Source organism: Seriola aureovittata, chromosome 9, assembly GCF_021018895.1.
Source record: "Seriola aureovittata isolate HTS-2021-v1 ecotype China chromosome 9, ASM2101889v1, whole genome shotgun sequence".
Taxonomy (NCBI): domain Eukaryota; kingdom Metazoa; phylum Chordata; class Actinopteri; order Carangiformes; family Carangidae; genus Seriola; species Seriola aureovittata.
In genome coordinates, this window is record NC_079372.1 from 17424651 (window position 1) to 17568829 (window position 144179).

At 39.9% G+C, this 144179-nt stretch overlaps 2 protein-coding genes across 3 annotated transcripts; both read left to right on the forward strand.

Moving 5' to 3' along the window:
• Positions 1-12884: 12884 nt before the first annotated feature.
• LOC130175363 (copine-9-like) lies at positions 12885-105832 on the forward strand. 2 transcript variants are annotated; one of them, XM_056385809.1, is made up of 20 exons: positions 12885-13290; positions 15846-15886; positions 39092-39138; positions 43378-43481; positions 44756-44795; positions 46207-46286; positions 75583-75646; positions 77033-77136; positions 78378-78482; positions 82008-82049; positions 82340-82415; positions 83917-83970; positions 84221-84282; positions 84828-84874; positions 86768-86949; positions 88919-89046; positions 92385-92487; positions 93953-94010; positions 95601-95674; positions 102875-105832. In XM_056385809.1, the coding sequence occupies exons 1-20, from the start codon at positions 13211-13213 to the stop codon at positions 103055-103057; spliced, it is 1674 nt and encodes a 557-aa protein (XP_056241784.1). In that variant the 5' UTR covers positions 12885-13210; the 3' UTR covers positions 103058-105832. The 2 variants fall into 2 exon arrangements, with proteins under 2 accessions (XP_056241784.1, XP_056241785.1); XM_056385810.1 differs by lacking the exons at positions 12885-13290; positions 15846-15886 and adding an exon at positions 45175-45248 and having other exon boundaries at positions 39104-39138; positions 44756-44794; positions 46210-46286.
• Positions 105833-118510: 12678 nt separating this feature from the next.
• On the forward strand, positions 118511-132078 carry LOC130175029 (Krueppel-like factor 15). Its single transcript, XM_056385291.1, has 3 exons — positions 118511-118764; positions 120563-122185; positions 129014-132078. The coding sequence occupies exons 2-3, from the start codon at positions 120642-120644 to the stop codon at positions 129180-129182; spliced, it is 1713 nt and encodes a 570-aa protein (XP_056241266.1). The 5' UTR covers positions 118511-118764; positions 120563-120641; the 3' UTR covers positions 129183-132078.
• Positions 132079-144179: the final 12101 nt, after the last annotated feature.

A 144179-nucleotide genomic window follows, 5' to 3' on the forward strand; every position in this document is an offset into this window, starting at 1 on the left:
GTATGTTTTCATACAACTTCCTATTTAATAAATGGATCATACATTTTGTATGTTTTGCATCTAGTAGTCACACAGTAGGCTACCTGTCAGATAAATGTAGTGTAGCAAAAAGTAGGATTTCCCTCTGAAATGTAGTGGAGTAGAATTTGTGGAGTCAAATTTATCACATGTGCAAAAACAGGTGCATAGTTTGCACATCTGCGTACTAACCATAACCCTAACCCCAGTTGAGTGCAGATGCAGGCTAAAAAAAGACAGTGACAAAGGAAAAGGAGAGGCTGTTCTGCACGTTGAAATTTCTAAGCTCCTGAGAGACTGCACTAATAAAATCTCGGGAACCTGGATATTTCAGTTTGCGTACAGCCTCTCCTTTTCCGTTTTAATGTACCACATGTAAAATCTGAGAAAATCCAGCCACTTTATAGGCTGTGTAATTTTCTCACATATAAATGGTGTTCCACATGTGATAAACATATGAAATGTGTTTAAATCAGGCCAATGAAGTGAGGTTAAACAAGAGTAAGGGCCTACAGAGCCATGCTAGCATCAGCATGCTAACATGCTCATCATGAAAAGGCTTTCGTGCTGATGTTAAGCAGTTATATTGTTTACCACGTTTACCATCTCAGTTTAACGTTTTAGCATGCTAGCATTTGGTAATTAGCACTAAACACAAAGCACACCTGAGGCTGATGGGAATATTAGTTTTGTAGTTATATAGTCATCAATCACCACAGTGAGGGACAAATTGAAATTTGTATTTAAAAGCTGAATTGAAAGTTATTGGGATTCCTCCTGATGGGGACATAAACGTCTGCGCCAAAAGTCACTGCAATCCATCCAATAGCTGTTGAAAACCACAAATGTCACTCGTGTGGTGTAGCGGGAGGAAAAGTCAGGGAATTCATCAATCCTAATTCAAGTCATTAGGATTCATCCTCTGGGAAAAGTGAACGTCAAATGTTGTTGCCAAGCCTGCTGGCAGAAAAGTGAGGGAATCACCAAAGTCATTGGGATCTATCCTCTGGGGAACGTGACTGTTTGCACAAAATTTCATGGAAATGCATCCAACAGTTGTTGAGCTTTTTCCAGTCTGGACCAAAGTAATGGAATCTCTTTTCCTTTTCGCTTTGGTGATCTCATCATACAATAGGTCCTGGATGGACACAGGATGTAAGTACATGAAAAATGAAAAAGCATAAAATTAGTGCTCGAAAGCAGAGTACATCACAGTACTCACATCCTTTGTTCCCTATTCAAGAGGTCTGTTTTCTTCAGGGCCAGATGTTTCCTTAACTGTTGAAGCTTTCATTTTCTGTCCATTAAAAGCTCTGTTACTCACTCTGGGGAGAAACGCATCTGCCCTCAAGCTAGCATATTCATGGAAAACTAGGTCAAGACAGTGGTCTGTGAGTGAGTGTGTTTTAGAGACGGAACACACAAAGACTGTTGCACGTGATGATCACTATAGGACCCAAATTCTGTCTTCAAGCAGGTTATATTTGAGTTTGACAGAAACAAACGGGCAGCAGAGGTCTCAGAGGAGCAAAAAACACATTCCTTAATGTTCCCACATGCTTGACAATTCACATAGAAATCTGATTAATAATGCACTTAGTTCAGTCTTTCTGTCATATCTTCTGGCTGCAGTGTGCACTCAGAACACACTTAGCACATCTGGATGCTGTCTAAACAAACATGTATTTTTGCCCTCTGCTTCCACAGCACTCAGACTATCTTTCTTCATCCCGAGGCCTCCTGTCATCTGTTAGCAGCAGCAGGGGTGTTGACAAGCTGTGTATGTGTGTGCGCCCTACTGTCTACGTGTTTTTCATATGTGCACATGAGCGAGTGTGTGGGGATTTATGTGTGTGTCTGTGTGTGTGTGTGTGTGTGTGCGTGCTAAAATTGGCACAGTGAGAGCAGAAGGTGCAGTGTAGCTGCTGAAGTGAGGACATGTCAGTGGAAGAACATAGACTTGTACACAGCGAGGGTACGCCTCTTGAGGAATGGGAGGTGTTTTCAGAGGGAGAGGGAGGGAGAACAGAGGGTTCGTGAATTTTGTGAGTGAATGTCTGCATGACTGCATGCATGTGTGCATGTATTTTAAAATAGTCAGAGGCAGGCGGTGCTAACTGATTTGAGGACAACATGAAGTCAGTCTCATGCAGCTGTAAAGCACCTCAGGAGAGTTGGAGGTGTGTGTGTGTCTCTGTGCGTGTTCATGTGTGATATCTATTTGTATCCCTTTGTATCACTTATATCCCTTATTATCATATCATTTTAATTATACATTACACATTTTTAGATTTTGCAGCATGTGTGTTTAACACAGTATTTCCAGCCGTGTTTCCATCTCAGCACACAGTACTTCATGGTTCTTCACATGATCCTGTCTGAGGTTGCCATCTGTTGGAATAAGAGTGAACTGCAAGTGTGGAATGTAAAATTCTCTAGTAATTCTCCCAGTAATGTTTCATCTTAAAAATTAAGAGACCACAATAGGACAGCAGACTGTGCATACTGAGGCCTTTTTTTGTCAAAAAATCCATGAAAAGTCCAAAACCATCACTGTCTTAGTGCGTCTCTCAGTACTTTTTCGACTTCCATAACCCATCTAGGGGTCTTAACCCCAAGCCCAATCATTCCTAAAGAAGTCATAAAAATTTGATTCACAAATACATAGATTTATTTTTCAAAAGGCTGTCTAATTTCTTAAAACAGCTGACTTTACCAAACATTACTCAAACAGAAACAAATAATGTATTTGTTGGGAACTATTTTCAGCTGCGCATTAATACACATTTGTGAGCATTTACAGCACCAGAATGGTATATGTAGGACTTGCTCAGAATAAACCCATGTTCATTGTAATGTAGGAACATGTCACCTTCAGCAATGGAATGGCTCACTGATGTGTTTTTTATAGTTTGTGGACAACAACAGAGCTCTATGGCACAGAGGAATGTGATAGATCAGGCTTTGGCTAGACAATACTTGTTATTAGGGTCAGTTCATTGTTGGTTTTTTATCACTGAAAAGGATAATGAATACATTTCTAAGGAAGTGTTTTGTATTAAAATCCCTTAAAACAGCATTAACAGCTATTTACTCACCAGTCTTACTAAGAGCTTCAGCCAATGTTGCATTAACAAGACAAGACGTGATAATATGCCAAATGTATCTATCTTCAGGGCAGACTGGAGGCTACAGTGACTCGGTATCGGAAAGTGACAAGACAGACCAGGGCTAGCTGGTTAGCAAGCAAACTTCAGTATAAGAAAAGAAATAGAAGCACAACAAGAGGGTTGCTCTCCACTGCTGGAGACAGCTCTTGGCGAGTAAAGGAATGAAGTTTGATGCTGAAATCACATTTCTTCTAGAAAGGGTAAGTAAACATTTGTTAATGCTAATGTTAAAAAGCATAAATGAAACAAATAAATCAACAGAAACTATCCATTATGTTGTTTGTGTTTAAGAAAGTCAACTTGGTGTACTTTGATTTAGTTGCTAGTAAGTAAGATCATGAAGAAAATCTAAATCTGTAATCACATCTTTATGATTTTTATTTGCTTCCTGGGTGTGTGAATCATCAATGATTTCATGTGTTGCTATTCAGTCATTAAATAACTTTCTTTCAGTCATTTCTTAAGACATGAAACTCGTGTGATGTCTTTTAAACTTCATTTACATTATACTTTGATTTGATTGGATGTTTTATACTCGACTCATGTGAAGCACTAATTTTGTTAATTGTATTGAAAATAGATGCACATGAATATTTTAAATGCCACTATTTTTTTATTTTCTATAAGAAAAAAGCTGCAATGTTGTAGATTGAACACTAGAGGGGAGCATTTCATCAAACCTGGTACCATTACAGTACAGACTGCTCTACTTCAATGGACTTTTTTTTCGTTTATACAGGTACTACTACTTTGTTTAATTACATCACTGTCATTTTTTTACTGCTCAGCCTTTGGAAATGAAAAGTCAAATCTGACATTTTCCAAAAAGCATTAAATAACCGTGAGACACATTTGTTGTGTGGGTGTTTTGACTTCTTGTTTTCATTGAGGAACAGAAATACCCAGTAAGACAATCAGAATTCACGTCACTGTCTGACCCTCGACCCTGAAACAATAAGTGAGAATCTGCTGTGATTATATTACCTCTTTTGTGGCTGGACTGTCTCACATCTTCAATATTTCTCTCCTTCTGTGCTTCAGATGGTTTATTGAACGTCCATTGCGGTGCTCTGTTGTTCCAGTTGTCTCCTCTGCACAGTGCTGGTCCGGCTGATCACAGGCTGCACGTTGGCAGTGCCTGTGCTAAGTTTGGGGCGTTCGAACACCAGCCTCGCAAATCAAATATGCTGTCTCATCATCAAAGGCATTTCAAACTGTGATTTTGAGCTGGCGATTGGAGATGGTCATACTCTGCAGGCCTAGATACAAACAGAAACACACCAGAGAAGCAGAAGCCAGTTCATTCAACTACTCTTTCAGAAAAACTGTTTTGCAATAAGGAGCACTTCCTTGTTCATTTCTTTAATGATTCCGGATATGCACCTCATTTACTTTCATTGGTTTTCCCCATTTTACTGCTACCTGCATCACTTCTTCAGCTTTCTACACTCTGTAAAATCGTATGTGTTACTGCTTGCCTTGCTATAATCAGTTTGTGCTTGTGTGTATCTGTGGGTATTTATGTACTTTTGAACCAGGAAGCATCTCATTTAGCGCACGAAAGACTCTCATCATCACATCTTAATCAGAGAGAATTGTGAATGCAACAGAAATGAGAGAAGCTGTTGTTTACAGTAGTTCTATATCCAGGTCTGTACAGTCTGTGACAAAGTACTGAAATCAATCTGAATTTCAATATGTATTTAAATTGCTACAAGAAATAGAAATGCACTGCTGATATGAAGGCAAAGATCGCTTAAGTCAAGTTATTTTATTCTGTATGGCTCAGTTCTTGTTCCGTACACAACCTATACAAACGTATTTATTCTGCAAAAGAGTACTATAAGATTTATCACAACTTTGATCATAAAGAACCAATGAATACCTCATTTATGAAACCATAAAATTTAAAATGCAATTGTCTTCTGATCATATTATACTATAGCCAATCACTGTCAGACTTTAAAAGTGTTCTGTCCCTGCTGTCATTCAGCACAGTGAAGATTTTGTGACCCTCCCCCCCTTCTCTGTGGGAGAGACGCAAAATCTGTATCCTCCCCTTCACCACCTCAGCTGTGGATGCCTGACCGTCTCCAATCAAACCCTCCAATCACAAGTCTCCTACTTATGGAGATGTTCCCATCCTCTTCAACCACTACCAGTATCTCGGCTCCGGGGGAAGTTTCCTCTAATTGGAAGGACCTTAAACCTATGGACCGCTTCCCATGGTGAGCCACTTCCTGCTGGGGTGTAATCACCAAAGTCTGTTCACAATAAATTACTTCTATTTTCTCATACTCTTTTGTTCCTTTTATTAGTCTCTCCTGATTTAAATAAAGTTTATATACAAAATGCAAGAACAAAGGAAGCATTTTACGTTAATATAAAATGATTATGTATAATGTTGTATGTATAATGAGGATAATTGATTTACGTATTTGGTAAGTCCATTCTAGTCTCAGACTTTTGGACTCCACTGTATAAAATATCAATATTGACAGGCTTTGTCTTCAGTATAAACATACATGTTTGTATGGGCAAGACATATGTCAATATATGAAATTTTTCTAATTTCTAATAGGTTTCATATGTACGTATATTTCATAAATGGAAATACAATATAGTAGTATAGTATATACATATATTACATTTGCATATTGGAGAACACCATATGGTTGTTAAATGCGTCAAAGTTTTTTAAAATTTTTTTTTTTTTTTTTTGCTATATTTGGTCATAAATTGCCAATTTCTTGTATTGTAAGAAAGGTAGGTTCAATAAGTTCTGATTTAGACATTCATTTTTAATGTGTGTGGATGTGTAAGAACCTGGGAACGTCTCTGTTCTCAGGTTTGTTATAACCATTATCTTAACCAAAAGACTAGAATAAAGATACGGAGTCATTCAGTCTAATGAACACATTTAAAGCTCTTATAACCACATCATTTAGTCATAGATTAGGGAGGTTTTACTGTCATGAAATAAAAGTTAAAAGACTTAAAAAAGCCACTATCAGTAAAAGAATAAGTGTAATGCACCGTGCTCCAGCAGCAGTCTATCTTATCTATCTAACTGACCTGGGAAAAGGAAAACAAATATAAATATATATATATATATATATATATATAGATAGATAGATAGAGAGAGACAGAGAGAGAGAGATATAAATATCTCTCAGTTGTTGCTGTTTTTCTTGAAGACCAATATATGTTTCTTGTACTAGACCAACAAATAACACGAAACAATTTTTTATTACCTAGACTCCTTATTTATCATCACTTCTCATTTCTCTGTGAGGAGCACGGCGACTTCAGATGGGACGGACACTGTAATAAGGAGGAGGCATAAACCAGAGGAGAATCAACAAATGAGGAAAATCTCTCTTTTTTTTTTGCTGTTGACGTTAATGCTGGAGGCTTCAACTGTTTGTCCGATACCTGCTTTGCTCTGCAGTGAAATGGAAACCAAACAGGATTTCTCCTCTTTGGTTAATTAGCTGCCACTCCACACACCCACACACCCACACACCCACACACACACACACACAAACACACACACTACTAGCCTCCGTCCATTTTATCATGTGATCACACACATCCTCTGATAGATCATCCAGAGACAGGAGAGTGAAAATTGGGTAAATAACTAGACTTTCTCTTCTGTCTCTCACTTTTTTTTTCTGTTTCACATTTTCCTCCACTGTTTACTTTTCTCTCCATTTTATGCCTCACTCCCGATTTCTCTCGCCGGCCGTGAAAAATTTCAATTTCTGCCTGATCAGTTGCAAAAGTGAGTGGATCTACACACACACACACACAGACACACACACACACACACACACACACACACACACACACACACAGACACACACACACACACACACACATGCACACACACATGCACACACACGCACACACACACAGTGAGAAAGAGGAAAAGACATAGCTGGTAATAACATCTATTTGTCATTATTGGTGTGTGACAAGGCCAAAGGAGAACTGATACAGTCACGCTCACTGTCCATTACCCCTGAACCAACACACAGATGGGTCTATTTTGGACACGTAATGATTCAACCTGTGTGTTTTACAGGAGATCGAGCTGCCGCGGTCTCTTTGGTGTATTCCCCTCAAAGCCGTTTTTTGTCTTCCATCACCTTTTAATCTCTCACCAAACATTAACATGACCTTTGTTTTGTTGTTGTTGTTTTTTTTAACCACTTTTCCTCCTGTCCTTGCTACACGTTTACCCAGTCCTCTTTCCTTTTGTCTTCTCAGAGACCTTTGTAGATTCTTTTCCAAGAAAAAGCCAAAAAAACAAAACAACAAAAAAAAAACAAAAAAAACGCAGCACTTCAAAACACAGCTATTTCTCACAGACGCTCAGAGACGTGATTCGGGTGATGAGGTCTCAGTGGGAGGCTTTACAGAATATGTCATGATGCTCTCAGGAGAGCCGATTTTATAGAAAATTACTGAGTAGTCCTTCCAGATTTAGAAGAGCAGACGTCTCATTAGAAGATGACAGCTTGTTTCTTTTGTTGAGCTAATTGACCATGGGTGTGCCAGCCCTGACTGTTTGATTACCTGCTCCAGTGAATGTGTGCAGTATATGATGTAACCATCCCCTTTTGTTGTTCTAAGGTGAGCAGTAAGTAAGTTGCTGCTTGATTGTTAAGAGGGGAAGCATAAATTTTGGATGGGGTGTTTTCTGTTTTTCAGGGTTTCCACATGTGAATTAGTCTTTAACAAACTTGTAGTCCTTTTGATGCTACATATGCAGTAAGTCAGATTGTCCTGATCCTCCCACCACCACCACTACCTGACACTTTATTTATTCTCTATGTGCTCTGTCACTTCCAAAATCTGCGACCAGCAGACGTATCAGAACGGTTAGCATAGTTAGCATCTTTTATTTGCTTACGCTGTTTGTAAGCTTGCGACTGGCAGTGGCTAACACACTGTTAGTGGTTGTGCTAATTCAAACTCTTGCTCACTGTGACAAGATTTCTGGTATTATTGTAAATAAATTGTGGTTAAAGTATAGTTACAGTTGAGCGGCTAACATGCTTGGTTATGGTTACGGAAAGATCAAAGTTGTGGTTGACGTTTATTGCAGGTCTGTTGCGGGACACAAATTTCAGCCTCCTGCATGAAAGTCAGACGAGATACATGACCCTGAACGACCTTTACTTTAAGATACACGAAAAGCACTCTCCTTCCTGTTATGGCCCGGAACGTTGGAATTAGACTAGATTAGTAATTCATGGGGATACTGGACCGTGTTAAACATGACCACTGCCTTTTACGGCAAACCTCCACCCTGACCCCCTCCCCAAAAAGTGTCCTTTTCTACACACACATAACACAGATGTTTTATAATCATCCAACCAGAAACACTGATCAGACATGAAGGACATTTAAGTGTAGTACCGCCAGCTAATCAGTGTAGTGCATCATACATAATGCATCTTTCATGTGAATGAACCTCAAACATCCTGTTTGAGTAAAAGTTGGTGTGCAGCTCCAGAAACTAAATGACCTTTGTTGAAACTGAAACAAAATGTCACCAAAGTGCATGATGGACACAGAGTAGTCATACCAATTTGTCACAAAAATAGAAAAGTACAACCCATTTAGGGAAGTCTCCTGGGGGAATAAAAAAAAAGGTTTGTTAACTCATAGGTAGTGATTTCGTCTCTTTTACCTCCAGCTTTCTGATCAATCATCCATCATCTCTTACACAACTTTCTCAACTTTTCTACACTAACATGAGAAATATTTATGTTACCCATCAGTAATATGAATTATAACCCATTAGAAAAAAAAAGATTTCCTTGAGCATTCAAGATGGGTTTTGATGAGTTATATCAATGTCACTGCTGACGATTTTCATTTTTGGTGAAGACTGTGAACTTTCCCTGATCAGAACCAAGAGTTGTCAACGCCTTAACGTAACCTTAAGAAATGTTAATCATGCTTTAGTTCCTACAAGCAGATTTTGTAATTTCAGTGAACATTTTTTCAAAAACATTCTGTATGAACATTTTGTGACTTGGCACAAAATGTTCATCCGAGATGTTTCCTCATTATCTTTATGAATCAGGTGCTTCAGCTTTCACGTCAGCATCTGACAATGCCGTGGAAGCGGGTGTATGCTGGGCCAGAAGACATCAAGCCCAGGTTTCACTGTAAACAGAATCACTTCATTTAGTATTTATTTCTGCATTTCTTGAACTTGTATTTAATTAGCTTGATACCTTTGTTTAGCTTTTATGTCTTTATCTGGATTGTAACTATGTCTTTTGCACAGTGTGTATTTGTATTTCTTTAAGCATATTAAATTCCTTGTATGTGTCAGCAGACTTGGTCAATAAAGCTACGTGGGCTGGGTACCTGTATTTGCATGACTCAATGAATGAAATATAATGACTGCCTAGCTTGTTTTATAAATCTATTCCAAAATGAAAGGGAGTCCCTGCACTAAACAATGAAGACACCGCTTTATATGCAGACCTTTCTATTCCCAGTATCTCCCACGCGTCTTTTCATGTCTAATATCTTTTTTCAGTGTCTTACTGCAGCTATGCAATGAAAAAAAAATTAAATCCATATAATTGTTAGAATTCTATGTCATTCAAAAATGAGCATCATTCAAAGACTGGCCCACAATGCATTTGTGGTAACACTTAAAATGGACTGCACTAAAAGCCACACACACACACACACACACACACACACAAACACACACACACAGTCTCACACTGATGAGTGACCTGCTCCACCTCCTAAGTCAGAGCTGTCTGTTATAATGTTACAATAAGAGTGCAAATCATGTAGAAGTAATGTTCAAGTAACAGCTGAATCATTATGATTTATGTTGCTCACCATGAACAAATGATCAAAATAACCTGGTCCCATAGAAAATAAAGCCCGTTAGGCAACAACATGATGTTTGCATTTGACCACTAGTTTGATGAAAATGCAAAACAAAACAAAACCAATGTAAATACATCAATTAAAATAATTGTTTTAAAATGGTATAGCAATTATCAATTCATGTATGTACCTGTGAATTAACTATTATTAATTGATGATCCATTAATCACATAAAGTCACGGTGACTTGATCATTTGTTACTAGTAAATAAATGTAGGATCTACACATACTACATATATTCATGCATTACATCAGCATTGGTAGGCATTGCTTAAATATATGTTGTGTGCCCTTATTATCAAGTGTCACCACATCTGCTTTTCATTTCATTTTCAGTGAACTTTGGAGACACTGTACAATTAATTCAAACATTCAGTGACACGGTAACAAATAAACCAGCTTATTGTTGCACAGCATTTAAACACGGCCGGATTCACCCTGTAATGACCCCCTGGGCAGAAAATCTGTTGTTGGGTGCCTACTGACCCCAACTATATATGTCAGTTTCATAATTTCCCACAGGCAACGGAAACCAACCAATGCTGAAATGATCAACTGATTAAAAATTTGTTGCAAAAATGTCAAATATTCACTGGTACTAGGTTCTCAAATGTTAGAATCTGCTGGTTTGAGAGAGATGATACTTCAGTGACTAATCCCTATCTATCATGTGAGATCACCACTAATATCTATTCATTTACAAAGGGTTACACCAGAATATACCACATTATTCATCGTCACTCCTGTGCCCAAGTCATGGTCTCAGGACTGACTGACTTTTATATCCCCAGAACCCCAAGCAGTTTCCGGGCGTTTTACTCACTGTGGGCTAATTTTTCACGGCAATATAAAGTCCTGTACCTCAATGGAAACAGCACAGCCATGGCTAGAAGTAGAGAGAGTTCAAAATGTCTTTTGTGCAGCAAAGCACGTATATAGTGCCATAAATCACTTAGAATAAATACAACTAAATATGTTTTTCCCTGATGATTTATATGAAAAAAAATTAAAAAAATCTAGGTTATATATGCAGCATTTTGTACTCACGTGTTAGGAATGAAGGAAAAATAATTCTGGGAGCTCCACTTGCTACACAAACTGAACTATTGACATGTTTACGACTGTAAAAACCAGGCGCCTTCAACTATTTACATATTATTCAAAGCAACTATATACAACAGTACTACTACAGGCATGCAGAGGAACCGTGGTCATGCCAGTCCGCATCAGTTCCTGTCTAACTTCAGGCACGGTGCCACACCACACTTTCTGGACCTATTTCATACTTGCGATTGCGATTGAAAATCCTCTCTGACTCACCTGGAAATCTGTCAGAAGCTATCTTGATATTCATATATATAACCCATACACATATTATACAGATACATCATGCTGTGATGATGAAATTGGCGTGAAATAGGATGATATAGCCCAACTCACATGTCCTTTCATGATTAAAAATGGCTCGGAATCCTCGTCTGACTCGTTCGATATCCGGAGTTACGGTTTCCTTCAGTCGGTATCCTGTTTGTATCATGATAAATGTGTTTTACAATTCAAACTTTTTATGTTTTGTGTTTTGCCTCTTCTGGTCAGACTCGCTCTGTCAAACAAATCCTGGTAAGTTCCGTAAGTTAGTGTGACGTAGTGTCGGTCAGCTGATATTGACGTTATCATGGCTGCGCGAGAGGCGTAGTTTTAACTGTTTTTTAAATGATTTAGCAAGAGCTAAAAAAAAATGTTTATTTTGGGATTTTTTTATTATTTGTTTTTTAAATAAAGCGTGTAGACAGAAGCGATTTTAAGGAACGATTGTAATTTAAAGCTTAAATTCTATTACATTTTCTGACGGAAGCGTAAATCACACATGGTTAGTTCACGACCGTAGGAAAGTTGAAAATCCGACGATTCTTTCAGTCTTTCCAGCTTCTGTCTATGATAAATGATTTATTTTCGGTGATTCTCGAAAAAAAGGGGGTTTTTACATACCGTGCGCGGCCGTGCGATCCCGTGCACGGGACGTGGGGTACAGGGGGTACATATGTTCCTGCAGTAAATAGCCTGCCAGTCTTATAGGGCAGCCTTCATATATCACACCCCATTTGTCTGGAATCATTTACAGAGCAGACTGACACATGATACGCTGAAACTGATTGAAGTCTTACCGTCTGTGCGTGTAACTGTTTTACATTTTTTTGTAACTTTTTAAACTGTTTTAATATTTCATGCCTTACTATATTATGAGGCTTTTATCGTTTTGTATGCCTCATTATACTATGAAGTTTTTAATGACTGTTTTATGCCTCAGTATACCACAATCACATAATGCACTTATGGGCGTATCATTTATCATCTTACTGTCTACTTGGCTGTGTATCTGAATGCATATTTATCAGTTTTATTGAATATAAAACTTAAGCATTTTAATGGTGCCACAGAAACAGAGAATGTTCACAGTTAATCATCAGGCCAGACATTTGTCCTGAGGAGATGCAGATACAGGAGTAGGAGGGAGAAGGTATGAGGAGGTTCAGGTTATTCGTGAAATAAAAGCTTTATAATTTTTGCACGTTTAAGCCAAGAAAAAAAAAATCAGTGAACCATGTCGTTTTCAGCCTAGGTAACAGGTGACTACATGTAAATGAATAAATGACACACACAGAGGCAAGGGGAGAGGAAGCACCGTGCTGTTGCCGGTGCCTCCGGTTGGCTGCGCTCTCCTCCTCCTCCTCCTCCTCCTCCCCCTCCTCCTCCTCCTCGGCGCCGGACAGACAAGGGGAGCGCACCGTGAACGCATGAAGGATGGATGAACTTTAAATCTGCCTCACAACTTTCAACGCCTCTCTCTCTCTCTCTCTCTCTCTCTCTCTCTCTCTCTTTCTCTCTCCCCGTCCGTCAGTCTCTTTCCCCAGTCTCCTTTCCTCTCCTCCGCCGCTCTCTGCTCCAGAAGCGGAACAAACCAGGAGGGGGGAGAAGATCTCGACAATGGATTTACCGCGATCACGATCCCGCTGTGAATGATCAGACCTGTTTGTTTCTTCTTTCTTTTTTTTCTTCGCGGAGGCTCATCAGCGTCTTGAGTCGAGATGATGGCTTCAATAGGGGAATTCGACCCTCTCAACACCAGAGTCCCTGCAACTAAAATAGAAGTTACCGTGTCGTGCAGGTGAGGTGTAACTCTCATATATATATACATACATGTAGATATATGCCACTTTAAACCCAGATTAAAAGTCTGTTATTTCACCCGCGCCGCGTCAAATATCACCGATATGCTCCATCAAAGTCATTTCAATTAACTGTGTGTGTGGTGAATGTGCATATGTGAATATTGAGGTTTTTTTTTTATCTGATGTAACACCAATACCTGCTTGTATAAACCAAAAGAACATCTATCTATCTATCTATCTATCTATCTATCTATCTATCTATCTATCTATCTATCTATCTATCTATCTATCTATCTATCTATCAGGTGCTCTGGGTGCAGCAGACCTCTCAGTGTGTTTAAGTGCTTTCTCTCTCATGCGTAACCTTTTACTTTCAGATGCCCTCTGCTCTCAGGTAAATGGTTAATCCCATCACCAATATGCATGAAAGTGACTAGAAATCCTTCAGACTCTGGTGGTTTGTGTGCAGCCAGTGGCCCAGTGGACCACCACTGATAATCACAGGCACTCACAGGTGGAACTGTCGATGTTGATGTGAATTGTTACACAAAATGAAGCTAGAAATGCTGCCAGTGAAATGTACGTACATTATTAAAATCTGATTTTATAACCCTGAACCAGAACCAGTGCGTACATGTGGCTGAGACAGGCTGCCTTAGCTGAATGGTTGGCTGCTCTGCTCCCCATAAACACCCAGTCAGGGTATTTTTTTTGCAGACTGTCACTCTGCCTTCCTGCCTGCCTGCCTGCCTGGTGGTGCGCTGACTGTCTTTCTGATCCACTCCTGAATAATGAATGGCTGTTGGTCCTTTATGGTCCCTCCTGAGATCAGACAGGCTTGAAATGGCCAGACACCTGAGTTAGACAGCCCCCAAAAACCTGGGGGGGGGGGGGGGGGGGGGGGGGGGGTGAGCCCAGAAGAGGAGAGAGATGATCAAGTTGTTTGTGAAAATACATTTCAGACATCTTAAGTATTTATCAAGTTTACATCCTTTTTTTTTTTTGTCTTGAATTATTGGGTTTTTGGAAGATATTTGGTTGTATAATAACACATGCTGGTTACCTTGGGTTGATATAAAGACAGGAAGCAGAAGGAAGCAGTTATCCGGATTCTGTCAGCAGATAACAAAATCCACCTGCCAGCACCTTTACAGCTCACTGATTAACATGTTTTTACGTCCTTGGTTTAATCTGAACAAAAAACGAGAGGAACAAACAAAAAGCTGTGGTTTTACGGGGGAATTATATGTGGGACTAAATAGTCTAATAGTCGCATACATCACCCTCTGTAATGAGCTTTAGAGATGCTTGTAGGGAGATTATTATTAGATAGATTATTATCTAGCTGTTTCCCCCTGTTTCCAGTATTAATGCTGAGATAACTGGCAGCTGACTGTAGCTTTCCATGCATGATTGATCTTGACTTCTACTTCTTCTCAGTTTAAAGAATTTGTAAATTTCCCAAAATGTGGAACAATTTCTTAAACACTCCTGCATCTCAGGAACACCTGCAGCAGCCAAAGCTGATCAATCAAGTCTCTCTAACTGAAGTCCAACTCGACTGACCACATGGCGGAGCTACAGCAACCACTTTCACATTTTGGTCAATAACTTTGAACTGTGCACTACAGAAACCTTTTTCCCCCCTACAGCCCCATAGAAAATGAGCTTTTCTCTCAAGGCTCCACCCACTTCTAATTTTCTCAGTGTTTAAATTTGATTCAGTCTTTACCCAATTTAGTTCATGACATGGCTGAATTTTGAAAAAAATATATATCAGATGAAATTTTAATACAGGTAAAATGATAAAAAACCTGGGCTTCCAACACAGACATCATCATAATGTATCTTACAAATGAAGTCTGAGCTACAAATCTGGACACTTCTGCTTTAAAGGGATGTAAGTTTACGTCTATAGTTTTCACACAGACATGTTCAAACTCCACCACACCACCAGATTCCCTGGACGTGAGAGTTGTACAGAGCATGTACATTTTTGCTGAAACTTACACTTTTCATAATGAATTAATTACTAAGGCGCTGCATTAAAGTCCGTCCGTCTCAGTAACCTCCACTTAATGTTTGCAACAATGCTAAAATGTGAAGTGTGTTCACTCATATTGATAACAATCGGGACTTTTAGAGTTGTAAACACAGCATATGAAACAAAGCCACTTTGATAGTATGGCAGACATTAATTACAGTAAGTAGTTAATTCAGGAACATGAAGGCAAATGGCTTGTTTATTATTGCGTCCTTATCTTCTTCCTCCTGAAGGTCATCTTCATCAGCCTTTAATCAGTAACCTGGTGTAAATGCAGTCTGCATTTTGGGGCAGAGGTTGGCAGCACCATATTTTGAGATGGTTCCACGCAGTAATCTGGGGAGCAATTTAAATTTGCCCATTAACTACTTTTAGGGTTTAGCTGAGACTTTTAGAAACTGTCAGGAGAGCAAAGAACAAAAGATGAAAATGTTATTTAAGAAATAAAGTGAAAAAAAAAAAGCCTGAAAGAATCAATTTATTTCTGTTCTTTGTCTGTCTCCACAGGAATCTTCTGGATGTGGACACATTCTCCAAGTCAGATCCTGGTAAGTATGAACCCTTTACAGTCTCTGAGTAAGCACTGAAATGTTGGTAATAACAGAACATTGTTTGTTTTGTTGGTGAATATTGCTTTGGGGAATAAATAATTTAATAGTCAATTTTGATATTGAACTGTGGATCAACTCAATATTTATTTATTGAATTTATTTTTTAAATTGGAAGATGTTCGCTTTCTGTTGTATTTTTTTATTTATTAATACATTTTTTATTATTTATACACCAGCATTAATTGTGCTTCCTTACAGCAAGAATAGCAGTGAGACATAATGAATACTGGTAAAAAACAAAACAAAAAAAACCCAAAAAACTGAAGAAGGTCAGAGCTATCAGTGAGTGACGACACTGCTGATAAAATACAAGAGAGGGAAAGGACAATAAAGAACAAGGACAAGACTAAGGAGGGAGTGAAAAGTGAAGGTTGTACCCATTCTATCATCATCCTGTGACCTTTCACCCCTCGTATACATTCTCAGTGAAGACACAAGGGTGGTTCAACCTTTCTGGAAGGAATTAAATTTACATTCTTCAACCAAATAACAGTAAATAAATTAAGAGCAGAATTATGTCTCTATGGAAATTTAAAAAATGAATGATGCCAACAATTACAGGGAACCTGGAACGTACAATGTGGAGGGTATTATCCTGCTTCTACCACAGCTACTTGCAGCAAAATTACATAACGTAACATACATTAAATAACAAAGTTTAATCTAGATTTAAAGAGGATGAAATATATTTCCTGGGCATTATGATTCAAACAGGAAACAGGAAAGACGACGGTTCACAAGGCTTTTAAAAGAGTTTTAAAATCCTGACCAGATTTCTCTGATTTCTTTCATCCTTAATGGTCCCATATTTTACACCTCTCTCGTGTTTTATTTTAAGTGTTATCCATAAGAAGATATATTTGTGGTTTTAAGAATAAAAAACCATCTCAACATAGTTTTACATCTCTCTCTCAGGCTTCTCTCTGGAGCTCTAGCAACAATAGTTCGGTGTTGTTTGACTGTCTGTGGTCTGACTGACTGTTTTCTCAGTGATCGAATAAAAATATGGCAGATTCCAGGTTAACAATCAGAGAAACCAAATCCTGCAAGGTTGGATGGTGGGTCCAGGTGGGCGGGGCTTGGGGCATGACTGAGGGCGGTGACTGCTTTGTTGTGACATCACAAAGTTACAGAAGTCCTGACGGCTCATTTAAGGCTCTGTTTCTGAATACAGGCTGTGTGTGTTTCTCTGTGGACTGAGCGCTTTGATACTTTCACAGTATTAATATAGAACCTAGACCTGATTTATAATAAAAAAAAAAGACATAAAAATCTCAGTTTATCCAATATGGGACCTATAACATATTCAGCACAACGACAGACCCCCACTCCCCCTACATGATATTATTAAAACTGTCGGTTTCTCTTTCCCTCTCACTCTGTTATGTGACTTCTCCTCATCTCATTTTCCTCTCGTTTTTCCACTGTAGCTCTCCCTCAGACCCACAGGCCACAGCTTCACTGTGGCTAATGTAGCTAAATTTCAAAGTCTCGCTTTTTCCTCCACTGACCTTTAGTTGATATGAATTTTCAGTTTCATGCAAATATTAAACGCGTTTGAAGTTAAATATACTTGGTCTATACTAACAAGCTATTTCTTTTATTTTATTGGTTATTCACTGGTCTGGTCGCTAGATGTTAATTCAGCCAGACAATCACAGTCAAGGTGTAGACGGGTTTCCAGCGATGTCTTCAGTCCGATGTAGGTGCACATAAAAAAAATGACTGAGATCTTGGGTAGATGGGAAGATTAACATGAAACGTTGTTTTTGTGCCTTAAATTGCATAAATCACAGAAGTAATGGGTGGAAATGTTCACTATCTGAAGAAGGATACCTCCTGGTTAGCTGAGAGTGGAGAATTAGTTATTAGTTCCAGCGATTTTCTCAGAACCTGGATTTTATATGGTGCAATGTACTGAAGATGGATGTGTCTGCTCACAAGCTGGAGAGTTGTCAGACTGTTTTAATGTGACGCAGCTCACAATGTTATTCTGTTTATGACTGTTAACTGAATTGTGTCCGACCCCATAATCAATACTTTGCTGATCAGTTTAAGGTGTGTGTGTGGAGTTTGGTGTGTGTGAGACTCAGACTTATGGCTTTGGATGGAATAAGCATCACATTATTACAAAAATCAAACTGATGTGCTGCATCTTCTTTCATGATCCTGTGGATGATGATTCATATTTATTAGATCCTGTATTGACACAGTTTGTTATGAGTGAAGCGCTGCCTGTCTTCACTGAAGTCAACAAATATGCGTTTCGACTAATGTAACATCTGGCATGTAACGGAGACATTGGGCCTCATTCAACAATATCTTCTTAAGTATTCTCTTAAATTCTTTCTTAAATTGCTCTTAAGAAAATTCTTAAGAAAACTCTACGTCAAACGCAAAAGGAACTTTAATAGATCTGAAGTGGAGTTACTGCTGCAGGAAGTCAGCTGCAAACGAGCAGTTAAGTGTTAATGTAGTGGTCATTTATTTTACCATAATGCTTTGTAAAATAACAGAAGTTATTTAATTTTAGTAATTTAAATAATATAATATTATATAACTGTAGAACAGAAGAAAACGCAATAACCACTTATTTTGCTCAAACCCGTAAGTGGGTTTTAAGAAGAAATTTCCTCTTAAGAATGGTTGGTGAATGAGGCCCGTTATGTTTCTTTCAAACCTCAGTAATATCTTGAGACTATTTCTTCAAATTTGGCATAAATATCCACTTTGACTCAACTGATTAGATTTTGGTGGTCAAAGGTCAAAGGTCAAGGTCGCTGTGATTTCACAAAACACATTATTGGTCTCTTGATATGGGATGTGATATCTTAACACCACCTCAAGGGAATTTGTTTAAATGTTCAAACAGAGATGAACTGATTAGATTTTTGTGCGCAAAGATCAAAGTTCAAGGTCACAGTGACCTCACGTTCTTGTGAATGTGATAAATCAGGAACGCCCAGAGGGAATTTCAATCCTCTGGCACAAAGGTCAACTTCACTGTGACATCATGATGTTCGGCAAAAACACCTCTGGCCATTATTCAACGCTGTGACTCAGGAAGGCGAGATTGTGACCATGTTTCCTTACAATACAAGCGGGAGGTGGTAATTGTAGTTGATAAGTCATATAGAGCTACAGTAAGTGTGTGGTCTCAGTTAGTGTTTCTCTGTGGAACAAGCTAGGACTAAGACAGGCAACTGACAACACATGGACGAGTAAGCGACCATTACCACCACCACCACCAGCAGAGAAATCTTACATATAGCACGTTTAAGCTGTCATGACATTATGGTTACGGGTGTCCTATCGCCCTTCTGTGCACATCCCAAATGTCTGAACGGTGGTCTATAAATTTAGGTTATAACTGGAAAACCATGAGTTTATTTGTTTTTGAATGCTTTATTCTGTGTTGGGAATAGTCAGCTGATGTGGACGGCCAAACATCTCTACACTGGAAATAGCCTAGCTCTCTCTCTGTTAATTATGCACAAGAAACATCATGGTGGAGCTCTTACAGATTTCATTGCATTTTCAAAGCACTTGCTGAGTGAAGAAAATAAAATGAAGGCATTTAAAAGACATAAAGTGCTGCACAAGAGAGAAATGAATGATCTTTGGAGTGACAGGAATAGGAACAGGCTATTGTTAGTCAGAAAGTGAAGAAGGGACAGAAGATGTTAGCCTGTTGTTTCTTTCATTTCAACTGTAAAACATTATTAATCAAACCTAAGACTGACACATTTTTCTAACACTCTTATAAGGCTCCAGCTGCAGCTATGTTTAATCCAGAATAAACAATAAGCATTTTTAGCTGCACTGATGTTTTGGAAGCGCTGTCATTGAGCGCAGTCATCAGAGCAAAGAGTGTGGCAGATATAGACAAGCGCCAAGGAAATGTTTTAGTTGAGTGTGGGTTTGCCTACACAGAGAGCTGTGTAGCGCATCCTCTCTGCACCTGCTAATCCAAACTGCTCTGTCACACGTTTTAGTTGTGTAACCCCTTCGCCCTGATGACAGTAAAGCTTTTCTACCTTTTACCAGTAGCTTGTGAGATGAAAAGCAGTGTGGTACTTTTGAGAGCCCACAGGGTGCCGCTTTCTCAGACAGATGTTATAATTAATCAGCCAGATAGTTGTGCTTTAAACGAGTTACACAAGTCACAGCTGGAGAGCACAGCTGTCTAACTCCTCACCTAAGGCTGGTCTTGAGGTCCTGGTGATAATGTCTGTGGCTGGTTACAGATGTGACGGCGGCCCGAGGAGTCAGTGGTGCTCCAAGCAGTGGAGACAGGGAAAAAGTCAGTCTAACATAAACAGATGTGATGAACAGTAGCATGTGCTGCCTGTTGCTATGTGCACCGCAGCTGGAAGATGTAATTAAGAGAGACACTATTAACGATTGTAAATGAAAAAGCATAGCCAGCACAGGCAAAGAGGAAAGCTAGATTCAAGAGTTCAAGATTTCTTTTTTTTTCTTTTGGATCAATTCTCAACACTTGCGTTTTGCATGTGGACATATTGAAAGTGGTGGACAACTGCAAATGACCAAATTGAAGTCAAGAAGGGACACAGTAAATCGATAACTGTCATATTTTGTGGTGAACAAGCTTTTTGTTGTTGTTGTTGTTGTTGTTGTTGTAAGATGCAGCTATACTTAAACAAAAAGACAATAAGTTTAGTTTTAAAAAGTCAGAACAGTAGAATAGAAACAGAGGAAAGTAGGAAGTAGAATTGAATTCCTGAAAATTGCACAATAAGAGCTTGATGTTTAGTAATACCCCATACAGCAATGTAAATGTAAATGTCAAGAGTGATGTTGCCATATATGTCACTTATAAGGGACGTGTATATATATATATGTTTATTATATATATATATATATTATATATATATATATAATATATATATATATATATATATATATATATAATATATATATGTTTACAATATATAATAGGTTTTATATATTATTTTTACTTGTATGTTTTTATTTTTTTTATATGTGCATATATTACATATATGGACTCGCTCCCTTCAAAAGAAACGCCATATATATATATACAGTATATATGAAGAAAGAACATGAAATACCCAAAGTAAAATTTGTATATGTACATATAATAAAAAATAAATATAATAATAAAATAAAGTGGTTATGATGAATTTTATATGGTATATCATGTTGCGACCATATTTTTTAATGACAAGTTTATAAAACAACACAAAAATCCGTTATAAAAATGTTTATTACTGTTTTCTCTTCTTAATTTCTCACTTTAAACATGTCTATCTTTCCATTCTTGGAAATGGGTCTCAAACTTTTGGACCAACATATATTGACAGGCTTTGGGACGGATATGTTTACAGTATAAGCATACATAAATAAACATACATATTTGTATTGGCAAGACATATGAGATTTCTTCAATTTCTAATAGGTTTTATATATTATTTTTACTTGTGTGTTTTTATTTTATGTTAATTATGCAATCCAATATATGTGCATATATTACATTTGCATATGACAGAAATTTGCAAATTAGGTTGAGGTGAAACATTTGCATAAATCTGCATCTCAGGAGTGAAACAGGAGGACAGTATTCAAACAGTACATCTTGATATGCAGTAGATACCGTTGGTTGGAAATGTAATTTAAAAGTACGGCTGGAGCAATAAATTGGTGTGTGTCGTTTCCTATATTAAACTTTCTTGGGGTCCTGACAGTCCTCCTTTAAGCTTTGATCATTCTGAGCTTTCATGCACATATAATGATATAAAGTGGGTCATTTTACATCACCTTGTGAACCGCTGCCACCTGACCTGTTGGCTTTAATAAGTGCATAATGACTCAAACTGAGGTAGGTGGTGAAGTATATCACATCCATTAGCTACAAGACCTTTTAGATACGTTTGTAATAAAAGGTAAAGTTCCCCTTCGGCATCAAAGCATCCAGAACTGCTGCTGAGCACCGCGTCTCCAGAGGTAGGCTATATTTGTACTGTTTATGAGATTCTTTTTTCTGTCAAGTTACACCACATCTCTCCCAGTCGCTGTCACTCACAGCACCTTTGTATGCCTCCGTGCCGAAAGACAGAAAAACGGTGCAGCCAAAATGACCCGAAAATGTTTCATTTTAACGATGAGCTCATTATATAGTCCTCTAAATTGAGCTCCTTGGGTAGTGAATAGGGAGTAGTGAACGAGTGAGTGATTTCGGACACAACTTATGACTCAATGATGTACTGATTAGATTTTGATGGTCAAAGGTCAACGTCACTGTGACCTCACAAAACATGTTTTTGGCCATAACTGACAAATTGGTGTTCTAATTATGACACAATTAAACACAAATGTCTATACGGATAAAATCATGAAGTGATGACATTTTATAGCCAAATGGTCAAAGGTCAGCTTCACTGTGGCGTCATAATGTTCTGCACAAACATTATTCAATGCAGTTACTCAGGCGGGGGAGATTGTGACTGTAATGCCTGCAACTTGGCTGGTTGGCAGGGGGATACAACCGCAAGGCGCTTATTCTAGTTTAAAATGTAATTATTGCCAGTGCGAGCTTTGTCGGTGGTTTCTTATCATATTTTGTGTGGTATCACGGTGTGTTTGTCTGAGTGAGGCGGAAAGGTTTGGACAGGATTCAGATGGCCTCTCCAGCATGAACCAGTTTTCAGCTCTGTCAGGAACCCCTCCCCGGAAAACAATCATTTCAGGGGCTGTATCTGCTGACACATTGTGTTGGAGATTTACAAGAAAGTGAATATACCTAGTAGATGTATTTTTTTTTACAGTAGTGATTGTTTTTGTGACCGTCAACGGGGAGGATAAAATAATTGTCGCTTGATGAGTTACATGTTAAACTCCTTCCTCACAGTCTTAAAGCAGTGTGTCGGCATCTGATCAGCCTTCAATCTCATGGATGTGCAGTATCACTCAAACCAGTCTTCTCAAATAGTTGCAAACTGCCACTTATCTAACCATTTAGGGAAAAACCCACCAATCAACTCACCCCGGAATAAGTCACTGTCACAGGAAGCTGAAATGACTGACAGACTTAACAACCTCTCATCTGACAACACGTTCGCCGCTGTCCAGGAAATTACAGCGACTGAGCTGCAACAGCCCATTGATCCCTGACATCTAAAGTGACATCTCTGAACACAGCGATCATCGTAATGTAACTGTAACCGAAATGCATCACTTTCAGTTCATAAAAAAAATGTCGAGAGCTGTTGTTGTATCCACTTGTTATTGGTACAAGTATTGGAATACACTTGTCCACAGGTGTTTTCATAAGTTGGACTCCTGATATGTTTACTCTCACAGCTGCTCCCTGCTGCGTGCGTCCAGCCTTTACGAGTCTCAGCTGCTGTACATTCGATGGCAAATTTACATGGGACCGAAAGCCAAGGCAGTAATGTGACTGTGGTTTATGACTGGAAAGATGTATAGTAATGAACCGTGTGGGTGCCATACAGGAGAGAGGAGATTGACCCATTCAATTAGTCAGTCGTTCTTTTTCCCCTTCGCATGTAAATGATTTAATCAAATTATACAGGCTTAATCAGGGCTACACGTATGGCAGGACTGCGCATTGTGTACATACTAAATATAGTAGTAAATATAGTAATACAGAAAGCAGAAATACACAATATACAATCAGATCAAAAAGAGTTTGTTAGCTTCAGAGATGAAGGTGAGTTAATCACTCTAATATCATTCAGATTTAATAGGTAGCATTCAGTAAGTGGGCCAGCAGCATCACAGAGGCTCGAGAGGAAGCTGTGGTTTGGTTAATGAGGTGAAGAGAAAAGGGGAAGAGATGGAATTATGAAAGAAAAGACAAACTGAAAAAAGAATAGCAGGGCACACATTGACACACATCTGAGCCTGCTGTGTTCACCACAACCAAAGCAATAATGTGCCTCAACTGCTATTTGAATGAGTGTGGATAATAAATTTTCATTATTCGATCACTATCATTAGTCACTACTGCCTACTTATTATTCAGGGAATTAAAAAATAGATTATTACACTCACTGTGCATTTTATTAGGAACACCTGCATACCTGCCTATGCATGTAGAGTAAATGTTCACATCAAACATCAGAGACACAACAGTCTCTAGAATTTTTACTCAAAGTGGAGCCAAAAACTAAAGCATCCAGGGAGCAGAGGCTCTGTGGATGGAAACGCCCTTTGATGTGAGAGGTCAGAAGATGTTGTGGATTTAAAGTTTTAACTGGAGCCACAAACCACCGGGAAGCAAGGATTGCAATCAGTTGTTCAGTTTATGTGATGGGGATGGTGATATCTAGGAAAATACAAAATCTGGCCTTTATAGGTTCAGCAAAAAAGATTTTAACCGGCTCCATTAGTGAATTTAACAGCTGCGTCAGTGCCGTTCCTGCGCCTTAATCCCAGCGAATAAATCCCAGGGTAAATTTCTGTCCCAGTCCGACCATGAAGCCATGAATGGAACCATTGCTTGACTTGGAGTAGTATGGCTACGGCTTGACTCAATGTGTAAGTAACTTCATGGCTGCATAATGTTACATGTCTGTTTTAATTAGTGACCGGATATAGTAGACATGATAATTTAGCTAACCTGCTGTAAACCTATGCCCATATCACGGCAATGCTAGCGTGGGCTAATGGTTTTGGCTGTATTGTTTTTTTTGTTGACTTGTGTAGACAGGGTAACTTTATTCACTTGTGCTTCTTGTTGTCTGTTTAGTGTCCCATTTCACTGGGCTTAGTAACACCTTGCTGACTGAGAATGGAAGGGGATGGGAGGGGATGGGAGGGGAGGGGGTGGGGGGGTTGTGGCCGAACATAAACTCAATAATGTCAGAAAGCAAAAGTGGTTTCATGACAGTGAGTTCAGTGAACTTCAGTGGCCTCCCCAGGCACCAGTTGTGAGTCCAGTAGAACACCTTCGGGATGAAATGGAACAGGGGATTGGCAACATGAATGTGCAGCTGACAAATCTGAAGAAATTTGCAGAATCTCAGGGGAAAGTTTCCAACATCTTGTGGAATCAATGCCACAAAGAACTGAGACTGTTTTGAGAGCAAAGGGAAGCCCTAGAATCACAATCAGAATCACATACAGTTTTATTTGTCACTTCCATAATATACACTTGCATACATGGGAGCAAGATATCGTTCTCTTCCAGTCAGGGGGATATGACAGTGACATGTTAAAAACACAGAGACACATATTACAAACAAGACACATATTAAGAAGACTAAACACATATAATTTGACATGTTCGTACACTATCAAATATAGCAGATAGCATAAGCAGAAAAAATAATAGATTATATAATGTATATAATGCTAAATAAGTAGCACTGCTAATATGAAATGGATTTGAAAACCAGACAATTGCTCCATCAAAAAAAGCTGTATCTTTATAAAAACACCTCATAGAGCTCAGTGGAAATGCTGCTCATGTTTTTCTGTGTTCCTCCTCACCATCAAAAAGAAGTAGGGTAATTGCTAGACTGAGACTATTGAGACATGCTGCTTCTGCTGCGCTAGCTGCAATCATTTCAGAATTCCCAGATGTGAACCATTTCCTCATATATGATGTCAGATTACATCCTCTTCTGGGGATTGTATTGTCACATGCATCAGTTTTATTATCTTTATTTCCAAGATGAACACCCATCTCTGGACTTGTTGCCAGTCTATGACAGCGATGATATATAGAGTCAAACAACCATTCACACTCACATTCACACATACGGGCAATTTAGAGTCACCAATTAACCTAAACCTGTATGTCTTTGGATTGTGGGCGGAAGCCGGAGCACCCGGAGGAAACCCACGCAGGCACGGGGAGAACATGCAAACTCCACACACAAAGGCCTGTCAGGGCCGGCAGGTTGGAACACAGAACCTTCTTGACATGAGGCGACAGTGCTAACCACTGCCCCAGCATGCTGCCCTGACAGGAAATTGTTACACTCCATTGTGTGAATGCCATTGTCAGCTTGTGGACATCTTTGTTGGGTAACGTTAACACCATACAGGTTCCACAGGAAACACACAAAAGGTCTGTTATGTGGTGTGGTGGTTTTCCATATTTTTCAAGGCACTGCAGGTACACCCAGCTTTAGCAGTGAAGGTCATTGCTTGTTGTGCCATTTTGCACAACTTCTGCTTTAGAGATGGAGGTACACTTGAGCCTGTGGAAGAGCCACTTGGGCCAGATGATGGAGGTGGTGAGCATCAGCCAGACTTGCACTGTGGGGAGCAGGTGTGTGGGCGCATTGCTACGGCTCTTTCAGCACCGAACAACACTCCTCTTCATGACCATGACTATTACTAAAGAGACACGTTAAAGTCAAAACTCAACACAAGTTTTTTTTTTAAGTTTCATACATCAGTGGTTTATCATGAATGTAAATAACTTCAATTACCATTGCTATTGCAGTGTAATAGCACTGTAATAGCAACTAGTACAACAACAAGTAGTTAGTGTATCAACATGACAAATCTGACAAGTTAGTCAAATTAAACAATTCATTTACTTTTGCTATAAACACACATCATAATAAATCCAATCAGTGTCATTCACATGATTTAACTCTATTCACAATTTACATTTATTATTGAAAACTGATAGAACACTCTTTAATCCATATCATAAAATGTTGGAAAATTAATGTTGCGGTTTTCTTCTTGCTCTATGTCATCCTGTTATTTTGCCGATTGTGCGCAGAACAACGCAGGAGCAACAGCATGGCAGGAGAGGTGCTCCAGGGTGCGCTAGGATTTTATAACTCTGGGACCCACACTTTAACTTTTCTCTGACTCGGTGGAAAACTGATGTTTCCACATCACAGATGTTGAACAAAGCGTCTTATGATCTGTTAGTATTCAGTGCACTGTGGTGCACTTGACGTTTCCTTTCCTGTCGTTGGTCTCGCGGTGATCATGTAGATCATCTGCGTAATCAGTGAAAGTGAAGGCAGGTGTGTATCTAATCAGTTAATGAGTGGGCACTGTTAAGTTGTGGAAGGAAGATAAATCTGTTCTGTGGCGAGTAATATTCTGTTAAAGTTTGTGCACTCATGTACAGATAAAGAAATCCTTTGTCAGCTCTAACTTAGAAATCTTATCGATATCGATGCTTTGTGCATTTCTCTGTATTCGTTCTGTCCCTCCAAAGGTTAATTTTTACTCCTTTCATTCATATTCTTGACGCCCAACTCCGCGTCTTCAACACTCTCCATTTACAACTGCTGGCACAATAAAACCACCCATCTGAAAATGTCACCTTGAGTCTTGGGAAATGTTTTTGAACAAGTTATTTTTCAGGTTCATTGAGTAACAAATTTTTGTTAAAAAAGTGTCAGTTTGCACACAGATTCCAGTTTACAGATCTGCCTCTTCATCATCCATTTACTGCCCTTAAAGAAGTTTTGCTTTTGCTACATAACTAACATTAACATTAACAGCTATTTACATACTAGTCTAGAAGAAATGTTGCAAGTTTAGTATCAAACCTTTTCCTTTACTCACCAAGAGCTGTTTCCAGCTGTGGAAAGCAACACCAATGTTAACTCTTGCCTCTATCACTTCTTTTCTTCTACCTAAGTTAGCATGCTAACCAGCTAGCCCCGGCCTGTCTCATCACTTTCCAATAGCAACTCACTGTAGCCTCCAGTGTACTCTGAAGACCTATTGCTAATTAGAGGGCGTATTATAACCTCTTGTCTTGTAAACGCAATGATGGCCAAAGCTCTTGTCAAGTGTCAATTACCACCACCCGCTCCCGGTAAGAAACCACCAACTTACAAATAGCCCCTTTAATATAGCATGGCAGGACTATAGCTGCTTATCTCTGTTAGATATTAGAGTCAATTAAATAGTGCTCTATTTGACTGCTTGTAGTCTTGGAAATCTGATGGCTGTTTTTTGACCTTCAACTGTATCTTACGGTGTTAATCAGCGAGGTCTATTTCCAAAGTCAAGTCTGAAAACTTCATGCTTAAGAGCATATTTTACAACATATTGTATCTGCCTGTTGGATATGTGGAGGCAGAGGGGAAAAACAGAGCTGCTGAGAAGTAGAAGCACAAGTGAAAAAAGACCGAGTCAAAAAGCCTGCCAGAGACTTTGAGGCTGTGATGATGAGAGTGCATATTATTATGTGAGGTTTTTCAGGGATCAAAGCCAGTGATCAATGCCACATCTACAGTAGGCACAGGCGCCACAAGAGAGATAACAACGCAGCCACAGAGCGTGGCAGCACATGACTGCACATTTGGGATACATACAAAAATAGAAAGAAAGAACAAATTAGAGGCAGAACTCAGAAGCTTCGACTTTTCATCTCAGATGGTACTTTATGATACTTCAGATATCCAGTTAGTGATATTCACTCTCATTCCGATGCAGTATTGAATCACCGTTCTGTTTGTTATACCTGAGGTAGTCAGAGTCTCGGCCCTGATTCGATTTTCCTCAAGAATTTAATGAGGAAAAATTATGTAAATTAATTTTTTCCCCCCTTTTTAGAGTTATAGTCCTCAGCCTTTGCCAACAGTTTTGAGCCAAAAGTTTGTTTGCGCCATGTGTTTGTGTGTCTCAGCCTTTGTACAAGAATGTGCAAAAGATACCAAGGCAATTATCTGATGCTCTTCTCCTTATCTCATTTATTGATGACTCAGAGTTTGTCCTTGGGGATGTTGTATCATGTTGCCTGGTCGCCGGGTAAATTAAATTTGAGTTTTTCTTACTCCACCATCAAATTACCTGATGCCTCTCTGCATCTGCCCACACATGGAGGATGTATAACTTCGCAATCAATGTGTGTTTCTCTCTAAAGTGAGGAACCAGGATGCCAGGATTGCAAGTAGTGATTTTGTTATTGATGTTTCAGATGGACAAGAATAAATAGAAGCACTGAGGGCAGAAGACAAACATATGAGAGACAATATATTTCCAGTTCAGTGATCTTGCTCTTCACACGCAAGAAAGCTTCTCTTCCCTGTTTCTTATTCTTTCGACTTTTACTTTTATGCTAGGGTGTATTGCAGATCCTTTTTTTTTCTTACTGTTGACACCGAGAACTTTCTTTTTATTTTGAATTCACTGCGCTTTATGAAGATCATGCACTCCAGTCTTGCACTATTCAGGGTTATGGCCTCAAATCCATTCTTTGTCTCGTACTTGTCTCATTCTTGGCTACCAGTCTTGCCTGTTACAGAATGCAATGTTTGCTGAGTCGAGTTTTTCTTTTTTTTTTCTTTTTTGCCTTCCTCTCAAATGTTGTCAATTTAAATGTTTTCAAAGCTGCAAAAATCAAAGCTCAAATTACTAATGTGAAATATTGTGAAAGGAGTTTCTCACACCGACTCTGCAGCTCAGCTCTGTGGAGAGTTTTAGCATCTTTCACTTTATGGTGTTAAGGTTTACATCACGCAGCTTTAATGTTTTCGTTTACTGTTCTCATCAGCCTCATTTCCTGTCGCAGGATCCAGGGACGTCATTTCCACTGGGGATTGGGTGACACATTCCCTTCAGTTTTCAATGTACTTATTTAGATGCCAGGAATTCATATTTTCCGCACAGTGTCTTTAGCATGTACCAGCAGAGCATTTCAGTCAGGAGAGATTTAATTCTTTGTGAGCAAATACATTTTAATTGCCATTTGCAATAGATGTGAGTCTTCAGCAATTAGACCCCACCGTGATGTCATCAAGGGGGTGAGGCTGTGTGTTGTATAGGATGCACCCCAGTGGTCTAGATACTGGTGGTGGTGGTAGTGATGGGAAGAATGTGGGAGAAGGCTGAAGTCTCAGCAATAAGCACTGAAATGACAGCTGACAGCAGAAGAGAGGAAAACAGATTTTAAAGTTTGACAGCAAGAACATGATTGGCTGGTTGAGATTCTGGTGAAATCTGATCGGTTTGTCGAAAACACTCGCAGTCAGTTGATTACAAGAAGAAACTGTGAATAACACACCGGCTGAGTGGCGGCTGTGGAACGTCTTGGTTTTTAATTTCAGCATCCATGTTAATGGGTTGGAGCGGACACACCGACTCGTGGCTGTGTCATGTGATCTAGAGATTCAGCGCCCTTCTTATTTTTCAAACATGACGCGCATCAAGGACTCCCATCAGCAGCATATCAGCAATACTACATAAGATAGACCTTTATATGTCACAGGCATGAAAAAATATTTTTTAAGCATTTTAGCAGCTGCATGTGGAGACTGACACTGACACTTTCTGTCAAAAAACAATCAAAAATGAATTTATAATCAAAATTAATTCAACATTCAAGCAGCCTTCAAACTCCATGTAGAAAAAAGATCTGGCAGTAGCAGTGACACAGCAGACATGCACCTGCGAGCTGCTATGCACACACAACGCAGGCAGTGTGCTCCCTGCATTACTGACCTAAAGATAGTTCTCCTGATTGAAATTACACTGAGATTCATTTTCAGATGTGGCTTTATGCACAAATGTGTGGAAACATATCACTTTGTTCTATTTTACAATTGCAATCACAATTTTAGTAAATAACGCATTTTTCCTGTTTCCTGTTGATTGAAGTTATATCACAGTTGACTCTCTCTGTAAACAATTAAGGCCAATATTCACTGGACAATGTTCAGTCCCTCGACCTGGTCCAGAGCCTGTTTCTACTCAGTCTTGACTCGATCTTTAAACTGCTCGGACATGGACTAACAGCTGTGTCATCAACATGTAGCACAATAATCAAATAAATCAGCCAATCATAGTTGATTTTACACTGATATTTTTTTCCCCACAAGGACTGGAGTTATGTAAGCCCTTTATGGAAAGTATTCATGCATGCTGTGTACCAATTACTGCTGTCAGTCAATGTTTTGGAGGAGGTGTCACTTTTTTAAATGATGGATTTTTTTTATTATTATTTTGAAACAAAGATCCTGTCAAACATGATGCTCTGCATTGCCAACAGTCAGCTGGATACGTATTCTGACCCTTTGTACATTCTCCCACAGTCCAGCCCTGACTGGGTTTTAACATATTCCAGGCATGTGTGACCTCGACCACACTGACGTTGCCCTTGGAGAGATGCAAACGTTTCTCATGCATTTCCAGAGCGAGTAAAATTCTTCCCTATTTGAACTGCACGACCGTTTGAACTGAAGAGATTATGGGTCGGGAGCAAAAAAAAAAGTTCTGTCATTTGGTCAGAAAGACAAACGCATCTATATGATACATTCTTTTAGCTCGAGATAAAAATAATGGGATTCATGAGATATTTTCCCTCTCATTCCCAATAACCATGAGTGCACAGTTCTTTTCTGTCAGTGACCTTTTTGCACTTCGAAAAAGTATAATTTCCTGCTCCAAAAGCTTTTCAGATTTGCTGTTAATCTGATACGATTTTAGATCTGAAGTATGACGGAAATCACCGATGACATTAGATCATTAAAAGTTAGAAAGTTTAAGACTGTAAAAATTTTGAGGTAATCTTTTGGCAGCCTCATGTTCTCATTGTGCAGCTCCTGAAGCTACACACAAGATTTATCTGGCTCTTTTATTTCTATCCACCACCATCTAAAGCGCTATCAGGCTCCCATATGAAACATCCCACTTCTCTTATGTAACATCATTTGCCGGTGGAGTACTGACAGTTTTCATCCGCATGCACGGGTGTTTCACTCCATTAAAATGTGTTGGCGAGATGGCTTCCCCCACTCCCACCAGTCCAGGAGTATTGAAAAGTAAATAATATTATGTGTGTGTTCAATCAATTATAATTATTCTTTTCAGCCTATCGTTGCAAAATAAGTCACGTTTATTAAATTTCACACACTACAGTATGTGATACTTCCTGTACATTCATTTTGTTGTGTGTGCTTCAGGACTGTGACTCACCAGCAGGTAGGAGGTAATGTTTTGTTATGGCACAGCAGGTGTGGTTTTGAGAGTTTGTTCCTTGTCCTGTTTTCGTGTCTGCTGTGGTTTTAAAATGACTCATGTGGAAGATACAAACATGGTGTGATTAAGGTTGGTTTTTTTTTATGTAATTACAAATGAAAAAGTTATTTTTGGCTTTTTATTACTTTTTTTCTACAAATGTTGCTTGTAAGTATCTGAGTATAGATTCTGTGAAAAAAACAGTAGGAAGGTGTAAAGCATAATTCAGGCAGTTATAATTCAACATAGGTTCAGTTGCTGAGGTGAATAAAGGCAAGGCCTGAGTCATAGCATCTAAATAAAGGTCACTACTCTCTAATTACCCCCGAAGACTCCTAATGAGATCTGAGGTAAGAGTGAGCAGCTCCTCTTGATTCAGACGTTCCTTGTCGTCCATCACACACCCACTGCCTTTAATCAACTTTGAAAAATAGCAATGTTTCAAAAGGTATCCCTTTAAGGTCAGTGGATATCCACATGGCAATAACATGCTGCAGGTACGCTTGCATTTAGCTTAACCTTCCTTTATGAGCATGTGTATTTAGGTTTTAAAGTAAATGAATGAACTTGATGCATGATACAAAATTAGCTACTGTAGTGTGGTTAATCACAGAGCATCTACACCTCCGCCTGAAAGTGGTTAGCTTACCATCAGGGTTGGAAGCGAGGGAATCAGCTAGTTTGGCAATATGGACTCAAATTAGGGTCAATAAGGTCTAGAGCTTTTAAACTGATCACAAATAATTCCAAAATAATTCCAATTTCCATTCAAGTGAATGGAAAACTGGTCTCACAATTTAGGACCCCACTGCATAGCAATGGTGAGGTTAAAGTCACTTGCTCTGTCTCAATTTCATGCACTTCCATACTAACACTTGCAATTGTGACTGCGTTTAAGTGCGTGCACATTGACAAGTACGCTAACGTGCAGTACACTGTAAGTACCCAGATGATGTACTCAAAACAGTCAATAAATAGAGTGTGAAACGTCTGTCACTGCTTACCCTCAACGGTCGCCATCTTGGCTACATAGCAGATGGTGAGGGACCACCAACATATTTTCAAACTTGTGAAAACGGCAACCGAAGAAGGAGGACACATAGATGACAAATGGACAGATAGACAGATGGCGGCCTAATTTCCATGTTGCATGACACAAGGGTCACACAGAAATTTCCGGTGATTTGACAAGGGCAGTGTGTGATTTGAGACGACGCTACCCTGTCGACATTCACACACTACCCTGATGAAACTGAAAACTCGTTGGTCTAACAATAAAGTTCTTCTGTACACTGCAAGCGTCGCTGGATTTTTAACCTCTTTTTTAACTCAATACATACAGTGAGTTTAATGTGTCTATATGTGAGTGTACTGACTGATGTATCTGATATGAGACACAGCAACTGTGGAAAAAAAAGGTGACTGGAAATACAACATATGGCTCTCTTTGACGAGCCGGTGAACATAGGCCTGCATCTTGAAGCATTTAGCAGCTACAGAGAGGTATTCTTCTCAGGAATTGCTGAAGAGTTAAATAGGGCTATGGGGCGTGTCTATATTGGACTTCCATTCATCAGGTTGCCAGAGGCATGACTACAAATGAATGCTAATGTTCTTGTTCCGTCTGCTTGATGTGTAAATAAGCAACCACTTGCAAAGGCCAGATCGACTACATAAGGGGATAATATGTATGATTCTGTTTTATTCACAGCTTCTTGTGGCCAAAAATGCAATTTTTAGATTCTCGTGGGCAATAAAACTCCCAAGACCAGAACTTGATTTTGAGATGTGGCGCTCTTTGCTTTTGCTGTGTAACTCTAGTGAATTAGGCCCATAAGAGGCGGGAGTTCCACAGAGAAACCCCTGCCTGGTTCTGGGTATCTCCCTTCATTGGCTCCCAGCCGGGCAGCTTTGTCGTAGCTGCTCCACTGAGGTTCAAGAATTCTCTCCAAAGATTCTGGGCTCCCTTGCCTTTATCCCTCTCTTGGCAGCAGAACAACAGATTAGCAGGGATGTGGTCCACCCTGCCTTACCTAAATTGCCGTGTGAGAGGTGTATCTGTGAAGGATTGCTGACAGCAAAGCCCTTAAACCTGGCCCTTCTTCTCTAGCTGAAATATGCCTCTGCCTGACTGTGTTACCCAGACCCAGATTTCCACTCCACACCTATTTTCCAAACGGTCGTCTATGTGTCTCATCTCTTTCATCCCCTCCTCTTCTGTGCCCCCCTTTCTTCATCTATTTCCCTGTGCTCTCTATTAGTCTTCCCACACCTTCCCTCCCTGTCCTCCTTAATGTTTCGTCTTGTCCTTTCTGCATCCTGCCCCCCCCCCCCCCCCCACAGCCCACATTCCCGCCACCCATCTACCTCACCTCACAGCAGCAGCTTATGCCCTCAGCCTTTAAGTAAGCCTGTGGCATCCTGTCTATGTGTGCCCACTCTCTGATTATTTTCCTGCAGTGAATATCCAGGAGGGAGCAGCAAGAAATCCCCAGTCGGAAAAAAAACCTTTACACAGGTGACTGTTGCTGTCAGCTCACGTGGTGCGAGCCGGATGAGTCCAAAATTACACTCTGCCATTTTCAATTACGCTCCACTCTGATGGGACAGAAATTTGAATATTGAAGGGATTCGAATGTCATACATGTAGGAGATTGCATGTTCTTTGCATCCCATAGCAATCTGTTAGAAAGATAAATTAGAAGTGAAGTGAATATTTGCTGGCAGGCACACAATGATTTGAGCTGCTGCCCCTTTTATCCTCATTGGCTAAAGTGCCTCTCTGGACCAAATTCATAGATATATAATACATATTTTAACAATTATTAAGGATACAATAATTGTTGTTTCTGCTGCTGCCTGTATTCTCATGTTTATTACACCAAATCATCACTATTTCACCAAATGAAATGCCATGTTAAAGGTACCACACGTCTTTTTTGATTATAAAGCAGGTCTAGGTTCTATATTAATAGTGTAAAAGTATCAAAGCACTCAGTCCACAGAGAAATGCACACAGCCTGTATGCAGAAACTGAGACATAAAACAAGCTGTCAGGACTTCTGTTACTTTGTGATGTCGTAACGGAACAGTCACAACGCTCAACTAAGGACTCTTACTAGTCTTTTGTTCGGCCTCTCCAAATGTCTTTTCAGCTTTTACTCTTTTATATTGATTTATGAGTTACACTTGAACTGAAAAAAGCAGCTTTACAGCTCTGTCTCCATAGCTGCCTAGGCAAAGCATATTTCCTCCATAATGTCCTCATATACACTACCGTCACACCGCCGCAGGTAAACGTTCCTTCCATGAATTCACCTCAGCGGCACCATCAGTCTCTCATCTGTATCAATCCCATTCAAAACTTCACAAGGTTTGACTTCACCTTCTCTTTCTCCTGATAATCCACTCACCATTCGTGCTGTCCCGGCCGCCTGATCACCCACCTCCCTAATGTCCCCAATGGTCTTGGATACTGCAGCTATGCACACTCCCCTGGCTGGCCTCAACCCACACTGGCACAGTGCTGGTCTGCCTAGAGGGTCAAGCTGTGAAAAGATTTAGCCTGGGACAGGGGAAGCTTGTTCCACAACTACTGCACCTCGACGTTGCAACACTGAAGACGGTCACCCCAATGCCTCCAAATGATCCAGCGGTTTGCACCAGAACCAGGCTTATGGCTCTAGTGTTACAGACTTATAGCTCCACACAAAATCCAGCCAGAGCATTTTAGTCCCGGTCTGACCGTCTGCTCTACTCATTTCTAACCTCCTGACTAACCATTGCCATTATGGAGGAGTTTTACCAAGCTACAGTAGTAGACTACAATCTGTTACCTGTGGTTGGCCTGGCTGTGCATCACTTAGAAAACAGTCAGATGAGGCACTGAGCCTGTTTTCTGATTGGCTGACTGATTTGTTGTTGCTAGAGCTCAAGAGAGAAGCCTGAGAGAGGAGATGTGAAACTACATTTAGATGGTTTTTGTTACTTAAAACCAGAAATATATATTCTATATAAAATATGTGACCTTTTTCATCAAGTTGACATGTAGCTGATAAAATGCTATAAAGAAGCTTGTGATTATAATCGCCCATTTGTGCCTGTTCTTCAACATGTTCCTTTTTGTTGTGTTTCTGCCAGTAAACTCAAGCCAAAATAACACCTTGTGTGTCTGACAGGCAAAATAGATTCGTCCATCACACAATGTTTTCAATGTCCCTAGGCAACGAGAAAGTTGCTGGTGGCCATTTGCTCTAGTGGCCAAAGATGATTGAACAATTCTTCTCTATTGATGTTTTAGAGAGTTTGATTTCTACCAGGTCTGGTGCGTACTGCCTCCAGGAAATATATATATATATATATATATATATACTGTATATATTTGTGCCATATGCTGTGAAGGCCAGTAGCATTAAGTGTAGCATTAAGCAATGCAGGTGGTGACTGACTGAGTCATGATTTCTCCCCAGGGCTTACCTTACTTGACTCGACTTGACTTGGTCACTGCTAATACCCGCTCTCAAGTACTCGCCCTTGACTCTTTCTGTACATGCCGAACTGCAGCCTGTACACCCAAGAATACAGAAGACGCAGCCTGGGGGCTTCAGTTTAGACAGTAGACTCAGAGCTAGTTAGCCTGTTATCCTGTGGATATTATTCCTGCATCCTTTTTTGAGATTCACTGCTGCAGTTTGGTTCATAGTTAAGACTACTAAATGACCAGCTATATTAACACTATAGCTCAAAACATTCGGAGGATAATGACACATAAATGGCTTTACTTCAGTCTTACCCTAGTGGCCTGAAAAGTGTGGTGAACACAAGGTAAAAATCCTGCACACTGTGCATCATTTCATCATTAATGAAGTGAGTATGTGAGATTTTTTCTTTTGTTGAGTTTTTGATGTTATGCACCTGTCACTAAGACATTTAGGTGTGCAAGAACATTTTTCGAAATATGCTCTTAAAGGTTTGCAACACCCACTACTCAAAAAATTAAATACTTGACAGGTTTGATATATCTAGAGGTCCTGACCCAAGTATACAAAGGCAACACATAACTCCTGGCACCTTGTGGCATCGTTAGGAATTAAGACACCTCTGGCAATAAATGAGAAATAGGAATAGCATCAACATGCTTAAAGGTGCATTGCTGGCAGGTATCAGGTATGCATGATTGCCTTAAGAACATAACAATTAAACTGTCTGAAGATGTCTTTTCTCTGTGCCACTGCGGCACTGTCTTCACTGTACGCTGCTAAGATGTGGATCCATGTGAGAACTTATTGCGATTTGTGCTCAATTCCCTTTCATTCATGTTCAGAGTCACCTAGGTACCCGTCCTGCAGCCACAGGAGTTAGTAATCGGGACTCGGGTTTGGAGTGACAACGAATTTCCTTTTGGTTGCTCCATGGCTGACCAGATGGGCTCTTTCCTTTCTCAGTCACTTTCCATAAAGCAGGCAATCAGTCAGGTTCATCGGACATGGCCAACACTGGTGTAACCTCGACGCAGATTAGTTTTAGCCCACTGTTCAGGCTGCTGTGATGTTACTCTACAACCTTGGGGAAACAACAAGGTCTCATATACAAAGACATACTCTCTGTCTCTTGAACATCATTATTTCAGTTGTTGGGGCAGAGAGAGCACTGGTGTATGACTTTGATACAAACAGATTAAATCCCTGTTGCGCATTTGCCATGTGTTCTGTAATTTAATTGGAGGCTAACATGTTATTCACCAACTGATTAACTTGTAGTACTCAGACTTACAAAACCCTCTTAAGCAGCATTGTACACTTTCCATATGATTAACAGTCTGACAAAGGAAAGATTGTTTTCTTCTTAAGACGTAATGCCCAAAAGCCTCTCTCCTGCTGCCCTATCTCTGTTGTCTCCGCTCTGTTAATTGCTCATTAGGAGGGAAAATGTGGTTTTAATCGTCTGCCAGTCTGACAGTCTGAAGTTCATTAGAGCTAATGTCCAAACTTCACCGAGGCACAAGGGGCGGATGGTGCCCGTCTAGACATAAACAGCAAAAACTCGGTTAATTATTAATACCTCCCATAAGAGCTTTTAGTAAGTGTTGTTTGTTTGCTTATTCATGCACGTACGTGTGTTTGATCAGTAACATGACAACATGATAACTTTTTTGGGTTATAATTGGGCCGTCTTTGCTCCACTGCATATGTACGCAGTTGTTCTCAAAGAAAAATTTTGTCTCAGAAGACAAATGTAATGTTGGGTGAACAAACCACACTAAGACTTTATAAACAGAAAACCATGAATAATGACTAGTTAGGGGACCCATAGTGAAACTTAGGCTTACTCACTACTTTCAGATCACTGAGGCTATAGCTGAGCTAACAGCTTCGTAAAGGTCGTAATGCCCATTGTAAAGAAAACCAAACTGATACATAGATAAAAGTTCATCTTAAGCAGCCGTGGTAATGTAATTGTAGTAAGGACGGTGTCGGAATAATAAAAAAATGGTCAGACACTAATGCTGTGCAAACAAATTCAAAAGCTCTGTTGGCAATACTGACTGTTCAGGTCATGTGCTTTTCTTGAATAAGAAAGAAATATCCATTTTTAAACACAGTCCCTGGTTTATTAGTGTGTTTAAGATCACCAAAGTTATTAGGATTCATATTCTGGGGAACACAAATGTCCGTACAAAAAATGTATCCAGTCCATCTTGGAGAAGATGGCGCTAGATGGAAAGTCAGGGGCTCTCCCCCATGAATCTCTGAATCAAATTCCATGACAAATCATCCAAGAGGTGTAGAAAACACGTCGTGTTGGGGCATTTGGGGCAAATGACTGATTCTGTTGTTTTTCTTGGAGCCAGATGATATGTTTGATGTGGTCTGTATAACAATGCCATATATACACAGCAATTCTGCCTCTTCGTAATTATAGACATTGATAGGGGGGAGGGAAAGTTCCTCTGTGCTGTTGTAATGTTTAATATTAAGGAATTACTGACTTTGCTTCCAGCTACTCCAGATCTAATGAAAACAGAGTATTGATTCTTACCTGAGTCTTTTAATATCAGTCAGGTGCTGCAGGAGCTAACATGTAAAAACCAGCAGACTAATCACTAAAAATTTAATAGCTTTTTCTTCTTATTTTCTTCTATTCTTCACGCTTCCCCTTTGGCTTCTTCTCCATCTCCTTCCCTTCCAGTGGTCGTCCTGTATTTGCAGGCTGTGGGAACCAAAGAGTGGAGGGAGGTGAGTTAAGATATTTTTGGTCCTCCAATATCAACATCCAATGTTTCTGTCTACCTGTCAGTGTATAGCCTGCGTGTCTTTTCTTAAGAATGCTATATAACAAGTATTAACTTCAAGTTAAAGTCCAAGAGGCGAACTCACTGCAAACCCCTGAGAACACTGTTGTAGAAAAATTTAAAGTGTCAGCCTTTGCACTTGCCCACACAAGTGTAACTACTGTCTGAAACTGAATCAGGTAGGAGAAGAAATAAAACCATATAACTGACCCCATTAACAATAGAGGTTAAAGAATGAATAAATAAATAAAAAGGGAGTAATTATATCAGGCTTCAGAAGTTAGACAAAGGGAATTCACATCATGTCTCAGAGCTAAGAGAAAAGAAGGGTGATTCTTTTTCAGTTTCGTAATATGGACCATCTGCTCCACCTGACTTGCTGCTGTCTCACCCTCTGTCACTCCTTTTTAAGGCGGGGTCGTGTGTCCCTCCATTCATTACTGCATTTTTCAATTTCTTCCCCTTTTTTTTCTTTCAGTACATATTTCCAGCACAAAGACACATTTCCATGTCATCTCTTAGCTCTATATTTCCTTCATCTGCCTGTCTTCCTGTGGCGTCCTGTCTTCAGTTGATGCACTTCCTCATTTGCGAATTCAAAGTCAACACTGATGTGTCAGCGCGACTGCTGATCCCCTCACTTCAAGACGCCTCACACCTTTTTCATGCCATGTGATGGGACTTAATCAAAAACACGGCATGAATTGCGCCGCAATCAGCAGAGTAAACATCTCGCTGCCAGCCGCGCACATATTGACACCATGAGCAGATAATTGTGCTCCAATGGAAACCTTATAAATTCTTTGTTTGCTTTTGACAAGGTAGTTTTCATTATGACAATACTCGATTAGGGCTGTCACAATATCAGATTTTCACTTCATGATTATCGTGGATAAAAGAATTCATGGTAATGATATCTATAGAAAATTAAAAACATCAGTCGAATTCATCTCTAACTTTGTTTGTCTCTTATTTGCCAAATGAATTCTATTCAAATACTATCAAGGTTTGCCCTGACAGGAATATTTCTCTTTGGACTTTTGGTTGATTTCCTGATTTATTTTGAAATTACTTCCCTTGTGTGTCTTATTTTGCCCTGCCCTAATGTGTTTCACCTATGTTCAATTACCCTTGTCTCACTTGTGTGTATTTAGTCTTTGTGCTCCCTGTTGTCCTTGTCAGTTCGTCTGTTTGCTTCAGTTTGAATTTGTCAGTTCCCTGTGTCTCTTGCTCCAGTGTTCCCACTATTTTTGGAGTTTCTGTTTTGCTTCCGTTTTACCTGTGAAGTTTCCAAAGATCTTTTTTCATCAACCCCCTTTTCATTGTGTGAGATGTAGGCTAATACATTCCATATTTTATTGAGGGTCAAATAGCAATAATAGGTCAAATAGCAAAACTACACAACACACACAAATGTTTGAGCATTCAGAAACATCAGAAACAAAGCACGCCAGGATGCCAAGGGATCGAGTTAAAGTTACCCATCACAGCCGTAACACACATATGCATGAGCATTGCTACCAGCAAAACAAAGCCAGGCTGCCCTACAAGCTATCCAGTCCTCAACATCCATGCTACCAGTGAATAATACAGTTACTGTAATTGGGAATAGCAGCCCTTACATTAACACAGAAGCGACGGCAATTATAACATCATGTAGTTATCTTAATGAATGATATAGTAGTACAGCATAATTTTACACATGATCCATGTTGATGAAGATACAAAACAACTGGAAAATGCATGGCAAAATAACAGTGTTAATATTTTTAGAGACCCCAGAATTTTACAAATCAGGGGGGCCCATGTCTTGTTAAGGGGAGCCGAAATTCACACTTTGTTTGCTATATCATCACTCGTAATATCCCACTGAGAAATGATGGTTAAGAAGAGATCAGGTGCTGGTCTGTAAATCAGGGAGAATAATTTGTTTTGGTGGGTGGATTTGGATGACATCAGAGCCGATCTGGCATCACTAGAATGCAGGGAGGTGGAGAAAGAGTCTGTAACAATGACTGAACAATACGTACAAAAAAGAACAATTACAATATCAATATCAGTATATTGCAACACATATTCTGAAGCTCCAGTGTGTTGTCCCCCTGCTGGTCCATATTCTTTTTTTGTGGTTTGTGTAACATTATTGTAATTTTGTGCTTCTTTTCTGCCCATTTACTGCTGCAGTTGCATCAGGCTGTGCACCAAATTGTTCTTTGATCACAAGTGGTTCCATATTTTCCAGCCAATGGATATGATCCTCCACTTCCAGGCTCCCACAAATCATCTGTGGTGGCCAATGGAAGACTACAGATGGACCATTCTGTGTGTGTGGTCACAGGCACAGAAACCAGAATAAACAGCTGGTCGCACCAGCAATTAAAACTGTAAAGTTTTGTGGTGGAATCAGTGTATTTCAATGGAATTGGCCACAATAAATGCATTCACTGAAGGAAGTGAAGTGAATCTAAATGTTGAGCTTCATGTTGAAAAATGCCACTATAGGGGTACGCAGTGCGTTAGAAAAGTGACGCCAATGGGTCCTGACCGAGCGTCTAAATCTTATATAAGTTGGGGGAGAGAACAAGTTGATGAGTTCAACCTTAACACCCAATTTTCTGCCCAAGTTAGAACAGTTTTAGTTATTTCACAAGCGATTTCTGTATTTCAGTTTTTGGCTGAGCTTTTCTAACGTCTTTGAAGTAGATGGGGCTCAGCTGGAAAAAATATGCTCTCACAAACTTCCAGTGTGCCAATCAGAATTAGGCAATGTTTGAATTAAAAATGTGTTGGGTGCTTCTCTTATGTTGCCAGGCTGATGTCCATCAACTTCTACTGAATTAATCTGAATCAAAATGCTATCAAACTAATACTGCTATGACCATACACAGTGATGTTGTGGTAGGGCTCTACTGCTGTACTTTTACTGTAATACCCAAATGAATAAACCTAAGTAAGCTTTAATAACCAGTCGTCAGTTTGAGACCTGCAGATTTCCTAGACAACAAATCTCTTCAAAACCTCAACAATACATTCCTTCATGAAGACTTTTTACTAATAAAACTATAGTATGGTAATCTGTATGAGCCCCATTTCATTTTCCCAGACACAATGGATTGCAAACCTTGTACAAGTCAACACACAACAACTGTGCACATAACACGAATAGGAAACAATTTTAAAACCCTTATTTTGTTCACCACTGTTGTTATTATTTAACTGTTATTTTGACCTTGAGTGGGTTTCTCTGTAAACCAGTGTGTTTTTGGATCCTGAATAAATCTTCTCAAAGGCTTACTGAAGAACAGTAAATCAAAGGGGTAGGAACCTATAATACACCCATTTCTTAGTCCTATATAGCCTATGTTGAAACCAATCATTGTTTTTCCAGATGGTCCACGTATCCTCCTAGGACAACCCAAAAACATTTCCCCTGGTAACAAGGAAATTCCCTAACCTCACCCACAACACCACCGCACCTATTAACCAATCATGCCTGAGTGAGATTATACGATTATTAGACAAAAATACAAAAAAACTACAAGGACATACCACAGAATTTCCCCTCCGGGTCGATAGGGCAGGTAGGTTCTGAGGTCCAATACACTCCCCTGCGAGGCCTTCGTAATGGATAGGCAGGGGACGCAGCTGATAGCGTGGATTATGTGCGCTGGGCACTAAAGACATGAGTCGAGGTATTGAGGCAGCGGTGAAGCAGTGCCAAGATCAATAGCTCATTACACGCTGCTGTCGGGCCAGGCCGTGGAGGCGAAGCTGGCAGTCCACTGGGGGGATTACCGGTGTGATTGTCAGGGAGATGGAGAGACGGCCTGGCCCAGGAGGAAGGCTGGGACTGGGACTTTGTGGGCTCGCATGGTGGAGTGCTGGCTCTAATGTTGCTCTAATGTAGGAGGCTGATTTCTCTGGGGACACAAGCTTTAGCACATTGCACGGTGAAGCTCAGTGTGATACCGTGTGGTGGTTTGCAAAGGAGTTTTATATTTATGGATTCCAATCCTGTGAGAATGTTACAGTGGTAATATGGGTTTCTGCTGAATCTCATGAATTTGATTCACTTCTTTCTCCGGTGTATTGTCTTAATGTGAGCTTAATGACATATATTGACTCTTGAATCAATGCTCCTATTACCACCGATTATCACTTTGTTATTTATCTATTTTTGTAGTTTGGCAGGACAGAAGTAATCGATAACACTCGGAATCCCGATTTCGTCAGGAAGTTTGTCCTGGATTTCTTCTTTGAAGAGAAACAAAATCTAAGATTCGATGTGTAAGTAGACTAACACACTAACCTTTTCTGAATAAATATGAATTATTTTTTTTCTAAAGTTGGAAACATCCTGCTATGTTTATACTCAAATGTGGATTCAAGCAACGACCCTAAGATAGTAACGCCTTTGATTACATTTGAATAATTTCTCTCTCTGAAGGTTCTCAGTTTGGTGAAAAGCTAATTTCTCTCCACTAAAATAAATGAAAAAGCCAGTCTTTGCTAAAATCAGATGTCCAATCATGAAAGGAGTATCTTTATTTTTCATTAAAAAAAAGCCCTCTTAAAACCACTTGTCAGCCCCACTGATTTAAATTGGCGTCTGTATATCCGTTTGGCTGTTTTGTATGCTTCACCTACCTGTTATCCTTAATCAATGGAAGAGAAAGATCACTTGCACGCCTCTGTGGGTTTAATAAAAGGCACAGAAATGTGCTTTTATTGCTCAGTGGAGTCTGTAGAGCAGTAGCTTGTATAAAGTTTAAAGGGGGTTTGTTTGAAGAGGAAAGCTGTGATGATGCTGTTATGTCACAGTTGAGCACCCCTGCTGCTTTGCAAGGTCATTTTCCAATATCCAATCTTCTATATCCAAATTTTGCTAAGCAACGCAGATGCTTTGGAAGTGAGAGGTTGAACTTAGCAGAATGTTATGCTAACTTCAAGATAACAGCACCGCTGGTAATTTGTAGCTTAGCTTAGCATTAAGAGTCAATGCAAAAGGAACTTACTAGCCTGGCTCTCACCAAAATTTTTAAATATTTGCCAGCACCTCTAAAGATAGTAATTAAAATAATTTATCTATGGTTGCTGGAGCTATTTCTCTGTGCCAGAAACAGACAAGCAAGTGTATTTACCAACATGTCAATGTATTCTCCTCTTCTGAACACTCAACAGCAGTGTTGCCAACTACCTTCAATGAAAAGTAGCTAAAGAAAACGTAATACACTAATTAGCATGCTAATGCCTCCTATTTGCATTCTCCCTAGTGTTAGCCTGTTTCAGCCCTTTATCTGTTTGTTTCTCTCCTATTCTCTGTGCCCACATATACATTATCTAAGAGACTAATACAGCCAAATGAATGGAATGTAGGTATACGGTTTATCAGGTCAGAGAAGTTGCTAAATCTAGCCACAAAGTCGTTGAGTTGGCAACAGTACTCAACTAAAACCAGTGGATCTCTACATGTTTTCACTTTCTATCTCTTTCAAATGCCGTCTTGGGAGTTTTTGCATCTTATCACCTACTGTTCATTTATCTATTTATTTTACTTGCAGGTACAATGTCGACTCCAGAAGCTGTAATATTTCCAAACACGTAAGTACATCATGTCGACCTCAGCTGACAGCTTCCATCAGGCCTCAAATTTATCACATTGTATTCAGCATTACTATAATGTTAAGGCTAATTAACAGTGAATTGGTGCAGCAAATGATGATGATTCAACATGAATAAAAGTATTTAGTATTCTTTAAATCTGTCTTTTTTTTGTCTTTCCTAACAAAATAAATGACATGGGAGAACAGAAGGTGAGTGGTTTACGAGCAGATTGTGTTGTCTTCATGAGTCCTGGTGTCACTTCACTTTTTAGTTTCCAGTATATTTCATTGTCCCCAGAAGTGTCTTGTATGTTCTTTTGTTTTTCATTCACTTTAATTTTATTGTATTTTTCTCCCATTCTTTCATCTTATTTCATCAAGGACAAACACCAACTCCTGGAAAGCTTCTGCCATAGTGTTGTTCCTCATTTTGTCTTTATCGTTCGCTCAGGTAAACCAACTTTCAGAACTCGACTTCAAAGCAAAAGCAGCTGTTGTTGTTTGAGACAGTACACCACAGCAGATTGTGCATGTCAGGACATTCACAGGAGCTACAACACACATACCGTGTTTGCGGGACTCACACCTACACCTGCTCACGCCCACACACACACACACACACACACACACGAAAAACAAGCATTAGCAGGTAGTGCTCTGCCCTCGTTGCTGTGCAGGAGTTTTATTGTATCGTGTCATCTCTCTGCTTTTTTATGTTACCATATGTTTTTCTCTGTGATATGTGGGTTGGTTGTAAAGTCCAAAGTCTGTTGTTCAATGAAAAGGCTGAGTGCAGGAAAAAAAACCACTTTCTTTTCTACTACGAGGACATGTGCTTCATGCACAGAGTGGCCCTTTTAAGAATAATCAATCGGCCAACAAGTATCTGAATAATATGGCCCACTAGGACTTCCTGGGCTTGACCTAGTTGGGCTAATGCATATACATAAAAGGTGAAATTAAACCCTAAATTTATTATTTAATTTAAAATGACACTTCAATAATGTGAGATTAAACTTTAATGGAACTTTAATAACTTTAATATCTCTATTACTACCCCTTTTGATTTTATAGTCTTTGAAAAATGCTATTGAGCTCAAGTGTTAATCCTGTTTATTAAAGCACAGAAGGTCCAGAAATGTTTAAAGTCATTAGTTTGGTGCTCATATATTTTAATGGGGTGCTTCCCCTGTGCTAACTTATGATCTAACCCTCAAATAAATGGGTCTCTGTCAGCGCTGAGCACACCATGGCGTCTTGGACCACGCCTGCATTAAGCGGGGCATTATTATTGAATCTGCAGGTTGTATTTATGTTTCTTCTCTGTTTGTTAGAACCTGATTTGATCCAGGACTTGCTCTTGGCCCTGTCGTGCAGTTAATTCCCTCTTTTCGATCCTATGTCGCCCTAAGGACTTTCTTGGCCAGACCTTCTGTACCCTTGGAGAAATCATCGGCTCCACGGGGGGAAGGCTGGAGAAGACCCTCTCGTAAGTCTCCGCCAGCATCCTAGAATCCTGTTCTGTTATATCAGTGAGAAATGACTGCATTGTTCAGGTTTTGAATCACATTCGTAATAGGAAATATGCCCATAAATAATTTCTGCAGTTGGGCAAAATGAAATGAGTCTTCCTCCGTCTCCTGTTCCATATTTATTGATGGCTGGTGTGAGAAACAACACTATATGAGCCATCTCACTAATGCGGAGTTATAGACTCACCAGGTTTAAATTGCCTCATCTATTATATTGTTTGATCAGAGTGTGAGAGGCCAGATCACTGCATACTGAGCTCTTGTTGCTAAAGTAGTATTGAGTTTTTATTATGCTAGACAAAAAGGACTGAAGCCTGCGCCAGCATTTTGTTGTGAGCAGCTTTGCTTAGTGACAGATAGATATAAAATCTGCTCATATTTTCTATTTTGTTATATGAAAATAGTGGAAATTGATGCTTTGGAAAATAGGATACATTCAAACCCCCTATTTTTATTGCATTTCTACAGTGTTAGATAACACGCTGCACTTAAAGGAGTGAAAGGAATGCTGGGAGACAGAGAAAGATGTGAAGTCAGAGAGGTCACGAGACGGATTTGAACTCATTTTATTGCAAGGACAAGATATGGCGAAGTCTGCCTTTACACTATGGAGCTCATCATGCAGGGGGCCGGGAGACAATTCTTCACTTCTCAAGTGATCACAGTAGCACTCATTGTGGAGCAGCATCTGAATCAGGAGCTGAATAGTATAGACTGAACAAGTGTAACTGGAGCAGAGCAGCACTTTTCGCAACATGGGGGAAAAAAAGCTTTTTCTGATTAGTTTGTCCCTCCATTAGTGTAGCAAATGAAATGTGATCCCTTATTTTTGGAAGGAATAACTTCATCAAAAATTGTTTTTGAGGAGAAATTACAACAATAATGTACAGATGTCCCATGACCATCTAATAATGATTTTGAGATTCTATTAATAGAGACAAAGCGCAATGCAAGATAGAGCAAGGGGGCATGAGGAGGGAAAGTTTGTGACGCTTTGTTTTCGAGCTGTTTCTCACTGACAGGCTGGAGTGGGCTACTTGTCTGTTTGTCTTGACAGTTTCAGCTGCGGCTCTGTGCCCCTCTGAAGTGTCGCAGGTGGTGGTGAAATGTGCGGTGTCAGGTGGTCACCACCACTTTGACACTTGTGAAAAGAGCTGAAGCTGAATCTGTAACCAAACAACAAAGTTAGTCTGAGCTAGAAATACTTTTGCTCACACAGTATTCGAGGCAGGCCTTTCCCACATGTGAGTTGGGATTTATGCTCACTTCAAGGACTGCATCTAATGATTACTGTCATATTCATTAATTTAGAAGTTATTTTCTTGATTTCTTTATTTTTGTCAGAAAATGTTCATAATTTTCCCAGAATCCAAAGTGAGGTCCTCAAATGTTTTTTGTTTTTGAACCAACAGTCTAAAACCCAAAAGCATTCAGTTTGTAATGATATAAAACAGAAACAAGCAGAAAGTGCACACATTGTGGCAACTGGTGTGTTGTGGTGTGTTTGGCATCCCTGCCTGTAAAGTTACTCAAAGTGATAAATCAATTATCACAATAATGTTTTGGGCAAATGCGTCCAATTGATTAAATTACAGTTTCAGCTCTACTCTCTTCAAACTAATAAAAGTTAATTATATTTGCATGTTAGCATTGGCAGCACAACTTCATACCTGAGGAAAAGCTTGAATCTTGAATGTCACAGTTACAATTGAATCAAAATAAATCATTACAAGTGTAAAGGTGGCTTTAGACAGTGAGCATTTGCTGCCGCCGCCTCTTCCATTGTTTTCAATGTACGCCGAAACATCTGCTGCCTGTTGCAGCAGCAGCAGCAACAGGGAAAAGGCAGGAAGTGGCTCTGTACTCCTGCCATTAGAGTTCATGGTGGTTAAGCTTTTTCAACTTGCCGCTGCAGCTCACTTTGTGGCCATGGCACAGAAACTACAGAGAGGGAAACGATACAGGAGCTGATTTGAAAGGTGCTGCGTGCAACATCAGCTTCAAAGTCTAATTATGCAGCAGCCTGTGATGTAGGGGGTTCGAAGGATCGGAGGTAGCAGGGTTCTGTCACAGCGGCATTTCACCCTGCTGCCACTGATTCAAAATAGACAACACTGATGTTACCAGGCAGCTGCCACAATGGCAGCCGCTCACTGTCTGAAAATGCCGTAGGAGTTTACAGACATGCTAGCTCTCTTTTTAAGGCTGTGCTTTGGCACAGCAATGCTTTCAGCTAAATGCTAACAACAGCATGCTAACATGCTCGCAATGATCAAGATGCTAATGTTAAGCAGCATAATGTTTACCATGTTCACCATCTTAAATTACTACTTAACTTTACAACAATTCTTCCTCAGGAGGAAAAATGACTGTGTGTATTAACCCATTCAAAAGTCATTGAGACATCTTACTCAAAACCACAAATGTCAACCTCAAGGAAAATTACCAATTTTACCAAAGTCATTAGGGTACATCATCTGGGGACCAGGAATTGTAGGCTACATAATTTTGATCCAATTCCTTTTAAGATATTCCAAACTAGAAGTGAAAACTTGACCTGCTGGTGACACCAGAGGAAAAGTCGGGATCACCAGAGTCAGACTGGTGACTATAAATATGTATAGAAAACATCATGGCAACCCATCCAGCAGTTGTGGAGATATTTCATTTTGGACTAAAGTGGTGGACAGTCTGACACTGCCAGCCTTAAAGCTGAACCACTAGCATGACCAAAACAATATTATACCATTGGACCTTATCATTTGCAGTTCATATTCTATTCACTAGTTACTATCCAATTTCTAGTTTGCTAATTTGTACTCACAACCATTTTTGTCCTTACCCATGGAGGTTTAGCTCAGCCATTGGCAACAGCTCTGCCTATAAACAAATACTTGTGTGATTATAACACCAGCCTGTCAGTAGAAAGTCCGTCTGGGTTTGTTGAGTTCTTTCTGGAATGGTAGTACAGTATATGAATCACTGCCACTGACTTCAGCTGGACTTGGAGCTGAGTCCAGTCAACGAGAGGCCAGTTTGTGGCCCCTGCAGCTGTCCCCTGCCAGTAGCACTATTGACATGTTTTAGAAAGCTTATCATGCTCAGACAGATCAAACAACCAGCCGGCTATGACCCGCTTTCAACTCAAATGCCACATAGCTGGGTGAGTGAGGGGCAAAGAGGAAAACAGAGAGGGAGTGGAAAGAGGGAGTGGCGTTATGGCATTATGTGAATGTAAAGTGAATATAATGCCAATGCCTGAAGACATACAGAAATCCAGAAATAGCCATGAAAGCTGAGACATCCAGACCATAATTTATGCACAACTCAGAGTTTGCAGGGTTAAAAGAAGACATATGAAAGGCTTAAGAAAAAAAAACAAAAACAGAATGTTAGACACACACAAATGTCGGCAACATAAAAGATTAATAGATTTATGTTCCCTATTTTTTTTAATTAAATTGACTTTTAAAGGTAGGTACAATTACTCACGCTCATCACAAACCTGCCATAGGTTCCATGTGATTAATCATCTTTTCTTTTCATCCGCTAATGAAATTCTCCTTGAGGAGAGAAATGAGAAAAGTGACATATGTGAAAGGTTACATACAATAAGACCCCTGTCTGAAGGATTTTTATAATGACTCATTCTGTGATTAATGGGGGACAATAGAGCTTAAAAGACACTGACACGGTAGATTCTCTAACACTGAGAAGATAACGGTCTGATCTCACCATCAAATGAGGGGATGTCTGTGGGAAACCACTCGGAGCGTGTTGGAATTTAAATTCACTATATGTGGTAATACTTTATTTGTATAGTCTGCGTACAGAGTTTACAGAGTACTTGTGATATTTCCAATCCGTTCAGAATCAGCCAATCAGAAGAGAGGCTCTGAGAACAAAGTGGTGTTGCATTGCTACAGCCATTTCATTACCAATTAAAAAGCCATGAAGCTAAATGTTAACTCTATGAAGTAAAGTTCTTTACATTTGTTGGCAAGTGTTTGTCATCAGATACTGATGTTGGAAAGCTAGAAGTCGACATTTTCTTGGAGCACACGGCTCCATGAAGAAACAAACAATAAACACTTTTCAAGTATCATTTAACACCTCTTACTCATCACTAGGAGTCACTGGAAAGACAGGAGCGTGAGTCATTAAAGGTGCCCCGTTGTGTTTCTGTTTACATTAACTTTACCTCCTCAAAATGCATTGAATTTTTTACTGGAGCCTAGAAAAACATGATATGAATTCCCCTCATCGCAAAACATTTGCAAAGCCAATTTTAGGAAAAATCTAAAACTTGTGTTTTTGTTCCAGCTCTAATGTTGTTTACTTTCTGACAGTCTTCTTATTTTCTGCCTTTACTGGTGCAGTACTGTGTACTTTGACAGCTGGCAGGAATGTGTATGTGAATCATTATACATGTGCATTAGAACAAACCAAGTGAGGACCTATTTGTACAAACATTTCTCTGTATTTGGTACCTTGTTACCTTCCCAGTCTGATTCAATCAAAACTCCAGGATGTATTGCATTAAAGCAATATAAATAAATATAGCCCTCCACTTGGGTGCTGTAGTAGTAATTTTATTCAGTCATCATACAAAACATAGTCAATATAAACAACATAGTCAGTAAAAAATCTTATATAAATGATATTAGCATTGTTCTATATTTTAAGAAAAGGAAATCATTTACACTTATAACCCTCAAAAGGAGCTTTGCAAACCATTCTTCTTGAAACCAAAAGCAAGTTACACATTTTATATTAGCATTGTTCCACAATTTAACCCCAGCAATAGTTACACACAAAATACATCTCCTTTTAATTAGTTTTTTTTAGCTTTTTGTACAGTGAATTTACAAATACTTTTCTTATAGTGAAACTTTTCTCCACAGTCTGGGATAGACATTGATTTAGCTCTGAACATGTTTATATATTATGTGTAATATTATTTTATAATCACACAACATAGACATATCACATTATAAAGTCGTTTTGGCATTCGTCTTAGCTAGTACAATTTACGCAGGCGAGCAGATATTGAGTAACATTAGTATTCATTTGTAGTTGTGTTTCTGCCCACCTGACGAATGTAATTTCAGATCAATTCTAATGTGCCCCTTCTCAACACAAGGTTGAGAGCTGTAAGACTAAACCAGAACAATTAGTCTGAGCTGCCTAAACCAAAGCAATGAGCAGTCAGATACTAAAACACCGTAGCTCAGGGAGACTGCAGACTGAGTTGTGAATGATTCTTGATGAATTCATCACTTGGAGTGACGCCTTCCACAGTGAAATTCCTTAGTTAATATAAAAACATTCATTAGTGCAGCTTTAAAAGTTTACCTGCACAGAAAGAGAGAAATTTTAATACACCAAGGTGCATTTTGTGCTGTGTTGTACTGTGCTGAAATATACAATGGCAGATGGCAAGATTTCCCATAATCCCAACAATAACTTATGATCTCAATTATTGATGATTCACTACCATGCATCCAAAAGTCCTAAAATACCTGTGACAAAAATACCTGGTGGCCTCAATTCCCTTTAAACACAAATGTTTTGATATGTAACTGTCACATTATTCCCTTATGATCTCTGTATACACCTCGTGTCCATGGCTTTGTCACAAAAACAACCCCCCCCCCCCCCCCAGGAGAACCAGAAGTACAATCAAAGGAAGCAAAAGGAGGTGGCTATACAAGAAGTGCGTTGGTAAAAAGGGTGAAAATGAAAAGGAGGAGGACAAAACAATAAGAGACCAAAAGAACACAATCACTATTCCTACCATATGGTCAGTGTCTCTGATGGCTGCCTGCAGGGAATAGACAGCTGTCTGGAGTAAAGCCCAGGGGGTGAAACAAGGGAGGGATGAAAAGAGAAAGGGAGGTAGAGGGGAGACGGAAAGTGAAAGGGAGGTTTGTGAAGGGTGACAGACAACTCAGCAGACCAGAGAGAGAGAGGGAGGAGGGAGAGGGAGAAAGGGAATGTGTTTCACCCAAAGGAAACAAACAAAATATATGAGAGGAAAAGAGAAGAGAAGAAAAGAGAAGAAAGAGGATAGATGTGGGGAAGGAAAGTTTCTTGTGAGAAATGGAGAGACAGAAAGAGTCCTCTCTGTATGAGCTGTCATTTAGAAGACTTTGTGCACTTGTGGAGAAAACTGAGAGGCACAGTGCAAAACACACACACACACACACACACACACACAAAGTAAAATCTTGGATAAAGACAACGTAGACCTTGTATATAAAAAACTTCTAAGTGTACATGGTTTATTGATTTTTCTTCTACATTTTCTGTCATCAAACACACACACACACACACACACAAAAGTCGAGAACCTATATGGTTCTGGTAGCCTCCTCATGTTGGTGGGTGTACATTTTTATAGGTCAACAGTTTTAGAAACGGGCTCCATGCTGCGTGGCAAACTAAGCACTCCTTTCCACTTACCTGTGTGTTGCTATGGTAACCGAGGGGAGCTATTAGCCGAGGCGGTAAAAGTATAACAATGATCCAAAATGCACCCTTTTGAAAAAATAAAGATGTCTAATATGGACACCCATACAGTACGACCACATAGCAGAGGTATTTTTAAACTGGAATTGATTTTTGTGAGATACGTAATCTTTGATGCACACACACACATACACACACACACACACACACACTTATAAGGTATATAACATTAATTCATCTACATATGAAACACAACAGTACTGAGCATGGGCTAAAACTTTGAAACTATAACCGTATCATCATCACTTACAGCTGACAAGCATGCAGAAAACAGACAAATCGCCCCATTGTGAATGTAATGTGAAAAAATGAGGCCGATCTATTAACAAACCCACACGCTTCCAGTCACCCAGATGCAGATTGATGAGGTGGATAGTGGACTAAATAAGCTGTCCGCGGGGATGGTTATGTTGGTGGGTTTATGACGGCAACCCAGCCTGTGTCATGAAATTATACCTGTCTGGATTCCGCTGCGAGACATTGTAGTAGTCTGTCGGTTCGCTGTGTCAGAGGGCAGGGTGTGTAATTGGGGGCAGTTAGTGGGATGCCTTCTGCTCTGTGGCTGATGTCATACAGAGAAAGATCCAATACAGACATGTACCACGAACTTTTGGCAAAGAAAAAGAAATGAATTGTGAGACAAACAAAATAACATATTTTCTGCTCTGTGAGAGAGCAGCAAACAGTGGCAGATTGCAGCCAGTATGATGTTACTGTTACTCAGCTGCTGGTGGTGGAGGAGGCATTTGCAGATGTTGTCTTACTCTGCTGCAACACTGTATAATACAGACAGACAGGCAGGAACACATCGTCAGGAAGTGACTTCTGATGTGATTTAGCCATGACCGAAGTCCCAGATTATTTTAGGTTGACTTTATTGAAGCGAAATGTCCATTTGGGCACATAATGTATGCTATGTCAACTGTCAAAAATTTTGCATATCCTGTTCATGTCTCTCGGTGTGTGCGGCTGTTGTGGGCAATGTTGCAAATCAATGACAGTATTGTTTTGTATTAGTATTTTTAGCCATGCTAGCACCATGGCTGTAGGGATGGCAGTGTCAGCTTGTCAGTAGGTTGGATAGATTGCCTGTGACTGTGGTGCCTTCACGTTGCTGAGAGGATAAAGTCTAATGGACTATGGTGATCCCCTGACTTTTCATGCTGGTGTAATTATTCACCTATCCGGTGATATATCTCAAAATCTGAGGGATGGCTTAACACAAAATTTGGTACAGATATTCAAAGTCCCAAGAGGATAACTCTTATTGACTTTAATGTTCCTCTGACTTTTCCTGTTTTGTCACCTTGAGGTTGACATATGTGGTTTGGGGTGAAATATTTCAACAACTATTGGATGGACTGCCATGGATTATGGTACAGACATTCATGTTCCCCTTAGGATGAATTGTAATATATTTAGTAAAACCCTTTTCATCTAGTGCTGTCATCAGGCTGAAATTTTAATTACTCCAGTACTCTGAGTTATAACCAAATACCTTCAAAACTATCACTCTCAGTTGTCGTTCATGTTATACTGATGTTACATTGTCGATTTGTCAGGTATTTAATTTGCTGGTCTAGTTTAAACAGACATTCCTCTCTGGTTATTTTTATTCTTAAATAGTTCCTAATTTCTGGTAAATATACTGATCTTTACATATAATACTGCGATTAAAGTTGTATACATTAAGATAAAGGATTTATCCATATTGTTCGCTCTTAGAGCTATCAGGGGTAATAACATGTTAATGATGTTACTTGCAATTAGTATTTGATCCTAGCCTGGCATTGCCAAACCAATTAGCATTTGCAAATTAGTCTAAACGTCCCAGTTTAGCTTAGATTTCAGACCAAATGCAACTGGCTAGACCTACAACCGATCAGAGCAACGAAAAGTGTTGCATAGCTCAGATCAGGGCCAGTTGGCAAATTAAACTTTTACCAAATCCTGTCAGTAGTACGGCAAACACGTCTTTCTTATCAGTAAATGCTGTGAGTGCAGTTGTGTGTTTTTCCTTTAGAGAAAATATATACAGTCCAGTTTGTTTAATACTGTCACAATAGCAGATTCAACACCTCTCCGTATCAGCAAAAACTACCGTCATCATGCTTCAGCACTGTCACTCTGTCAGTCATTGTATCAAGCCTACCCCATTTTAGATCAATGGCTGTGATTGGCTCAACTTGTCTCACAATGGATGGAGGAAGGCCAAACCCATCTGTGACACCGAACAAACATGAGCTTGCTGACCGGTTTGGTTTTCTAGGCTAATTGGATCCATGCAATTTTTGAATCCTGGTAGGGGTTGTGCGCCACACTTCCTTAGAGACCTCATCTTGGCTGCTTGTATCTGCAGTGTACTTCCTAACGACACTAACCAACACTCGAATGAACAGAACTAAGACCGACCAGTAAGTTATGGACTTTGCATTATTGTTCAGCCCGTCTTCAGCCCCAGCGCCACTTTTGCAGTGGATGCCTGCAGCAAGATAACTGAAGGCTTCTTCTCTGGGCAGCTTCTCCCCCCTCACTTTTTTATAAAAGAGGAGGCATGGCCTCAGAACTCGAGTTGCTTGTCTTCATCCTGAGTCAAAATCAAGGAGTCAGTATGTCTCAAACGAAGTGCTTGTGGTATTTTCAAAAAGAGTCTAATCCTCTTCAACAACATCTAACCCTCATGAGTAATTGGCCATCCAGAACAGCCATAATCACTTTTGCCTCCGGACATGGTCGGACAACAGATCATGAGAACAATTTGTGTTTTGAGTTTTCTCCCGACTTCAGCCACAAACATTAGAGGTCACGGTCATACGAATCCAAATTTGCAGCATCCAACACAAATGGCAGCGATAACTCCCTCAGTGAAACCAAACACACTTATTTTCTGCAGCTTTGGTATCCTGGTGTCCATGAATATCAAAATACAGGAGCAGTGACAAGGGACTCCACCCTGTCAAAAACCCACACCGAATGTGCTTAAATTAAAGCACAGAATGTGAAAACCATTCAGAGAGGAGATGCAGAAGTGAAGTAGCTTATTCCCAGAACCCTTAATTATCTGTGAGAGGCTAAAAAGCTGGTCCACTGGAGGAAGCTTATATTGTGAAGCCTGGTTCTCTTGTTACAAACTGACACAACATGATATGAAGTGAAATATCTAGGTTATTTCATTAGTAAGCCGAATTTCATGCTTGAAGAGTAACTTAACCAACTGCACTCTTGATTTAGGGAATTACATGTACAGTCACTTTATTACCCCATCTATTGATCATAGCTCCATTCTATAATTTTCATTACAACAGTTATTTTCAGTTGTTTTCAGAACTGTTTTCAGATATAATGCAGTAAGTCTGTCCACTTGGAAAAATAATCTGTGAAAAATCTTCGATGTAGCCTGGGACACCAATATAAATAATACATATAAATACAGCAGTCAACTGTCAGCAGTGTGCACAGCATGAAAGATTATTCTGAGCGTAGCGTAAGTGAAAGCCTACCTCTACTACCTGTGGTTATGGTATTCATGGCAAACGAACCCCCCTCTCTACTGTTGATTCAAATCCCCTGTTCTGTCTCTATACTTTTGATGACGGACATTGCACCACGAAGTTCGGCTGCTCCTATTTTTAGAGTTGAGTTAATTCATTTCCCCCGCTGTAAAAATGAAGCCAGGGCGAGGTGGTACTGTCGGCTGCAAACACTGTTGATTCTGAGTGGATAGAGTCCGTGAAGAAACAGTTGTTTGAACTTCGCCGTGCTATACAGCAGAACCTTTTCCATAAAGGGCCTCGTCAACAACATACAGAGTTGCCTTAAAGTAATGCTGAGTGTGAGGAGAAGATTTGTCTCTCATTACATGGCTGAACCGCTGCTGGTGACATTTAGGGACGTGGAACTTTGGAGTGTTCCACTGACCTGACTCAAGGCGATGGTCCGAGCCACTGGCTTGGGCAGCTTAGCGCTATGGGCTGCACAGGATGAGAGCCTCGGGCTTTATCGGGGGCCTACGCTCTGAATGCGGATAGTCCCAGTGGATGAACGTGTTGGTTAGGTTCACCAAAGCAGTGTCGTGCTGTGCAAAAAGGTCGACGTCATGTTCCAGAGAACACTGCTGCTAAGCCAAGAGATGCACTGAGACAGAAAGCGGTAACCAGGGGTGGAAGTAACGAGTTACATTTACTGTCATTACTATAACAAAAAGTCTGCAATTTTACTCTATACTTTAAAACTTCATTTGAAATTGAAATTGTTACAGACTTGATGATTGATGAGTGTGAGAACACAACAAATGAAAAGAGTGAAATCAGCAGCTGCAGCAGAGAAGAAGCTGCTGATTGGCTGCACCACCCGTTGACCACGTCCCAAATCAAACACACATGCCATGCTGCGTGACCAACAGAAGCATGCTGGGTCTGGCTAAACGCTAAATACAAAAATACATACTGTGGATCCTTCAGCTGTGACTTCTACGTTCACTTGAGGTGTGCACCACCTTTTCTGCTGTTTCTGATGATCCCTGTTGTGACTGCAGCTCGTTGAGTTCAGTGTTTAAAAACTTGGAGGAGCAGTGAGTCAGAGGCTGAGTGGACTGGTTGTAGTCTGCATTGAGATTTCAGACAGGTGAGTGCAAGAAAAGATGACTGATTGTTGTACAGTCACTGTGCAGAGGAGATCATCAACAACGACCGTGTTGCTTAGCAACGTAGCATTTTGTTTGTGTTTGTCGGCTGCAACCGCTGTTGGAGTTTCTGCTGTTTATTCTTCACCTTGTCTGGTGGTTAATTCTGCTGTGAATTCTATAAGAAGTGGCAGCTATTTGATTTATGTGACACACTACATCCGAAATTATCATACAGTTGAATTGACAACTCTCTACAACAATGTTAGTAAGAACTGGACATTATAAGGGAAGACTTATTTCAGGACTGTTGTATTAGACTGAATTAATTTCAGCTAGATCAGCTAGACCTAATAAACAGCCAACTGAGTGGATATTTGTAGTCATTAGTTGTACGCAGAGGCTGCAAAGTGTTTTTTTCATTCAAACCTTTAGTTATACAGGGAAGCAATATACAGTGTAATGTATAAAAGCAATAAAAGCCATAAATAAAAGCAATAAAACATAGTCCAAAAATAGGACATAGTCCATAAAAGCAATATGACTCGGTTGAAACACACACATTCACACTGCTATTATCAGCTACCTGACTAGAATTTATTGGTTGCACTCCGCTTTAATGACATATATGTATATATGCCTCCGTATACGTTTGATAGCCTAAAGATGTTCTTTAATTTAACAGGTATATCATATAATCATCATTATAACCATACAACCACACATATTTCTTTTAAGTAACAGTGATTGTGCTTCAGTACAGTTTTCCAGTACTCTTTCCACCCCGGTAAAGTTATGCCTGGTGTTGGCAACATGGCTGCGGGGGAACATAGAAATGCTCAAGATGAAGCTGGTGAGTGTTTATGCTTCCAAGTTTTCACCAGACCTAAACAGTGAAACTTTGTCCGTGTATCTTCAAGGAAAAACTGGCCGTGAGGTGACCTGTCAAAAGAATGACAATATACAGTAAATACAGCCTGTTCAAGTGTCTGCTGAATGCAGTGAAGTTGGCAAAATGTACAATCCAGAAGGGGCATTTGTCCGGCGCTGTTATGAGTCGCATGGCTGGAGTTATTGGGTCAAACACTGCACCTGCTGCGGCGGGAATGAGGGAGTGATGCCTGCTGGTGCAATGGGCACTCACTAGTCTTGCTGAATGACCATTGTCATGGGTTGCGTCTGGGCCAGAGCGCGGGGGATGAAGCTTGCTGCATAGTTGTTGACAACCTTCTGGAGAAGTGTGACATACTCTGTAAGCAAGAGACATTTCTGTGGAGCAAGACATGAAAAAACTAAACTCAATGAAAATTTTAACGGGGCGGGGAGTCTACGACTGACCTTGGCATTGGAGTCATTAGAGGTAGGATATCAGTGGGTGTGGCTATTCTACGAAATAAAAGCTTGACTCATTAATAAATGTAGTGTTTACTCACAATGACAAGGACTTCATTACCCTAAATGTGTCCACGCCCTCAGAACAAGGATGAATATCTGAACAGGTTTGCCTTCATCAATTCCTTTATTAAAAACAATACTTCTTCTAGTGTATAAGTCATTGGGGAGATGAAAACGAATATCTCAGACATGAACTCATTATTTTCCAGTCGTGTGGCTCAGTTCTGTCAAGATAATAATTTTAGAATGTCAAGTGCTTTTTGCCTACAGATATTCATACATACATTAATGAGGCCTGGCACACTACATCACGGCTGCACTACTGTAGCGATGACTGATCCTATGCCTGTTGTTATGTCAATAAATGTTGAACATATACCTATGCTATATATGGAAATAGTGTCAACACAGAAAAACCTGGACTGGTCAACCCTCACACAGGAAGACTGCTTTGCTCATATAGATAAATCCTTAAGGAATATTCATCTACATAGAGGTGCAATTACGTCTCGTAATTTTAACTGGAAGGCCTGGCTGGAATAAGTGTTCAGTGAAGCCACTACATCAAGCACTATGACAGGTATAGACCGAGACAAGGGCCTGTGCTTGAGTATAGGAAGTTCACTAAAGCGAGACGGGACATAAGTATGTAAGATATAGGCTTCATCTGTAAAGCCATGGGAGCTGGTTCAATGGCTAAGAAGCTGCAAAGTAATAATGCAATTGATTTTTGGAGAGAAGTGAGATTTCTTAACAACTATAAAATATCTCTGCCATGTAGTTACGTAGTTATGGTGACAGCATTATAGGACCTTGTTCAATGGTGTCCAAAGTTATTTGTATAAGGTATTGAGAGTAATGATTCAATGGTGCTTGTCTCAGGATATGCTATATATGCTACAAACTAGTCGTCTGATACCAAAGCAAGTGGTTCAGATCATATTTCTATTGAACATCTTACATATGCCAGTATCAGGGTAGCGCCTCTCCTTGCTATTTGTTTTACTGACTTTATGATTCCTGGCTTGTTACTAGACCCAGTGCTGTCTGTTCCATTAGTGCCAGTCAATAAGGACAAAGCTGGTAAAGTAGGCAGCCTAGATAATTACAGACCCATAGCTTTAGCCAGTATTCTGTCAAAAGACAGAGAAAGATAGATTTAATGAGTTCATTGACTCCACAGATATCCAGTTTGGTTTTTAAAGCTAAATGTGGCACTGACTTGTGTATGTATACCTTAAAGGAAATTCTAAACAAATATAGAGGCAAAAACTCATCAGTTCTAATGTGTTTTTTGATGTTTCCAAAGCCTTTGATGGTGTTAAATCGAGTCAAAGAGAGGTCCCCAAATACACTGTGAGAATGCTGTTTTGCTGGTGTGCCCACCAGACCATGCAAGTAAATGGGGCTATAGTGTCTCAACCCCATTTGGTTTGGCAGTGGTGAAAAGCAAGATGAAAAGCTTACACTTCAAGTAGCTTAATGTCATGAGGATATTACCTAAGAGAAATACGTGTACGTGTAGTGCAATTTAAAGGTTTGGCTGCAGGAGTCAATACTTTACGAACTGTTTTAAGAAATCTCATGTATAGATTTATTTGCCGACTTAAAGCCTCTGAAAAAGAAATAATCCTGGGTTTATCAAACATAAGATTTAGTGCTGCACAAAACTAATCCCAGCTGTGGAAACACTGGTACGTTTGTCTTTGTAGAATATTGATTTATATTCTTTTTAAACCATGTTTTTTTACTCAACTTTTGTATATAATTAATATCTAGCAATGTCTTTGATCTGGTCCCTAACTCTGTGTGATTGATTGATTTATGGATTGATACTAATAACAATAATAAAAAACTTTATTTATATAGCACATTTCATACAAGAATGTAGCGCAAAGTGCTTTACATGAAAATTGATTGATTGATTGATTGATTAATTGATTGATTGATTGATTGATTGATTGATTGATTGATTGATTGATTGATTGATTGGTTGATTGATTAATTGTAATTCTCCACTGTCTGAGGCGTTCTAAAGTAACATTACATTAGCAGTTTAAAAAGAACAACCTCATCTTGGCAGTTATTGAAGCAGCTTTCCTAGAAATGACATTCATATACAAGTAAGTATGTTTTGTAGGAAACTTAATTGCTTTTCTATTAACACAATGAGGAAGTATTGTATTATTATTAATAATTTACCTATTTGGCAAGTCGCAAATACGTCGATGCTGAACATACTCGCCGCAGGCTGTCTCCAGCCCTCGTTTTGCTTCTATTTCTATCACTTCTTTTCTGTTTTCTTCTACTGAAGTTAGCATGCTTACCAGCTAGCCCCAGCCCGGTCGGCCCGTCTCCTCACATATTTTACAAATTGTTGCTTTAAGGTCAGGGTAAGATCATGGTCTGGTTTAATACAGAAAAAGTTACAGTGACTTCAGGCGCAACATGTTTTCTTATATTTAACCAAAATGCTGTTGTTGCCTAAACCCTAACCACAGATGTAAACCCCAGTCTCATACATTTGACTGTTTATTTATGTAACTACGGTTATGTATTCTGGGTGACCACCAGATGTTCCTTCCAGAATAGTGAGATTTTCTAGATAAAATTCCAATCTGATAAACTCAATGATAATCAATTAAACTCTTGCTCAATCTCTCTTTTCTCTTTCTCTCTTTTGTACCACACACACACACACACACACACACACACACACACAAATACACACAAACACATACACATCAGTGTCATCACTGTCTGTCCCCTGTGGTCTGTGTCCTACAGAACTGTCACCTGCCATCTGGTGTGGTGGTTCAGGTCTTATCTGGCTTGGTTTGCTATGACACACACAAAGACAAGACTGTGTAGGAAATGTTACAACGTGGAAAAAAAAAAAAAAAAAAAATATATATATATTATGACATTTAATCTCATCTCTGCTGCACATATGATGAAAAAGTATAGTTATATTTGCCTCCGTCAAATGACTGAACTTCCACTGCAACCTTTTGAGTTTAGCCTCAGTGAGTACCCTGAACCAGAGATCCCGACTGTTTAAATGTGTAAAGAAAATCTATAGTATTTGGAATTCTTTGTTTTCATCAGTTCCACTATCCCAAGGAAAAAAAAAAAACTGCTTCACAGCAGATGAATCACCACAGATTTACGACAGTGCATCCTCCAACTGGCAAGATTTAGTTGTTACTTTATCGTGTGAAACAAAGATATGTTGGCTCCGAGCAAGCAGAAATTAGCTTTGAGCTAATTTCATGCTTGCCAGCTTTGAGCGCCTTGGCAAATAATGTGACAATGTTGTTCTGTTACAGTCACAGATACAGACAACACCTCGAATCTGTGAGAAACACCACTTGTTGAGACAACAAATGATTTACAGTAGGAATATACAGTTTTTGGATAAGAACATCACTGAGTGATGAGACAGTTGTTGTAAATCTCATTCATTCAGCTGTTTTGTTCAGATTTATAATTAATAATTTTTTATGTTTTCACATGATAGACATTATGAACCACTCTATCAGTGACTTAATGTTATTCTTTGTCCAAGTATGAGTGTACTAATATCAAATCGTTATCGTTGTTGTTCTGTTTCTACACGTAAATCATAAGTAAAATCAAAACACAAATAAATATCAAAAGTAATGGTAGAAACAGTAATAGTATGCTAAAATCATGACAGTTATTTTGAATTAAAGAACTACTTTTTTAATTTTTTCTTTATTTTCTTTTTACATTTGAAATTTCATTAGTCATAGTTCTAGATGTCCTCTGGGACCTTGAGGGGGATCCTGGGGAATAAGGGAAATAATTTGTTTTCACTATACTTCCATCCACAAGTAATACAATGACAGAATGTACGAGTATTTTGGTCATGGGTTTCAAACACTTTCTATAATAAAATATCTAAAAGCAGAAATCTTATCAGATGGGGGTCCGTAGTCTAATTTGTGTCACTTTAGGGGTCCTTGATTGAGAGCCACTGCCATAGAGAACCTATACTGTTAATCCTCAATGAATGGCAACAGTTATGCACTAATCCACACACCCCCTCGACCTGATCAATATGTACTTTAAAATATCTTATGTTTGGCCCCAAAATAAGAAAACCCCTCGCACCTCTCCGACACCACTTTTTGACTTTGTGAAAATGCAAATGACTTTCAGAGTAGTCCTGTTGGGCTAAGCAGAACATACATTACACTTTTTTTGTGCAGCTTGAGTACCAGTCTCATTCTCACATGCTCCTGTCAAACTCATCGAAGTGATAAGAATAATTTTATCATGAAGTTAGCATTTTTCAGAGCATCTATCTGAAGTGCTCACCATCTGTGACACTGGTAATTCTTAGCAGCTTGACAAATGATTAAGTTCCCCTTCAGGAATTAATTTTCCTCCAAATTATGTTACATGAACTGTCAAGTTACACTTGGCTAATTAACCAGTTTTTGTGCTGACTAACTCGGAGGAGGGATGACAGATATGCTACAACAACTACAAGTACAGCACAAGTACAACAACTTTTAAAAACTTGCCTAGCAACACCCCATAATGAAACATTTTCTGTAGGAGCATGTGCAACACCAAAGTGTGTATTTCTGCAGACCATAGCCAGCTCTGATTGGGTGGATGTGGCTGCCTTCAAATGGGACAAGCTGGTAGCAGGAAGTAGGCGGGTTCTTCCCAGGATGATTATTAAAGTAGCAGTTGGCGTCTTTATCTTCAGTAATGTGATGTAATGTGTGTATTTCTGAGTGAAATGGAATATGAGGACGGTAGTTTAGTTATTTTGTTTAAGGATTTAAATATAATCCGTTAGATGTGATTGGATGTTGCAAAAGTGGGCGTGGCTTTGTGAAGAGAAATTTGGAGCTAGTGAGCTGCAGAGGAGCAATTAGCCTCCACACATACACACACACACACACACACACACGCACACACACACGCACACGCCTCCCTCATCTGTGTTGTTGCAAAAGGAAGAGGAGGATCTTGGTAGAAATTAGATCTTAACCACATTCTTTGTTTGCATAGGTTTACCAGATTAAAAGCAAACGCACAGCTCATGCCACCCTCCTAGCTACACACTAGCTAATGCTCAAGTGCAGTTTTATAGGGCGATGACATCAGCCCAGATCACACTTGCTTTGACATGTAACCGCTCAAAATAAATGAACAAGTAACACATGGACACAGAATTAGGATTTGGAAAATGTATTTTTGTTTCACCGGATGAGCAGGGCGGTTGGCTAACTGCTAACAGCTTAATTGATGTGCTTGGCTAGCAATGTTTAATGTTGTCCAAATAGTTCACAGCATCATTTCACTGTCCCCTACTAATTTCAAGCCCTGCCTCTTAGGAGCTTATGGTCTAGCCCATTTGGAGCTAGCCCCAGTCTCTCTCTTGTTACACCACTACTGTCTCCACTAAAAAAAGAATATCTGTTGTTACCTAATACCTAAATGTCTAGTCCTCAAATTAGTATGACCCCTGCTTTTTAAAATGTCATAGGCCATAAAGAAATAAATGTTAAGGCTGATAAATTTGGATGCGTTTTTTTTTCTTTGTTACGACTAGGGTTATGGTCTTCTGGGTACTCTGCAGATAAAGTTATGACGTGCGTCTCAGCAGATATCCAGTGTGACATGCAGGAGGTAACACAGGGATGTCACATAAGGTGATGTTTCCTTCCCTTGGCTTTTCTGTCACAGCTTGTTCCAGTTCATACGTTTGGTCATGCCCAGACACGTAACACAGAAGAGCCGAATCAATGCGCAGTGACTGGTGAGAGGTTTTCTTAGAGGCACACTGGCAGGCTCTATGGACACCTGGCTGTAACTCGTGTGTTGGACAGAGATCAGATCGCTTTTTGGGTGTAATTATTATTATTATTAGTGTTAGCAATAGTAGTAATAGTTGTAAGGCTATATTGAATAGTTCAACCAGGTTAGGTTTTAATCTATAATAATGGATATTTGGTGTTAGCCCAGGTGACAGGAGACATTTTATACTTAATAAGTAAGTTGTGTTGAGTGTTGGGGAATTGCAGCACATTTAAAAATAACACGATGATGAAGATGTTATGTTCACAGTCTCTGACAGGGAGTTTATAATTTATGAAAGATGGGCCATGGAAAAAGAGGGCAACAAACAGACCAAGCATCTGAACTTAAATTAGGGTCAAAAGTTTGTGAATCAACTTTTTGTAAAACTATCAAATAATCTGCAGCAGAAGGTTGTGCATGTGTAAGAAAAAGAAAAAAAAGGGACTGTGAATGAAAACTGAACATATTTTATAAGTGGTGAGGTTACATAAAGACACTGAAAAAAGAGGTGCTTTTGTGAACATGTATGTACAGATATAAAACAGAAAACTCTGCCTAGACCTTGTGTTTTTACACTTCACTTTGATTGGATAATGACAATTCAATCACAAAGCAAAGTCCTATCAGAGGGCAGGTGGTTCTGTTACCTTCATCTCTGCCACAGGTCTTTAAAGATGTGGTAGAAAGATGCACTGACTGAATAAAATGAAGTTAAGGGATAAACACAGGAAGACTGTGTTTATCAGTCTGATTAAAAGGAGAACAAAAAGAGCTTCAAGTTGAGCCAAGCATCCTGGTTGATGCTTTGCTGCGGTTTCTTTAGTAAGTATCGTTCCACGCATTTGAGCAACGTAATCTCATAAGACATAAATCATAAGACTGATGCAGCATGTAATAAAATGCGATAGTGACAATATTCCTAAAAATAGGAAATATGAAATACTGTAAAGCTTTCTGGAAAAACTGTGACATGTGGATCATAGTTTTTTAATCCTCTCTGTAAATGCTAGAAAAGGCTATTAAAAGACATTATATGTCATTTATGCATATATAGGCGTTGGACCAGGCATTCATTACCATAACCATTATTTCTGTCAGTCGTGTTTTACAAATCCACAATGCTCCCTTTCACTGTTAAGCAGATTTACATACAGTCGCGTGTATGTTCCTCTTCAATCCAGTAATACAGCCCAGCTGATTGACTCCCCTGCCTGACTTTTAAATACCTGGTGTCAAAACTTCCTCAAACATCATGATCAATCAGAGGAGCGGGCTGCTTGTAATCTTTTCACGATCTTTGAAGCTGATCTTTCGTCCAATCAGGCTTCTTTCCAACTCAACAAAATGTGTAAATTCACGTCAGTCTTGCCTCCAGTTGATTTGCAAAGAGCTGCACTAGATTTACTGCAAAAAACCGCCCCCGTTATCAGTCAGTGCTCCCTGCACCCGAATTATAACACCAAGAAACATAAGCATGTTACCCCTGTGCTAACCACTTCACATAATTGATTAAAAATTCTTATGATTAATTTTGAAGCATAAAATGGCCTCGCTCCAATATACACAGAATAATTGATTTCCTGCCTCCTTATGTTACTGTGCTTCACTAACCTGGTGTGGATGGGGCTCTACTGTTATTCCAAAGAGAGACCGGACCATTAAAGTTCTGCCTGCTGAGAGCAGATAGGCTTCTGGTTTAACTTATCTCAGATCCTTTATTAAAATAATCTTTTATAAGAATTTTAAAAATATATTTGTGATTTTAGCTTTTCATCCTGGCAATTTCATATTCTCCTTTCCTCCTAACTTTAAAATTTAATCACATTTCTGATCTTGTTAGTTTTTTATGATTTCATTGTTTCTTTTATTTGCATTTGCTTTTTTGTTTCCTTTTTTTTCTCTCTTCTCTGTAAAGCTCTTTGTAACTTTGACTATATCAGCACTCTCTGTGATCACATCTTCTGTGTTGTAATGCAGCTGAATTCACTGTATAGCTGTTCTCGCCTTCTGTTGTCAGATAATGGAATGAGTATGTAGTTATTTAATCGCAGCTTGTAAATACAACCTGTAAACCAGCTGTCGTTCCACAGCTGAAAAAAATCCTTATTTTATAGTGAAGATCAGATAAGCTTAGATAAGATCAGAATAAATACTGGTCAGTAGCTGCACAGCGTTCCACTATAGCTTACTGGCTTTTAAAATAAGAAATCATAGAGAAAGTCGGAGGAGAAAGAAAGTCCTTCTCAAAGGTTCTGTAAGCCGTCCGCCCGGCCACTAGATGTCACTCTAGACCACCAGCACTCGGACCAAAACAAACGCTCCCCTGGGCGCCTTCAGCCACAACTCTCTCTCACTTTGGTTCTCAGTTCTCTGCAAGGTGTTACGGCGCCCAGTGAAAGCAGCCACTAAACGTACAACTGAATAAAGTTACCCTGTGTACGCGACAGCCAGCAAAAGACAACCCAGCCACAACCATTAGCCCGCACTAGCATTACCGGGAATTGCTCCATAGCAGTGCTGGCAGTAAGCTAACCTGCGATAGCAACATTTGCCGAATGAATGTGTGTAATTGTAAACTTGTAACGCGGTGGCAAACTGGCCATAATTACAAATTGGATAACGTGTTGCACATAAAAGGTACACATTTCTTGTGCTCTCTCTTGCTTGTAGCATGTAGAAAAATGATCAATGCATTCACTCTATTCTCATGTTTTTTAACATTAATGTCTCCACATTGTCCACAGAAAGGGCAGATCTTTATTTAGCCTTTATTCTGAGACAGGAGAGTCGGGGGATGAGTTGCCACAGGTTGGATTCAGTCCCTGGCCGCTGCAGTCAGGACTTAACCTCTATGGTACACGCTCTGCCAGGTGAACCAGATGTACTGGCACTAACAATGTCTCCTGCAGTTGAAGAAAACCTCTCGCTCCGGACAGAGGTAGCAGGCACAGCAAGGTAGCACTTTGCCAATATGGTAATATGAGGATACGAGTAGCTGTATGACTGTTTCTGTGAACATGTCGGTAGACTGACCATCAGAATACAAAACGTTACGCATGTAACATGCATGGTTAAAGCTAGATTACTACCGCTTCACCCCTAATACACAGAAGTCTGACACCACTTTCCTATTCAGACGTTTGGACCCCACGTTACTGTTTGTTAAGAAAAGTACTATTCAAACAAGGTTTACTGAGCGAACAGGCAAAATACATTGTTCACTCTAAATATAAGTCACAGTGAAGTCATCTCATGTGCCGTGGTTCATTTTGGTTTTCACTTTCACCTGATCACTAATGATGACTACGCAGAGGAGATTTGTTCTAAGTTTGTTATTTTTTACTTTGACAAATGTGACAATTTGCGCATTTCATAATATATATATATATGTATATATATATATATATAATATATATATATATATATATATATATATTTAAACTGTACATATCACACAACAGCAGCAATAGCTTAATTGCGGTTTAAAGTACAGTTGTGATGAGGCGGACAATACAAGACTATCCAGTGTTTCACAGCAGACTCGCTGCACAGAGGAGGAAGACACCTGCATCAAACACGATGAGAGAATAATCTGTGACCGCGGACTGATCAGTGAAATCACATCCTGTATTCTTTGGTCAGAATGAAAAATGCAAACTGAGCCATCCATGTTTGATAATCCACACAACACAGGGAAAAAAAACAGGCCCATACACCCATGCATGGCACTCTGACCTTTTCAAATGACAGCTATGACCTCAAGGTTAACCAGTCTTCTCTCACGAGACTGTACTTCATGTCACTTCATTAATAGCACATGGCAGCTCATGCAATAGCTCACAGCTGCCTCACTTTAATGGTATTTTGTGGAGGTACTGTGGAAGGTAAAGGTAAACTGCTGCTGACAGACAGAGCTCTGCAACAACAGGCTAAATACTTGTAATATAAAGCAGAGGAACAGCACGTCATTAATATTCTGTAGTCATTGAGCAGCCGAGGCTCGGACAGATACTCCACAGAGTCCAGGCAGCTCTTATTTCCAGTGGGCTCGCTTGCGGGTGTGCGGTTGGACACACTGTATAGATAAATTCATGAATAATTCTCTCCCTGTAGCTGCCTGCTACAGCTGGAGGGCAGCGTGAGTGAGAGAATCCATCGGCTTTGAGACTACGTCACGGAAGGCTGTGGATGTATGAGAGACGAGGCGAGAGTGACGAACATGTTCTCTCATTGGATTTTATTTTATTTTCATCACCCCCCCCCCCCCCCTGCTTCTTTCCTCTGCGTGCTGAAATCAATTTTCCTTACATGGTCACTTTGTTTTCTCTTTCCTCTCATCTTCTGTCAGTCGTCTTGCTCCTTGTTCTCCTTCTTCTTTAATATCAAAGCTAAATAAATCTGTGTCACTCACTGGCGCTTTGATGGGGCTGCTCTTCTTCATTCTGCTTCATCGTGACACTGAACTGGGACACGGCTGAAATATTCAGGATCAGTGGACGGCAGCTTTGCCTCCTGGCTTTGCCTCAGGCCTCCTGTTTCCAAACAGCTGAATTTAGGCGTTGCTGCTGCACAAGGCGGCAGATGAAAACTATAACAAAAAATCACTTCCCAGAAAAGCACATAAACGGCGGCTATAAAAAAGAATAATTACTTGTGATGAAAACTGCAAAAGCTGAGGAGTTTTTTTCATTCTTACTTTCACACCCAAAACATTATTCAAATAGAGCTGAACTGAATTACAAATGAAAATTAGGATGGCATCCTCTGCCCTATTTTTATTATGACATAATGTAAGCTGCAGGCGTAGACTCATAACAAATATTTATGTTTCACAAAGATGTGTGGATGGTGTGTGCATTTGTGTGTATGTGTGTGTTTAAGAAGAAGGAGAATGTAAAAAAAATAAAATAAGGAGTCTCGATATCAAGGTCCAAACACATTGTGACCGAGCCACACAGTGTGCTGTCGCTGTCACTGGAGCTGTCGAGTGTGGAAACAATGGATGTCTCTCAGTATATTCTGCAAAAGTACAAATGCTTCTAGTTTTTCAAAGCTTTAACTTCAGACACTGGACCCACTGAATGAAACCAATGCTGATAGAAAGCAAAAGAGTTCAGTGACATAAACTACCAGCTCATGACAAGTAAGTACTTTACTGAGAGGAAAACAAAAAAAGACGTTACTGCTTTTAGTCTATCTGTGGAAATAAACTGTATCCTAGCGACTGTCCTCATGAAACTACAGAATTGGTTGCTCGACTGTTGAGGCAGGTCATAAGAGAATTAGGTAATACTCTGGATATAGTGTGTTTAATTACTACAGACTTTATATCAATAAAAATGTACTGACACTGAGATAAACATGTAATTACAGGGGAAAAGAGAAGAGACGAGGGAATTAAGATATCAAAACATAGTTTTTAAGGAAGACTTACATAAATAAATTACACTGTGTCTTTTAAATGAATGAGCATCTATTTAACAATTACCTTAATATTACAACTGGGTAATGAACCAAATGAAGAAAAATGGGGAATTCACTATTCAGTTTAATTTCAAGGAGCTGGAAAAATACATTTCCTCCGCTTTTCTCTGTAGATCGCCACGAGTTCTGAGATATTTTTGCACACACAGAAGGTTTAAGATCTCCACACAGATTTTCAGTGATGTTCACGTCAGGGGACTGTGGGAACCGCTCCAACAGCATCAGCTTGTGTTTCTTGAAGTGGTTCACGGTGGGTTTTGTTTGCTTATAATAAACAGCCTCAACGCATCATAACAATTGAACAGCTTTAATGGTTTGCAACACATGTATGTATTAGTCTGTGATCTTCCTGGGCCGCTAAACCAGTGGTGAAAAGGATGTAAAAGCTGCGCCGGCTAAAATAGAAATGCCACGTCAAAAATTAATCATTTTCTATAATTTATAGGTTATAGGTTCGGGTCCTGATAGACTGTGGTCCGCATGCCAGTGACCTCAGCTGTCACTACATGTGGATATTTTACTTGTCAGTTATTTTCTGTGGAAAACAAATAACGCTGTCTGTAAACATTTTTCTGATACATTCAGTATCAACTAATTTGCAACTTGCCAAATATGTAAATAAACCACATTTCCTCATTATGTTAATAGAAAACATAATCTGCTCACAATTAAACCTATTTGCTGTTGCAGTTTAGTTTTATAAAAATGTAATTTCTGAGAGACAGGGTTGCTGTGTGATGTCTCCTGTGCCGCTGGCTGCCACACAACCCCCAAATAGAATATTTCCTCCCTCATGTTTAACAGTTGACGACTTATTCTTTTCATCAAATGCTGCTCCTTTTTTTTCCACCTTTGCTGATTGTGGCCAAAACAAACAACGCCAATTTGAACTTCACCTTCACTCGAGTGTTTGTTTCCAAAACGTCTCTGGCTTATTCACATGTTGTTGTGCAGATGTTGACTTTTGCGATGAGCTTGTAGGTGAAGTTTCCCTCTGATGACTCTTCCATGTAAACGCTGTTTGTGCATCGACACAGTGGAAGCTCAGCTCTACCTTCCTGAAGCTGCTTTGCAGTCACATAGAGGTAGTTTCCTTGGTCTTACAGATCTTTTCTTCCACAATTCCCTTTAACTGCCATTCCTTAATGATATTTTGGACAGTGGAGGCTTTCAAGCTTGAAGCGCTTTGATGTCTTTTTATAGCCTCCCCTGGTTGGTAAGCGTCAATTAGTTTCATTTTAGGTCCCCAGTCAGTTGCTTAGAGGAGTCCGTGGTTGTTGAGTGTTACCACAAGGTTTGAAGAGTCAGAGAATTCGTGAGCTGTCAATTCATCTTCACCTGCCTCGCAAGTTCTAACGATTCAATTAAGGCCTAACAAGTTAATTAAGGCCTAAGGCCCGAGGGTTTAGCTGGGTACCCAAACTTTTGCTCATGCAAATGAGTGAAGTTGATGAAATAAAAAGTAACAGTGCATTAATATTTGAAGAAATTCTTATTTCTGCATGTCTGTTTGCTGCAGGGGTTTTATGTTAAAAATCAACAGACCTCTGCATACAGCTGTATACAGGCAAAGCTGCCACTTGCTATAGTATATGTATGGAAGTATCTTTTAATGTCATTTGAACTCATTTTACATTTTTACACAAATTAAACTTACAAAAAACATATGCAACTTTTTCTGCCCAGCTTTTATCAGAAATCCTAATACGCTAACAGACTTTAACGTATTTTGTTTGTGTTACCTTGGAGACAGCCTCAGTGAAGGAATCGAAAAAACAATTTAGTTAATCATGCACAGCTGTTGCTCCTGTATTTACTGCTGCACTGTCCAGTTTGAAACTACAGTTATAAAATCACCATGGAATCTGACCTGACCCAGAGTAAATAACCATGAATCATTCACAATTGAATGAAAATATTATTATAATTATTATCATTATAGAGGGATTTTATATTTCATGTGTCTCCACAAATTAGATTGTAAATTTACAAAGTCAAATCTCTGTTTACTACTGAATTCTTGTCAACAGAGACATGGACTGTGTGGGTGCTGGTCTGTGTCCAGGTGGGTTTTGTTGGAGCAGTCAGAAGTTCCGATTTTCATTCCCAGTCCACCCCTGCATATAAACTGTGCAAACGTGTGAAATAATAGAAGGCTGTTGAAAATTAATTTTTTTTTGTAAAAGAAATATGAAGATGGGTGAAGCTGTGAGTCTTTCTCTTTGTAATTATCAGTCACAATCACCACTCTTAGATCACTGGTCTCTCATCTTGTCTCAGACTGCTTAGATCTCAGATGTCAGAGCACATGAAAGCACCACATCACAACAAGTGTCAGACACACTTGTTGTGATGTTTGTTCTCTCCTCACTGTGGCAACAATTACAGTCGATGTCTAAGACCTGATGCAACTCTGAGCACAGCAGCTCAGCTCAGGCCAGTCTAGGTTCTACATAATGGTTACACATTTGTTTTCTCATGGAGTAAATTTCTATTTTCATTCCAGTCCACCTTATTGAAACCCAACTAATAGATATTGCATATTATTGTGACATATCAAAAGTTTAGCAAACATGTTTTGTTCTTGTTGCCCGCTGTCGCGTTGCCGCAAAATAAATCCGGCCCATACTTGGGCCACATAATTGTTTTCTTCTGGCCCGGTATACGCCTGGTTCCACGGGCTGAATCTGGCTCACATACAGTGTGATTGTAAGATGCTACTTCCACATCTGGACCAATTCTGGCGCACACACAGAAAATCTTGAGGCTTTCAATCAATACGGAAAGACAACAGGTAGACCCTGCCCAGATGTGGAAGTATATGGGCCAGACTTGGGCCAAGGACCCAGGCATATGTTGAGTCAGAGGTTTCATGGGTCCTCCCTTTCTTTCCCATTTCCTCCTCTTCTCTCTCCTCCTTCTTCATCCCTTCTATCCACATCTTGTGATTCAGTAAAGTCTAATGAAGCAGCAGGCAGGCTCAGCCCCTTTGTCCCTGACAGTCACAAAGTTACCCCTCATCTTAGTTCTGTCACACCCAATCTGGTCCTCTTTTCCCTTTCCCTTTGAGTCTCTTCTATAGACATCCGCGCTGTTTTTTTTTTTCCATATGTCCTTCTTCTGTGATGGTTCTTTCACCGCTGAGAAACAAAAGAGAAAGATAAAAACCAACCTTCAACAGGCTTTAACCTTGAAAACAGAAGAAAAGGCTGAGGGTTAATGGAAGGGATGCATACATGTGTACACCTCTGTACATTTTTGTTCTTGAGTCATTCTTCTTTCATTTTATTTTATGCTTAAAAATATATATTCAAAACTATTAACTAAAGCTGATATGGTCTATTAATATTAGAGCAGTTCTAAAAATTCTGACCAACTTTTACATTTGAATTGTTCTTAACTTTAACACATTCCTTTATTAGACCACCAATATTTCTGGAGTGTATTTTACTCAGTAAAGCCACTTAGTATTGATTAAAACAAGCCTTTTCATTAAATCTAGAACAGAAATAAAACTAGTGCAACCCTAGTAACACTGTGGACGTTTTATGAGCTGGTCCCGTTGTGTTTGTATCTTGTGCATGAGAGCACACACACACACACACACACACACACACACACATACACAGGCTTGTAGTCATCACAGACACAATCCCGCTGAAGGTTTAATGCAATAGTTCTTTTCGCAGCAGACATTTTGACTTGTCATAGCAGCAAGACCCTCAGTCATCCATGACAGTGTGACAGTAAGTGCATTTAAATCCACCTATTTTTATGCGCATTTTCAATTTGCACATAAAAAATAATAAATAAATAAATGGAAATTCTGGAAATTCACTGATCCACGCTCGGCTAAAATGGAAAAGGATAATGTTCACACACCAGTGATGGATAGAAACCATTTTCTTTTGCCAATTTTCTGAAAATGTATGTGTCTATTATATATATTATATTTTTTTTTTCTGTCAAAATGTCCTCTGTGAACAAGACCTATTCCACAAATCAACAGCAGGTGGCTGTAATGAGCCAAAAAACTATAAAAAAATATACCAAGAAATACGGGGAAGAAGAAAACTTCCAGTTAGCCATTATCAAAGTAAATGTATTTAACATGTTTGACTTGAACGACCCACACAATGTATTTCACTGAGAAACAATTGCAATCGAATTAATAACCTTTTTTTTTTATCAAAGGGTAAGGGTGCTATTTGTAAGTTTTGCTTTGATACATAGCCAACGTTAGCATTTGACAACTGTTTACTTTCCAGTCTTTCCAATTCATTCCTTTACTCTCCAACAGCTGTCTCCAGAGGTGGAAAGCAACGTCAATGTTAACTCTTGTCTCTATCACGTCTTTTCTTCTACTGAAGTTATCATGCTACCCAGCCATACCTTGCCCGTTTCCTAACTTTTCCGACAGCGACTCACTGTAGCCTAAGCAGTATTATAACCTCTTGTCTTGTAAACACAACTGGTACCTCCTAGACTCTGAGCTGTAGTTTGGATCACTCAGGTTGTTTAGCCTGGCTCGTAACTTAGCTGGTAATTAGCTTTCAGTCTGGCCCGCTCTGGTGAGGAATGATGAGGCATTTAAGTAGCGTTTGGAATACCTTCATTTCCTTGATTGCAGCAAACACAGCTCCTGGCCTTTCAACGCTTTTATGCCGCTTATATCTACACACTCTAGCATGTAGTTTTTCCATAACAGTAACAGCATGCGGTATCTTCTCACTCATAGACACATGAGTGAAATCTACTTCTCATAACACCTTGATGACTACGTCACACTCACAGGTTACCCACAAGACCCCTGTCCTTAAAGGGGAAATCATAGCAAACATTAGCTAATGTTAGCAAATCTTAGACAGAGACTGATCTTGACCCTCCACTCAGCCTCCAATTGCTACCAGCATCACACTGAGAAATTACTCCTTGTCTATCAGCTAATTTGCTTTACAGTCCATTATTGTAGAGACGAGATGTTTAACAGCTATTAAAACTCTAGCAGTTTAAAAAGCGTACATTGAAACAACTTTCAAAACACTTCATGAGCCACAGTGTGTTCTAAAGGGGCTTAAAAGCCCTGGGATTTCAGTGCCTGATTCAGACGGAGGAGATCTCTTTTTTTTTTTTTTGATAGAATATTTAAAAAGATGGAAAACAGATTTTCAGTAAGTGACATGCACGTTAGAAAGTGAGTGCGTTACTTTTTCTTTTAAATATGCCAATCGCCGTGCTGTGCTGTCACCTATCACAATAACAGCTCATAGCCATGGACGACATCTGCTCGGCAATTGTATAATTCATGTCAAGCTACAATTACCCTCTGTCTCAGTCTTTCTCTGTGTCTCTCTCTCTCTCCTCTCTTACGCTCTCAGTGGGATTCCAGGGAAGAAGTGTGGAGTCATTATCTTTACTGCAGAGGAGCTCAGTAACTGCAGGGTCAGTACACGTACACACACACACACACACACACACACACACACAGACAAAAAAAAACAAACAAACATGCACACACGGTGTTGCTGAAGTATTATCATATTGTCTGCATTTTTTATTCGCCCTGATTCTATTGTTGTAACACCTTGCAATCTTCTCCTCCCCGACACACAAACACACCTACACACAAACATGCATATACACAGATACACAGGAAATATTTAGTGACGGGCCAATCTATCAAAAGTAGATAATGAAATGTTACAGACGTGCAAGAGTTTAACCTGTAAATCGCTTCATCTGGACCCCCCAACCTCAAGTTTTATTTTCTTCAGTGTTCATAGCTGATAAACTCTGATGCTGTGTTACCCACACCTCTCCACAGATGTATAAATGTGTTCAAAATGAACTGTCAAGATGGTTTCCTGCTATGAAGTGAATGATTTTTCTCTTCCAATTTTCCATTCCCCTGGCATAATGATACATTAATACCAACTAGGCAGCCAGATACTAACAGAATTTCGTCTGTGTGTGCGTTTGTGTGTGTAGGTCTGTGTGTGTTTATGTGTGTGTGTGTGTGTGGCTGCTCCAAAGACCATTATGTTAACAGGCTTATCTTGGTTGTGTTTACCATCGTTGCTCTGGGAGGTTTTGCTCCTGACAAGATCCAAATGTTCTTCAGAAATTTTGATAAGTGTGTGTGTGTGTGTGAGTGTATGGTATGTGTTTTTTGCTGGTTGACAACCCCTATCTGTCAATGACAAGCTTAGCTTCCCATGATGCCTTCCCACTTGAGGCAATAACTGAAAGGCCTCATTATCTATCTATCTATCTATCTATCTATCTATCTATCTATCTATCTATCTATCTATCTATCTATCTATCTATCTATCTATCTATCTATCTATCTATCTATCTATCTATCTATCGCAGCAGGAGTAACACAGCTCCTCATTAACTGCTGTAACCATCCATACATATGTATGAAGCCATTCCCACTGCCTCTCTGACTACATTACAGACATCCCATAATAAAAATCATCTCCCACTAATAAAGTGTGTAATTTAAATGAAACACAGGATTGCAATCACTGTAATGTATGTGTGCACTTGTTATTAAGCCGTTCTCACTGCCGCTGTTTGGGATCCTTATCCACATTTGCATCAACATTATTCATTCAGTTTTTACACAGCCAATTACTTTGTATTCACAGGGAGTCTTGTCTTGTAATTCTTGCAGCCGAATTTCCCTCAAAAAAACCTTGCACTTTTGTCACCAAGAAATGAGTTCCTAAAAATACCCAAAAAAAGTTGCTGACTTAGAAATGAAATTGCATCAGAATGATTGCATTGATATTCACCAACTAAAACTGCTTGTCTTTCCCTCAGGATATTGCTACTATGCAGTTGTGTGCCAACAAGTTGGATAAGAAAGACTTTTTTGGCAAGTCTGACCCCTTCCTGGTTTTCTACCGCAGCAACGAGGATGGAACGTGAGTTTGAGCGTTCGTGATGGGGCTCAGATATTCAACTTTGTCTTGCATATGAACAGAGAATGTGCTGTGAACAGATCAGAACACATCTGATATTATTTTTACCTCATTATCTGATATTGACGCGTGACGTGAGGGCACATCTCAAAAGTGCAAAATAGCCAAAAGAGCTTTTTGTTTCCTTTTCTTTCATAGACGCTTGGAACCGTCTTGACCTTCTTCTATTGTTTACATAACCTCATGTTTAAAGATAATCATGCAATGTGATGAAATGCAATGTCTTACTGTTAAAACCACCTGTTCTACTTCCATATTCATAAACAGTAACACAGTGTTCATTCAGACTCAATTAAGGCTACATCCAAACTACTACCTTTTAGTTTTAAAACGTATCACATTTTTGCTACATTTACACCTAGCGTCCACACTACTACATAGTTTTTGAGCCTCTAAGACTTTTAGAAACGCTGCTTGCCCCATTTTAGTTTATAAACTGACTCCAGGGTTGTGTTTTAGTCTGGATGGGCAGAAACTCAGACCTTTGAAAACGATGACGTGGACCCCCACGGTCACTCCCTGATTGGATCTTATCAGCCTCGACTACCAGTGGGGAAAGCAACATAGGAAACAAATTACAAGCGTTACTGACCATGTTGCTGCAACAGTCACTGTAAGGTAATGCTGATGAGAGCACTGAACCCTCAGTGCATCCTCTCAGCTGCAGCAGATGTGGTGGCAGTTCCTATGAAAGTAAAATGAGACACCTCTGAAAATCAAGAACGGTGTATAACCACTGCACTGGAAGAAGAAAGGTTTAGAAAAGTGTGTAATGAGAACTTTGAAGGTGAAAACTACATATATCCACCCAAGTAATATAAGTTGTCACATCTGGTTCTCATCTCAATTGTTTTCCTGTATAATTTGACTTTTTTTTTTTCTTTTTCTTTTTTGTGAATCAAGTGACATTTGAGGCTTATCTCAATCTTTTAAGATTATTATATTCTTCCACTGCTCTGCCTTGGGGAGATGTTTGTAGCAATGAAACTCCCATCTGCAATTCTGTCATGTCCCCCAGATATACTTAAGCACATATAAAAACACACAGCATTTTGAGTTGCAGAGAAAGCTGGATATAGTGGGTGAGGGATTATCTTCATAGGTACAATCTGAGCAATATGAGTGTGCTCTCTCTCTCTCTCTCTCTCTCTTTTGTGGCCTTAAAACTGTTATTTTGCCGGCAGGTTCACCATCTGCCATAAGACAGAGGTGATCAAGAACACGCTGAACCCGGTGTGGCAGCCTTTCACCATCCCTGTCAGAGCTCTCTGCAACGGAGACTACGACAGGTCAGAAAACATTTTGCACCACTCTATTATGCATTCAAATGGATAGTGAATGAAATGTCATCCTGAGGGATCTAATTTCTTCCTTGACACTGAAAAAACCCGTAGGTGAAACGTTGCGCGGATGTTGATAGGCCACCTGATTTTCATCGCTGTTTACATAAGCGGCAGAAACTCCTCTGCCCTGGAACAGCTTCTCTCTGATTAGATGAAGTAGGGGAACACTTAAGAACCAATAAGGCCCAGGCAGGCTCTTTTACGAATGACATCACCTGTTGCTGGGGCGGTCAGAATAATGCCAGCAGTCGGTCATGATGTCCCAGGGACCAGCACTGGTGTTATTGAGACTGACTCAGTTTTTCACACAGCACTGTTTTATATATTCAACGTCAGGCTGGACTGTGCGAAGAGGCTGTGATAGCCACATGTTGTCAAGGTACACACTGTTTACAGATGTGCATACATTACCATGCTTGCAGTAACCGCAACTATTATCCTCCTACTTATCCTTGTGATCTTGTATAGGTTTTTGTCAACTATCATCCCTCTGAATCTTTTTGCTTATCTTTTCCCAAGAGTTGCATATCTTATATCATAGGATTAGATTTCAATTTACACATTTCAGGAACAAGGCTTATTTACCTTCTCAAAGAGAGTCACATGAGAAGATCAATACCACTCTTATGAATGTTAAATGTGAAGCTTCAGCCAAGAGAGGTTTAGCCTAGCTTAGCAAAACGACTGGAAGCAGAAGGAAACAGGTCGCCGGGCTCTGTCCAAGGTCATCATTGCGCCTGACAAAGATACAGTCCACCACAAAAAACAACTTGTCTTATTTACAATTCAGTTTTTGTACGAATTAAACACACAGTATGAAACTTCTGCCACTGGAGGTTTCTAATTTAACTAATGTTACTCAAAGAGGACTAACTGGTGTGTTTGTTGGGGACCAGTTTCTACCTACAGATGCTCGTTTGGTGCACTTGTAAGTAGTACTGGGTATTTGTACAACATCCTTTGGACAACAATGGAGATCTAAGGCACAGAGGAATAAGCAACTGCATATAAAGGCTTTGGAGACACAGACAGTACTTGTTAGTATTCATCCATTGTTGCTTTTGGTCTTGTCATGGGATTTGTCTACAAGAAAAATGTTGAATATTGTCAGCAGTTCTTTAAGATAGAGGCACTTTAAAGCACTGTTGAGAGGAAACATTGTCATAGGAAGCAACAAGGAAAGAACTAAAGGTTCATTATCACTAGCGTTATTAGTTGTTTATTCATTCATTCATTCATTTTCTACCGCTTATCCTCTAGTAGGGTCGCGGGGCGGCTGGTGCCTATCCCAGCATCTTTTCGGGCGAGAGGCGGGGTACGCCCTGGACAGGTCGCCAGTCCATCGCAGGGCAAACACATAGAGACAGACAACCATTCACACTCACAGCCACACCTATGGTCAATTTAGAGTATCCAATTAGCCTAGTCCCCATTTTGCATGTCTTTGGACTGTGGGGGGAAGCCGGAGTACCCGGAGAGAACCCACACTTGCAACATGCAAACTCCACACAGAAAGATCCCTTGAACCCGGAACCTTCTTGCTGTGAGGCGACAGCGCTAACCACTGCACCACCATGCAGCCCTAGTTGTTTATTATTATTATTATTATTAGTAGTAGTAATAGTGGAAGAATTATTATTAAGGTGTGTTCAGACAGGAAATGAGATGAACTTGAGAGACAGCAAACAAAGAAAGGAAAGATGCAAGTAAGTGCAGATAAATGAAGTAAACTGAGACAAAGACGTGATCAAGTGAGTAAAAAATTTGAAGAATCTGCGCTTACCCTAAAGTTTTATGATTAAGTGCACAAACAAGGAAAAATGAGAGACTTTCCTAGTGAGTTCTGAGATCTTCCCGAGTCAGAGCTGAACACAAACACACTGAGAGCCAGTGAATGTGTCACTAACTAGCTTACAGTTAATGTGTGGACCAGTGGATCGCAGCTCTATCCGTGGGCACTGCGATTAATCTGCAGATTGGGCGGGTCGGGTCATAAAAATGAACATTATGATGAACAGCAGATGGGATGCAGGTGGGTGAAATAATATATGTTTGAGGAAAATATAAATTACACTCTACAATGTGAACATATTTTGAGCTTCATTTTTCGTCAGGCACAAATTAGCTGCTGAACTTGTCATGATTTATTATTATTATTATTATTATTATTGGGCAGTTGCCAAATGTTATTATGAACTTTTAAATAGTTTGTGCTCGGGAAGTAGCAGTGACATTCAGGATTTAAATGTCAGTCTGTGTTCGGGCTATTGTGGAAATAAGTTTGTTTATTTAAAACCAGCCTGCCTCACATGTTACCATCTTATCATGCGTCCCCTGAGAAATAAGGGTAATGTGTGATCACTTGTGGGTCTCTAAATCGCACATGCAAAAAAACTCATTTGGGTGGGTGTCGGGTGAATCGTTTATTGCATACATGTGGAGTCAGAGTTCAGAGTTGATCAGCGCATCACATGTGGACAGTCAGTACATTGGCTGATGGTGACAAATAAACACAAAATGTACAAACTGCCCAGCTGCCAAGATCATGTGAATAATGAAAGTCCAAAATTCACTTCACTTTCTGGCCAAGCACACCCTCAACAGTTAAGACCCACTGGGATTGAAAATGGGATTGACATCATATGACATTGCCTCTGTCACTTCTCTCTGGTCGCTTGCAGAGTGAGTAGGTTTCTCATTAGGAAACATTGTGTAAATTAGTCTGTGACTTTCTCCTGCAATTTATGTGACTTTGTGCCAAGCAGCGCTTCATTTTTGCTTGTATCTGGAATCTTGGAGGTAAGGGACAAACTAAAAATCAATCCCAGAAACTCCAGTAATTATCTTCTTCTTCACAGACGTGTATCCGCAGCAGGTAAAGGTTACACTTTCAGTTGTTTGGCAAAACACTGCAGAGCCTTTTATGCAAATGCACCCTCATTTGCATTAAGTATTTTATTTGGATTACAAAGCCATTCACTTGTGTCTCACAGAAATGAAACAAGGGCAAACTTTGTTGGTCCTTACACTAGGAGTTTTGTGTAACAGCCTGACTGCCACTCCCTCACTATATGCTAATACCAAATAAAGTTTAATTCATATAACAGAGCCCAACATGCAGTGTACCTGGCTCTTCACATATGGCTGGTGTTATACATTCATGCCACTGGCACTTATTCACCTTTCTCTACTTGATGTGAAATTGACATTTTCAGGCTGGAAACTAGTCGGAGCGTAGAAGAGATAGGTAGGCCCTGTAATTCAGAGTTCACATAACGACCTGTACCCACCGCACTAATAATGTTCTTCAGTGTTGAATCAGAAAATGTGTAATTGCTCTGTTCCCGATGTGATGGCGAGAAAAAGGGTTTTTCTTTAATTAAATTGAACTTCAATTTCTCATTTTATTGACAGCAGATGATCTGGTGAAGAGCAGATGTTCAGAAATAAGATGTTCTCTGTCTATTTCAGGACTGTGAAGGTAGACGTCTATGATTGGGATCGAGATGGCAGGTAAATGCATCTATGGATAACCACTCACTCTAGCCTCATGATCCGCAAAGATGTCTCCCCGGTGTTAGGAGGAAATTAAATGGCTTGTGTACATTCTTGTGGGTGAGGATTTGAAGAGTTTTGACAAAGTGTGCTTCAAAGGGAGAGTGATCGGGCAGATCGAATGGAAGATTGACAGGCAGGGAGAGAGGGAGAAAGAGACGTGGATAGAGACATGACAATTTATCTCCGATTAGAATAAAAATCTGTGCTCATGCTCCTCGTTCTGTGTGGGTGTTGTTTGTCTGCAGCCATGACTTCATTGGTGAGTTCACCACCAGCTACAGAGAGCTGTCTCGGGGGCAGAACCAATTCAATGTCTACGAGGTGAGACACGGCATGGGGGTGGTTTGTTTCTTACCGCTTTCATCACCTTGTAACTCCAATTTAGGTGATTTTGATATTTTGACTCCTGCTGTTTGGCTCTACAACCCTCGTAAGAGCTTATACAACCTTTTCGAAATGGAAGGATTGAAATAGATATAATAGCTGATAAACATGGGTGCTCTCAAAGTAAAAAAGCTTTAATTCTTTCCCGACACCAAAATTATGCAACTCTCAGCTGAATGGATGGTTTCACAAACAGCTCTAACAGAAAACATTTTCCTGCGGCTGTGCATGACTCATCAAACGCTGACAACCTGTGTGCTGTTAAGTCTGTATTCCACACTGAAGAAGAAAGCTACACAGCTAGGCTAACTAGCTTCAAACTAGCTGGTCAACGTTAGCACTAATTCCTGCTAGACGTTCATTTCTGTTCAGCAGCTGCCACACACTTGTGTCGTGTCGGGGGTCAAGCTAGCGTTAGCTGTGTGACTTTCATGGGTCCAGATATGGTGACGGAAAAACCCAACTGTCAAAACTCAAGGCAAGGCCAGTTTATTTATATAGCATCATTCAGGTACAAGGCAATTCAAAGTGCTTCACAGAGGCATGGAAATACATTAAAAATTAAACACTGAAGTGACATTAAAATGGCATTTAAAAACAATAAAAATTAATTTGATTATATAAAAACAAAAATATTTGAATAAGTCAAATCAAGATTGCATAAAATCAGGTAGGAGATTTAGGACATCATTTTAAAGATGTTCTGCAGTGATAAAAACCTTAAAGTTTTGAGCCCCGATTTAACTGAGCTGACAGTTCCAAGTATATTGGGAATATGTTTGGGCCCAAGATAATTTAATCTTTCATAGATAGTAGTATTTTTAAATCTATTCATTGACACACAGGAAGCCAGTGTAGTGATTTAAGGACTGCAACAGGTGGTGCTGTACCCAGCACCCATTGTCTGAATCATGTGAAGTAAGGTGTGCTATAATCACAGATGGGGCTAAGCAACGGCTTTAAAGCTGCTGCAGATACTACTGTTGCTTATAAAATAAATTAATAATTTAGCAGCAAGAACTTATTATTTGTTGTGTTGAAAACATAATAAAACACATATATCAGCCCCATTAGTTATTTTACTCATGAACTGTTAACTCCATGAATACACACAGCTTAATGATACCTTTGCTCCAAGTAAGCAAATTAATAGCACCATTGCAGTAAAAACATCTGTTCTGTTTACTAATCACATTTGTAATGACAAATGGATGGATGGATGGTTTAATCTCCTCACTTCCCAATCTCCATTTTTATCTTCTCTGCTCTCTCTATATACACACAGTTAAACATAATATCAGTTTCAATTCACGGGCTGTCACTATTATCAGGGATCTGCTGAATTATTCATGTTCATTATTAACCATCATTCCGGGCTGTGAAGTGGTTTTACAAGTACCCTCTTCATCATTAACTAACTTTTTCATCATTCTGGCAGGTTTTAAATCCCAAGAAGAAAGGCAAGAAGAAGAAATACATCAATTCTGGGACTGTGAGTACACCTCCTCTCCCATATCTGCCTGTCATTTCCTCTGTTTTGGCATTTATACATATATATAGGTATATATATATATATAAATATATATATAGGTATCATCACCTCTTACATCTGCCTCTCTCTTACTGGATCTTGTACTGCCTGGCCACCTGTTTGTCATTTTGCCTTCCTGTCTACCTGGCCCCGGTCCCTCTCCCAACCCTCCCTCTTTGTGCGTGTGTGTGTGTGTTTGTGTGTTTGTCAGGTAACTCTCCTGTCCTTCAAAGTGGAGTCCGAGTATACCTTTGTGGATTTCATCCGAGGAGGGTGAGTGGAATAATAATTAGCCTCCTCTCACAGTGAGTGTCAATGGCAACCATTTTGGTTGTTTGTGTCTTTGTGATTGAGTTTGGTGTGTGTGTGTGTGTGTGTGTGTGTGTGTGTGTGTGTGTGTGTGTGTGTGTGTAGGTGTGTGTGTGTGTGTGTGTGTGTGTGTGTGTATATTTGAAGTTGAAGATACAAGATTGAATTTCCCAATAGTTCCTTTGTAAGCATCACGTTGAATTCATATTGGCTCTGAAAGTTTTGGCGGAGTTTGAATTGGTAAATCTCGCGTGTAAATTTACCTCATTTATGCAGTTCACTTTTAATTACTGGTTCCATTTGTTTTACCTAATTAGACGTTCAAGATGGTGAAGAATGGAATATTGTCCCAGCATATTAATTAGCCAGTGAACCAGTAGACCGATTGTATAGCAGTACATTGTGCTGGTGTACATGAGTGTTATAGAGACACAGTGTGTATGAAGTATACTGAAGTGTGTGACGCTCTTTGTTGTTTTCCTCTTTGATTCCCACTTCATTTGCAACAGAACCCAGCTGAACTTCACAGTGGCTATAGATTTCACAGCATCCAATGGTAAGTCACTGACTTGATACAAGATGTTCACTTGCAAGTATTTTCTTTACTGTGGTGTGCGTGTGTATAAGGCTGTAACTCTTCACTGCCCTCCAGCCATAGCATCAAAACACCTATAGTACAGATGTGATCTCCCCAACCTTTTCAAAACCACTTCAAACATGACACAAGGACCTCGCAGCTTGCAGAGCACCCGAATGAACTGACAGTGATGAATCAGTTGTCTTACATAACCAACAGTAAAGGAGAAGTTTGACGGTTTGATGTTTTTTTGTTGGTGTGCCTACATCGTTGACAACTACTTGATGGATTGCCATGAAATTTACACCTTGTTGCATCAGTGTACAAATCAAACGAACAAGATACAACCTGCTTAATAGTAAAAAACTAAGCTGATCGCCTGCTAGCTCTACCTTCCTGTTTAGTCTCAATTAACTCTTGACAACAATATAAATAAGTAATTTATTTTTTACCAAAGAAATTAGTCATTTTTTCCAATCTTGTAGTTTTTAAGTTGCTATTAGCTAAATCTGGGATTTATTGTTTTTCTCTTTTTTTTGTACGATCACGAAATTTATGATAATTGATACAATCTAGCAGCTACTGTATGCAGACGATAGTACATTATTTATACTGATGTCATGTGAAAATAAGCTCTAAAATTGGTAAGTCCTAATACACAAAGCCCATATGCACAAATATTATTTTTGAACTGCTGTTATTTTTTTAAGATTATTGAAGGTAATTAGTTGTAAGTAACTAAGTACTTGGCTGACCACGTAATATAATTGGTTCTTGCAGGGGAAATGATTAGTTGCCAGAGGTAAACAATTCTACTCAATATTGTTTCCAAAGTTGGGGTCATACATTAAGAAGCCCGACTGATTATTGTTGCTCAGGAGACGGAGGACCTCCAACGTGACTACCGTACAATGTGTAATGCATCTTCACTCCAGTTTAGTTAGTGTGCCCTGCAAATGTATCGCTACGTGTATTCTTCTCTCCGAAACTATTAAAATGACACAAATTGAGTTTTGTGTTTTCAGGTAATACAGACAGGAAAGTGTATAAAGCTTCAATGTGAAAGGCACTTGTCCCTTTTTCCCCTCTGCAAGGTAACATGCCCTTTCTTTTCTCGCACGTGTGAGGGCTGGCACACCGCTGTCTTGAATAGATTGTTACATTTAGGCTCTTATTTTCACATGGCGTAAGTGCAGTCAGCCGTGCAAGGTGCACAGGGCGTGGTGAATGCGTTTGGTATTTTCGTGGCTAGAGGCACGCGGTACACCTGTGGCGCGGTTGGAAGCCAGATGGGATTGGGGGGGAATACATTACCAGTAGGTGTGTTGAGAGCAGGCGCCTATCGTGGCTAATCAAATCATCCCCCTCCCTTTTCATCCCCTTAAAGAGCAGGGCACTCGTTTCATCATGGAGGAGCGAGTCCAGATGAGCTTATGCCAAGAGGAAAGGACAGTATCACCCGGCTACATTTTCATGTGTGCAGCTGCTAATAATCAATTCAATCTAAGACATTTACTTGATTGCATAAACTGATAACTCCCCTAAATAATCCTGTTATAATCCTATTTACACAATTCTTTAATTTAAAAAAAAAAAGGATCATGTTTTCTTTCCTGAAACAGATCAGATCAGATTTTACAGCCATAATTCTTCACATAGTTCATTGCATCCATATCTCTATGCAATTAAAATGTAAACACTCAGGAGATAAAGCACACAGTGTTTTCTTGGCATCAGTCATCTTCTATTTCCACCGGTGTTACAGTGTTCCTTTTATTTCACAGGTGTAAACCAGACAGAAGGAAAGAGGGAGACATATTATCAGCCACGTCACCGTCTTATACGTGTCTGTGTGTGTGTGTCTCTTCTAAGGTAACCCGTCCCAGCCCACCTCGCTCCACTATATGAGTCCCTACCAGATGAATGCATATGCCATGGCCCTGAAAGCGGTGGGTGAGATTATCCAGGACTACGACAGCGACAAGCTCTTTCCTGCCTATGGCTTCGGAGCTAAGCTGCCCCCTGACGGCAAAATCTCCCATGCATTTCCACTGGTAAGACACACCCACACACACACCCACACACACACACACACACACACATACAAACTCACACATACAAGACACACGTGCACGGTTCAATCATAGCAGGGTGTGGTTTGGACCAGGAGTTGTCGCTGCGACAACAGCTGGTCACGCAAGTTGAGAAGTTGGCTCATCTGTCTGCCAGCAGGACTCCCCCAGCAGCACGTCCCACCCGTCCCCCCTGCATCTTCCTGAGGGAAGAGGGCAACCAGTCAGAAACCGCTGGATGCTAAGCTTGAAGTGAAGCCAAGTCTGTACTTAGGTGATCAAAATCAGGATTAATCTGGCATATGTGTTAAATGTGATCACCTTTTACAGTGCTGCTTATTTTAATGTGAATAAATGTTGGTGATAGAAATAAATAAGGAGTAAACAGTGATAATGTAACAAGTTAAAAATTGGCTTTGGAGTTTTCATCATCGCAAAGTTTTGTCTCAATTCACCATTTCCCAGTTTATCCTTGAGGCCTTGAACTGATAGTTCAGGTTATTTGATGTGGGGTTGTGTGAGGTACTTATCAATAGTCAGTGTATTACCTGCAGTAGATTCGGATCAGTGTGTTCCCAGTTTAGAGAAGCAGCAGGAACACGGGCACAGAAGCCAAGTGATTTGCTGCTGTGGACTGGGATATCCACAAAACGTGTTTTTGCCACTTAAAGACATGCTACCAAAAAAAAAAAAAAACCCAATACCAGTTAAAGTGCTGGTTATATTTTAGATATTTTCACAGCTTTATCTTGCCTTCAAACCGCCCTTCCCTTTGGAACTACAGTTTGTGAATCATTAAACTACCGTGTTCCTATGCACAAGCACACTTATGGCAGGCACTGTATTACTCCGCAGATCAGCTGTTTGAGTCAGACAAAGCTAAGTAATAGTTGTGGTTGTGCATGTAGTTCAATGGTAGCATGGACTTGGACCTCACTTAGCTTCTGGGCCTGTGCTCCTGGCTGCTTCTCTAATCTGATGGTGCGCTGATCTCAATCTACTCTAGGTAATACACTGACTTTAGATAGCTACCTCACACAGTAAATAACCTTTTCACTTTAAGGCCAAATAACAGCCACTTCCTACCTTATCTTAACAGATTTGCAAAACAATTTTTTCCCAGTGTTTTTGAAACCAGAGATGCATTGTCTCCTTCTTTGAACCCTGATGTTGTCATTGCAAACTGTGGGGCATGGAGTTCAATGTATGTATTCGATAGGGAGGATGTAACAAATGACAGTATCATTGCTTAATTGCATTATGGGAACTGTTTTTGGAGCTTGTCCATAATAGGGACTACATGTAAGGATATCTCTGCCTCTGCTGCTGCAACTTTTAATTTAATATATATATATTTTTTTTTTTTATACAAACCTTGTAAGTCCAGCATTATACCATTGGAGTGCGCCTTTGAAAAAAACTCCACTTTACCCTTGAACTTTATTTATATAATAGATTGATTGAGTCTTACAAAATGCCTCCTAGTGCTCTTAGTCCCTCTACGTGACCTACTTTGACCTTCCATGAACTTCCTAATGTACTTTGTTGCCTGAATTCACCAATAGTATGAGACAGTTATTTATTTATTGCCCTCTGAAGACTTCATACGCCCACAAGTGAACTGAAGTTAAAATGTACCCAGAACATTTCATAAGATATTGAGAGACATTTATTTTGGAGTAAGGTCTTAAATTTCCTGAAACTAGGTCAGATTAAATCTTATCACAGCTAACAGCAGCATATTTAACATATGTTTAACTATCTTTTATTGAGGGAAGAACGGAAATATGTCCACATGTGGCCTTTCATCATTTAGTGTTGATTGTGAAAAAATTGAATTTTTTTAAATGTCATTTCATATGCCAGTGACTCAGCTATTAGCGGACCTGTTTATTGTACTGCTTGGACACTAGTATATGTGTGAATGGACGCTGTATGTCGTCTGCTGCAGAGTGCTGACAGTGAGAATCCAAACTGTGTGGGAATAGAGGGCGTTCTCGAGGCCTATTTCCAGAGCCTGAGGACGGTGCAGCTGTATGGACCCACCAACTTTGCACCTGTTATCAACAAAGTGGCAAAGTAAGTTTTTCACTTCATATAGATTAAGATGCAATTACACCTTTTAGAGTAAACTGGGTAAAATTATCCTATTTTGCTTTCTTTTATCCAAACCCAGGGGATTTTTTTTTTTGTATTTATAAGCCTTGATCAAAGCCTATAAGTAACATAAATCACAAGAAGCTTTTTCACCACATTGAGAATTTCTTGGGGGGCAAATCAGCATGTGCAGGATTAAGCATCCTGTCACCTTAGAATTGGTTTCTTTCTGCCACAAAGTTTGGCAACAAGTAAGCAAGTGATATTTGAGCAGGAACAGAAGTTATTTTACAGAAAAGAGAGTGAATTTTTGTGTATTTAATTTCAAATTCAGAATCTAGAGGCTAAGTTTATGTTGCACAGGAAGCAAATTGTCAGAATACATCTGCATTTTCCTTCTTTGATATAACTTTCGACATTAAACCGCTGGGTTTTGAATTTTTAAAATGTTCTTAACTAAAGGCTTGCGCACATGAAAAAAACTGAATAATATATATTTACAGTGATTTAGAATGGCAAACATAGACTTTAATGAAAAAGGCACAAAAATAAGACTTTTAATTTGACTTTACATGTAAATAGATTGCATTATGGATGGTGTGGTACAGCTTCTGGTATCTTTAGGACTTTGGATTTACAAATATAAACATAAACACGTCATGTTCTGTCTGCTTCTGTAATTGCATTGGGTCCTGACCCTTAACCAGAGTTGCATCACTGAGACCTACTGATTTTGATGGTGACTGGCCTCCATATATTTTAGCACTTTAAAGAGGCCAGTATACTTCATCAGAATTGTTTCAGATGGTCAGATAGCTTCAAACCCACCCCCACCCCCCACCCCCACCTTTCTGACATCATATTAGGGGGTATATGTATAAACACTTGTGATTTCCAGTGTGTTCGGACAACACATCATACAAACCAGTTCCTTTCTGGTACAACCTGTTCCTAACTCTTTTTGCTTCTTGAGTTTTGGTGAAAAGGACATGATTAGAAGAACAATCAGAACCATAACCAGCCACCAGTACTCATCATCCGACTCTGTTAGTCAATGGGCATTCAGGAATTGAGTCAATGGCCAGTTAAGACCTCTGGAAATACCTCACTGATATCTTCATAGCCTTAATAAAAGGATGCTGCTGGCACAGGTAATTCCATGTCTTTAACATATGTTAACCTGGTTGGCCAGAATAGTGTTAATGTTTTATCTTACAGGTCAATGCCCTGAATTATCAGTACTCTTTTTTTTTTTTTTATCCCTCACTGTGTTTAACAGAGCAAGAGGTATAGAGGTCGCATAGAGATCACTCAAACACACACACACACAAACACACACACACACACACACAGGATCATTCTAACATTAGGCTAAAATCCCATACACATACACATACTGTAGATACACATACAGACACAGACTCACAGATAAATGGTCTGTTCAGCCAGAGAGAACAGCAAAATCTCTGGCATTAGGTTCTGTCAACTGACAATAAATACACTAAACAGCAGCTGAAAGACACACACACACACACACACACACACACCTACGAGCTGAAACTCTTCTTAACTCATCTGGCATCATATCAAGCTGGAGCTGATATTCGAGAATGTGAATATATCCATTTGTTTTTCTTAGCAAACCCCATGTTGGAAAAGGAAATGAAGAGCGGTGGAAAAACAAGAAGCAGGGTCACATTATTTTCTCTTCATGCAATGTTGTTTGCTACTTGTTATTTCTGAAGGGTCCCTCTGTTGCTCAAGGTTGTAGTTTTGGGTGGTAAACAACTCAGGTCTGGTGTGGAAGCAGCAGCCGAGAACAAAGGGGTTGCCATGGTGTGTGGAAGAGGGTCTAATTCATTTTAATGGAGTTTTTATATTAAAGTCCTCTAATGGGGTCGTCTCTGAGGGGAGGTATAATGACCTATTGTATATGGTCATTCAGGCTGGAGGACTTGTTGTTGAACCTTAATTTCATAAATAAGAATAAGCACTGAATAATAACATCTGTGTTCATTAACAAACATCATCATCATTTAAATATTTAGGATATGAAAAGGCATTGTATTTGTTACATGTAGTTTCAGTGGAACAAACTCAAATTTTCTCATTTGAAAAGTACATGTTGATTGTCACATATTAATTTGTTTGTTCCACGTCCTTAAAAAAGCCTGCCTGAAAAGGTCAAATCCCACATTGTGACACCTATTTAAAATCTGTCAAATCAAACAGACTGTTCCCAAATGAAATATCTTTCTTTTCATATGCGGTTCCAGAAACTTTACATTTCACCTTTAAAAACCAACATGTGCATTAGTCACATGTGTACTGAAATCCCATGTAAATTTTTATGTGAATTGTGGGGTACCCAGCCTAAACGTAGCACTAGGGAACATAAAAATAAAAATGATAAAATATAGTCTAAGCAAAATTTAAGGGAAAATAAAATGTGTTATTGTAAGGTATTATAAGGAATGTCAAACTATCTCAGGTCACACTGCTTGGTTGGGGTTGCTGGACCTTAAACTTCCACAAATACAATAAAGAGGCATAGCTGCTAATGCTAACCGCTGTTATCCTTTAATAGGAGCCTTCTGTATTGCTAGTGGTTTATGGTTAGAGGCCGCAGAGATAACTGGTTGTTGTTAGTGGATGTTTGACTGTGTGATATGATATAGTTAGTGCTGATGTGCCCTGTGGCTTTGGAAATAACACCAGGTTACTAATATCTGTAGTAAACTAGTGTACTAGCCATGCATTTGACATCCAGGCAAAGAAACCTGCTTTTTAATCCATGCCCTACACGTCATCTGTTGTGTTGTGGTTCTGTTATGGTGTAATTACTATACCAATTACTTATTTTTCTTGAGCCTTTTGCACAATGTTTCAGCATGTGGAGAAATCCCGAAGCTTGACAGGCCTGCCGGAAAAATTATGCTGTAATTGGCCAGTTGCTGTTTAGGAGAAGAGTTTGACAAAGGATCAATAATGCAGAGAGAGATTACCAAGAAACACACAATTACCTGGGAGCCATATCTGAAATACATGTACTATATATATAGTTTAAATTCAGCCTTGTAGACAGAATATTAGCCCCTAACCCAGGTAGCAATGTGTATGTTTGTTTGTTCGTGTGGTGTGTGTGTGTGTGTGTGTGTGTGTGTGTGTGTGTGTATGTGTGTATGTGTGTGTGTGTGTGTGTGTGTGTGTGTGTGTGTGTTGTGTGTGTGTGTGTGTGTGTGTATGTGTGTATGTGTGTGTGTGTGTGTGTGTGTGTGTGTGTGTGTGTGTGTGTGTGTGTGTGCACGCACGTCCCCCAGCTGTGCAGCAGAGATTACAGATGGCTCCCAGTACTTTGTCCTGTTGATGATCACAGATGGAGTGATATCTGACATGGTCCAGACCAAAGAGGCTGTGGTCAATGTGAGTAAACACACACACACACACACACACACACACACACAGCCAAGTCTCCATGACTTCAGAGGACATTACATTGATTTATATTCATTTCCTGGAGACTTACTCTGACCTTAACTAAAACTATTTGCCAAACCTGAAACCTAAATCTAACCTCACTCTAACGTAAAACATGTCTTCACCTTAGAATGAAATGATTTACATTATGAGGATTTCCATTTTGTCCCTATAAGGAAGACAAGTCCCCATATTGTGTTTGTCCTATGTCCTCCAATGTACGAATATTATTCGTTCTTTATCATTTCCTTTCAACAAAAACAAAAACAACAAAAAAGTTGAATAAAAATGGTCGCACTTCATTTTACGGTACATTAATAACAAGTCGTACATTGTATCTACAGGTTTAGGTCCCCACAACATGAGTAATACCTGGACCACACACACACACACACAAACACACACACACACACAGCACACAGGGACTGATGGATTGCGGTGCTCTTCCTGCAGTGACTGATGTGCGTCTCAGCATCGACTTTCCTTTTGTCAGTTATGTTCCTCAAGAATAATACTTTCTTTGATTTTTGAATACAAACAGCTGGACTTGTCACTGCAATCAACATCCTGTGATCAATAAACACCTGAGAAAAAAACAACACAATCAGATTTTCTTTTTAAGATTCCAGTCAAGGGGAAGAAAAGACATCTTTGCTTTCATTGGGTCTCATATCACTTTCTAGAGAGGTCAATAGTTGTTATAGAAAACTGTCAAATTAACGTTTGAGAGGTCTGATCCAATTAGATCGGTGATTTCTCAGATCGGTGCAGAAAGTGGAAAAGAAATTATTTGTTATTTTCTCTTTCCTAATAAGCTTACATGTACAGTGTAAAATTAACTCGAGTGAAGTCTCAGATATTTGCTTTATACCCTTTAAATAGTACTAATTTTTGCTGAGTTTTCTTCAGGTGAACAACGTTTGTTTTTGTGTCAAGCAGAGTTAAGGTTTGGAAAGTAAAAATAATGATGATGTCACATCAAGGCTACTGAGTCAGGTATTAGTCTCACCTGTTCTTAATTTAAAAAATAAAATAAAATCAACACTTTATTTTTAGAAGACAATGCTCACTACGTCAAAAAAATGTAATCTCTTGAAAGCTCTGTTATTCACCCACAGCTAGTTTGCATTATTTGATGTGGGGCTTTTTGAGGTACTTATCTATGCTCAGCGCAGTAGGTTTGAATTCGTGCACTGCAAGTTTGGAAAAGTAGACACGAGTACCGACACAGAAGTGGAGCGATGTGCTCCTGTGGACGGGGTTCAGCCACTTTAAAGGTCCCATATTTTACATTTTTACGGGACTTTATTTGAAATTGTGATATCCATAAGATATTTCTGTGGTTTTTAGCTCCAAAATGCATCTGAAAGATCTAACGAATTCATTGTCTTTCCTGTTTTCTCCCATACAGGCAGCATCACTCCCTATGTCCATCATCATCGTAGGTGTTGGGCCTGCTGAGTTTGATGGTGAGTTTTCACACTGACAGAGGAGACGAGGGTCTTGCACTCAGTGCCAAGAAATCACTTTATTCAATAAGACAAACCCTTTTTAGTCGTCCGGCCTTCATCAGTGCCACACTCACGTAGATGCCTCTTAAATAACAAGCACACAGGTGGAAATCAGTTACATAACAATCAATGACATCTCTGGGTGGCACAAAGAAGAAGGTGCAAACTGAAGCATCAGATTTCTTCACATATCAAATGTTTGTTGGCATTCATATATAGAAAACTGGCTTTAATAAAAAGACAGCTGCAGAGAGAAGAACGATACCAGTCCTTCTTTCACCTTCAAATGTACCTTTCAGTGAGACATGTAGCTGAGCAGAATGATTGCCGACAAGAAGTGTGCATTGAATAAATTTGAAATGTAAACCGTTTTGATTAAATTCAATAACCTTGACGCTGCAAAGACATAAATACGTAATGCTATATATGAACGGCAGCTATCGACTTTGGCTTAGACTTTTAGCGGACTTGATGGGAGTCAGCAATGGGGAGTGGGCAAACAGGAAACCACTGTAGCAGCTGTATCGTAATTGGTTCGTCATACACACCGGGCTGCTGTTCCTTCTTCCTGGGAGAGTCGCTGGACAAAGTCAATGGGGTCAAGTGTGCAGGCATCTTACAGCCAACAGATGAATGAATGACATTTCAGTGGGGACTCTCTGTGTGTGTGTGTGTGTGTGTGTGTGTGTGTGTGTGTGTGTGTGTGTGTGTGAGTGTGTTACCGCTCAGCAGAGTGTGACAACGTAGCGCCTCGTCATTGTGTGTGATGGTCTGTCATTTTCTACTTGTTTAAACAATCGAATGGTGAGATTGGTAGCGAAGGCACTAAAGCCTGTTTGGAAGTCACAAGGTCAAACTGGCTTAATAGCAACTGGCACCTGTATATGTGTGTGTGTGTGTGTGTGTGTGTGTGTGTGTGTGTACACCTTACTGAAAGGCCTAATTGCCTTGTTTGTTATTTGCTCCATCTTGAGTCGGTGAACTCCATTTCTGACAGCTACCAACATGTCATTTTCAGTCTTTGTGTTCGTCCTCATATTTTGCGGTTTTCTCTGAGTCCGTTTGCTGCTTTGACCTGACGTTGTGCTCAGCCACCTTTCCGTTGGCAGCGCCACACATCCATGCTGTTTTGTCCGGTTGCCAGAGTGGCTGCAGATGCAGGATATACGCTGTTGTGCAGGTGCTATTTTTTAAGACCTCTCAGAATAAAATTTCCATCAGAGGCGCAATTTGGGAGCAAGCACCTCCTCCTATATTTGGCCATAGTTGAAAAGGCTTGTAAAAGCTGCTCCTGTAGCTGCACAGAATCGTTTTCCTTTTCTGACCTGCAGTGTAATTGTGCATCATTTTCGCCTGAGGAATGACATTTTTGGTGCATAAAGCGTTTGAACCATTCTCCATTGAATACCTTCTCTCACTCCCATGCTGTGCTCCACTTGAGCAATTATGTTATGAAAATACAAAAGAACATCCTGTACCTTCTTTATATTCTCCCTTGGTGGTTCCAATATTGAATCATACTCTCTCCACCATTGTCTTTCCTTTTAGCTATGGAGGAGCTGGATGGAGATGAGGTGAGAGTATCCTCCAGAGGACGGCTTGCTGAGAGAGACATTGTTCAGGTACTCATCATGATTCTTTTTAACTTCGCAGGTTAGACTTCAGCACATTTCTGTCAACAGCAACAGCATGGGGGAGTTCTCCCTGGAGGAGCGTGGCTTACTTTCATAACACACACTGTGGAACCTCCTCATACAATATACAGCACAATATCATCCACGGTGGGCCACTTTTCCTGCAGTGTTATGCTCATGGGAAGAATACCATCATATGGTTTTGGTTGTACTTGTCCACACAGTTTGAACATCAATTCATCCAAGACAAAATCAGCCACGTTAGAGAGGTTAATTTTAACCCATTTAATCCCCAATTTTTTATCATTCACCATTTCATTGTGTTTTCTAAAGTGAAGTTTGTATTGGGATTTTTACATTCGTTAGTGTTGATGTGGATTGTGCAGATGTTTGTGTAGAATCAACTTTCCATCAAGTCCTCCAATGTACGAATATTATTAGTTCTTTATCATTTCCTTTCAACAACAACAACAAAAAAGTTGAATAAAAATGGTCGCACTTCATTTTACGGTACATTAATAACAAGTCGTACTTTGTATCAAATGTATCAAATTAGACAAAAGCTATAAATAATAAGATCTTTATCAGACAGTGACCAAACGCAGTCATACCCTGATTAGACACTAAATTATGCTTTAATTGGAGACAGTATATAATTCTGTATTAGATCCAAAACACTATAACACCAAATTAGAAACCAATTAGAAACCAAATGGAGATCCTGAAACACTATTACTCACCACTTAAGAAGATCATAGTTTAATTAAAAATCAAATACAATGCCATATCAGATCCAAAATATGCTACAGTTATACACCACAAATGAGGCACCACATTTAATATGACCTATGATAGCTTCATTAGACAACACAGTGACATTAGACAAATATAATGTCATATTATATCAGGCATATATTATTTGGCCTTTACTTAACCTAGTTTCACTTTCTTACAGAGTGATTTTTTTCCTCATTAGTAACTGTAACATAAAATTAAGTCAAAACACATCGGTTCACATCTGGGCGCTCCTTCACCCGTCCTTCCTAGCCTGGATGTTGTCCAGAGTCCCACGGAGGTCGGGGGTAGTGATACTTAACTCTCCTTCCATATGTCACCAGCTTTAGGCTGTGGCAGCTGCCAGGACTCTGCATCTTAATTTCCCACTGTTGTTACCCATTAAACTTTCTTAGAGGGTAATTTTGCGACACATTACAACAGTTAGGTGAACTAAAGTGAAATCCATCAGCATTTTTTGGTTGTATTTACAGTGATTCATCAAAGTAGTTCCTCATTACTTCATCATTATATCACAATAAGATTCCTAAATCAGAGTCAGCAGGTTTCCAAACAAATATTTAATCATAATATTCAGGCCACATATATATCAATATTCACATCCACATAATTTTTTTGATGATTAGTCTATCAAATATTTGTTTGACAGGATGCAACTTATGGCTTATCCTTTGGAAGTAACCACACAGAACTCATATTTGTAGGCACTTGGTATTTCATCCATCCTGGACTCAAAGTGATTGAAAGCGAGTTTGGTTTATAAGTCTGTATCGATGCAGACTTGCAAACGGACTGAGAGGCATGTCAGCAGTCCGACAGAAAACTACAAAAAGAGCCGCTGTCAAAAACTAACGGAAGAAACACAATCTCTCAGAACAAATGAAATAGATTTAAATAGCTTCTTTAATCAAGTTTTGCTACATAGCTGCTACATAGCTGCTTACTGAACAGCTGTTTACCCACCAGTCTAGAAGAAATGTTGCAAGTTCAACATCAAACTTCATTCCTTTACTCACCAAGAGCTGTTTCCAGTGGTGGAAAGCAACGCCAGTGTTAAATTGTCCCTATCACATTTTTTCTTCTACTGAAGTTAGCATGCTAACCAGCTAGCCCCGGTCCATCTCATCACTTTCCGATAGCGACTCACTGTAGCCTCCAATCTGCCTTGAAGTCGTAGCGCTGCTCAGAGGGCGTATTATAACCTCTTGTCTTGTAAATGCAACAATGGCTAAAGCTCTTATCAAGCGACAATCACCACCACCTGCTCCCGACAAGAATCCATGCACAGCAGCAGAGTAAACTTTAAAATTGATGGCCACTACATAAATCTATCCTAGAGTTAAATTATCAAAGAGGCTCTTGTGTTTTCCTGCTGAGGAGTATCGGGGGCGGCGGGAGCTCCCACTGAATTATTTGAGCAGAAAATCTGCATCATGCCTCGGCTCTGCAAAGAGAATGTCAAAGCTCAAAGCTTCCAATATTGCCACGGGTAGATTTACACTGAAGTCACCACATTAAGTTAATGGCTACTGTGTAGTGTGGCAGTGTTAGTTTAATGTAGGTCAGAATGTTTTTTACCTTGGACAGGTTACAGCAGAAATATCTCTCCCACAGTTTAAACTATGATCTTATAAAGTGGTGACTAATGGTGTGTTAGGATCTCCTCTTTGGTTTCTAATTAGAGTGTAATTCAGTGTAATTTTGTCTGATTTTCGATCTAATACAGAATTATAAGCAGGTTCTAATCACAGTAAGGTTTCTCATTATTGTATGACTGTGTTTGCTTACTGTCAAATGAAGAAACTATTATTCCTAGTTTTTGTCTGATTTGACAAAGAACAGCTTGTTACATCTCATTGGTGGACTGTAAAATAAAATGTGACCAAAGAACCCGTGAGACTTTCTGATCTGTCTCCTCCATGGTTGAGGTTTTAGTTCTTTTTCGGTCGCTGTCAAAAGGAGCAAAAATAAGTCAGATATTTGTCAACCTCCTTTTCCAAGAGATTTTGTGGCATCATGCTGGCTTTGCCTCTGAAAGCAACAGTCCTGTTTTATGCAAATTATTATTTGCACGCAAGAGGATCCTTGGTGAGAAAAAGTAGGTCATGTTCAGAGTTTTTAACAAATGATCTATGTGGTAGTTTTTCTGGTGTGAGCAGCCTCTGATTTTTTATTCAACAAATGGGAAATCTAACAGGAACACCAGCTTGTCACCCCAGAAGAATGATCCTTATGATGAACTGCCAAAGTAAAGATAAAGAGCAGGAGGACAATAAGTTAGACACTGTTGTGGTAAGGACAAATGGCATTGCGGATGGGGCTGCGACAATTAATCGATCAACAGAAAAGGAAAAAGAGAAGAAAAATGTGAACATTCCTTCCATCTTTTTGTTTTGTTATAGTCAACTGGTTATGTCACCCTGGTCTCTGGAAAATTGTAAAACTCAAAATTATGTTTATATCTATAATAATAATAATAACTTTATGTATTTAGCCCAGTTTACAAAGTGCTTTGCTTTGACAACAAAGCAAAGACAACAACAACAACAACAACAACAACAATATCACAACAGAAAGCCGGACAGTAAGGACCAAACATAAGCACGAAGAAAGAAAAGACAAAAAATACAATATACCTCCATATAAATAAAAAACGTTGAGGAGAGTAGAACCAGTAAAAAAGCAATAAAAAACAATGAAACAACAATAAAAAGACAACTTCAGATAAAAGCGAGTCTATAAAAATGGGTTTTAAGAGGTGAATTAAAAGAAGTCACCAATTCTGCCTTATCTCCTCTGGCAGGTCCTTCCAAAGCCGAGGGGGTCCTGATGGCAAAAGCATGGACACCTTTAGATTCAAGCCTTGACTTTGGAAAGGCCAGTAGGACCTGACCTGAGGATCTAAGGCCACGAGCTGGGTCATACGGGGTTAACAATTCTGTCACGTAGCTCCGGGCTCGACCCTGGCGTTCCTTTAAAAGTGATCAATAAAATCTTAAAATCAATTCTAAAAACGGACAGGGAGCCAGGATTGGGGTGATGCGATCTCGTCTGTTAAACCAGCGAGGAGCCGAGCTGCTGCATTTAGAGATGTCAAGTCTTGAGAAGATAAATGCGTGAATGACTTGTTCTAGATCAGTGTGAGAGAGTATCAAGTATCTGTTGTGGATCTTTGTTCATCACATCCTCACTTCAAGGAGAACCCAGACCGTTAACAACTGTGATCGTGGGATTATTTTTTTTTAAATGTGCTAATTAACTCTTAATCAGTAAGTAATAAAGTAAATGTAAATCCCTTAAAATTATTAGCCGCTATTTAAAAAGCGGCTGAATAAATCGAAAAACATTTTCTTCTCCCCACTGGGCATTTTCCCATTATCATTTTTGTATTCAACAGCAGAAAGCGGCTCTTTCTTTAAACAGTTTAGCAGTGAGTTTTATTAAAAGTGAGCAGTAGCCCCATCAGGGACTGATAAAACCCGATCTGGCAACAGTAAACAGTAATTTTAGAAAAACCATTTAAAGATATGAGAACACAAATAGGAAGCAAAGAGTGTGGCCACTGATAACAATGCACTATTGAATTTTTGTATAGTTGTGCAGCGGAGTGGCAGGTCAGCTGGCAGCGCATTAGAAACAATGATAAATGAGCGCTTATAATGATAAATGTATAGTGTGTATACGTTGAGAGGAGGCGTGTGAGCATAGAAGATTGCAAAAGTTTTATTCTAACAGTGTGACCATTTTTATTAAGATAAATAATGTTCTCATTTCAACATTGATATCACATTACGTGGCTTAAAGTAATTATCAATTAATACCAATACACTTAAAAGGTTTGACTGGATTGCTTTGTCTTGCTACTTTCAGTGAACACAGAGAAATAAACTGTTCTATGACATTAAATAGTGCATATGCAGTTGACCCCACACCAGGTTAATAGCTGTATTGATATTGCTATAATGTTGTCAGAGTCCTGTTTCTCTAACTGCAGTAATCACATTTGCATGCACACAGTAATCCTTTGATTGCCTTTAACCTTATTATGACAATAATTTAATCAGGATGTTTACACTTATAGCAGAGAAAAAAAAAAAGAAAAGAAAAAAAGTTCAATCACTTTGTATTTTCATGCTCTGTTGTTGTTATTGATTAGATATGATGACTGGCTTCGCTGCAGCATCGATCATTTTCTTCCTGTGAAAAATTAAAGCCGTATTGCTCCGTTCATACTTATCCAGCGTAAACTGATTATATTCAGTGGCCACCTGGCAGTCGTGGTTGTCTCGGTGCTGATGTACACTTTATTTACGTGTGAGCAGTTTGTGCAGGTGGAGGTGTGTGCCGGAATTAATTACAGTATTCTTGCAATGCAGTTATGACTAATATGTGTGTTAAATATGTCTTGACTGTGATTGCAGTATCCATATCTAAATTTACATGTACAAAGTTTTAATAGTCCCCCTTTCTGGAGTGTGTTTGCAAGAGGTAGCATCCAGATGGAGATGTTTCATGAGGGAATAGTTGGATATTTTGTTATACAGTGGACTGATCCCAATATTCCCTGGATTCAGAGACTTTGAGGTGTGTTTGCGTTAAGTCCATGAGGGCTGAGGTGTGTGTGAGGTCTCTCTCGCAGACGTTTTGAGCCCTTTATGCACACTTTCTGTAAGTCTGCACTTCTGCAGACTATGCCTGAGGGAATTTCCCACAGTTCATAATGTTATGATGTTAAAGTGATAGATCGGGTTATTTGACTTGGGGTTGTGTGAGGTATTTATCTATAGTCAGTGTGTTACCCGCAGTAGATTTGGATCGGTGCGCTCCCACTCAGAAATGGAGTGTAGTGTTCCTGTGGACGGGGGCCATCCTTATTTTAGCCACAAAAATGCTAGGATGGCAATTACACATCAGTTCCATGTCTAAATAAATGACGTAGTCAGAGATACATAAAACCAACTCGTTATCCAACACATATCCAACACAGCAACTGTATAGCTGTCAACAGATTAACATAAAGGGATTAGCAACACAAGGTTAAATACACACAAACATGCAGTTCCTCTTTTATCTCTTTAAGTGCACTCCAGTAAATATATTCCTCAATTAATATCCTTTTTGTTCTCTCTTTTGCACAAAGAAAATGAACCTTGAAACAAAGTGAAAGAGCTCATTTTAAACTTATCATTCATGAAGGAAAACGGAAAATCTGTTTCCAGGTGTTGGACTCTGCATGGTTGTATAAAGCCTTTTGTGGCTCCAGAGGGAGCAGCAGTAATTTTAAAAAGAGAATAAATCTGGGGGTTTTGGAGTTAGAAAGAAGCGATCTTAACAGACCTCTGAAGCCCGCTGCTAATCTCTGCTTGACGTTAGCAGCTCCAGGCTACATTAGCTGCTACTAGCATAACACACCCGAATCTCCGTATGAACTGTTGATGGTCGAGTTGCTTTTCCGGGTAATGTAGGTGCCTGATATTGACAGGGTGGAAGAATGCATTGAGAAAAAAAAAAAAAAGATATGTGAGCTGCATCGATTTTGATCCTTTCCTTAAACTGAATCAGTGTTTTTTGGAGTGTAACATTAAATCAACATCGTCAAATTGACTCTTTTAAGTCAGTTTTTTGAGCAACAAGTGCCAAAAGTGTGCTGACTCCAGTGTCTCCCTCTATTTCCTGGTTTTCTCAGTTTTCTGGTAATCTGAAAATTTAAATGTCAGACAGAACAATTAATATGTCAGCCTGGGCCCTGATTGGCGTTTTTCATGTTACAGGTTACAGAGAAAAATGATTCATAGATTTAACAAGAAAAAAAATGAGTGTTTGATGCAACCCTAGAATTTGTTATTTGTCTGTTATTCTCAAACTGTGAATGGACTGATTTAACCCTGCAGGATCTTTTCAATCACTATTTAAAATGTCACATGACATCATATATTCAGAAGTAGCCCACGTTGTTCTGAGCTTTGATATAGTAAGCGATGCGAGGCAGCAGTACCAGGAAAAAAAACGCACAGTATGAAGTTGCTGAGGAGAAAAACATATAATGTTTCATTACTTCATACGACCACAATAACTGTGGAAGCCACTATCCCCATATTACAACACAAGAGTCACTTAGTGTCTTATGCACTGTGGGACATTATGAAGTCAGAAATCATTATCCAATAAAAGATCAGATTTATGAGGAGATTCACTTTGAGAGGAGGGGGTGAATGTCACATTGGTCATTAATTAAGTTTTAAAATCCTTCACTGAAGCAGCCTGAGAGAGAAATGACACGTCATCCTCAGTTCATTGTCTCCTACAAGATATACAGGGACAACAACTGCAACGTTTATAGTTCAATTCATAACCAAAAAAAAAATCTAAGCTGTTGTTTCCCTCTGCTTCCAGTTTGTTCCATTCAGAGACTACATCGACAGATCTGGCAACCAGGTCCTCAGCATGGCCCGGCTGGCTAAAGACGTCCTCGCCGAGATCCCCGACCAGCTGCTGTCCTTTATGAAAAGCCGAGGAATTGAACCGCGACCGGCTCTCTCCACCTCTCCGTTACCGGGGCTACACCGGCATATCTGACCCCGACACTACCACGGCCACTCATCTCTCTCTCCCTCTCTCTCTCTCTCTCCCTCTTTCCCCACTCCACCACTCTGCTTATCTACTCTCACAATTATTTGTCACTTTAAAAAGGAGCAGAAGGATCGACCCGTGACTTGCCCTCTTCCTCTCTTATCACCCGTGAAGCTAAACAGGCACATCAGAGCGACGCAGCGGGCACTCATCCCTGACTCACCTGCTGTTGTTCCTCATCTTTTCCTCTCTAACTCACCCTGTTATACGGCATCACTTCCCATTTACCGTGTGAAAGACCAGTGAGACTGAACCATGACCATCCCTTTCCTCCCCACTGATTATCATTCAGAGTCTGACTTTTTGAATTTGTCTGTTAATTCCCCTCACCAGACACTTCTCTTTTTTTTTTTTCAAGGGGAGGTTTTTACATGTGTCTTTGTCCTCAGCAGCGTTGACTATTCTCTTATTTGGCACGAGTCCCAGAAGCGCAAGAAACAAAAATTGAATTGAGGCTAGTCCCTAAATGAAAGCAGAGCCCTTGATGAGCAATATACACCGGCTTGATTAGGTGCTTTCGGGGGGTATCTCTGGCTATAGTTTGATTGTAATTCATTGGAGTAATTGGTCACCATTATTATAATACTTTACTATCGTCAATATCATCGAGCCGCGCCAAATCTCTCTAGCAATTAGTTTAATCCAAACAGAAGAAATAGAGGGGAGGAATCAGGGAGACTCTCGTGTGGACGTCATACAGAGGGGTAGCAGACAAGTGTTGGCAGGTCTAGTGTGGGGGCTCCAGTCACATGTTCATTATTACCCGTCACACACACACACACACACACACACACACACACACATACACACACCTCTGTGTCTGCCATGCCACACCCACCCTCTCTTTGCCCAGCATGGGCTGAGGCTGGGTGCAGATTCCCCCCCGCTGTTAGAGAAATGCCAGTCTCTCTGGCTGCCCCTGCAGAGAGGCGGGGGAGGAGGAAGGAAAGAAGAGACGGGGAGGGAGGCAAGAAGGCGGAGGTGGGAGTAAACAAAAGAGAAATGGAGGTGTAAGAGAGTGAGGGAGAAACAGAGAGAAAAACAAATGTGGAGTGTGGAGGAAAGAGACGAGAGATGGACAAGGCAGCGAAGAGACAGACAATAGCCCAGCGCTGTGTTCAGTTTTAGTTTGAATAGTCTTTGTGTATCTCAATGAAGGATAAATGCACATTCTCCAAAAAGCAATATTCCTGACTTCCAGTGTAACGTTTGCCCTATGCATGTCCCTCCCTCTCCCTCTCCCCCGCTATGACTTGACATTTTATTGCCAGGCAGACTGAAGCCGTGTACAAAGTGGGCAAAGTCTGCCACCTAGTGTTCACGCTTTGTAGAGCTGGGTATCTTAATTATGCATGACCGCTGTACATTCCTATACAAGCTCACACAGTGCAGACGCATGAAACTTATGCAGCTGACTTTACTATCATAACACAGCACAGTGATTCCAGGCGTCCCAACAGCTCAAATAACAGAGAGAAAACCACTCTGATGGTTTAGGAACTACAGACATCTTTGTTCTTATGACGTGAAATGTGTCGCTTCTTGAAGACGTTCTGTTAATGTCAGTGTGATGGTGGTGGCTTAGAGGGGTGTTTAATGTGATGTGTAAGTATATTCTTTTTTTATTTTTTTCTTTCCCAAATGAACTTGTACAATAATTAGTTTAATCGTCAAGATTTTGCATGTCGGGGAAAATCAGTGTGTTACAGTGTTGAAGTTGGTGTTGTCATTGCAAATGATTGTCCAAAAAAAAGAAAAAGAGAGAGATATGAATATATCTCAAAGTAATATGCATCCTTCTTGTGTCACTGTACATTTTCATTTGTCAACCTCAGAGCTAACCCGTGTGGGCAGTGTCTTGCAGAAACCTGGTTTATTCATTAACTGAAGCTTGTGAATTTCCCCCCATTGAGAGACATGTATTTTTGATATTTTGCAACGATGTGGCCTGTTCTCACGGTCACCAAATCCAGACATGTAAGGTCTCTGCAAGACACCTGCGTATCAGTGCACACCAGCCTGTAGTGTGATTTTTGTACAAGAGCATTTTTGTCTCTCTTATCTCTGTCCGATGGCTTTATTAACACGTCTATATTCAGCATAGTGTTTAAAACATGAAGATGGATAAGGTTAGATTGTATATATAGTACAGTACATGATGAAATATGTTTCCCACTCGTTTGCTTACAGTAGAGCTAAAAGAAAAGAAAAAAAAAACCTTTTAAATTTGTGTCTCTAATAATAAATCTATATTGTATGTTGACGTTTTTATGAATGTCCAACTAAGAAGAATGTAGAAGTTTGAACTAGAAACCCTTAACTGTTTTGACGAATATCTTATCGTATTTTGATATGAGGTTTGACTAAGTTTGTGTTTACTCATATCTCCTGAAGTTGATGAATTGCATTACGATATTACCAAACATAAAGCGACACAATCTGATCGTTGTATGTTGTTGTTTGTCCGCAGAGAGATTATTTAAGGTGGCAAGTTGACGTTATTACGGTATCCACGGTGATGATTCATTCTCCAGCACAACACAGCGCTGAGCTGCCTCCCGTCAAACAGGCTTATAACTGCTTGATTCAGTAAACAGATTAAAGCACTTTAATACACAGAGCTATACATAATGGTGACATGTTTGCCTCAGACCTGATTTCTTCGCTATATCGCCTGTATCTACTTCCCTCTTGTGTTGAAAATAAATATATACTTCCTGACATAGAGCTGTGATATAAAGTCAATTTTAACACTTCTTCTGAAAAAAAAAAACATTTGTAGCGTCCATATCATTTGTTTTCACCAGAAGGTTGATTTTATTAGTAAAAGTAGTGGAAAGATCCAACATCTTCTTATCACTTCCTGTTATGTTTACTGTACAGACAAATATTTATATCCAAGTGAAAAGGTTATAGATATGAATTGTGTTTTGACCATCTGTTGCATCCCTAGCTGTGTGGATGTTCTTCTGTTCTCGTTAGTGGCCATTAAGATCAAAAGCTGCTTAATTTACTGACATTATTCCATGGCTGAATGAGTGAGAGGCCTGTCAGGTAATCACAGAGTGAGGGATGATGAAGTAAAATACTGAATAATACATGACATGGCAAAGAAGATTATGGAAACCCAAACATTATACACCGATATGAACATTTAATTCCAAAATCATTAGTATTAATCTGCTGGTGTAACAAACTCCACACTTCTGGGAAGCTGGAAGTGCTCAAGTGGGCACTGAGGCCTGGCTACAAGTCGGTATTCCAGTTCATCCTAAAGTGGTTGAGGTCAGTGCTAGTGGCGGCCAAAAATAAACGATAGGTATTCCTGCGTGTTAAGCATCAACCGCTTTAACCCGCAATCTAAAGTCTGAGACACTGACAAAAGCTTTCACTCGCCTACTCGCCTTTTATATGTTTTCAAACTAACTGCCAGCAATGAACAATCTTTAATAGAGTTATAAACTCACTTAAGGACTGTGTGACAAAGTTTAGCTTTAAGCAGCGCAGGTGGTGACAGACTGACACGTTTCCCTCTCGGGGGGTCACTGCCGTTCAGGACTACAAACTCATGAACTCCTCTCTGCTGCTCTTGCACATAGTCGCTGCCCTCAACACTTCCTGGACACACCGAACTGCAGCCGAAGAATACCAGGGAGACTGAGTGAGAGCTTCAGGGGCTCATCCGATACGCTCATGCACCAGAGTCAGGCAGTAGACTCAGTGCTCGTTAGCCTGTTAACTTGTTAGCTTATGGATATTACTCCTGATTCCCGCGGGCCTGCAGACTTAAAGGAGCTATTGGTTTTGCTATTGCTACATAGCCAACGTTAGCATTAAGAGCTGTTTACTTACCAGTCTACTCTGAACTAAATGCTCCACTATGTTCACCTGCTAATCTCTAACTTTGCCTGGTTTAGGAAGGTAGCATACAATGTTCGTGTGTCAGCTTTCTCACTGGAAAACAGCTGCATGTGTCTGGAGACTATGCCGATGAGAGAGGTGAGAGAAACCTAAAACAGGAAAGTTTCAGGCCGTAAAACCAAAACAATGAGAGGAATGACACTAAAATGCTCCACAGAGCTGAGGGGAACCACTCGGCCTGGTGATAAATCTGTGGGTTTGTCACTTTGAGCCCCCACACCTTTTCACACAGTCATTCCATACCATGATCCATGGTAAATGCAAATATGTGGATTATAGGACCTTTAATCAATCAATTCCACTTCGCGACAGGACGGATATGTAATGATCTAACGAACGTTGTTTGTCTACTTTTCAAGATATTGGAGACATCTCCACCTGTCCAATCAAGTCAAGACAGTTTTCAATACAGCTCCTACTCACATTTCTGTAAAACTGACATAATAATTACAACAAGTGACAAAATGTTAGCAGTGATGGATTACCAATCGACCAATCTGACATGTTTGCAAGTTTATTGTCCATCCATTCTAAAATGATATCAAAAAAAGGAAAACATGGCTAAGCTAGCTGTGATGCTGTAATCACGCACCATAGTGCTTTGAGCTAAATGCTTACTCCAGCATGGTAAAATGCTCACAGTGACAATGCCAATGGCATTTTATCATGCTAAAATTAGCTAATTAGCACTAAACACAAGATCAAGTTGATGTTGCAGGTATAACTTGTCAAGGTCAAGTTAAAATGTTGACCTGATGATGGCACTAGATTGAAATAAGGAACTGCCAAATTTTTATTACGATTCATCGCCAGAGGACTATGAATGTGGGCAAGATTTCATGGCTTTACGTCCAATAGTTGAGGAGACAAAGAAGTGTGTGGCTAAAACATTAGTAATGAGTAAAAATGTATAGATGAGGGATTAAAACAGGTAGAACAACCACATGATCTTCTAATAAAAGCACAGACACAATTCTCCCAGCCTATAAATCCCTGCATAAGGATTCACTGAACAGGTTGCTTATTGCTGTGTAAGTGTGTTGTTATGCAGACACTAGCAAAGTGGAGAAAAAGTGACTAAACAGATCACAGCAGTTGCACAGAGGAACAGTCAGTGCTGGACATGCTGTGACAGCCTATTAAACATAATGACTGAAAGAGCCAGAAGAGTAGTTCTGCCTGGATGTAAACATGCTACTAAAGGTGGTGTTTTGAAGGAGGCAGGAGTTGAGGAGAGACAGGAAGAGTCAGAGAGGCTGAGTAGCAGCTCAGGAAGTGAAGGACCGCATTGTAGAAACTTTAAACACAGTGGAACGTGACGGTGGGTATGTGTCAAACACTGATCGCCTTTCATGCACCAAAGATGATTTCATTTTCATGTCGCCAGGAGCACCTTGCTCTGCCGCAGTTCTGGACAACAACAACAACAAGCAGATGCTGATGTCATTACAACATGCTTTTTTTTTTTTCTTTCGTTCGAAACAATTTTTTATGAGTATGTGGAAAGAAAAAAGGAACAACATCTGGCAAAAACGTGTGTGTGTTTTTTTTTTTTTAAAGGGACTTGAACAAACCCGGTTTTGTGGGACTTTGGGTAATAGGTCAGAGAGGCTTAGCTCAGGGAAACTTTGGGCAAACATAAATGAAGCCTTCAAGCTTGAAAAAGAGGAAGAAAAAGGAGGCACACTTGAATTTCGCAGCTTGCTGCTTGAAGGCTTCTAGAGTTGGACAGACTACTGTAAGATTGTGTGTAACGCTTTTCAAAAAAATTGCTTTAACTACTTGTCTCATACAAAGGCCACTGAGGGTTTTGTGCAAAGTGGTTTCCTCAAACATTAACTGGAAGTGTAAGCTACGCTCAGTAAGGCTATATGATCAGTTCTGACAGTATTGAATGACTGTGTTTAATTCAAAATGACATATACACTGTACACACTGCAAATTAATGTTGAGTAAATAACCAGGGAAACAGTCGTGTCGAATTTTAAAAGACTCAATAAAAGGTACCAGCAGTATTACCAATAACAACAACCTACCCTTTCTGTTTTTCCACTTACCTCACCCCCGAGCTGCTTTATAAAACAGCGTTTTTGTTGTTGTTATGCTGTCACAGCTGAGAGGTGCTGTGGACAGAGTTATAAACCAAGGACAAACATGTCGGCACAGTCATACGCAGTCTAAGTCCATGTAATGTCTCTCCTGAGGGGCTGAGACAAAATCTGTGTTGAGGGAATAGTTTGATATTCTGAGAAATACAGTTATTTACTTTCTTGCCAAGAACTAGATGAAGAGACTGATACCACCCTGAAGTCTGTGCTCTGAATATCAAGCTATAGTCAGTTGCTTAGCCTAGCTTAGCATCAACACTGAAGGCTAGAGGGAACAATTCACTGGTGCTGTCCAAAGTAAAAAGATCCATCTTCCAACACCTCTAAATTGAACTAATTAATGCATCATCTGTTCACATTTCATCTGTTTTAAGTGATTTATTTGTAGGTTTGGTGGTGGTGATCGTCGCTTGACGTGAGCTTCAGATAAGACAAGGTTATTATACGCCCTCTGACCACCGCTACGTCTTCAGGGCAGATTGGAGGCTACAGTGGGTCACTATCAGAAAGTTATTAGACAGGCTGGGGCTAGCTGGTTAGCATGCTAACTTCAGTTGAAGAAAAAACACAATAGAGACAAGAGTAAACACTGGCATTGCTTTCCACTGCTGGAGACAGTTCTTGTTGATTAAAGGAATGAAGTTTGACGCTGAACTCATAATGTTTCCCTGAGACTCTACTCTAGACTGGTAAGTAAACAGCTGTTAATGGTAACGTTAGCTATGCAGCAATAGCAAAACTTACAGATATCTCTTTTAATCCATTCAAAAACCCAAGAAAGAATTAGTCATAACCCCTTGTAAAAATTCAACTTGTCATTTCAATACTGGAACAAACGGGATGCAACATGTTAGCTAGTGAGCTTGTGAGGTGCTGGTAGGATTTCGTTACCGTCACACAGATCCAGGCTTGTAATTCCCACCTACTTCCGGTCATGCTAAGCTAAGTTAACCAAGTGCTGACTTTAACTCTATAGGCCATTCAGTGTAGAGACGAGTGGTGTCAGCCTTCTCTCTCAGCAAGAAAGCAATAGGTGCACAAAATGTAACCATTTACTTTATCATCTAGATTTTGAAGATAAACCTTGGATTATTTAACACTGAAAACAATGGGTTAACAGTTTGTGGTATGCCACAGGTTGAGCTCCCACTGCACCTATTTGCTAAAAATATATTCACTTACTGAAATGTGAGCTGGTATTTTGGATCATCCACTAAATGGACAGTATGTTCTGCCACCATTGCTTCAACAATTATGTTAACAGCATACTTGGATGACTTCGCATCTTCCATTTTGTATTTTCCTCATTTCAGTCATTTAAATCCACTCAATCTTCATTGTGAGCAATGCAGTGCGCTCCAAAAGTGTTTGACAACACTTCTCTTCCTCATCACCGTCTCTTGCCATCACTGGAATCTGTGAATAGGCAGGGACATAACTTAAAGGCATTAAATCATGAGCTGGCCTCTGTGGTGTACATACTGATGCAAACCATTTTTAGATTCGAACAGACAAAGGAGGAAGGGGATATTTAATACCCCTGCTTTGGAGTTTGAATAAAGGCAATGCTTTGTTCTCTGTGTCTGTGAACGGTTTGGATTAGGACTCCAGATCCAGGACTTGGAGGCATGATGAGACTCTGAGGAGCAATAGCCATGACAGCAGTGTTTAACACAGAAGCCTCTGTCCTGGAAAGAAAGAGAGCAGTATCTGGGAAAACAATGGTGGTGGATTCATTCTTACATTTTACAGCATAGTACATCGCAGCAGGAAAGGGTCATGCCAAGGTATAATTGTTATGATTTTCATTATGTTGTTTATTGTCAACATTTGCCTCCCTGTATAATCCAGTCAAAATAGAGTGTAGTAATTGAAAGGTAAAAAAAAAGAAAGAATTTATTTAACATCGGACAATGGGAAAAGTTGAAGAGATACATAGGAAGTCCACAAAATATCATAATTTTAGTATTAAAAGGTCCAATATTTACACTTTTCCTGTGTTCCTGTGTTTTATTTGAAGTGTTGATATCCATAAGAAAATGTATTTGTGGTTTTAAGCAGACTGAGCCTTTCTGCTGATTCGCTGACTGTTTTCTGAGTGAGAATAAAAATACAGTAGATTTCAGGTAAAAAACTAAGAGGAACGAAATCTTGCAAGGTTGGACGGTGGATCCAGGGGGGCGGGGATAGGGGCATAGCTGAGGACGGTGACTGCTTTGTTGTGACCAAGGGCGTAGGTTTGGTCTCAACATCGGAAGGGACAGTTTATTAACATATAAGATCTGAATTTACATAAGGGCATGCCCATAATCAAATGTAATATATGTACATGTATTGAATTTCCATATATGAAATATATGTACATATGAACTAAAATCATATATATTTAAAGTTTAGCTTATATATGTAAAAATTACATATGGAACCTGTTAGAAATTGGAACATTATCATATATTGATATGTAAGTCTAGCTAATAGAAACATGTATTTTAGTATGTCTGTTTATATCATAGACATATATTACATAAATATATATCCATCACAAAACCTGTCAGTATATGTTCATAGTATATGTGTAAATATGAAAAATAGACAAGTATATTTAAAGAAGATTAAAATGATAGTATAAAAAAAATCATATAAAAACATATACAATTTGAATAAACATGTTTTTTTTATAAAGTTGCATTTTATTATGAGTACTTCATGTATGTTATGAAGTTATATTTTAATACAGTATATCCAGAGGATGTACATATGTCATAATATATACTCTTATAGGTGACACATATGGTAACATCACCCTTGATACATGGACAAACATGTCATAAGTCATAGTAAACTAAGGCATAAAAATGTCACAGTATATTAAGGCATAAAAAATGTCAGTACAGTAGAGCATAAAAAGTCACGGTAAGGCATAAACAGTCATGTTATAATAAGTCATACAAAAGTAAGGCATAAAAATGTGAAAAAACGTCATAGTATAGTAAAGCATAAAAAGTGGTAATATTCCTAATGACATTTTCATGGGAATTTTCGACAGAGAAACAGCTCACGGTTTGTTTGTTTATGCTGTAAGTACATACACTAATTGCTAGCAAGTGTAAGTATAAGTGCATTCCCCCAAATGACAAGTTACTGATTCAAAATGCAATAAAGTCCTGTAGAGTTGAGGGCGACTGTAGAGTCAGGTGATAATTATCTGCCATTTGTCACTATAATCGATTCCATTAACATAAACGTAACCATTGTTAATATATAAATACTGATTACAGCAGTTTCAAATGAAAATTTTAAACCAAAATTTTTTTTGAATGAAATAACAAGCTGCCTAAACTATTTATTTGCTACCTATAGCACTTTACCCCTCTTCAGGTAATAAACCTTGGACTGAGAAAAGCAGTCAAATGAAAGGAAAACAAGGCCGTCTCTTATGCACCTGATCCTCTTGGCCACCATCCAGTTGAAGGCATTAGTAAAGACAACAAAGCAGGGACATTAATCTCACAGCAGGCATTATGTGGATTTTGCATATTTTGGTGCCATCGGTGGTGTTTGGCTCTGAGTAATCTGCCTTTCCTCCACATTAGCATCAGGTATTTATCAAACACCCACTGACAGAGAGAGATGACACTGCTCCATTTATTCCTTTAAATGTCCCATATTTTTACACTTACATCTGTGCAGTTTATGTGTGTCTATTAAACACTTCTGTAATGTGTTAACAAAAAAATAAGTTTTATTTGATTTTCACCTGCTTTTCTTTATTTCCCAGGCACACACTCAAATTTTTCTCCTAAGTAGAAATAACTGCCCACAATAGCAAACACTCTGATTGGCTCTGAACAGATCAACTGAAAAGGCAGCCTGAGATCAGATTTGGCAGAAGGCTACGGTGAAAATGGCTGCAGGGTCGGTAAGATGCTACATGTGGATCATAATATACATACATTTTAAACTGCTCACCCAGCTCTGTGCTGATCATCACACTTTCATCCACCCTGACAGAAGCCACACCTCTGCTTACCAATCTTTCTGTTCATAAAGGAGCTATTTTCTATCGCTACATAACCAAAGTTAGCATTAACAGCTGTTTACTTTCATGTTCAGCATCATACTTCATTCCTTTAGCTGCCAATATGAGCTATCTTCAGCTGAGGAATGCAACACCAACGTTAACTCTGCCTCTATCACGTCTCTTCAACTGAAGTTAGCATGCTAACCAGCTAGCCCCGGCCTGTCTTGTCACTTTCTGATAGCCGCTCGCTGTAACCTCCAATCTGCCCTGGGGAGGGATGGCAGTAATAAGTGACTTAATATATTCACAGCTCTTATTTTACACCACAAAACACAATTAAACCCCCTTCTTCATAATCCACAAACCCGCAAACAAAGTGTGTGTAGCTGCATGTAGGCAGGTTTGTTGACAACAGAATTAGCTAAAGACCTTGAATAGCAGGTGATGAACTCTGACCTGTTAGTGTTTTTATAGGTTAAACAAATGAAAGGAGAAGGAGAACAAACAAGTGCAGGATATATGGATTGTGAGCAATTTAGGCCATCCTCTCCTCTTTCTTCTGTTTCTCTGTCTTTTGTCCTATTTTAAAACAGCAGCAATGACAAAAACAGTCAAAAACATGAAACCGTCCTCTAAATAAATATGGTGAGGAAGAGTGAACTCTGTTACGTATCATGTGCGTCATTGTGTCCGAATTCATGGTTCATTAACCTGTCTAACTCCCCAACCTTGAAACATAACTGCACTCACTTCTGACCAAAGTGTCATGTGTTGCGTCAGTCTACATCCACTGCCATCTCATCCCAACAGCCAAAAACTTCTGTAACATTCACCCATGATATTGCAGATATTTGCTATTTTCAGTAAATAAAATCCTGATTAAAAAAAAAGAAAAAAGGAGAGCTCGACTGACACTGGGTTTTTTGAGGCTTATACCAATAGCAGAACTAAATTGATTGGCAGAGGTTCATTTTTTGACATTAACAAGAGCAAAACTTGAGATGTACAAATGTTAGCAGGCCTGGCTAATTAGCATATTACCCACAATATTAAACAAGCATCACTTCTGATTCCAAAGACCATATCCTTAGCTAATTACATTATTTTGTATAGATTTTTTTTGAGGATTTTCATTTCAAAATAATTCAGCCAGAGACAAAGTGTTCAACCAACTCACGGTTAAACATGCTAGTTAGCTAGTGATTGTGAAATCTGCTAGCACAAGCTGCCATTTTAGCCTGCAAGATCATTGGTAGCTGTCCAGAAATAAGAAGGCTCTGTCTCAAATCAACGGTCCATTGTTACTTTTACTTACTTACTTATTTGAGTGGGGAATCTACCACTGATATAATTTCAAATTTAATATGTCCTGTGTGAGAATGGGAAGCTTGACAGGGTCAATTTAGGTGGTTTGGGCATCTAATTTGGATGCCCCCTTTGTAGTTTTAGGCACAACGTATTTGGAGAAACCCCAGGACAGAAATCTCTGGTGGGATTTTAAATCCAGTGTGGTCTCAAAACACCTTGAAATCCCTCAGATGGAGCTGGAGAATGTGGATGTGAAGAGGCATGTCTGGTCTACCTTTCAGCAACTTAGACCTGGATAGACTAGGAGAAAACTGATGGATGGATATTTTTTGGCATTTCTGAACTATAGGCTCAGATTTAAATTTAAACTCAAAGAGTCAGTGTACAAAAGTACACAAGTGTACAAAGAGAGAGTCTACAAAAGGTTATTTGCTGCACTATCCACTGCAGCTCTGTATGAATGGTTCTATACCCTTGGATGTGAGTCAGTCAGTATATGTGGGCAAAAGGCAAAGACACTTAATCCATTAAACAGGATGAGACTTGCCGCTGTAACTAAAAGCCAACTAAGCTGTCTAAGAAGTGCATTAGACACAGGAGGGGTGTTTGTGTTGATGGCAGTGGTAATGATTGGTTTAGGGGGGGTGGAAGGGTTGGTGTTCTTCGCAGCTTTATTAAGAGCTCATTGCATAACTCTCAGAGGGAATCTTTGTTCCCATCAACAATCTGCATTTTTACAAATATTTCACGCTGGTACTGTGAACGTCTCAGGAGAGTGTCTGAAAATAAATGCAATTGTCTCTGTGTGTGTGTGTGTACTTGAGAAAAACAGAAACTTTAGGCAAAGGGTGAAGTGTCCTGTAATAGATTTACTCCCCCACAAAAATACTTTTCTTGGAAAAATATTTTTAACATCTCCGGAGGAAAATAAATCATGACAGTTCACTGTCTGGTTTTTCCACTTTTGTGGCAGCCGTGCGATGATATATCCCAGTCACAACATGAAAATCACTGAATCAGGTTTATTGGTGTTTATATTGTATGTGTCACTGTCAAGAGTATCATGTCAGGAGAGGGGAAATAATCAGCTCTGACACAGCAGTGTAAATTCGGCCACAGACTTACTCCAATCACCCAGTGAACTGCTGCAGCTTCCTGTTTACATGACAGGTTTTAAAGCTGTGGGGGTCTGTGTCAGCTGGTGAGGCTAAAGCTGGTTACAGCTAAAACACTCTGCCCGAGATACCAAACAGTTTAGAAGAGGTAGGAAAAAAACGGTATGATCTAAAATCTGTGGTCAGTAATCACAACATCCAACTGCCACTATAAGGAAAAAATTGCAAACATTTACAATTACGTGTATGTTTTTATTTTTATTTTTGTGCCCAAAACGAATAAAAAAATCTTATCCTGCCTATAAAGTATTTACCCATATCTCTCGTCCAGTGCTTCTTGGTGAGAATGGCAGCTTTGTTGAGGGTATTGTCCGTGATCGTTACAAACTTGAAAAATGCACTCAAGAAGCACATATTTTCCCCATTTCACTTTTGGCAAGTCGCAAGCATTGCCAGGGGAAATAAATCAATTTGATCCATTAAGTCCATCTGGGGCTTACATAATATGCATATGTGTAGGTGTTTGTGTGTTTGAATAGAGCAGCCGAAACCAATTAGTTTGTGGGGCAGAGAAAAGAACCTCTGTGGACTTGTGCTCGTGAGTAATCAGAGCCCTGCATTTCCTCAAGTACAACATCAAATTACATTTAAAAATATGTCTTGGGACCTAAAAGTGATCACAGAGATAACTCTAGTAAAGCCCATCCTAACAAGATACCAGGACTTCCTAATGTATTTAACAAGCCGACTATAGATATGAGCAAAGATGTAATCTGTGTGAGAAAACAGAGACGTGTTGACTGGACACAGTGAACTGCAGCAGTCCCGCTTCTCTTTTTGGACTTGGGCTATACGAGCAACCTGACAGGACCTCTGTCTGATTTCAGGTCAGAGTGGCTGAGATTTTGTTAAATGAGCCATGGTCCATTACATTTGTGAGGAAAGCAAAAACATTTAGAAAACAGCTACGGTTATCTCTGACGGAATCATGTTAGGTGTGAGCATTAGCAGCAGCGGCAGGAATCAAACAAGCAGGTCTTTTTTCCATGGCGGACATTTTGACTTGTCATAGCAGACAAAGCACAGGTGTTACTAACAAAATTAATCAATGGCTCCATTCTTTTCAAGTGTCCCAGTACGCCATGACAGTGAGTCAGCATTACCAGGACCATGAAACTGAAGCAGTGAAATGGAATTTAGCCATCATTCATTTTTATTATTTACACCTGTGATTTTCCTTCAGTGAAAAGAGATGTATTAATACACACAGCTCTAACATTATTGTACTATGTTATAGATGTAGCATTAGTAGCGGTTATCATAGTAGCAATATTACTTCTAATTGTATTAGCAGGTTTAGTAGCATTAGCAGCAGTTGTAGTACCATTAATAGTTATGGTAATTGCACCAGCAGAAGTAATAACAGTGGCAATTGCAGTAACAGGAGTATAGTAGTAGTGTAAGTAGCACCAGCAGGAGCAGCGGTAATTGTAGTACTAGCAGTATAAATAGTAATGCTAGAAGTCTAATAGTTGCAGCAGCAGCAGCAGCGGCAGCAGCAGCAGCAGCAGTAGTGGTAGCAGTAGCTTGTAGCAGTGTTAGCTGTAGCAGCAGTGACAGTAGAAGTAGCTGTATTAGTAGCACCAGTAGTATAGGCCTAATAGAATTAGCATTAACAGTAGTAGCGATTTAGCCATAGGAGTATTGGTGGTATTAATCATACTAGTAATAATAGATGAGGTAGTGGTCACAGCACTAGCTGTAATACTAGTAGCAATAGCAGTAAGCTAATTGTTTTAGCAGTAATAATTGTAGTAGTACCAATATTAGCAGGAGCCTAGTATTTGTGATGCTTGTCGTAGCAGCAGTCATACTGTACAAGTAGTGACAGTAACAGTAGCACAAGCAATAGCAGTGTAGTAATGTTGTATTGAAACAGCAGTAGTAGCATCAGTAGGCCTAGTAATGATTGCGTAAAGTAGTAGCAGTATAGCCATAAGAGTACAGACGTATTAGTAGCAGTAGCAACAGGAATATCAATATTAATATCAGTAGTAACAGTAGCAGGAGTAGTAGTAGGCTTCCATAGGCGTCGTGCAGAACATACCTCCTCAGTGTGACATTGTGCATCCACAGCATAATAGCCAGTGACTGTGTGCTGTATATAAGTACACACTGAAACACTCCTGGTGTTTACAAGCAGGCTGAAAGTGAATCATTTATCCAAACATACTGAAAAGGTAATCTAACCTACGCAGGCAAATCAAATTAGGCTGGAGCCAGTAAAAGTTACTTCAGCTTAGCGGAGGTGTTTATATGAGGTCTGCTCAGCTGGAGTGAAAGCAAAACTTCTATTACTGATGTTATTAGGCAGCATGTAAACACACTCACTTACCTACTCAATGGCTCCCTCAGTCACTCAGCCACTCAGCCACTTATTCAGACATGGTCATGTGTAACAGGCAAAAAGCTCAGTGTGCTTTCTAGGGATCAGAGAGGACTCTTGTGAACCCAAATGTTGATGTTTGTGCTCTTATTTATTTCATCCTGTTACAGTTTAACAGCTTAAAACACCATAATGTATGACAAGTAAATATACAATATATTACTAATTTCTGCTGTAATATTGTATGAAAGCTAAAAAAAAAAACAGTTAAGTCCTCTAAAGTTATTATAGCGGTATGGTAGAGACATGTTATGCTCAGCTCTAAGTTGTACACATCCTATCTCCTTCCCTCACTCACACACACACACGCGCGCACACACACACTCCCTCTTTCCATTGACGCTAGACTCTGAGGCCGGCCTCCCTTCACCGTGAGCCAATTGCGACGTGCCGAGCAGGCGAGCCTTCATGAGCCGACCCCCTCATTTTACTGGTTTTAACATACACAGCTCCGTTCATGTGACGCTTAAGCGAACTACCAGTCCTCAGCAGAGAGAGAGTGATAGTGTGTGTGTGTGTGTGTGTGTGCGCGTGTGTGTGTGTTAGAGAGAGAGAGGAGAGAGGGAGAGAGAGAGAGAGAGAGAGAGAGAGAGAGAGAGTGGAGGTATACAGTTATGCAAAGACCGTGTAGTGGGGTTATATTGCCATTACGCGCTATTACGCACTGACAGCTACTTTCAGGAGAGGAGCTCTCAGCGCACAGGAGCGGGATTTTGGATTCCTCACATTTACTGGTAAGTGCATGAAGTAAGGACGCTGGTGTGATTTAATAGCAGAGCCATGCACAGTATGAAAGCATGGGTCGGTTTAAGTGAGTGGAGAGAAATTTGATATCTATACTTACGCGTGCTTGTAGCGACAATGTATGCTTTATGCATGCTGCTGCCTCCCTCTCAGTAAAAAATCCCTCAGCCTATAAAACCCACCATGTGTCATGTCTGCAGTTGTGTTGATATCTGTATCATGCAGAACTTGACTTTATGTCGCAGCCCGCAGGCTAGAACATGCCACAAATCTCGAGTTAATCTCCATAACTGGTTATTCATGCAGTTTGGTGAAGACCAGGAGCGCATCACACTGTCAAAGCGCCTCTGATGGTTCACGGGCGGCAGGGTTACATTAGGGCAAGTGACTTAGGAGTTGGCCCAGTCTGAGGTGTTCCCAAACTCTCTTCCTAAACTTTTTTTTTTTTTTCCTTTTCTCCCCATGAGGTAGCCCAGGATGTTATCGCATAAGAAACCGTGTCTGAGTCGAATTTTGGCGATGTATCTGTAATTACATAACTGCAGGGAACAAGTGTTTTTGATATTGTGATGGCATGACTCGATTAAGTTTTTTTAATTTGATTATTACTTTACTAAGTTCCCTGATAAAAACCTGGAGCCTGTGTCAGGACCTCTGAACGTCCCTGGACTTCAGCACACCGAGGGAAGCGCTGCTTCTCAGCTTTACAGAAGAGGGCGCACAATCATTTTGTTTTCACTATTTCTTTTTGTGTGTGTGTGTGTGTGTGTGTGTGTGTGTGTGTGTGTGTGTTCGTTCATGCAATACACGTGTAGCCTTTTATGGTTTTAAAATGGATTGTATTGTCATGTTTAATCACCATAAGCCACCCACTGCATTTAAGGCCATTTGATTATGTCTAGCATTTTTAATCCATGTCCAGTGTAGACATGGTGCATTGTCTGCTGGCTGCTAGATGGATAAAAATAAAACACTAAATCCTTCACTCATCACCCCATTGAAATCTGCTGATATTAAACTGACAGACTGTGGTGACTCTTGTTCCACCGCAGGAAGTTTTCAGTTTTTGTCTTTATTCTAATCTCTTTATACCTGTCCTGTAGGCTATTTACAAATGATTGATCATTGCAATGACTCAGACTGAGTTGTTATAAGGACGACAGGAGGGACATGAGTAGAAAGATGGCATTAAATGACAGCAGAACCACATGGCTTTAATGTTAGAAGTGGTGAGAAATGGGAACCCCTGATTCCACATGGTCAGCTTGAAGACTGAACTAGCAGCTGCAGCATCTACACACACACACACACACACACACACACACATACGGTCTTCAAAAGGAAAGTCAACCACGTGTGAAGGAAGTGGAATTTGAAGTGCCATCACCTGCAGAGCTTTTGCAAAAGCAGCAGGTAGTGCAAAGGGACCAAATGATTGTTAACAAAAAACAAAAAAACTTTCAGTCAGTCTGCTGGTTGATTTATTTTCATAGAAACTGTAGGGACTGTGTGGTGAAACATTAACACTGTCAGTCTGACTTAAACTGGGAGGTTAATGTGCTGTCATGCAGGATTTTTGCAACTGCAGATTTTGGCATTGGATCGGTAATTACATAACTGCACGGAAGTACAAGAACCTGTTAATTCTGAAGTAACTTTTAATTAATATTTAATTAAAATCAGTCGTTTTACACAAAAAATTGTGTTGTTTTGGCTGACATGTTCCAATTTAAAGATAAATTACTTTCATTGTAATAAATGATAAACACGATCATTTTTCTTTTGCAGGAAGAAGTCAGAGGTTTTCATTAACATTCAGCTTGATCTTCAGAGCAGACCAGAGTCAGCTGCCTCCATCCGCACAGGAATGGTGGATCACTTGCCGCTTGGTGAGGAGACCTTCCTGTATTACACCGGCTCCCTGGGGTCTGACTACAACTGCCTCTGTCGCCACGCCAATGGTGGCGTGTCGCCGGGCATCATGGTAACCGACGCATGCATCTACCACCACCACCACCACCACCACCCTTACCAAGGGGTGATGGTCTCCTCCTCGCCTCGCCTCTCTGAGGACGACCTCAGTGAGTCCTCCAGCCCTCGTTCGTCCCTCTGCTCCAGCCCTGAGTCCTCGTCGCCAACCTCGCGGCACGTTTTCGGCTCCAGCTACGAAAGCAGGAGCAGCAGGAGCAGCGGGAGCTGTAGCTCTTCATCAGGAGGAGAGAGTCAGGACAGCCTGCTGGACCTCCTGCTCTCACAGACCTCCCTCAGCACTTCATTAAGCTCTATTGCCAGCAACAGCAGCTCCCTTTCTTCTCCTCTTTCTTCCTCTCTATGCCTCTCTTCCCCACCCTTCTCTTCCTCCTCGCCTCTCACTGCCCCCCTTTTACCCATGGGCTTGGCCTGGGAGTCCAAGAGGGAGCAGCGGCTGAGTCTCCTCCAGCAGCAGGCCAAAGAGGACTGTTACGAGTTCCCCGTCTTCCTTGACGAGCTGCAGGACCCGGCGACGCTCCTCTTTCAGCCCACCCTGGAGGAGATAGAGGAGTTCCTCGAGGAGAACATGGTTGTGGCGATGGAGAAAGAAGAGGAGGGGATTGATGAGGCGATGTCACCGACATCAGAGGATGCTGAGGCGGAAGGCTCAAGGACATTAGCAGGAGAACTTGTATCAGTACCACATAACTCAGATCAGACTGTTCCTGTGGCTCATTCTCCTCTATCCAACTACACAGAGACCAAACATTCACCGTGTGCATCTGACATGGACAGCTCAACATCAACAGAGGATGCTAGTTGCATAACTAGTTCTAATTCTCCTATTAGTCGAGTTGATGGGATTAAACAGGAGGACTGTGGATCATCGCCTGCCTCATCAGAAGGTACCAGTGTCGCCTCAGGCGTCCCTGTCATCCTACAAATCCAGCCCATACAGATCAAACAAGAACCGAACCCCAGTGCCATATCAGATGCTGTAACCCAGCCAACCCAACCTCAGAAAACCACATCCCAGCCAACACAGGCCCCGTCGGATATCAAAATTGCCCAGCTCCTGGTCAACATCCAGGGGCAGACCTTTGCTTTGGTGCCTCAGCTGCTTTCCCCAACAAACATTAGTAGCTCAAGTAAAATGGGAAGCACCGCTTCATCCAAATTTGTCCGGATTGCGCCGGTGCCCATTGCCGCCAAACCCACTGGGCTCGGGGAAGGCGGGTTGGGTGGAGGTTCGGCTGCAGGGGTCCTCACTGGAGGTCAGAGGTACCAGAAGAACGCAGTAGCAGACCTTATTAAAATGCACAAGTGCTCTTTTCCCGGCTGTAATAAGATGTACACCAAGAGCAGCCACCTTAAAGCCCACCTGAGGAGGCACACAGGGGAGAAGCCCTTCGCCTGCACATGGCCCGGCTGTGGATGGAGGTGAGCAGAACCAAACTAGACCGCATGATTCAAATGAGTAAAGAGAAATCAGTCATTATCTGGAGAGGTGAAGATAAATTAGACTTAAATTTAGACCATTTCAGACTTACAGACATTGCAACATGGATCTAATTAAAGTGTGGATGAGTGGATGGAGATGAAAGGATAGATTGATGCAGTGTGAGCTGATCGATGTTTATCTGCACTGCGTATGTCTCAGAAGTTGATAACCCTGGTTACTCTCTGTGATCTCTGGAGTGCCGCACATTAGTTTGTTGTGTAAAGAACTGTGCTTTTTTTATTGTGGGGCTTTTTACAGATAAGACTGTGTCAAAGGATCTTAATCCGTCTTGTGCAAAAGCATGAAACTGCTGTTTCTGTGAACAGGATGAAAACCTTCCACCATGAATGGACTAAAACAGTACAACTGAACAAACGGTTCAACATCTTTAACTTTGTTCACAGAGTGTCTAAAAGAGCCAAAATATTGTCTTACAGTAGAACAGGAGAAAGGTTTTATGGGGGACGAAAAACCTGTTAAATATAGAGCAAGACAATTCAGGAGGCTCTGGTTAGATAGTTTATGGATGGGAGAGAATGGCCCATATTCAGGGGAGTTGTGTGCAAGTCTATCCAAGATGGTTACAGTCTGTTCTCTCCTACAGGCTGGCGCTGTGCCCCATTATCTGTGTGTTTTTGTACCATGGTGGAGTTCTAGATTAGATAGAGTGCCTTTTGAAGTTGCATTCAGACTTTGTCCCCTGTTAGTTATTCCACTTGTTTGCTCAGTGTCTGCAACCACTTCACATACACATATTCATGCAGCAGCGATACACTGGATCAACACTGACAATCAAGTCGAACTTTTTCACTTCAGACGAGCCCTCGTAACACCCAGGATTTTCATTCCATGATACATTTTTAATCTTTTCCTTCATCAAAAGTAATAAAATCCTCATTTAACCTTTTCTAGCCAAAGTACAAATTTCACCTTTTGGGCAATAAATGTATGTATAGAAGTGGAATCCATTGACCAAGGCTGTGTATAGTGTCTTGAGTGTGAGGGAGTGTGTGTGTGTGTGTGTGTGTGTGTGTTTCCACACATTGACAGAGGCCGGGTTAAGTTTGGTCAAACACTGTAGCTCAGTGAAACACCTGCAGGCATTTCAAATCCACCAGGTCTGACACAGTATGCTCTATGTCAGGGCTCATATCCAAGCATGTTATGTAACATCAAGTTGTGTTCTGAAGAGAAAAAAAAAAAAAAAAAAAAAACTTAAAATGTCTTATTAAACACTTATGCTGTAATACTGTAAATCCCATCAAGCTAGCTGCTGCTTTAGAGGTGCTGGTGGGCAGATTTTTGACTGGACGGAGCCAGGATAGCTGTTTCCCTATGTTTCCAGTCTTTATGCTAAACTAAGCTAGACTCGTGACTCAATGATCCTCTTATCTCAGCAAGACGGCAAATAAGTGCATTTAATTGGGCCTCTTGAATCTTGAAAGTTTTCTTTACTGGGCAACTTCAAACATGTGAAGTTCCAAATTACAGAAATATGAACTGATAAGAAAAAAAAATGAACAGTTTCATCATTTATATCTGTTTATACACAGAAATCATGTAACGTGACAAAGCAGAAAGTTGATGCAATATGCTGAGATGCAGCCTTTTATAATGTAAACACACTAAACATTTGGAGACTAATATGTCGTCATCCGAGTCCTGTGATGTGAATATACATCCAGTTAGTGCGGATGCAGTGTTATTTTTAGTGCAGCATTAACTTTGTCATTGTGGCTGACACATGGATATCTACAATATTTGATAAAAATCTTGCTGATTGCAGCTCACATTTCGCTCTGCCGACAGAAACATACAACATACAGCAGTGGCTGTACTGCAGTGGACATTATTAGACAACGTTTCTCTGGCATGATACATGATTTGAGATAGTCAGTGGATTGAGCAACTAGTCAAACAGTTCCTATCTGTCTAATTCAGATCTCATATTTTCACCACATCCTTGTATGACTCAACACATTCAGTCCGAGGAAACAGCCGCTCCTGTCTTTTGGAGTGTGTGTCCGCTCTTGTTGATTTCTCCATAGATCAACTATAAAAAGAAAACTATAAATATACCCCTACAGCTCTACTATATCTTAACCATACTGTATGTCTAACAGGTCATGGGAAACTACAGCTCTGATATGTGGGTGTTCTGTCAGTCAGTTTGCTATTGGACACACGCTGCATCCCTGCTGTCACATTTATTTTAAGCTAATGATGGTGTATTTTTACATTGTTGAAAGGGTTGCATTGATCTTTTTATGATCTGCAGACACTAAGGACGATGCATTTTTTCAACTGACCTTAAAAACACAATTCTCCCAGTCGTCCTAAAACTGCCCTTGTGTAGTCTTTACATGACAGCAGCAATATACTGTATTATACAGTTGCTCCCTCCTTGCTCCTCTCTCTCTCTCTGGGCCAGGAAATGGAGGTGAGCTGGGGAGTCAGGCGCCCCTTTCCCTCTGTAACCTTTATATCCATGTGTTGGCTCCTCTGAAGTAGAGAGGAATGCATTTCATTGGCTGGACTTCTACTTTATAACTCGGTGAAAGTTACATTTCATCCTTTGCCAAGTTGTTTTTCTTAAAGCTTTGTTATACTTTCATCCTTTTCTTTGTGTTTGATTGTAGTCTATGATTGTCTGTGAATCCAGTTCTGTACGTAATCTGAGCACAAAGTCACATGTAAACACTTATAGGAACACATGCAGGCAACACACACACACACACACATATACACGAGTGTGCAGTATTTTCAGCTCAGACCTGCATGGTGATGTGTGCTGGACAGCTGGGCTCAAACCCAAACAGTTTACTGTAAAAACACAGTGATGATGTGTTTACTCTACGTCTGTCATCGGGGCAGCGGCTTGTTGTACTTGTCAGCTGATACATTCGTCGTTACAACGCCGTTTTGTTGTACTGACGGATGGGCGGTGACGAAGCTGTCACGGTTTGTTGCAGCTTTAGATTCTGACATTTGGAGCTCAACACAGAGGCAAAGGGAGAGAAGGAGGGAGTACTTACCTATCGGACATTAATGATGTATTATTGATCCTCCTGGGAAATCTATCTTCCCATTTTCTGACCTCTACGGGGAGGTCAGCGAAGTTGGAGTCGGCGTCTGTGAAGCTGGAAAGGATCTGGTGTCCTGCTAATAAACCAAAGGAGCTAGATTCAGTTCCCCTTTTTGTTTAAGAACTAAATCTTTTGGAAAATTTTATGGTTCTTTATGTATAGCTTTGCATGTACAAGGCAATCTGCCATTGGTTAGTGCAGTCATGCATTAATGTGATTTTTCTTTGGAAGCACACAGAGTTGGAAATTGAGCCACTCGTAAACACGGTGACAAGGAGACACAAAGAGCTTTGAGCTGATAAGAAAAAAAAATAAAATCTCTGTTTGTGTAAGTTTCCAGGTGTGTAACCAACCTGATCGCCACACCTATCCAGGCTGTTTTCACTATGCTCTGCTGACTGCAGAGCAGAGTTTAGGGACAAGCTAGAACAAAACCTGCGTATGTGTTTCCCACAGCGCCCACACTAATATGTATAGTATGTGTCGTGCTACAGCCACGCCAAACTGCCCCGAGGACTTAAGCCACAAAACCCACAGTCCTCATGTAAAAAAAAAAAAAAAAAAAAAAAAAAAAAAAACACACACACACTCAAGTGATCAACACAAGTGCCCTCCATCCTCGGAGTTATGAACTTAGTGACCTCTCCAACAAGCCCTGGACCATACAGAGCAGAGAAACCTCACAGCTGTAGCAGGAGAGGGCATCAGTCTGTGGAGACTGAAGGCTGGCGCTCGATGGATCTTATGCAGAAAATGTGTACTTGAAGTGTACTTATTTGTTTAAGTCCTAAATGCGTGTTCTGTTGAAAGCTCCTCCCCAGCACAGTATGTTATAGTTGGGCTCGGGCCCAGTTTGAGTCAGAAGAATAGCTGTACATGCTTTGTATCATGCCCCGGCTTGAAGCTGATGCAGCACAGCTTTAGGGTGTAATTACAGCGAGGAACAAATGAAAAGTCACAAAGTAGAACATAAAGACACTGATGTGGGTTCTGATTTTTATTTTAATAAAAGACATGCCTCATAAAAGCATTTTCACAGGAGTCAAAGAATCGTAGCATATTTGAAGCAGCTAAAAAGGTATCTGAAAAACAGCAGTCCTTTTATTCTCCTGTTCTCTAGCAGTGAACAGCATCTGTGTCAACAGGTGATCAACAGAGTATTTGGACAGTTGCACATTTTCGTTCTTCCGGTTCTGAGCTTCAGCACATTCAGTTTGAAATAAAGAGAATGGCACAATGCAGGTTCCATAGAGATGTAACGTAATGATAAGACTGATAAAACTAATAATAATAATAATAAGACTAATAAGGAGACTAATAATAATAATAATAATAATAATAATAATAATAATTGTAGCAGTGGGTCTTGGGTAGGATCAGTAGGTGGTCTGCAATCCAGACTCTGCAGCTCCAGAGGCAGAAATACCTGCAGAGACCGAGAGCGGCATAAAACTACAGGTGGGTATATGGGGTATGAATGTGTACAGATGGAGAGGGAGAGGAGGAGAGAGGAGAGAGGTGCATCATGGGAAGTCCCCCGGCAATGTAGGCCTATAGCAGCATAACTAGGAGCTGGTTCAGGCAAGCCTGAGCTAGCCCTTCCTATAGGCTTTATCTAAAAGGAGCAGCCTGGTCTCTGTTTTTTGACACTCACTGGTGGTTTGATCCTGTAGTGAGGTGGTTTACAGTCCTCTGAGTTTATGTCTTCTCTTGATCATTGACACGGTAGCATACAGTATACGCCTACATCCTGGAGAGCTTTCTCAACTTGCTGTGCAGTTATAAAGGCAAAATGCAGATCATTTTCTGCTTATCCACAAGGCTCGTACTCCTCAGTTACCAGCTCGTTTTCCATTTTCTAGCTGTCCAGCTTTTTTTTACGAAACACCCAACTGTTGATTTTGACAAACCGACCATCTGTGATTCCTCTCCAATAGATAGTTGCTTTCTTTTATCCTCAGTATTATCTTCTTCACCTGCATGGTCACCTCTTTACTCCTCGTCCTGACAGACAACCCTGAGTCACGTGAGCTCCTTTGTGCATGAACTAATATTGAAACAACACACAGCTGCTCACAAAACATTTAGTAGCCAAGTGTCCAGTTACTTTTGAAGCTGGGACTTGGCACTTTAATCCAGCATCCATTATTTTATTTCGAAACGATTTTGTTGAAGCTCAGATACTGTAGAACTACATGTGTAACTGTATGAAATGGGGACTTATAGCTGCACTCCATGCAGTTGAGTTAATGATGACTCTTTAGCCATAATAGCAACATGGGTTTACACTGAGAAACATGCAGGAATATTTTATTATCAATTAATCTGTTCTTATAAACATGAATAAATTGTAATATAAAACAAGTTTTTATTAATTTCAAATAGAATATTATACAAGTGAAGTCTTTTGACTGACAGACTTCCCAGCATTCATAGTGAAAACTCTCCAGAGATCTTTCTGTTTTGTAGCGTGAAGAAAATATTCAAACTTGCTGTGTGTCTTTAATACATGCTAAATGAAGTCATGGTTGTTTCTTCTCAGAATAATGAAAACAGTGTGAACTGTTGCTGAATTCAGTCCCTACCCACGTACTCTTACAGCAGTGTCTCTGGGAGCAGCCTGACATGTTGTCTTTGTGCTCACTGTGGTACAAAGTGGCTCCGACAGGAGCAGCTTCTTGTTGAATAAAGAACACGTCAAACTGAGAAAATGGACTGAGGCGTACTTTACATAACAGGTCACATTAGTTATGTTGAAGTTCAAGGAAAAACCACAGGAGTTGAATGAATGAGCACATTTAAATAAATCGGATATAGCTTAAATCAGGATTCAACAAGAATCAAAGCGGGTTATTCTCTGTTATGTCTATTTAACTCTTATCTGAATGAACGTTCACCGTCAAGATGCAGGTGAAAAAGATCTGTAGGTGTGTTTGTTTTGAGGTTCAGCTCAGCTATAAAAAATGTGTTATCTTCGTTTTATTACCGGGCCATTAAAATGATGAATAGTGGGTTGTGTAATCCATGTCTTAGAGTGGAAATGGTTTGACATAACTGTGAGTGACGTCTTTACATCTCTTTGAATTATCACCTTCATGCTTTCAACCTGCTGCCGCTGCTGCTGGAACTGAATCTGTGTTACAGATTAATCTGATTTTAACAGCTTAACTAATATATACACAAAAAGTGGCGCACACATGTACAACAGGCACTACTGTATCATCCACTTAACCCTTCACTGTCATGATATCCAAGCTGGACGAAGCTCCATAGAGACCAGAGCGGAGCAGGGGCCAGGAATAGACCGGGCTGGGATTTGCAGTGCTCATGTGTTGGGCTAAATATGGGACGGCTCTTTGACTTCACAGAGAAGACGCAGGGCAAAACACACGTATAGCGTCACACCTCTCAGATTACCCTCATATAAAACCACATGACATAGCTTTTATGTTATTTGGCAGCTTGAAGCATCACAGCATTTTTTTTTAAATGGAAGCCCTGCATCCAAACAGACAGAGAGAAAGTTTTCCTTTGTGAAATTTCAGTTTTACATCACTAACTATTGTGATTAGGGAATTAAACAAAAACAAACTGGAAGTAAAGAGTGTGGCATTATTGTTGAAAAGATGTGCAATGCTCATCAAAATTCAAAAGATTTAATAGATCAAATCTTTCCCACAGGTTCTCCCGGTCCGACGAGCTGTCCCGACACCGCCGCTCCCACTCAGGAGTGAAACCGTATCAGTGCATCGTGTGCGAGAAGAAGTTTGCCCGCAGCGATCACCTGTCGAAACACCTCAAAGTCCACCGCTTTCCACGAAGCAGCAGGACAGGACGCTCTGCAAACTGACCCCCCTGACCCACTCTGACAGACTGACGCTAAGCAGGGGGGAGGGTGGGGGGGTGGGATGGTTGTTTGTGTGTGTAAGAGGAAAGACAGAAGAGGAGGAGGAGGAGGAGGGGGGTGAAAGTTGAAACACCTCTGTGCAGGACTCTTTATGCTTGTGTGCGTTTATGTTCAAATATGTACGCGTGACGTACATTCATGGTACTGTGATAATTTATTGGGTGGCGAGGAAAAGACTGTAAAAACTAAACTAAAACAGAAAACTGTTACTTGACATAACACCCTCACAGGTGGAATAAGCTTCTTGTATATTACAACATTTATTTGTCTCTCAGATCTTTTTAGCTAATCTAATTTGAAGAAAGATTTTCTATTCAGAGTATTTTTTTACACTCTGAGATGTGTGCTAGTGCTAATGTGAGTCAAAAGCCTTATATCAACAAAGGTTGTAACACTGGGGGGTGTGCTACTATTTAAAACCCCCAGTTTTCTTTTCCCTTCCTGGAGCCAAATGTTGTTTAAAAGTAATTAGCAAAAAAAAAAAAAAAAAAAAAAAAAAAAAAAAAAAAAAAAAAAAACAGAAAGAAAAAAGGAAAAAAAATGATCATCGCTTACTGGCTTGAATTTAATGTGTCGCTAACTGGACATTGTATTTGGAAGCATTGGGATTTCATTCTTTTTCGATAGACAGCAGAGTAAATGATGCATCGACATTCCTTTAGCTTTGAATCAGTCTCTTTGTTGCCTTTGGGTCTCGTTACAGGAAAAAAAAAAAAAAAACACTGTAGTAACCTCAAACACAAGAACAGAGCTCATGCTCACCAACAAGGATCATTGCAATATGGGATTTGCACTAGTGCACATGAAATGTCTGGTTTCTGCCCATAGTGAGTATTTTGTGTAAGTGCACTCAAGTTCTATAACGCCTTTGTGTCATGGTTAAAAAAAAGATTTTTGTCAGAAGAGTTGTCGTTTTTATGGCCTTTTTGGATCAAAACAGAGTATTTACAAAATCCTGATAAAATCATTTGCTTTCTAGTTTTGTGCTGTTATGTGATGCCATCTCATGTATTACTTTATGACACTTTACTTACTTCATGTCACAGCTGTCAAAAATATGCAGGCTCAAATCATACAAAATGGTGGTGAATTCACACATGAAAAGTTTTGGCATCACTAACTTGAGCATCTCTTGCCAAATCAAGTTTTTTTTTTTTCCCTTTCCCTCTTCGTTACACAGAATTATTTCAACACAGATGAATTAATTGAATTTAACTGGAATTTTTTTGGACTTTATTTCCCTTTTGTTGAGATCTGAATTGTGTGTCATTGAAACATCCGATAACAAATTCATCCAAGACCAGTAAAATAAATGCACTAAAGTAAGACTAAGTAACTTGTGATGAACAGCACCCGCTCATTTATCAGTCATTTACCGGATAATTGGGAATTCTAAAAACGTAACGTCACACCAGCCCAAGTAGAGAAGAGTCGTTGAACAAATAGACTCACATTAGCAAATATTAGCCACCAAAAGCTGCTGGTCATACCAGACCGAGTCAGGCAGTAACAGCAAAGCACTTCACTGTGCTGAGCTTATTAAGGGAGTATTTTATTACTTATGAAACATTTTATTTGTAAGAGAATGAAATTGATTTGTCATCTTTCAAAAGTTATATGGACTCGCTTTGATATATGGAATATTTTGCACCTGTCTTAGAGGAGGGGTCAAAGTTCGCTCCCACTGAAGCTGAAGTTCTTGAGCAAAAGTCTATTTTTTTTTCCAGTTCCTTCCATATTAATTACATGAGATGAAAAATTGAATGATTTACATATCAAATTTAACTGGAATTGTTTGTACTTGTTACCCATTTGTTGAGACTGGAATTCTATGCCAATAACAAATTCATCTTCATGTATCCCACTCGTTTTCTTTGGTTTTGCCCTGATGTGACTCGCTGCATATTCTTCAAACGTTGATTGAAAATTGAAAAGCATCCAGGAAACACTACTATCTGTCTTTGGGCTTCATATCAAATATCTTGCCACAAACTGATATGCCTTTTGTCGTCTTGTACTGTAAGGGAACAGTGACTGTTTTGCTTTTCTGTCATATTACATCTTTATGTATAGATTACTTTATTCTGTGTCACTCTGCATCTCAGCTGAATTAAACCAAACAAATCATGGGAGGGACACAAAATGCCTGCTGCACAGAGTTCAGAGATGGTTTCCTGTTCCATAAGGTCGAGGATCAGTTCACAAATTGAGGAAATTATGTTAAAATTTGAATTGAAATTCAGTTTTTTTTTTTGTTTTGTTTTGATATGTTGAAACAAACCTTTTGAGTGTTGGGTACACAGCACCTGATGCTGTATGGAGGAAGCGTATTAACTCTGTCAGGCATTCCTTCCATACAATCAGAAGAAACACTTTTCTGAATGGGCTTGCTACGTGAGCCCATGAATGTATGTAAATACTGTATATGCATCTGAAAGGAGAACTGAAATATTCTTCTAGTGATTTCTGCGATTGTGAAAGATTTTTAAAAAAAATATGTAAAGAAAAATGTACATAACATGATAATTCAAATATATAGTGAAAAAAATGTAGCAACTGTTTTTTTTGTTGGGTGTTTACACGACACATTATTAAAAAGGGCTCATGAAATGTTTCGTGGTATGTCCATGGATCAGCATTTTTAAAAATACATATGTGCAAAAGCATTTCCTGATTTGCACATCAAGTGCAGTGTAGCATATTGTATTATGAAACATGTGATAAGTCATTTTCAAATGTGCTCTGTAAACACTGCACAAAAAGAGTTGCTAAAAATGTTATATTTTTCGCTCTTGTTCTACTACGTAAAACACATTTACAATAAAAATTTCAAAACTAATACTGTGTTTTGTATTACTATTATTATTATTATTATTATTATTATGATTATTATCATCATCATCATCATCGAAAGGCCAACAATAATTCTGTATAATACTAAATCTCCTGCTTTATGTTGCTGTCCTCACGTTCCCTTTAGGAGGACTCAGTGATTTGGTTGGTAAAGTGAACAAAACTCATTCAGGCCAAGTTTCGTGACCCTGAGAGCTCAGAGCAACTTGAACACATGCAAAGAGACAAAACACAAAACAAATTCGGAAAAACATCTTTATCAATTTGACAACACATGTGCTGCAGATACTCTCAACACAGCAGTGTTTCCAGTGGACACAAAAATAAGTAACGAGGGGGGCACCCAGGTGGCCCACCTGTTAGATAATGATATTTATGGTACGTGCTCCGACATAAATGTCAAACATGTTAGGATTTAAAAGCGGAATGGCAGCTGACAGTGTTGCCAAGCAAAATTAAGTAGCCTAGCGCTTTAGGCTAACATTAGCTAGCATTCTACTTTTGGCGTATTTTAAAAATGACTAGACAATCTTGGTTGGTTAATCATTTTTCTCACCCACACTTGTTTAGCCTTCTGCTTTTGTTTGTTCTCACTGCAAAGTCTTACTAATGTGACAACAGGTTGTAGCACCACAGGCTCCATTTTGTTCACGTCTGCTTCCCTTGTGAGGTCACATGAGATGAGATCATGTGACACGGTGCACATGCTGTGGTGTGCGATGCACCATTATTGTCAAGTCTTGTGGGGTGTGCATGTCGGAGATTAGAGAGAAGATAATTTGTTAAGTTTATCAGAGCACAGCATAAGAAAAATTGTATGAGAAAAAAACCCGAGTATATCCTGAATTGAGCAAGAGAGTGTTTTTTAGCTCATGTAATAAACTTTTCATTTGTAAGAAGATGAATGTGCTATGTCCTCAAAAGTTGTGTATACTTGCTTTAATAGGTACAAAACATTCCACAGCCTCTCTCATGATGACACCCAGCGGAATAAGCCTCTCAATTAGCTCCTATTGGAACCGAATAATAAAAACAGATCTCGTCCACAAAGAGTGGGTTACAATTACTGTCTCAAAGATTAATGTCAAAACATCCCAGTACAGTAAGCTAGCTAATTACAAGACCGATCAACACAAACCACATATTCCAACTCATGATGTCCTGTTTACCAGACAGGCTCACGAACCAGCCGAGCCACAACAGCACTGAGAGAGAGCGAGTGTAGATTTACAGTTGCATAATGCAGCAGAGGGCAGATGCTTTTTCTTTTTTACTCTCATCTCATAATTGACTCTTTTATCAGTTGTAATTAGATGGCGAACAGCTGACTGTAAAATGAGTCCTTTCGAACTGAGAAATACAAAATCTTTAAAATATTTTGCTACGACTGCACTTCTACAACATTAATATGATAGCTGTATATTCACCACACACACACACACACACACACACACAGGAGAGAGCACAGTCTGAACATGCAGTCAGTCCCAGTGGTGTAACATTTCTCCTACTACTGACTGCTTGATGTTAAAGTCATAAGGAGACACATCCACTTTATTTTTGGTGTTTATCTTCATTTTAGATATGCAGGCAAAACATTTAGACAATGTAAAATGCAAAATGCTCTTAGATACACTGGCTGGACTTTATCAGTCTATCAAGTACAAACAATATCTGTTGCCAGTGTCCCTGCATGGCACCAAACCACACTGATAATAATATCAGTGAAGATATTAAAGGGTGACTTATGATGAAGCCACAGATATTTACTCAACTTGGGGGTTGTGTTGATCTCCTTGTTCCTGCGGTTGGATGTTTGGGCTTCACTGTGCACAGTTTGTTTTCACATTAACCCAGTGAGAGTGGAAAGTTTCTCTATGCTCATTGGAAGTTCGATGTGAGGGGGAGGCGGGCCTACAAGCTTGACTTGTGACATAACAGATGGTTTTGGATGTGTGAGATGTTCTTAATGTGGTGTGATGTAACTCGTGGGCATGTTTATGTTTTTATTTTTCTGGGTCAGACCAAAAGACAATTTTCCTGCCTCAGCTGGACAATAAAGCTCCTCTCAGGTCTGCAGAGCACTTCGGTATCTGTCAGCTCATCCTGTAGTTTTTGTTTTACAACTTATAATTTTAAATTTGGGTTCAGTCTCAACAGTTTTATTTTCACACACAGCACACAAAGTTAGCAAATAGCTGGTGATAACTAGAAACAGAAGAAAAAGAAATAGTTCGGGGTAGACAACATCCTGCAAACCCACAAATTGCAGTTTTCACACTTTGGGTTTTTTTTTGTATGGATTACAAAAACAACATAAAATGCAGTGTTACACACTGCACAGCTCGAGAGCCTCATGCAGCTCGCCAAGCTTTAATTGGCGACTCGCATGGAAGCTAGTAATTATATAATAACACACCCAATGCACAATTCATAAAAAACACCCCAAAAGCTGCACTATTCATACACATAAGATAGCAGTATGTGGAACTGAAGACTTACCAATCTGGCAACAACAATGGTGTTGGATGGGTAAATAGTTGGTTGGTGTGGTATGGCGGGAAACTCACCAATCTGGCAACACTGCACACTTCGTAATAACGTTAGTTTGGCTCTTGCTAGCTAGGTGATCAGCATGGGCAATAAAAATGGCTCGATTTCTAATCAAACAAAGGCTGAAATCAGAGGACAGACACAAAGTGGTGCGACAAAGGAAAGGAAACGAGGACTTGGAGCATACAGCGAGAAGAAAGGCAGGAGCCAAACAAGATAAGCATAGGAAATTTGAAAAACAATGTACAGAAAAACTTGTATTTGTCTCCACGGATACAACCCTGGTTGGTGTTCACCACGCAAACCAACCTGCTCCAGTTTCAACAAAGTAACTCGGAGCGCCATTTCAAAACTACGCATCCAAGATCCGACAAAACGTATCCTCCCGTCAGTGGGCTCATGAAGCTTACTGCTTTGCTCTGTGAACAGGAAAACCTGACCCACAGGAACTCCTGAAGCAGAGAGTTTAACTCAGGCCTCTTGAGATCGCATGGATCTAGGTTAGAGCAACAAAACCCTTCTCAGACTGAAAAATAGTAAAAGAATGTTTTTGTTTTGTTTTTGGCAACAGCAGAACGTTCAAAAACTCTGACAAGGACCCAGTAGCAAGTAAAAGGGATTGAAATTGTCTGACTCGACCATTATGAGGCAGAGAAAAGACATCAAGCAACAGCAGATGTTGCTCGGTTTGTGTGAGGTTCTTGAAGTCTTGCAAGTGTGCGCACATTTGGCACCTCAAATATGCGAGTGCAAAGAGAAAGGGCTTGGTGGTCTCATGAAAACAAAGAAGAAATGCCCAAATTTATGAGTTTTCACTGCATCAATACACCAAGAGTCAAAGATATCAAAACTCAGAAATAATGAATTCCAAATTTTGATGCAGGAAAAGTGCTCCAACGGTTCCCGAGCCTCCTCCCTCCTCACACTTTCACAGACAGCAGGGGGAAACGAACTAGAGTTGGAAGACCCACACCGGCTCATACAGCTTGCCCTTCTGACTGACCTCAACTGAACGTTCTGAACTTGCAGCTTCAAGGGAGAGATAAGCTTCGCAGCCACGTGCCGAAGGCAGTCAGCCCACTCCAGAATAAAATAACTGTCCCCAAAACTCAGAGCTATCACCACAAATGACCCATGACTGCTGCAGCACTTCAGCCACAGAGGATTTGTCGAGGCTTTGGGACGGATGAGGGGAGTGTTTGAATCAAGATTCAGTGATGTGAATGAGCACAAGGAGATTTTCATCTTTATTGAAAACCCCTTCCATGTGGCTATATCCTCTCTCACTCCGACTTTATTACACAGCTCTGCCCGTCTCATCATGCTGCTCTGCTGGAGTTTGGTGTCTGAAGACAGACTTTCCCACTTTGAAACCACTTGTACGAAAAAAAGTAACGTCTTTCTTTTTGAGCACATACATGACTCAGAGCATATCTTGAACGCTTCGTAAGGATTGCAACAACAAACTACAGCTATAACATGAAGTCAGTCAAAGGCAAACCTAGGATTGCATTGGCTGCATTACACATCTGTTGTGGGATGACAAATCCTTTGTTTAACAGTTGGGGCGGCTTCTGATGTTTTGTGGTGGCTTTTGTTACCTTTGGCTAGCTAAGCTAACCAGCTGCTATCTTTTGGTGCACAGATGAGAACGGTATTTGATCTTTTCATTCAGCACAAATGTGAACAAAATGCCAAACTACCCTTTATGGCTTTTTTTTCTTCTTCATTTTACTACCCACAACGTTATGCTAACAAGTTAGCTGTATAAACTATGTCAGTGTTTACAGCTTTTTGCAGTGCCCCTAAGTTGCCAAAAAAAAAAAAAAAGAAAATTATACAAGAGTTGTCTGAGATATTATACCTTCCCCTCCCTTTTAACATATTAGTTTTTTATTCACTCATGTCAAGAAACATTGCTACAAATGCTACGAGTGATTTTACCAGATGTATTTTAAAAAAGAAAAAAAAAAACTCAGGAAAGAAAAATTAGGATCAAACAATTCAAACATTCAGCACCAGGTTTCAAACGCGCCTTTTAACAGTAACTCATTCAAACATACCCCTTGTGCTTTGTATTCGCATGTAGCTCAGGGAGGGAGACAAAAAAAAAAAAAACTGTTTCCCGTAAAGTTGCATAAGGAACATAAAGCTGGAAAACATGAGGAATGTCAATGTAAGATTTGTACCACATGGCAAATTTGCATGGAAATTATGCCCCCATTCTCTGCTCTTCCTTCAGGCAGACTCGTTTTCTGCCCACCACTTACCACCACCCCCCCACCCACCCCCCACCCTCTCCTTCACATTTTAAAGAATGGCTTTGGATGTTTTCTTGCTCCGAGCGTGTTTGCTGAGTCATTGTGTAAAAGCAGAGATATAGAGAGAGGTAACAGCTAAGAGCAAAAGCAAGCTGTGTGTTTCTACGCAGTGACTGTTGTGGATATAGATCATGTTGATTTATGGGCTAGCGCAGTCTCAGAGGCATTCTGGGATGCAGCAGGAGGACTTAATTCAACACATCTGGATCTGAACTACACTCTATTGGCCGCTCCTCTCAGGTTCAGCATTGAGGCTCCTTTCTCTGTTGATGTCCAGGAGTCTAAGCTTTTCTGAGAGAAGACAAAAATGCAGGTTTGTTATATTATCAAATACCAAGGCAAACTCAATCACTGGTTGCTTGGTAAAGCCATACTGAGCATGTATGAACAAGCAACAGCAGCAAGATGCTATATCTAAATGAGTATAAATGTAAAAAAAAACAAAAAAAAAACATTTGAACTTCTCCTCACTGCAAATCAAGTTGATTTAATTTAACTTGAAAAAAATAAAATAAAAAAATACTTGTTTCACTTATTCTGAATTTAATAAGTGACAGGGAGATTCTCCAAGGCATTAACATTACACGTTTATTGGCTACAGTCTTTACATGGTATATTTATCTTTCACAAATCAATTAAGAAACCATCTGAGAAACAGAAAGATTTAACTATTTAGATAGAAATTTTATATTTTAATATTTATTTTTCAACATATATTAATGGGAATATAAAAAGAGGAACAGGTGAGGGTTTTTTTCCCCAGTAGCTAAAAAGTTGCTGAGTGAAGTGAACAACAGCTGTGTGTCACTGTGTTTGAGGGAGCAGGAGAAACAGATACTGTACACAAATCTGAAGGTCAGACACAAGTTACCTTGCAGCAAACTACAACAGCCCATGTGCTGATTTGACATGTGGGATCAGATGATAACTGTTATGTAACAGTGCACAACTCTTAGCCAAGTTCAGACTTAGTGTGTGTATGTGAATGTGTGTGTGTGTGTGTGAGAGAGTGAATGTGTGTGTGGGTCTTTGAGAGAGCGAGAGAAAAAAAAAAGGAGTAAAATGCTAAAGAAAGCACAAAAAGAACACATGTAAAAAATATGTTGCAACATCAGTGAAATCAGACTGTCAACAAGAGAGAGGCTGTGTGTGTGTGTGTGTGTGTGTGTGTGTGTGTGTGTGTGTGTGTCTCTCTCTATCTTTGCGAAGACCAGTTTGAGCTGTAGACCTTACGGAGTGAGCAGAGGCGCACCGTCAGGGGAGGCAAACCAGGCAACGTTTGGGGCCCCAAGGGGAAAAGGGGCCCCTGATGGTCCCTCACATTGGCACATTTTGCAACAACAACAACAACTACTGTAAACCCCCTTAAACCTCTGATAAAGACACTATACAGTGCACTGCTGCTGCCCCAAAATCCCCTAAATGGGGCCCCTGATGATGTGTGCTGTAGCTAGTGTCTACAGACTGCCTGCATGTGAGGCGTTCAGGGAACATGTGTGAACTCTTGCATCTCCCGGTAGTCTACGTGTGTGTGCAAGTGTGTGTGTCGGGGGGGGGCTTCTTTGTTGCCTGTGTGCCCCCCCCAGAGTCTAGGATCACCGGTCCTCACACACGTGCGTGTGTGTGTGTGTGTGTGTGTGTGTGTGTGTGTGTGTGTGTGTGTGGTGTGTGTGTGTGTGTGTGTGTGTGTCCTTGTAATTTTGCTACATTTTCACACATTGCAATACTTAAAGTTTTCTTTTAAGACAATAATAACACTGTTTCATGTGTCGTCTACTCCACTATCAGCATTTGAAAGCAACATACAGGTTGAATTTCCAAAAGCTGCGTTCAATGTCAACATCATTTTTATTTTCATTCTTTTTTTGACGGTGAACTATTCTGTTTGTGTTTGTGCTTTTTTTGATGATGCTGATGAAAATTTAGAACATTAAATCCACCACAGCTGTTCACTCTGGCTCAGACTCTCCGTACAGTTCATCTCAGTTTCTGACCCGTTGTCAATATTTCTCCTCACCCTCATTCCTGGCTCATTGGAATGTGTTCGAGTACACGGTTCTAGATTTTGCAACTTTAGTTTGTTTGCAGTGAAAGAAAATTACATTTGTTTTTAAATAAATACCATATATAAAAAAAAGGTGCTAAATAACTGAACGATATACACAGCTCCATTGCTTCAGTGTCAAACGAATAACGCCCATCACTGACTTTGCTCAGCTTGATTACAATGACGCGATTGGCCAGTGAGTCCGGTCCCGACACACACGCAGTACGCTCTGCACAACCCTGAATGACAGGCACAGAGAGGGGCGGCGAAGAGACAGGCGAGGATGGTAAAAACTTTATAGATCTTTTTGATTGGCCCAACTGTTACGGTTCGGTTTTCTGTTGGACCCAAAAGCAGAACACAAGACCAGTTGGTAGCAAGAAGTTGTGGATTTATTGTAATAGGTAGAATGGTTGCAGAGATAGGTGGAGCAGTTGGACAGAGGCTGAGGGGCTGGAGGGGTTTCCTGGAGACACGGAGATACAAATTAATGTTGGCCGGCACGAGGAAAACACACCTGAACAGACTTCAGCACAAAGACTAGAGCGACCGAGAACGCCGTTACCACTGAGACAGGCTGAACAATCTGGTGATGAGGGGAGGGAGTGCCAGGCTTCTTATACTGTTGAGCTTGATGAGTTGATAGGAGGCAGGTGAGGAGGTGAAGCAGGAGCCAGGGAGAGGGAGTGAGCCACACACACACACACACACACACAGACAGATGGAAGCAGGGGAAACAGGAAAACAAGCTAGAGTCACAGCCTAACAGTGACACCACCAATGTGGCAGTCTGAGAGATGGGTCCACTGTCAACACGTTTGTGAGCAAGAGAGAGAGAGAGAGTGAGAGAGAGAGAGAGTGGCAGATAGGGGCTGAGTGAACCAGTGCTTCACAATGAAATAAGATTTTACCAATTAGGAATACAAAAACAAATTTTATTATACACAGACCTTTTTCACCTGATGCGTGCCTGAAAAATCAAAGCAGAAGAAAAGAAAAGAAATTTATATATGGTGGTATCTCAGGTACACAATGTTCCTGTCCTCTGTTTGGCTATGCAGCTCACTGAGGTGATACACACACACACACACACGCACACACACACATAACCACACAGTGTCCTGTCTCCTGGGTCCAGAGAAATGCCAGCACAGTTCATTTCATTAACCCGCAACAATGGGATTGGTAAATGATCCATTTTTTACACACATGGGTGCAAGCTGGAAAAACCCTCTCACACACACACACACACACACACACACACACACACACACTTACATGAAAAGACACACTCATCATCCTGCACACTTACTGTCTATTTGTATGCCCGGTGTTAGTGGTAAGTGTATACATATGTATATAAACACACACACACACACACACACGCTAACTCACACACATGAGGGAGTGAGGAATTCTCCCGTATGTCAACAATGGGAAGCAAAGCAGCCTGGTGAGAGCCAAGTTTATGACAGCAGGAGGGGATGGAGTCCACTCTCCAGCAATTTGGCTGCTCATGTGCTTCTGAGAGCATGTCTTACATAATTCCCACAGGACACTACGCAATGGGTGGACACAAAGTACCTTCCTGAGGATGGAACCACTGTAGCTGGCAGGGATCTCGCTTCGGTATTTTCATGACTGACTTCAGCTCTGCAGTTCCCCTTTCATGAGGAACAGCTTGAATGTGCTTGGCATGTGTGTATTGTTTGTGTTTACAAAAGATCCTCCTGACACAATGGTCTACCATGTGTCATAGATGGGAAATTTGCTAACTGGAACCAGCCGTCAGCAAAAGTGATCGACACATAAAAAAAAAGAAAGTTTGACTTTGTGGGTAAAACACAGATTAGCCGCTTCTCATAACCTGCATCCAAGTGAGTCGATTTCACATCAAACTGGTCACAGCTTATCGCAAATTATGTGCTTGTTTATGTGCAAAATAAGGTTCACTATCGCAGCATTACGATTCATGCTGTTAAGACATGGAAAACTGACTGTGGGGAGCGTTTTCGAGCCATTTTCAGGAGCCACAGAACTATCGGTTCTCAGTAAAAGCTTTGGCTTGCTCGTTTGAAAGAAAAAAAAAAATTTTCCATTGAGACTACTAGCAATTACACTTCAGTAGAAAGTAGTCTCCAGTGAAAACTGTTGACAGCGAGATCTGTGGATTTACCACAGGTCACTGTTTCTGGAAAGACATGTTGCTGTTGATCAGTGGTGAAACAAGTAATCCGATCCTTTACTTAAGTAGAAGTACAGAATTATTGTCGGCAAACTGTACTTAAAAAAGGAGCTATTTGTAAGTTTTGCTATTGCTACATAGACAAGCATTAACAGCTGTTTTACTTACCAGTCTAGTTGTGAGTTCAGCATCAAAACTTCATTCCTTTACTAAAGCTTTTCTCCAGCCTTGGAAAGCAACACCGAGGCTCAATTTAACAATGACACGAACATAGCATAATTATATTGTATTTATATACACTACTGTGGAAGAAACATTTAGCATATGTTTATGTCAATTTATTGTCAAATGTCAATAGTATCAGGTTCATAAAACATCACTTTAATGCATTGTTCCAGTTTGCATTATGCTTCTTTGTTTTCCTAATTTAAATGCAAGTGGAGAGGGAAAAAAAACAGAGTTGAAACTGCATGATTTTGACTCAATGATCCAACATAAACTTGAGATAAAGTAGTCGAGTGTGGTGATAACGTGTCTGTGAGATAACTGACACTCACTAAGAGAAGTAAAGCAAAATGAAACCTGCAGTTCAAAGTCAAAGTGTGAGTGGAAAAGTAGCATGGTATGCCAGAGACTGGTCTGTCAGGTTGAGAATTCATCTCCCTACGGCAATACACCGTGCCCTCGACTCACCTTGTCTACAAGCAATCATACCTCACTTTCTCTGGCCTCTCCATTTGTTGTGTGTATATATATATATATATATATATATATATATATATATATATATATATATATATATATATATATATATTCATAAGATGGGAGTCTAGACACAGATAAAGCCCACCAACTATATGATAAACTCTTGGATATTTCCCTGCCTCTTCACAATATCCAGTTACTTTTAGTAACAACATCTGTCACCACTATCTGTCTTCTTTTTTATATTTTCTTTCCCTTCTTCTTTTTGTCCACATTAACATATGTTTTACATTTTAGGCACTGACCAGTGACGAAGGCAGAGTAGAGAAGAGAAATCAATCATTTTTCTTCCTTCCTTCTTTTCCTATTTCTCTCTCCCTTCGCCAGTTTGTTCTGCTTCATTAAAATCACCTCTAGCTGTCGGAGAGTCGTTGGGGCGGAGGGCCAGAGAGGCCAGGAGCTCATGGGGTTGGGATTGGAGCGTGACCGCCAGACCCAGTCTAAAGACTTTCAAAGCATTTTTAACTGGTGTGACATACTGTAGTGATATCACTGGAGAGCATAAATTGTTGATTTACTTTAAACTAGTGAAAGCTCCTGGGGGACTTCGAGGCGTTCCAGTGCTAGATTAGATATATAGTCTCTCCAGCGTCTTCTGGATCCGTCAGTGTATTCTGGTCCTGGTCTTCAGATGCGAAGGAATAGCAGGTCCACTCAATTGTTTATGTGTATAGCGCCAGAGACCACAACATACGTTATATCAAGGCACTTTACAGCGTAAGGTCAAAACTTAACATTACAGAGAGAGAGACCCGAGTTTGAAACCTCAACATATGTTGCCCCTGCATCTTTAATGTTACTCTTTAAAATGACTGTGCCTCTAAAACTTTGGTCTGTGTCCCTAATGTCTACCAAACACAAGAAAGATTTAAGTCTGACACCCTCTCACATCTAAAGACAATGTGCGATATGGGTTTTTAGTCTCACACAGTCTCGCAGAATTTCCCTCTGAAATTGTTTCCCATCATGCACCTGGTGGAAATCTACAGGAAGAAAAACTTTTTTTTTCCCCCTGACTTTTTTCCTCTTTGAAATTGTACATTACTATTATTATTATTATAACTTTTATTATACAGAGGAAGGAACTCAACGTATAAGTGTGATTAAGTGTGATATGATTTCCTGTTTTATTTTGAAATTATTTTCCTTGTGTCCAGTTACCTTCACCCGCTAACTCGCAACTTGGTTTGTTGCTTCCTGTTTGGTGCTGGAGAAAGCGTCATAGTTTGTGGCTAGACTAAAACTTTACAATAATATTAAACATGTTTTATTTTATTAGAACGTCAAGATAAAAAAAAAAAAAAGACCTAAAGCTGCCCGGTGAGTCAGTCGCCTCACACCAAATGATTGAGATGATGAGTGCGCCGCAACTCTAGCAAAACTCATGATTTTATTGCGACATTGGACATTTCGTCTGTAACAGTAAAACTGCTTGAAAGCTTGTTGGATGTGATGTTGGCTTTAAAAGGAATTCTTTTTTTTTTTTTTTTTTAAATAAACGTTGTTTCTTCACTCAAGACGGCAGATAGCCAGTTAGCTTGGATTCACAGCTAAGGAAAAAAGTGTTTTCAAACTGCTTCGACAGCATCACACTGTCCGTTCATTCACAGCAGATACAGTGGAGATGTACAATGAAGCCTGTTGCTCTTCTGTGACGCCCTGGATGTGTGATCCATCAGAAATGATTGATAGCCTCTATTATAATCTGATTAAGTCTAAATGTCGAAAACAGTTTTCCTATTAACTCATTCAGGAGATTGCACTTTTGATTGGAAGGATTAAACAGGTAGATTTTACTCAGTAAACTCATTTTATTGTGAGGTATCAGAACAAATTAGATATACTGAGTGAGTAAAGGAGCCATATAAAAGACTTTTGGAGGAGAGTGGTCCATTAGTCACAAGTACTAATATCATCTGTGTGTCTTCACTACACAGTACTGTCCAGTATGCTGGCAAATACTTAACAGGCTGTGATGTTATGATGTGTTAATGTGAGCACTGGCTTCATCATGTGTTTATCTAATGAGTCACGTCCCCTTAGGGAAGGCTGTGATGACCATAATCTATCCTCAATAGCAACTGCAGAGACACTTATTCCACCTGAGTGTGTTTCAGTCTGCAAGAGCATTCATATGTCCATGAATGTATATATGTGTGTGCATGCGCCGACATGCTTGTGTGTGAAAGTATTATCAGTTCTTGCGTAACATTACA

What these genes read in the sequence shown, in the direction of transcription:
- LOC130175363 (XM_056385809.1), top strand. Translation starts at nt 13,211, where the DNA reads ATGATGGCTTCAATAGGGGAATTCGACCCTCTCAACACCAGAGTCCCT. An exon ending in GAAGTTACCGTGTCGTGCAG is followed by an intron (nt 13,291 to 15,845) that starts GTGAGGTGTAAC and finishes CTGTCTCCACAG; the next exon opens with GAATCTTCTGGATGTGGACA. An exon ending in AGGCTGGAGAAGACCCTCTC is followed by an intron (nt 46,287 to 75,582) that starts GTAAGTCTCCGC and finishes TTACGCTCTCAG; the next exon opens with TGGGATTCCAGGGAAGAAGT.
- LOC130175029 (XM_056385291.1), top strand. Translation starts at nt 120,642, where the DNA reads ATGGTGGATCACTTGCCGCTTGGTGAGGAGACCTTCCTGTATTACACC. An exon ending in TGGCCCGGCTGTGGATGGAG is followed by an intron (nt 122,186 to 129,013) that starts GTGAGCAGAACC and finishes TCTTTCCCACAG; the next exon opens with GTTCTCCCGGTCCGACGAGC.